This window comes from Lygodium microphyllum, chromosome 14 (assembly GCF_053477565.2).
Source record: "Lygodium microphyllum isolate KBCC chromosome 14, Lygodium_microphyllum_v1.1.10, whole genome shotgun sequence".
NCBI lineage: Eukaryota > Viridiplantae > Streptophyta > Polypodiopsida > Schizaeales > Lygodiaceae > Lygodium > Lygodium microphyllum.
Genome location: NC_141148.1, coordinates 150,758,831 through 150,903,009, shown reverse-complemented (window position 1 = coordinate 150,903,009; position 144,179 = coordinate 150,758,831). Strand labels below are relative to the sequence as shown.

Sequence of the window (144,179 nt, the reverse complement as noted above, 5' to 3'; positions counted from 1 at the left end):
AGCATGGAGGATCTATTTCAGTCTTTTGCCTTTGATTTTTGTTGCATTTAGCATAGGTTAGAGTTAGGAAATCGAACCGGAAAACGGTAGGGTTCACTGTTTCAAAACAGGGCAAAAACAGGGAGAAAATCATGCAAAATGCGCAAAATGCTCACTAATGAGGACTAAGATCTCGACAAGAGAGTGATTGGGGGCGTCAACGCCACAGCGGGAAGGCATATAAGAGCCAGGAGGCCAAAAGAGAGCTCATTTGTGCCATTTCAGTGAGAGAGAGAGAGAGAGAGAGAGAGAGAGAGAGAGAGCTAGAGAACCCCAGGCCGTGTGATTCGATTGCATCACCGACGCGCTCACTGACCCATTCAGGTATATGAATCCCTCCCTCAATCCCCCTAGATAGGATCTGGAGGGTTATGCTTGGTATGATTGTGTAAATCCCAAGAATCGATCGAAATCGACATCGCACTATCTCTTTCGCGCCGCGTTCGGCCCGTTTGAGTGGTTGCTTCTGGGCCGAGTCCCAGAATCGGCCCTCGGCCCTTGCCATTCGGCCACTCGGCCCGAAACCCTATTCACCACTCGGCCCGGAACCCTAGTTGGCACTCGAACCGTCCGAGTCAACCCATCCGAGTAACCCTACTCGGACCATCCGAGCCAGACCTTTTTGACCATGTGGCACACTCGGACCTGCACTGTTCGGCCCGTCCGAGTGACCCGTCTGAATCCCAAATTCGGAACTCGGCCATACCCGGGATTCGGCCCTCGACCCATCTGAATTATCCTGTCCGAACCTGCCATTCGGCCCATCCGAATAAAAATCATCCTAGCCAGATCTGGAGATTCGGCCCTTGACCCTGTGCCATTCGGCCCGTCCGAGTGACCCACTCAGACCCTGCAATTCAGACCAATTGGTCCGAATGCAACTTTTTGTCAAATCTGTCAGAAATTTGACCTGACCCGGCAAACACGCATTAGCGCAACTTGTAGAAACCCTTCGGGTGTTCAGAACTTGATTCTGGCACATAGGATAAGAGAAATTGTAGTACACATCCGCTTAGCAGTGGGTAGTAGACAGTTGAGGGACCCAAGGACTAGGACGTGAGCCGCTGAACGACAAAGACCTGATCGATCGGAAGCAAACAAGGAAACATACAAGGGACCCTAAACCCTGACTAAACGGCCGAAAAATGGACCTACAAGCCTATCAGGCCAGAAACGAGCGAGAGTGAGTGAGGCGCCGAGGAATTGCTTGTTACACTCACATTGAATTTTTGCACTTGAAGTACACTTAAGGAAACTGAAAGCGTGATTGGGCACAAGTGCACAAGGAACAATACACTCACCGAGTGACCATAAATTGAGGTTTGTATTCAATAATCGAAGGAACTCACTCAGATAAGTCGCTCAAGGAACCCACCAATAGGAGCAGACCCAAGACATACACAAACACGCGAAGCGCAGGGTAGAACCAAGCAAGGAGCGCCAGCAACGAGGATCCGTCATGACTATTCGACCTAATTAATAGCACAGCGGGGCGCCAGCATTCGAGCATGATGGAAGAAGGCTCAGACCATCGGCGGTCTAATGAGGAGCTCGATTTGAGTGTATTCTCAGATGCTATACAGCAGATGGTGAGCAGCTACGATGCGCACGCCCGGTACGAGCACTGGGGCAGGACAACAGATGCAATCATTGCAGACCTAGAGGAGGAGAGAAGGCTAGCCCACAAGGCATTGCAAGGCATTGCTGATTATAATAGGGATCAACAGGCTAGGAGCCAAAGGCAAAGCATGGAGGTGCATGAGGTGCAACGAGTGCTGAACTTGGCTGGCCGGAACCGAACAGACCATGAGAGAGCACTAGAGGGAGACTTGACAGTGAGTGAGCTCCTCATGAAACGGCTCCTCGATAATACCGCAGTAGAGCAGAGTACCACCGCACTAGCAACATCTCTGCTTGCAGGATTAGGGGCAAACCAGGGGTCAAAGAGCCAGGCCAAAATATCGATTGTGGCCAAACAACTCGACAAGTACCAGCTGCATGACGACCCATACAGCTTTGTCGAGCAGTTTGAGTTCGTCTGTGAAGCCAACGGCCTCAACGACCAGACTCAACGTTCGCAAGCATTCAGGCTTTATTTAGGCGACAAGGGTAGGACGTGATACACAAGCCTGGATGTCGTGGAGCAAGCCAACTTCAATAATCTCAAGGATCTCTTCGTCAAGAGGTTCGCCTCGGATATTGATAAAGAAAGTCCTTATTTATATTTACATGGGCGTAGCCTTATACAACATCTCGTGTGATGATAATCCAGTCATTACATTTAGTTTGGGGAGAACAACATTGTATTGGATTTGTCTACAGGAACTGTGTAATAGTAGGGTTTTGGGTCATGAATCTTTAGGAATCAATAATTCATCGGAAGTTCAGGATATCCTTTCCGCTGGAATCCATACTTCCCATGGCGGCCCAACACCTTAATCCTGTTAGCTGGGATTACACGGGTTACTTCCTCATATACATATGAGTTCAATTCAACCCTCCGACCTCGAATATGCAAAGTCGAATAATAAAATATATGAGAACGTGGATTAAAAATAACTAGGAACCATTGGGCTATATGATTGGGAAAATGAATTATATACCCAATAATTTCTTTTTCTTTCTATTTGAGAATAAAGATATGGCTTTGAACACACTAGGGATAGGTTAGTGTGCTAGATGATTAAAAATTCTTCATTTACTTTTTTCAAATGGAACCCAAAATTCAATCTTAGAACAAACTAACTAACCAAGGTTCCTATATCAATAGCTCACTGATCTCCTTAGGAATAGCACTATTCTCTTATTTTGTCAAGAAATAGCAATATTGTCGAAAGTTAAAGCAATATAAATGTACCATTGGATTTCTTGTATGAATTGTATTGTATCAAATTCATTGGGGGGAGGGGGAGGGAAGGGGAGGGAACTATCAATCCATTGCAATTAAAGTTCTAACAATCCAAAGTGGTTGCATGAGAGATCAGATTATGATAACAAGAGAGAGAGAGAGAGAAAGAAAGAAAGAAAGTTATATTAATGTCTTCTACAGACCAAAACTGGCCTATGAGACAAACTGTGATACAACTGATGAGGTCCAGCTATCCAAAATAAAAGTGCTGAATGAAAAGCTAAAAACTAGAAACTGAAAATACGGTGCTATGAGTGTGATAAGTGTCGTGTATGTGTATGTGGGATGTGTATATGTAACAAAATACAATGGTACATGTACAAAGAAATATAAAGTGGTGCGATGTGTATATGTAACAGATGCAGGGAGATATACTATCCTGGGATGTAGTAGCAGTCGGTCGAAGTCGCTAATAGGAGGTGATCCCTCTTGGATGCAGGATGTGGTACATCGGCTGTGGAGAAAGAGCAAACTGGAGATCTGAGATCCAATGTGTCGAGTGTCGTTGGATCTCAGTCTGCTTCTGTCAATGTAGATCAAGAATCCTCCGGATCTCTTGTCGGTGTGGCTATGGGGTCCGAAACCCACGGATCTTCGTGCGGCGTCAGGTACGCTGGTCCTCAGCCTGCTGTAGTGTGAGCCCGGAGGTCTGGCTGGAGGCTAGTACAGTAGCTCTCACTCTGTCTGTCTGAAAGAACTGTGTAATAGTCGTCTGGGTGGGCCCCTCTCTGACTGGGACCCGCTGTGTGCTCTGCTCTCTGATGTGCCATGCCTCTCCCAGAAAACGGCCAAATGATCTCTGATCCATATCAGTCATACATCCCTGAAGTGAGTTGCTCAATGTGTATCTAGATCTCAACTCTGAGTATGTCGGGCATCTGAGAACAAAATGCTCCTCACTCTCCACCTCTGATCTGCAAAGGGGGCATATCCTCTCCTCCCTGGGATGCCACTGGCTCTGCCACTCTCAATCATAAGCTGATGTGATGATACCCTGAGCTGTCCAATAAGAATTCTCAATCGATGTGGCATATAGATCTGCATATATCTCGGAATCTCTATGAATCCCTGCTCTGATATGCTCAAGAACTGTGTATAATAATGTGCCATCTTCGATGGCAGTGGCTGTGCAGGGTTGACCCATGTCCTCTGTATATAAATATGCCATATCTCCTGTCTGATGACTCTGTTCCTCTCAGAGAGAGAGAGGGTGTAAGTGGGAGCCTGAGTATCATATAGAAGAGGTGGGAGTCTATCAATGTCCAGCCCATGTCTGTCAAACCAAGCTCTAGTCTGTGCATACCATGATGTGGTATCCCCCGCTCGAGCCATCTCCTGAGATGCCATATATGCTCTGTATGCAATGTGATCTCTGTCCATATCCTGAAATCTGTGTAGGAAGCAGACTGTCTGAAATAATGCCTCGACTAGCATGGGCGGTGTGGCAAGCTCTGCTCGCACAATGTCATGTGGGACTGAGGCCTTGCTGCGAATCAATCTAGATATCATGATCACCTGAGGTCTCTCCATCAATGTCCATACATAATCGACAAGGCCTGGCCCCCATATAGCTGCTCCATACATCAGTGCTGGAGTGACTAGAGTATCAAAGAGCCACCCCTTGGTGCGGGGCTCTTGGAAATGTGCCTGATGACACTGTCACTCCATAAGAGCCAATGCTGAGTATCCTCTACTGAGGCGGTCACGAGCTGCCTGTGTCATCGAGAAAGTCCCTGAAGCTGTTGTAAAGGTGACTCCCAAATATACATATGATCCAGTGACCTCAATACTCCCTCCTGCTGCCATGAAAATACTCTGTCTGTGTATCTGAGCTGATGTATGGAATATAAGAACCTTGGTTTTACCAAGGTTCACTGTCATGCCTCTCTGTATGCAAAAATCATCCAATGCTAATAAATGCTGTTGTAATCCCTGAGCTGAGTCTGAGACCAACACAATGTCATCTGCATATAGTAAGATATGAAATGTGGCTCCATTGAGATCTATACCTCCACCGGCTCGCTGTTGAATAAACTCTGCTATCTCATCAATGTATAGCCCAAATAGAGTCGGTGAGAGTGGGCATCCTTGTTTCACACCAATGGTGCTCACAAGGGGATCTGATATACCTCCCGGACATTTGACTCTGCCAGTAACCCACTCATATAGTGCATAAATACCCCACATCATGTCATCATCCACCCCCAGATCAAGTAGGAGTCTGAAAAGCCTCTCTCTCGGAACCATGTCAAAGGCTTTGCGGAAATCCACAAAGCAACAGTACAATCTCTGTTTCTTCACTCGTGTCTGGTCGATCAGACAACGGAGAGTGAAGATGTGGTCTATGGTAGAAAATGCCCATCTGAATCCTGCATGTTTGGGTGTGCGCATGCACTCTCTCTCTGCCAGTGTGCTGAGCTCCTCCTCCATCACCGTGCCATAAAGTTTGGCCAAAACTGGCCCAATCATGATGGTCCTATATGTGTTAGGATCCATAGGATCCCCTGACTTGTGGATAGGTACAATGGTGTGCTCTGTCCACAAGTCAGGGAACCCCTCAGACAATGCACGGTTGAAGAGGTGAGCAATGAGTGGAGCCAATGTGTCTCTGCCATATATAATATGCTTTGCCTGAAGATCAAACTGGTCTCGAGCGCGGCCATGCTGTAACCGTGAGAGAGAGAGAGAGAGAGAGAGAGAGAGAGAGAGAGAGAGAGAGAGAGAGAGAGAGAGAGAGAGAGAGAGAAGTATTTATGATTAAAGAGGACCGCTTGTTACAATACATGTCATAATAGAGAGAGAGAGAGAGAAAGAGAGAGAGAGAGAGAGAGAGAGAGAGAGAGCAGTATTTATTATTAAAGAGGATTGTTTGCTACAATGCATGTCATAATCCGATGTGAGACATTATTATACAATGTGGAATGATCGCACGCATTAGAGAGAGAAAGTGAGAGAGAGGGGGGAGACAAACACACACACACACACACACACACACACACACACACACACACACACACACACACAGATGGAGAGAGAGAAGTTGTTAAGCAAAAAAAAAATGGAAAAAGAGCAAAGACATGCAAGTGACCTCCAAAGCTAAGCCGGGGCAAAAAGCGCAATTTTAAATGAAAGGCACCTAAAAAAACTTGGAAAACTCTTGTAAAAGAGCGCCAGGCTCCCTCCTGTGCCAATTGTAAAATATTAGATGGGTGTAGGCTAGAGGCATAAGGATAGAAGAGGGAAATGGAAAAAGGACCTTGCCACAATGGCCGGTCATGTAAAAAAGGGATGGGTGCCCATGGGATTTTAGGGTTTGTATATATAAAGTTCAAAAAGTGAATGAGAGCTCATTCTTTGGTGTGTGGCTAACAAGAGCTCTCTTCTTCTTCTCTTCTCCTCATCTTCTTGATTGTGTGTGCTCTTGAGAGAGGGAGTGTGAGAGTGTGAGGGAGTGAGTGTGTGAGAGTGAGGGATCAAGAGGGTGAAGCTCTTCACCATCTCCTCTTCTCTTCTTCTCTTCTCTTCTCTTTTCTTGCGCGCGCGGCTATGGAGGATGGAGCTTGGAGATGGAGGAGGCTTGAGGATGCTTGAGCTTGCATCTAGGATCGTGGAGCTACCGAGGTGTGCGAGAGAGGAGGCAACTCGTATCATCATCAAGGTAAGCTCATTACACTCATAGGATCGACGGCGCGTCAGCTAGGTGAGAGATAGCCATTAGAGCTCGCTTGAAACACTTGAAGCAATAAGCGGTCCGTGGGTCTTGGCGGTTGAACGTGAGCTCCCACCACATTTTGGTTCCGTTGCCAGGACAACGGATTCAAGCTTGAGCATTTGCACGCCTCATATCGAGCATCGAAGTAAGAGATTCATCCCCGAAACGGAGCTTGAGATAGGTAGGAAGTTTGGGTGTTTTTGATCTTCAAAACAAGTAAGTATTTTGGGATATTTTTTTTGTTTGATGATTGGGAAACATGAAAAAATTATTTTAGTTTTTTGCTTTCGATTCTTGTTGCATTTAGCGTAGGTTAGGATTAGGAAATCGCACCGGAGAAGGGTAGGGTTTACTATTGCAAAACAGGGCAAAACAGGGTAAAAATCGTGCAAAAAATGGTAAAAAGCTCGCTTGTAATGCCTAAGATCGACAAGTGAGTGATTGGGGGCATCAGCACCATATCCGGGAAGGGGTATAAGAGCCAAGAGGCCAAGGGAGAGCTCATTTGTGACCATTTCAGTGAAAGAGAGAGAGAGCCATCGTATGATTCGATCCGATCGCATCGACAAGCCTACCACTCTATTCAGGTATATGAATCCCTTCCCCTATCCCCCTAGATAGGATCTGGAGGTTTATGCTTACTATGATTGATTAAATCGTAAGAATCGAGCAAAATTGACCTCTTGCTATCGTTGTTGCGCTGCGTTCGGCCCGTCCAAGCAGTCGCTTCTAGGTCAAGTCCCAGAATCGGCCCTCGGCCCAGACCTACTTAGCCCATTCGAGTCGACCATTCGGACCATCGACTAATTCCGTCCGTGTCAAACCGTCCGAGCTATAGGATTTGGCCCTCGGCCGTCCGAGTGACCTCGTCCAAATTGACCATTCGGCCCGTCTGAGCCAACCTATCCGAGTGACTTCGTCCAAGTCTGCGCCTCGGCCTGTCCAAGTCTACCCTGTCCGAGTCACGAATTCGGCCCTCAGCCCGTCCGAGTGACCCACTTGGACCCTGCAATTCGGACCAGCTGGGCCGAGTGTAAATTTTTATCAAATTCTCAGAAATTTGACCTGACCCGGCTAGAGCTCAGTAGCGCAAACTGTCAAAAGTCCTTCTGATGCTCAGAACTTGATTCTGGCACACGGAATAGACGAAATCATAGGGAGCAGCCGCTTAGCAGCTTGAAGTAGGCAGCAGCGAGACCCAGAGACCTAGATGCAAAGCATTGAGCAGTTAAAACCTGATTGACCAAAAACAAACGAGGCAACATATTAGAAAAACCCTGAACCCTGTCAAGGCGGCTAGAAAATTGACCAACAAGCCTATCAGGCCCGAAACAAAGCGAGAGTGCGTAAGACGCTTCGAGATTGTTTGCTACACTCACCTTGAATTTCCGCACTTGAATGCACTTAAGGAAATTGAAAGCCTGATTGAGCACAAGTACACGAGAAGTGACACGCACACTAAGTGACCATAAATTGAGGATTGTATTCAATAACTGAAGGAACTCACTTAGATAAACCACTCAAGGAACCCACAGTATAGGAGAGGACCCAAGACGTAGACAAACCATCAATGCGCGAAGTAGGACCAAGCGGGTGGCGACAACGACGTGGACTTGACAAATCTACTCAACATGATTGGCAGCTTGGTGGAGCACGACAACACGACTATGGCAGAAGAAGGCTCAGACCATAGGTCTAATGAGGAACTCGACTTGAACGTCTTCTCGGAGGCTATTCAACGGTTGGTTAGTAGCTACGATGCACACGCCCGATACGAGCACCGTGGCAGGATGGCAGACGCTATCATCTCGCAGACCTAGAGGAAGAGAGAAAACTAGCCCACAAGGCTTTGCAAAGCATAGTCAAATACAATAGGGACCAGCAAGCTAGGAGCCAAAGGCAAAGCACAGAGTTGCGTGAGGTACAACGAGTGGCTGAACTTAGCAGGTAGAAACCGAACAGATCATGAGAGAGCCCTAGAAGGAGACTTGACGTTGAGCGAGCTTCTCATGAAGCGACTGCTAGATAACACGGCAGCAGAGCAAAGTGCCGTGGCACTAGCAACATCACTGCTCGGCGCAGGATTAGGGGCGAACTAAGGCTCAAAGAGCCAGTCTAAAATCCCTATTGTTGCCAAGCAACTCGACAAATACCAACCCCACGACGATCCATACAGCTTTCTACAGCAGTTCGAGCAAGTCTGCCAAGCCAACGGCCTCAACGACCTGACTCAACACTCTCAAGCGTTCGGGCTCTGCTTAGGTGACAAGGGAAGGACTTGGTATACAAGCCTAGATGCCGCAGAACAAGCCAACTTCAGTGGCCTCAAGGATCTCTTCATTAAGAGATTTTCCGAGCCTGGATACTTCGATAATCTGCTAGTACGCTTGATGAATGTCAAGCAGAAAGAGAAGGAGGACATTCGTGACTACATAAACCACGTGAGGAGTCTCTTTAAGAGAATTCCTATGGGCGAGCGACCGACTGAAAGAGCAGTTTCGACTGTATTCATCAGCGGAATTCGAGATGAGGAGTTATATAAGGCTTTGGCAGGCAATTCGAGCTTGCAACGAGACGCGCTAGCTAGAGTGTTTGAGGAAGCCATCAAAATTGATGATCAGTCGAAAGAGCGAAGCTCCAGGAGCTCGAACCTAGAAGAGACCAACTCGTGAAGCTTGGAGAGAGCGTCAACCTCTAGTGAGCGATCAGTCCCATCATCCCAAGATAAGGGGAAGGCCACCGAGACGAATCAAGACTTGGCTGATGTAAAGATGGAGTTAGCCAAGTTGCAAGACACGTTGAGATGACCAACGCGCTACACATCCAACGCGTGTACTGTGGCGGAAACCACTTGCCAGCTGAGTGTCAAGACCCTAGGTCAAGACCTTGTGCTAACTGCGGTAGGCTCGGTCATGACGTCGCGCATTGTAGATTACCAAGAAGATTTCCGTACTCGCAACCCTACGACCAGCCTTACCTAGCGAACAGGCCGCAGCCATTCTTCGGAAGGGGAGCCCCATTGGCCCTTCCTGCGCCTAACGACATTAAGCCAGTTGTTCCTAGGATGGACATAAACCTACTAACTGGCATACCTAGACCACCTGGTCCTTACGTGACCCATCCACCGAGTGATGCTCCAGTCCACTACATGAAAGAACCGAATGAGAAAGAAACTTACATATGCCCTTATGTCTCGCATGACGATGAGCACAACGCTGTCCTCATGGATTATCGCCCCATGTCGGTGATGGCGTTAGGAAGAGGACGAGGTAGAGGCCTAGGAGGGCAGACGCAGGATCCAATCACCTATTGAACTTGTGGTCACCCAGGTCATGTCTCATCACGCTGCCCTAAAAGGGAGCCGCAAAACAGAGACAAGGCTGACCAAAGGTGTGCAGAGTGCGGAATCACTCATCTCTTCGTCGATTGCCCAAAGCGAAAGCCGTCTTCTAGCTCAGCCAACGTACCATCTGTCCGATTGGGGTTGTTTGGTGTCGAGAACCTTGATGGGGAGGCTACACCTATCCCATTGCGGGTCGTGACCCATGCCCATACAAAGCAAGCCGGCATATCACTGCTAGGACCTAGCAACCTTGACGCAGCTTCGATGGGGAAAAAAAGTCGCAGGCGGAAGAAGAAGAGGTCGAAGCTAAAATCACACTAAAAACGGAGAGCGCTACAACTCTGCCTGCTGGAAAGAAGGTCTCTGACGCAGAGGCAGAGACTTCGGCCCCTAAGATGGTCGAAAAGGAAAGTGCTAAGGTAGGGGAATACCCACATCTGAAGCGATAGTTAGAGGCCAAAGAAAAAGTGAAGGAATGGGTGAATGAGGCTCAAGAGCATCTAAAAGACACTGAGCCCATCATAGAGGATGAGATCGATGATCTCTCCAGCATAAGCACGTCAATCTCACCTCCTCAACCAAAGTCGAGAGAAGCAACTGCACCACAAGCAGTGCTGCTAAGGCCAAGCCTTGATGCTACAGGGCCGCAGATCAGCCACACGGCCATTGGCTAGGACAATCCAGGTTAGGAGAAAGACGAGCACCCAATGATCTCCTAACCATGTTGGTGACTACCCCTGTAACACTTAGCTTGGGAGATCTGCTTAGGCAATATCCCACCCTATGGCAAGACCTTAAGTAGTGGGTTGAAGGGTCATGAGAGCAGGTCACAGTAGACCCTCATGACCATGATGTAGAGACGCAAATACCGAGTTTGACGCTGCACTCTATGCCTAAATCCTTACACGTCAATGCCTTCTGGGAAGGTTTCGAGATGCGTGCGGTCTTACCGGTTCTATCCCTAGGTGATACAACGAGAAAGGGAATCGTGTACACGGGAGCTGGGGTTAGTGTGCTTAGCCACGCGATGCTTCAGACTTGGGGAAACCCACCTGTCAAAACTGCTAGGTTTAATGTCACATTAGCAAACAGTAAGAGAGTCAAGCCATTCGGGGTGCTTAAGAATTGGCCAGTGAAGATAGCAAATGTCCAATTCTCTGTGGACTTTATAGTCATGAAGGGAGTGGACTACGATATCCTATTAGGCCGACCCTAGATGCGCAACACTAGAGTCATCGAAGATTGGGGTAATGGCTTGATCTTCCTTGGCAATAGAATGGATGCCATAAGAATAGAGATGGACACTTGGAAGACCTCACCAGTCGACTTAGATGCCATCTCTGCTACGCTCAGGGGTAACACCCAGGTCAAGAAGTCCTATGGGCCCTTGACCAAGTATATCCCATGCCCAGAGGACGAGCGGGATTGGATGCACATCCTTGCTACAATCGACCTGCCGTTCTCAAATCATGAGGCGTATGAGCAAGCCATCAAAATAATCGGCAAGTCTAACGACACACCCTCCGTACCAGTCTGCATGATGGCAGGAACCCTTCATGGGAAACCTAAGCCTGTCAACTTCCAAGTCCCAACCAACAAAAGAACTCCAGGAGATACTAGAATACTTAACGGACAAGCTAGCTGGCAATCCAGCTGCAAACTTCAAACCACTCCAGGATCTCTTAGATGAGTCCAAGTGGCAATGGACCAGAGTGCATGACTTAAACCTCATGTATAACTGGGCCCTAGTTCCTGACCAATGACAAGAGATATACGAAGCCCTAGGAGACGACGAGTAGTCTGACGAAGAGGATTCTAACGACAAATACGAAGACTGCCAATCCTTCAGTGGACGAGAGTGAGGGTGAGGTAGATATCGTGGAATACGACACTGAAGGACAAGAAATAGAGCAAATACGAGCAGACTCCAAGCCGCAGAAAAAGAGTATCTTCAGGATAGAGCGAGGAGTCATACGCATGGAATGTGATCGTGCCTGGTTGGAATACGTAGAGGCCATAAACCTTGAGCAAGCAGGCCTAGCCCAGCCAGGAACGACATCAGTGCTTAGGACAGAGTCGCCGTCCGAACTACACCCACCAGGGGAGACCACCTCTTCTAGCGAGGACGGGGAGTTTGACTCTGAGTCGGAGGTTAGTTCGGATAGTGATCCAGAAATCCCTAGGCTACCCACGGCCAGACGCACCAAGGGGGACCTACCCGTCCACCTGAGGCACAGACGATTAAGGCAGAAAAAGGCAAAACAACCCAGGGATACACGAATGGAAGAACAGCGAAAACCGCAGGACCTCCCTAAACGATTTATGAATTTCAAAAAAGGGGATAGGGTAGTAGTTCTGTTAGGTGCCAAGCGTCAAGGGCAAATGAGCGAACCGATCGAGGGACCAACCAGGGTCAAGGAGGTGAACCTAGCCCAGGAAGGGGAAACACCCGACCAGTCTTCATTGCCGATGACTTGACTGCAGAAGAAGAAACGAGTCTTGTTGCTCTCTTGCGAGAGTACATAGACGTGCTCGCCTAGTCCTTAGAAGAGCTTAAGGGGATAGATCCGAGTGTCGTGACTTACAATATATCCATGACGCCAACTGCAACGCCGGTCAAGCAGCGACCGTACCCTATGAATCCAAAACACGCTCATGCTGTCAAAGAGGAGATTGATAAGCTAATGAGAGCGGGATTCATTTACGAAATTGAACACATAGACTGGGTATCGCCCGTAGTCATCGTGATGAAGAAGAATGGAAAAATCCGAGTGTGCGTCAATTACAAGAAGCTGAACGCTGCTACTAAGAGGGACAACTATCCATTGTCGTACACCAAGCACATGCTTGAGAGAGTGGCAGGCAAGGAAGCCTACAGTTTTCTGGACGGCTTCTCAAGGTACAACCAGGTGCAAGTGCATCCTGTGGACAGGCACAAGACTGCCTTCGCCAATGAGTGGGGCGTCTTTGCTTACATAGTCATGCCCTTCGGGTTGACTAATGCCCTTGCCACCTTCCAACGCCTCATGTGTACCATCTTTAAAGACATACTTCGCAAGGAGTTGGAAGTCTTTGTCGACGATCTCTATGTCCACTCGACCTGGATTGAACACTTAGACAAACTCCGCGCAGTCTTTGAGCGGTGTCGCTTATATCGTCTCTCCTTGAACCCCTTAAAGTGCCAGTTTTGGGTAAAGCATGGATGCATCTTAGGGCACGTGGTGTCAAAGAACAGCATTGCCACTGGCTTTTTGAAAGTCAGGGTTATTTTTGACCTTCCACCCCCAATCAACTACAAGGGAGTTCAATGCTTCCTAGGCCATACGGGGTACTATCGGTAGTTTGTACTGAACTATCCATTGATCGCCAAACCTTTGTACAAGCTGTTGATCATCTTCGAATGGACCGAGGCATGCCAACGAGCATATGAAGAGTTGAAAAAGGCTCTAACCACAGCACCAATTCTACAGGCCCCAGATTGGACCATTACTTTCCACGTGCATATCCATGCTTCTAAGTTTGCCGTGGGTGCATTGTTGTGCCAACCTGGCGAGCACAACTTAGACTATCCTGTGAGCTTTGCTACAGACAACTCACTGAGATGGAAATGAACTACTCGACGATAGAAAGAGAAGGATTAGTCATGGTGTTTGCTGTGAAGAAATTCTGGCACTATCTATTGGCCACACCTTTTACCTTTTTTGTGGACCATCAAGCCATGCTCTATCTAGTAAACAAACCTTGCGCTACAGGACACATAGCTCGGTGGCTCCTTCTGCTCTTGGAATTCGACTTCTCCGTGGTTGTACGAAAAGGAAAACAGCACTACATGGCTGACCATATGTCACGCATTCCCACGGGAGAAGCCGCTGGACAAGGCATTGTTGACGAATTACCCGACGCCCATCTATTTAACCTGTCCAGTGAGAGAGATTTATTCAAGGCTGATCTAACGCCATATTGGGTGGATGATATAGTCCAAGTGCTTGAACACGGATTGCTTGATCGACCGATAGAAAAAGCCCAACTTAGGCGATTAATCCTTAAGATCCAGCCCTATCAGCTGATCGCATGCCAACTCTATAGGCTGGGGCAAGACGAATTGCTACGTAAATGCGTATGTGAACATGAGATGCACGATGTGCTCTTAGAGGCACCTAGCGGCATTGCTGGAGGGCACTTTAGCGGAGATACGATAGCACGAAAAGTGTTGCAATCTCAACTATAGTGGCCTATGCTTTTCCACGATGCAGGGCGATTCGTCAAGCATTGTGACGAGTACCAACGGACAAAAGTCATGATTCACAAGGATCAGATGGAGATGACCCCAGTTATTGCACGACAACCCTTCGAAAAATGGGGAATTGACTTCATAGGACCATCAGTCCTACGGCACAGTATTCACAGGCCAAGTACATCATTGTGGCCATGGACTACCTCACGAAATGGGCAGAGGCAAGAGCGACACGAAAAAATGATGCTAGGACAACTGCTAACTTCTTATGGGAGCAAGTGATCTCGCGATTCGACTGCCCCATCGAACTGGTCAATGACCAAGGCACACACTTCATCAACGAAGTGATGGGCAGAGGCAAGAGCGACACGAAAAAACGATGCTAGGACAACTGCTAAGTTCTTATGGGAGCAAGTGATCTCGCGATTCGGCTGCCCCATCGAAGTGGTCAATGACCAAGGCACGCACTTCATCAACAAAGTGATAGCGCATCTCCTGTCTACCTTTCTCATCATCCTCATCACAAATCCTCGCCATACTACCCTCAGGCAAACGGTCAGGCAGAATCCACGAATAAGATTCTTGTCAATGTCCTGACCAAGGTGGTCTCAGCCTCACGGAGCGACTGGGACAACAAGCTGATGGCAGCTTTGTGGGCTTACCGCACAGCTTATAAAACGGTTGTCAGTCAAACCCCCTTCAGGCTGACCTATGGAACTGAAGTGGTTCTACCATTAGAATTCTTCATTCCTAGCCTGAGAATAGCACTTCAAGAATGATGGGAAGGGAAGGAGGCATGGACGCAACGCCTGGTCAAACTCGAACGCCTCTCAGAGACTCGCCTTCTAGCCACCCATGTGCTTATATGTGAGAAGGCCCGACGCAAGAGTTGGTTTGACAAGCATGTCAAGCAGCGCGACTTTGAACAGGGCAACTTAGTGCTCCTCTACTCAGTTAAGAGGCATAAGCAAAAAATGAAATTTACAGGTCTTGGACCTTTCAAAGTTCGTGCGATTAGCCGCACAAGCAATGTCGAGCTCGAGACCTTAGACGGTGAGGGCATAGGCTTCTTCAATGGCAGTCGTGTCAAGAAGTACTACCCTCCCACCCACCCTTTGCACGAGCCCCCGATGTTAGAACCGCCTGTCAAGATACGAGTCGCCACAATCACTGAGATTGATGATGAGGATGAGGAAGCCGTAGAGCCCGCATGTTAGAATAGCAAGCTCTTTCATATGTGTTTGACCAAGATGAGCTGGTGGACACAGCTAGTCTAGCTATATTAGTCAGGTATATTAAATAAGTCGGTACTCTAGTCTTTATGGTTGGTGTGAATGGTCCTTCTGGACTTGTAAATACTTAACCTATGTCTTTTCAGTAAATGAGTTGACAAGAGAGGAAGCATGTTGCTTCACTCTGTGTGTTGCTCTCTATCTGCATCCATGAAAGCTAACATGGTATCAGAGCCATGAATGGGCTCACTGGTGGAATGCACTGAAGATTGACCTGAAGGGCTGGAAAAGGAAGAGGACTGACAGTCATTTCCATCAATGGTCACATAGAGGTATGCATTGTTAAGCATTGGATTCACATTGATTGAAGGAGGAACTGTGGCTTGCTGAGGAGTCTCCCAAGGATTGGTTGAGTAGCACTAGTGAGTGCTTCATCATTAAAATAATCAGTAAATCATGCAGCGGCAGAGGTCAGGCCAGCCAGCGTGATTGCGCCTATTTTCCAGGCTGAACTCCATGGCTGGGATTTAGTACATGGACTGCTCACCAAGGCTCCATTGAGGATTAACAAGTGTGTGGCTTGTTTAGAGACTCACCAAGGCTCCATTGAGCATCAACAAGTGGGCATTCATCATCATCAGCATGAAATCTGATCTGAATATACTCTAAACTGTCTGTGTGGACTGTGCCTATGAACAGGCTGCTCTCATTGGCTGAGATTCAAGGTGAATAGCACTTGTCAAGTGGCATAGAGCATGGATGCATACCAAGGAAGGTTCTTGAAGGGTATACTTTGCTATTGCCCCTGTGGGAGCTCATGTGTGAGCTGCAATAGAGTTGTATAGATCTAAATACACAGGGCTGAACTGTTATTGAAGTTACAAGGACATTATACACTTGTGATGTCTGCATTTTGGATGCTCTTTGGCATGTACATTGAGCTTGAATGTAGCACTTGATGCTTGGTAGAAGACATGTCATATTTCTTGGGTATTTTGAAATAAACTTGGAGCTTGGAATGGCATGATCTGAGAGCTTGTGACAGGCTGAAAACTGGGGGAAAAAAATAAAAATTGCAGACATAAAGCACTAATTGGTTACTCCTGAAGAACTAGTTGATTTGGTTAGTCCCACAAGTACTTGAAGACTTGCTCTGTGAGACTGTTAAATGCTTGAGCATTGGAAACAGAAGTGATGCAAATTTTTTATGGTTTTTTGGGTCTGAAATTAATCCCTGTTGCCAGTGCATTGGCTGTTTGAAATCTCGGAATGTATTTACGACATTCATATATGTTGGTTATATATTGTTTTGTGTTTCTATGCCTATGTACGGCTTGACACATGTACTAGCATCTATCTATGAAAGTTTGGGACATGTATGACATGTATACCACTCAGTTTTGGGCTTGAAACCACTGCTGGTCACTCACAGAATTACAGTTTTCAGACTGTATGTATGTACCCTGGCAGTGAGGTTGCAGGAGTTCAAACCGAAGTAAATACATAGCATTTGCACTGACTGTTTTACCCACAGGTTAAGCCACTTGTTTGTGGGCTGTTTTGGTTTGTCACTGGGCTGAAATACCCTGGTTTTTTACTGGAATTAATTGCAAAAAACTATCATAAACAGTTCCGGGCTGAAGTTGAACTGTTAAGAAGATCTTGGTTTGCAGGTAATCAGGCAAGATCTACAACATGGCAAATGCTGATAGAACTGATAATGTAACCCAGATTGTGGGAGAAAAGCTTGATAGCAACAATTATGCAATATGGAAGTTCCACATGGAGAACTTTCTGATAGGCAAAGGATATTGGGACTTAGTGACAGGTGTTGAGGTTGAACCTGAAGTTCCAGAAAGGAATCCTACAGCTGATCAAAGACGAGCGCATCGAGCTTGGACGGAAAGAGCTCCCAGGGTTTTACATTGGTTGTCGTTATGTATCTCGGATGCTATGGTGATGCAGATCATGAACTGTAAATCCCTAGCAGATGCATGGAATATATTGGTCAAATACTATGGCACAACCACAAGTGCCATGAAGACATAATTGAAGCAGAATTTCAATAACATGGAGAGGAAGAATAGATCCATACAGGATTATGTCACAGAGGTTAAGACCATAGCAGATCAACTGGCATCTGTTGGTTCACAAGTTGAAGATGAAGATATGGTTGCAGTGACTTTGAATGGCTTGGGTCCTGAATACAAGTCTTTTGACACTTCAGTGTCTGTATGGGCTGAAATGCCTGACTTTAATGAGCTCGTTGCATTATTGATTCATAAAGAGGTGAAGCTTGGCTTAGCTACAGGATCAAGCAGTTCAAAGAATAAGGATGCAATTTTTTACTCGAATCAGCGTGGTCGTGGTAGCCGTAGTAGGGGCTATGGATCTGGCAGAGGAGGCCAGCAGAATGCATCCTATGGTAATAGCAATCAGTCGTCATCAAATGCAAGAGGTGGTGGAAACTTTCAAGGCAGGGGGAGATCTAACTCCCATGGCAGAGACTCATGACAGCAGCAGCGTCAGTCAGACAATCCAAATAAGGATAAGGATTGTCACTACTACGGAAAGTATGGGCATATTGCGAAGGACTGTTGGAAGAAGCAGGGAAACCAGAAGGGCAAGCAGCATGGACACTATGCTACGTCCAGTCAGGCAGATGACTCTGGTGATAGATTGTTTGCCATACAATATGTCAAAGATAAGGCTGCTGAAAAATCATCTGATGATGCAGTGTGGTACATTGACTCAGGGGCATCGAATCACATGACCCCTCACGGTGACTCGTTCACTGATATGGTGGCTAAAAAGCATGGCTATGTATGCACATGTGATGACACGCAGCATAGCATTGAGCATAAAGGCAAAGCGCCTCTTGTGGTTCATGATGGCAGGAAGAAAAATTTGCATGATGTCTTGAATGTCCCTTCAATTATGAAGAACTTATTGTCTGTGGAGCAGAACTTGCAGGTTAGATTCAATAAACATGGTTGCTTTATTGAAGAGTTTGGCAATGGATGCAAGTTGATAGCTTGTGGTCACAGGAATGGCCGAATGTTTACTCTTGATGCTTCTTTGCCAGAGCTGAATTCAACTATGTTTGCCCATGGTTCTGGCACTGTTAGGGATTTGGAAATATGGCATAAGAGAGTGGGGCATGTCAATTTGCAAAGGCTGCAAATTATGCAGAAGAAACAGCTGGTTAAAGGTTTACCCAAGTTCCAATATTCAGATATTGGTCATGTATGTGATGCTTGCCAGTTCGGTAAGTAGTCTAGATTGCCGTTTGTCAAGCATGTAAGGTAGAGTACACATCCGTTACAGTTAGTGCACTCTGATGTTTAGGGCCCAGCTCATAATGCATCTATGGGAGGTTCCAGATATTATGTATCTTTCATTGATGACTACAGTCTCGCTATACCTGGCTTTACATATTGAAAACAAAAGATGAGGTCTTTGCTATTTTTCAGCAATTTAAAGCACAGGTTGAGAAGGAGTTTCAATGCTACATCTCTTGCTTGAGATCTGATAGTGGTGGGGAGTATATATCAAATGAATTTGATGATTTCTTGGCTGAAATGGCATTCATAGGCAGCTAACCTACAGCTACACTCTGCAGCAGAACGGAGTAGCTGAAAGAAAGAACAGGGTTCTGATGGAAGCTACTAGGGCCATGATGAATGAAAAGCATATGCCGCTTTACTATTGGGCAGAGGCTATTATGACAGCCGTATACATTCTGAACAGGACTCCCACTGCAGGTATTCATGAGATGATACCGTTTGAGAAGTTGTATGGCTACAAGCCGGATATAAGTCACATGAAAGTCTTTGGTTGTCTTGCTTATGTGCATATTCCAGATGAGAAAAGGAAGAAGCTAGATCCCAAAGCACATAAGTGTGTTTTCATTGGATATTCATAGGAGAAGAAGGCATACAAATGCTATGATCCCTCTACCAGGGAGACTTTGGTGAGCAGGGATGTTATCTTTGATGAGATGGGCTCTTGGTATGTATCACCAGTTGCAGTGTCATCGGATGTGCCTTCCACTCATGTCTCTACAGTTGATTTACAGCAGAGCACTGCTATGACTGGACCTAGTAGTCAGACAATATCCCCATGGACAGGGAGATTGAGGAGCTCACCGTCCACTGACACCAGTATGTCAGTGAGGGGGAGACATGATATCTTGGACAGCAAAGGAAAAGAGAAAGTTATTGAGGATGCATCTGGTATGATGACACGTGGCAGAATGACTTCTAGCTATGATTCTGCTGATACTTTAGATAGCGAACTTGGTATTCCGACTATCTATACGCCTGGCACAAGGCAGAGCAGGTATATTCTGCCTCATGAGAGAGGGGAATCGAGTAGTGCACCACAGCTTAGACACTCGCAAAGGGTCAGATACCCTGTTGACAGGTTGACATACAGTGGCTACTCCGCAAAGCATTATGCTTACATGACAAAAGTGATGGAGATCAAAGAACCAGGTACATATGCTGAAGCAGTGAAAGATGAGAACTGGTGTGTAGCCATGGATGAAGAAATGAATGCCTTGGCTGAAAATAAGACATGGGATTTAGTGCCACTGCCTGAAGGGAAAAAGACCATTGGTTACAAATGGGTCTACAAAATTAAATGCAAGTCAGATGGCAGTGTGGAGAGATACAAAGCCAGGCTGGTTGCAAAGGGGTATGCCCAATAGTATGGACTTGATTATGAGGAAACATTCAGCCTTGTTGCCAAGATGGCAACCATACGCACTATGATTGCCTTGGCTGCTGCTAAAGGCTGGAAATTGCAGTAGATGGACGTTAAGAATGCATTTCTTAACGGTGACCTAGCAAAGGATGTCTATATGGTTCAGCCGGAAGGGTATGTTTACCCTGATTTTCAGCATTATGTATGCAGACTGAAAAAGGCATTGTACAGGCTGAAGCAGGCTCCGAGAGCTTGGCATGCTAGGATCAGTAACTACTTGCAGAGATTAGGTTTTTCTGTTGGCAGGGCTGATCACAGCCTATTTACAAAGAAGACTGACAGTGGCTTGGTAGTGCTGGTGATATACGTTGATGATCTGATAATCACTGGTGATGATGACTTGGGCATACAACATGTAATGAAGATGCTGAAATCTGAATTTGACATGAAAGACCTAGGAGAACTAAAGTATTTGTTGGGCATTGAGGTAGTTCCAGCTGACAATGGGTTATGGCTGATGCAGAAGCACTATGCCATGGAGATGCTGAAGAAGTATGGCATGGCTGAATGTAAACCGTTGGATACACCTCTTGATCAGAATATCAAGCTAGACATGAACACTGGGGCTGAAGTAGAGGATGTGACTATGTACAGGCAGATGGTTGGCAACTTGATTTACTTGACCATCACTAGGCCTGACTTGAGCTATGCTGTAGGGCTCATAAGCCAGTTTATGCAGAAGCCTAGAAAGCCGCACTTGGATGCAGTTAGACGCATTATGAGATATGTTAAGTCCACTGTAGAGTATGGGCTGTTCTATGTCAAAGATAAGCCCTTGATATTGACTGGATACACAGATGCAGATTGGGCAAGTTGCTCATATGACCGTAGATCTACGAGTGATATGCATTTGGATTTGGTAGCAGCATGATTAGCTTGAGCAGTAAGAAGCAACCTACGGTTGCTTTGTCGAGTACTGAGGCAGAGTGCAGGGGTGCTGCATTGGCAGCATGCGAGATTTCATGGTTGCTCAAGCTTATGGCTGATTTGGACATATAGGTAGATGCTCCAGTGAAGTTACTATGTGATAATCTAAGTAGTGTACTCCTGGCTATGAATCCAGTCTACCATGCCAGGACGAAACACATAGAGGTACACTACCATTTCATGAGAGAGATGGTTCTTGCAGGATGAGTTGATCTTATGCATGTAAAGACAGATGAACAGGTTGCGGATATCTTTACCAAGTCCTTGGGTAAAGATAAATTCTGTGGTTTTAGGCAGATGCTTGGAGTATATATGATGTCTTCAGCTTGAGGGGGAGTGTTAGAATATCAAGCTCTTTCATATGTGTTTGACCGACATGAGCTGGACACAGCTAGTCTAGCTATATTAGTCAGGTATATTAAATAAGTCGGTACTCTAGTCTTTATGGTTGGTGTGAATGGTCCTTCTAGACTTGCAAATACTTAACCTATGTCTTTTCAGTAAATGAGATGAAGAGAGAGGAAGCATGTTGCTTCACTATGTGTGTTGCTCTCTATCTGCATCCATGAAAGCTAACACCGCATACCTCCATATCACGGTCACTGCAAAACAAACATGCGCTTTCAACGCTTTAATCGACGAGGGAGCTGACTTCAATGTCTTAACTCACGATCATTAGACCCAACTTGGCAGACCACCACTTCAACCCACTAATGCAAAATTAAGCCCATATGGGGCCCATTCCTATGTCAAGATTGTGGGAGAGAAGGAAGGAGTCTCACTTGTAGCTTTCTTGCTTGCATAATGGGGGAATACACACAAAGGTGGAGGCTGAAAATAGTTTCCCTCTTCTTAGTTGTGTAAGCCAAAAAGAACTCTAGTACATAGAAATAGAAGAACCCTATATATGGGTCTCAAACCAAACTCAACTAACTAAGGTGGCATACTAACTGAGCCACGAACTAGAGTAGATAAGGATAGCTGTCATCTAGCTATTATTCATGGGCGGTGTATCAACCGCATCTGCAACTGACAAGTCGGTGACATAAATGTATAACGATCACCCTGGCATATCACGAGTGGAGCTCGATATCTCAACATCCTATGTGCTTCTCGGCAAGTGCAAAGCCGTTGTTTCTATCGAGTCAGAGACTGTCCCAATGATTTTTTACGTGTTGCCAAATGCTAAAAATGCAGGCACGGAGTCGCTGCTGGGGCGAACTTTCAAAAAGCAGACTCACTGCAATGTTGATTATGAGTCGCAGCGCATCCACCTCTCAATAGGCAACGTTCGCATTGTCACAGCTTTCAGCAAGGGCTGCGTGACCTCATCACTGTCCGCAATGCCATTGGTAGAAATATCCATAACCCAGTCCAAGGAGGGGGGTAATGTACGGCCGCCACCTCCCAGATTTCATGAATCACAGCCCACAATAGCAAACTAAGGCCCAACAGCCTAGATTTCAATGGCAGCCTAAGTAGCCGCAACCGCCGCCTAGGAGTCGACGCTTCTATCCTCATAAAACCAAAAGCTCTAAACCTAGGAGGCCAAGACGCAGTCACAGAAAGCGTCGCATGATCAAGCAAAGATGGCTACTACATGGGCAACACCTGGCTATGGATCCGTAAGGCCTACACGGCCAAAGGCACTACTCATACGCCGCCCTCAAGCTTGATCAACCCAAGTCCCATAAACCCTCCAAACCATAAGCCGCAGTGCTCTCCAAAACCACAACCATCTGACTCATCCACGCCTAAACCCAAGAGAGCCACACAAGCATATCGGCCCAAGCAACAGACTCCGTCACAAGAGTCATCACCCGACCAAGTCAATCCGACTCCCCAAATCCAACCTGAATGCAGCAGTCCGTTCGTCGTGGCTGCTACTAATCCACCCATAATCCAAGTAGCCCAACCGCAGACTCAAGAACACTCCCAACTACAACCCTTCGTTGTCACAGGCTCTAGTTCTAGCAAACCTCGACCACCCGTCGGCCTTACGCCCTCCTATGAACGCAAATCCTTTTTAGCACTGGCCGCCGACCTCGCTGAGGATATCGAGGATGACATGGTGGAATGCATTAAACGACTAGACACCACCTTCATGTCGCTAGCACTAAGCTACGACCACTTGGACTTAGGACTATTGGAGGAACCCTTTGCAACTGAAGTTAAAACGATGACATGCTCCTGGGAGACCTTTGAATTTGCATTCGCAAAAGCTTCTCGCTCCGCTGAATTGCTCAACAACGAGATCTCCAAGAAGCAAGCCATCAAACAGCGCCTCATCACGTCATACGATCAACAAACCACTTATGCTATCACTGATCAAGAAATCACAGCATTATCAAAGCTCGTTGATATACTGACTCCCCATTCTTGAGGCATTGGTACACTCTTAGGTTGCAATGGGAAGTTGAAGGGTGTCGCATAATGACCAACGCTGAGCAGCGCTGCGCTATCAAAATAGTGGAATATGATCCCACATATGTCACGCCAACCTCGTATAGAGTGTTAACCACTCTTCAAGGCCGACCCATGGAAGAACACATCAAAGGACACCCCTACCTCGACCACTTGTTGACTGAGGAAGAGTTATGCATTGCTAGCCGTGTCAACTCTGGTGACTTCCTAACAAATGTTCTCACATACATCACGCAAGTGGGGATTCGACCCTCTAATCTGGACCGCGAAGCTCACTTAGAATACAACCCCCAGTTCTATGATTGGCTCCTTCACAAGTAACTCCTACACCACCATGCCGAACGCCCTTGCCCTTCTGACCCTAAATCCTAGGAAGGATTCTTCTCAAGCTGGAAGGGGAGGGGGTAAGGTGATCAAATCAGGCCAATCAAATTAAAATTAGTGAAATACATAAAAATATATTATGAAAAATGGATGGGGTAGGAAAAAGGGCATGGAAACTTTGAAGTAAAGGGCAAAAAGTCAAAGTCTGAAAAGGAAAATCTACATTGGTTCTTAATGAATTCATTCAAAAAGCATAGAGTTTTTCTTTTTTAGCAATCAGCAAATTACTATGTGGAAAGCATTAATGAAAATTACAGTTTATGACAGGAATGAAAAATGTCGCAACAAGACCGTGCCCACCGGCTTCCATTCACGGAAGAGGAGAGAGCGCAGTACAGCATCACCCTAGAGAGCCGCACCTACAACCAACTAAAATTCTGAACTATTCATAACATAGAAGGATTTGGTGGCCAAGGAAGAGGTGGCCAGGAGAGTCGTTGAAAACTGCAACTTCACCAAGTACCTGGAAAGATTTGCACAAGAACCCGACCACACAATGTGCACGGAATTTCTCAGGTCTTACGACCCCGACAACGAATGCGGCACCGTCACAATAGGAAGGGGACAAAATGCCAAGCAAGTGTTGGTTTTCTTAACCCCTGCCTTGGTGGAAAAGGCACTGTGACTAGAACCGAAAATAGAAAAGAAGCAAAAGAGAGACGTGTACGCCATGCTGGGGATGAGAAAGGAGGACGTGCTGACAAACGATGGCATCAGCATTCAAGATATCCCTGATGCAGAAACCAAATTGCAGGCAAAACTGGTACACGCGCTCTTTTCCATCCAACACTACAATGCATTGATGCACCGAATCAGTGTGCCGGTACTGGAGAATGTGGCGGCTCATACCCTGCATGAAGTCGATTGGAACGGCTATGTGCGCAAAACCATTGACCAGGCAGCTAAAGCACTGGCTTTGGGAAGTACGCCAGCAGGTGGAGGGTCTCCAGCTTCCAAGGCCACAGAAAGGAAGAAGGCCTTGTCCAAGGCCTCATTTATCGGCTACGGAAGCATTTTGACTATCCTCATCCAGGAGGCAGTAAAGGAGACACATAATGCAGAAGAAGGAGAAGGAGAAACACCAAATAGGTCGCCCCCTCACCAGGACAAAGAAGGGCCCACCGACAGAACCGAGACCGAGGAAGAAGGGGAAGAACAGAAAAGCAAGAAGACGACCAAGAAACCCAAGAAGAAAACAACCCAAAGGAAGAAAAAGGATGACGAAGGCCGCAAGAAAGAGAAAGAGGACTTGGAAAGGGCCAAAAAAGAATCCTTTAAGGAGGCCAAGGAGAGGGAGAAGAAGAAGAAACAAGAAGAAGAAAAGGAAAAGGAGGAATTAAGAAGGCAAAGAAGGCATCAAAACAGGAGGCCGAGGAGAGAAAAAAGAAGGAAAAGGGAGAAAAAGACAAAAAGGAGGAAGAATGCCGAAAAATAGAAGCGGAAAGGCAAAGAAAAGCCGCGGAGGAAGACGAGGAACTGAGAAGAAAGGAGGAAGAAGACCTGGCTGAGACTACACACGGGTCTATCGAACAACAAAGCAAGGCAGATGAATTGGGGAATCTGAGCCCGCAAAGAGAAGAAGGGCCTGGTTCTAGCACACAAGACCGAAAATCGTGCCATCCGCTGTCATTGAGGGCAAGGGCAAAGCCCCAATTCACCCGATTTCTCCCCTCATGGTGCCTCCCACCGAACTAACCACCATCACCCCCAGCATCCCGACCAGTGCCGATGTTTCAAATTTCGTGGCATGGATGCAATACTTCATCAACAAAGAAATGGGCCAGGGACAAAGCATTGAAACTATGGCCACAGGGCAAAAGAGGCCAGCCACTGATGCAGAATCAAGGCAATACCCTAAACGACAGAAGGTGGAAGCCTCGATATCACCACCCCACACAACGATGACGCCATCAGCTAACTATGATGAGTACATCGCCGAGCTACTCTCCCAATTGGAGAAAGTTAAGGAGGAACAAAAGATAGCTTTGGCTGAGTTGGCGGTTGAAAAGGAGTCAGTAGTAGCTGCCTTCCAACTCGACAAAACTAGAATGATAGCCATGTAGCAAAGGGAGATCTCGGATCTCAAACAAGAAGTGAAGGCTAAGGACGATAAGGAAGAGCACTGGAGGCAGCTACTAGACAATGAAACACATGAACTTGTGAAAATATAGAGAGAACACAAGCTCCTGATCATGCAGTATGAGGAGCTCATTGCAAAAACCGCCAAAGTTGAAGTGCTTATGGCTGAGCTCAATGCCAGGGACGAGGAAAGAAAACAAAACATGGAGCAGCCCGCAGAACGAGATCAAGTCCCTAACCGATCAGCTGAACTCCCAAAAAGAAGAACAGGAGAAACTGGTTAGAGAATGGGAAGACCAAGAACAAAGACTCATGACCCTGGCTCTAAGGCAAGGAGATAGCCTAGAAGAGATGAACAAGAAAGCAGAGGAGTGGACCACGCAGAATGAAAGAAGGGTGAAGACACTGGCACGGCACCTTGCTCTAGTGGAAAAAGAGAAGATCATCGCAGAGAACAAGGTAGAAGCCACCCAGGTGGCCTTCGGTGCCCAACAAAAGGCCTTCCTCAACACAATCATGGACACCACCTGCCCAGAGGAGGAAGAATCATTAGAGGTGGCACAAAAGAAGCTTAACATTGCACGCAGGGCCCTGCATGCAGGACTGCAGATGCCACCCCAACCTACAGAGGTTAGACTGAGCCTGGAAGAGCAAAGGAAATACCTACTGCTGGCCTGTAACCCCCAAGAAATAGATGCCATAGGATTTGAAGAGGGAGCACCATAGGGAGACCGACAAGGGGAGGAAGCAGAACTCGAATTCGACATGGGCAGATTCAAAGAGGATGTGATCCCACAACCCCTCTCGCCGCAGTCTCAAGAGCAACAATAGGAGGACCCATCTGCGGAGAGACAAGCCGCACTTAAAGAGAGACGCAGGAAGTTAGTCGAAGAAGCCAGGAAGCAGTTAAGGGCCAAGCCAGTTGTGCAGCTGCCCACACCCCTCCCACCTTGCCTTGATGACATCCCAGTTGGATTCCACGCAGAGCTAATGGTTTGGGAGAGACAAGAAAAAGAAAAGGATCCATTCACCTTTAGCTTTCTCCTACCCAACAGCCTGCAGAGGGTCTTGCCACTTAAGGTGATGGAGGAGGTGATTGCGATTGGTGGCCGACTAGGGCAAAAGTGGCTAGAAGAGAGAGAGAAGACCCCCACCTCTTGGGGAACTGAAGAGGCCAACTACTGGCAAAACAAAGTTTTTGAAGTTCCACATATAGTACATGCCTATAAAAGCCAACCCCTGTGGAGGAGGCGAGTATGCGACATTAGTATGCTCACCTGGATGGCGTTTTGTAACACGCTGCCCTTCGAGAGGAACAACCCCACATACATGGCATACCCTCGAAGGGTAGGTGTGGATTTTGATGCCACCCTCCACGGGCGTTACAAATTTCCCATTATCTATAACTCCAATGTAGTATCCTTCGAACATGCCCTCCTCTTTAACTCAGAAAGCCTAGATGACTCTATGACGCGCTTCCTCGTAGATTTCTCTTCATGCCCCGACCCAACTTTTGTAACTACGTGTAACTACCTTAGATTACTTAAGCTATTACTTAAGCAGGACCCGACTCCACAAGAGCGTGACCTGCCTCCCCTCTTCTTCGACCCTAACGCCATTGATAGCTGCGCCATGGCTCATCTTATGATGAGGGCTAGAATCCTCCCCTCCTTTTGCCTAGCCCCTAGAAGACATGAATGACAGCCAGTTTACTAGATGCAATCACCCTTTCCTCTCCACCACCTCTCTCCACGTCTGCATGAACCTGAAAGGATACATGCAAAGCTACCAATTTTTGAGCAAATCCATCCGACCCCCTTCCCCTCCTCATTCAGATGAAGAGAGTTAGGCCTTGGCTATCATTCCACTACTATAACTTTTTTTTTTAAAGAAAGAAAAGAAAAGCATGAAAGTAAAAGCACGAAAAACACTCTCCACTGATGACTGGACAACACAGCCCACTTGCAGAAGCACTTACTTACCACCACATAAAGCACGATCACTGCACCTAGGGGTTCTCAAGTTAGGCATACCCGGTGGCTTCGGTCAGTCGGCTCCACTCCTAACCCCCTAGCCCTTTTGCTCCCCCACTTCACGCTTAGGGCACATCAAGGGCAGGACATATCTAGGGAGGTAACACTCGCCTATGGTTAGACCTGTCACCCTAAGCCACTTGCACCGCACCTCCCTTGGCACAAATGGGGTCCTCAAGTAAGGGACATCACCCAGGCTTGCCTGCGGTTAGACCCACCTCCCCATTCCACTAGCACGAGCACAATGCACTAACAACAATGAGGTAGGCACTCCCACAGCACTGCACCTTCTCCTTTCGGACATCACAAAAAGCAACAAACCACCAACTTCGGAAGCCCCCATCAACCACGCAATACCCATTTGACTTCTCCGACAAAAATCATTTCACAGCTTCCACAAGCACCTGAGTCTCCAAGTGGCCCTCACCTTTACACCACTTGGCCAATTGCTTGCCAACCTATAACAACACAGAAGTGCCATGGGACTGGCACCCGTCTAGGAGAGGGGTAATGTTAACCCCAAGTCGAGATGGCGAAAAAAGGAAGGAAAAAGCATTAAAAAACATGAGAAAAGAGCAAAGACACGCAGGCGACCTCCAAAGCTAAGCCGAGGCAAAAAGTGCAATTTTAAATGAAAGGCGCCTCAAAAAACTTGGAAAACTCTTGTAAAAGAGCACCAGGCTCCCTCTTGTGCCAATTGTAAAATATTAGATGGGTGTAGACTAGAGGCATAAGGCTAGAAGAGGGAAATGGAAAAAGGACCTTGCCACAATGGCCGGTCATGTAAAAAAGGGATGGGTGCCCATGGGATTTTAGGGTTTGTATATATAAAGTTCAAAAAGTGAATGAAAGCTCATTCTTTGGTGTGTGGCTAACAAGAGCTCTCTTCTTCTTCTCTTCTCCTCATCTTCTTGCTTGTGTGTGCTCTTGAGAGAGGGAGTGTGAGAGTGTGAGGGAGTGAGTGTGTGAGAGTGAGGGATCAAGAGGGTGAAGCTCTTCACCATCTCCTCTTCTCTTCTTCTCTTCTCTTCTCTTTTCTTGTGCACGCGGCTATGGAGGATGGAGCTTGGAGATGGAGGAGGCTTGAGGATGCTTGAGCTCGCATCTAGGATCGTGGAGCTACTGGGGTGTGCGAGAGAGGAGGCAACTCGTATGGGCATCAAGGTAAGCTCACTACACTCATAGGATTGACGGTGCGTCGGCTAGGTGAGAGATAGCCATTAGAGCTCGCTTGAAATGCTTGAAGCAATAAGCGATCCGTGGGTCTTGGCAGTTGAGCATGAGCTCCCACCATAGAAGTATTTATTATTAAAGAGAACCACTTGTTACAATGAATGCCATAATTTGATGTGAGGCATTATTATACAATGTGGATTGATCACATGCATGAGAGAGAGAGAGAGATAGAGAGAGAGAGAGAGAGAGAGAGAGCGAGAGAGATTAACACAACACAAAGAGAAAGATAGAATGTAGAGAGAGAGGATAAATTTGTGGATGAGCCCAAAGAGAAATTGAGAAAGAGTAAAGTGATGGGGCAATTAGAGAGAGAGAGGGGGGGATGTGGGCCATGATCTACCATTTTGGGGCAATTTCACGAATGTATCCATGTTGCATGCCAAAGAGAGAATTGTTTACATGACATAGAGTGCTACTCGAGGGGATATTAAGAGAGAGAGAGAGAGAGAGAGAGAGAGAGAGAGAGAGAGAGAGAGAGAGAGAGAGAGAGAGTGTGTGTGTGTGTGTGTGTGTGTGTGTGTGTTCTTTTCACAACACAAAGAGAGAGAATATAGAGTAGAAAGAGAGAGAATGTAAAAAGAGAGGGAATACACACGTAGGTAGAGAAACTAAGAAACTGAGAATGAAAGTTGAGAGACAAAGGGAGAGAGTGAAGGTAGTGATGGCAATGGTGGTGGTGGCAAGGGGCATAGAGAAAGAAAGGAAGAGAAATAGAGACAGAGTGAAGGTAGTGGTGGCGATAGAGGTGGTGGAGAGGGTAGTGATGGTGGAGGTAGTGGTAGTGGTGGTAGCGGCAATTGCAACTGCAGCAGTGTGGTGGTGGCAATGGCAATGACAGCAGCAGTGGTGGTGGTGGTGGTGGAGGTATCTAGGGGTGGAATAAGTGAACTATGTGGAACAAGAAATGGAGGTTGCCTAGAAAAGCACACTTCTTGCCCTTCCTCAAGTTTGAGTTATTGCATCAGCTGTGCAGAGAGCTTGAGGGACTGAGAGAGAGAGAGAGAGAGAGAGATCGAAGATGAAACCATCTCGGTTTGGATGAATGATAAGAGAATCTACTTCATGCACATGAGGGATGATAGAGCAAGAAGTGCAGAGCTCGAGTGCAAACATTGGTGGAGTCGTCAGAGGTTCAGAGCTCACAACACTCATTTAGACTTCAACATGATGAGCCTTCTATTTTGACTATTCTCTTTTGGTACTCTTCTTGGTTGGCAGGCCATAGGTAGTTAGCCTAATGAGCAAGATTTGATGGAAGGAGAGTTTGTGGGATGAGAGACCATGAGCAAAGTCGATTAGAGAGGGCACATGAGTGATATGCATTTCTTGTCTAGGTTTAATGACAAGTAGAGACTCAAACCTACATTTTAGTTCCATTGCTGAAACTCAATGGAATATCTCTTGTTGAGTCTCTGACCACAGATGGAAAGTAGGATACGCTAAGTTCGAGCAAGATGGCTTTTCTCGCCATGACGGGCTTGATGGAGAAACCTTGCATGTCTTAGTAGGACAAACAGATTGGAAGGGTACTAATCCATGGACTACACATGTATTTTTCCTTTCATAGGATAGGTTGGATTGTGGAAAAAAATTACTAGATTAGGAAAATTTGTTTTGATTCATAAAAAATTTTAACATTAAAAACATAAAACAAAACAATTTCACATGCTGGTAAATCTCATATCATGTAATAGAGGCAATAGTATGTGCTTAAGCACTTGGATGAGCTTCATGGATTGGAAAGCCATATAAGTTACAGGTTTTTCCCTTTATTTTACTGATTTTTATCAATTTTTATCATGGGATGCATTGGCATATCATGGGTAAGGAGTTTTGACAGCAACTAGCTGGTTGTGGTCAACAATTGAGTACCCACTGCAAAGAGCATTGAGTGCACATATCATTGTGATTTTTGTGTAGGAAAAAAGACACTCATAAGGAGCATAAAAATAGGATGTATTTTTAAAATAACTTTGGATTTATTGACTTTGATGAATTAAGAAAGAGGCTCTTAGAAGCAGTGATACCTGTAACAACTAGGTACATTGTTTGCTAGCTGTGTGTTTTGGAGTATATTTTGAAAGGATAAAGTAATGCGGGTGACATTGGAGATTAGCCAAGATTTCTAAGATTTATGTTAAATTTTTTATGAGAATTCCTACTTGGAAAAAATAGGCAAAGGATAGTGGCAACAGGCTGACGACTAGCTAGTCCTAGTTCCCACGAATAGCCTACAAAGGCTAGAATATAAGTTTATGAAGGGAAAGAAGAGTGCTAGTCATTTAGCATCAGTTATTCAGCCTAAACTTTAGTGTTTTACCTAAACTTGCATGGAATATTGGTGATCTTATGATAGCCAGCTAGACTTGCACAAGACAGGTACTAACTACATATTATAAGTGGACATGGTCATGATTTATGAGAGCTAGTTTGGGATTGTTGTGTGGACTTGTTTTGGAACTGAGTTTGCTGAAGTTTCACTATAAAATATATGTGAAATTTTTTAATATTCATTGGTTGGGATCAAAAGGTTTCTTTGAAGCTAATGGAATGATGACTAGCAAGTCAACGGTAATTGTTTGGGGGGCAAGCTGTTTGTAGGTGTTTATTGATGATGCATTCAAGATTGCATTTGCTACAATTTACTATGTTTTTTCAGTAAAATTTATTTATCTTGGGCTGAACATCAAATCATTAGGAATCAGAACCAATTGGGGTGAATAGATGCACAGACTAGCTGCTATGACATCACTACTAGCTAGAATGACTCTAGCTGTGGGTGTGCTAAAACTGTTGGGAATGTTTAAACACTTAATGTGATCTACCAAAGCAAGCTAAAAACCTAAAAACTCTTTGAGTTTTGTTGAGTACTAACCACAATTGTTTCAAAGATTGCATAACTCGTTGAGAAAGTCCTCTACAGGTTGACTAGCTCTTTCCTACAAGGACGAAAGAGTACATAGTTTGAGGAGGTAAGGGTTGATGTGTAAGATGCCTTGGGTTCCACTTCCATACCAAAAAATTCACTGATATTTATAGAAAAGAAGGAGGGTTGAGCCACTTAGAGTCAAGGGTGCTATTACAAGTACTTGACATGCCAATTGGAGGGCCCAAAAAGCTAGTTTGGGTCTCCCGGCAAACATAGTTTGGGTTGATTAATCCTTCTAGGTTTGTGAACTCTTGAATTATAAAGAATTGCAAGTTTTTTGGGCTGAATTTCAAGTTTTTCACCAGCCACGACTCTCCCATACTCACCTACCCATTGTGAGTTGATCAACATCTAGGAAGCCGAGGCAACTAGACATAGTCTAGTGATAAGCTTGCCTTTTTGGGCTTGGAAGGAATGGCTTGCGTTTGGTTTAGTGATCTACCTCTTTATGTTGAAGGTACTAAGTCATTCATATGGATTATGTTCTGAAGCCAAAGGGGGTAGCTTGGGACCTTGTAGAATTGCAATGTGATTGCAACCTTGAGCTATGACACTTCCCCCAAACTATTGAGATGGGTTGGTAAATCAACTTAGTAGCTTCATGACCTTATGAGAAGAAAAATTTGCATCTTAGATAGTGCTTTAAGCTATCTAAACTTCACAAGAGAAGGGATTTCCCATTTGGCTTGAATATGAGGCATACACTTGCGATCCATTGACTCAAATGTTGACTTGAGGCATAACTCTCTATCCATTGCAAGTTCTTACCAAGTGGTACATCACCCCAAGGTTCTTCTTAGAGGTTTAGCACTTGCCTTGTTCACCTTTCAAGATTCGTGCCCTTGAGGAGAGTTCGAGTTCTTTGACCTAACCTCAAGAGTCAGATCTTTGGTGCAAACACCTTGTTGGTGCTATAGGACTTTCGAAGTACTATAGCAACCACCTCTTGAAAAGGAAAGTTCCATTGCAACTAGTGCTATTGATCACAAGAGCAAAGCACTTGCACTAAATTTGAGACAAGTATCCAAGGACTTCTTGAAACTAAAGACACCAAGTAACTCTTCGTATCATGAACCTTTGAGTGGGATTAGAAAAGTTGTAATTACAAATGACCAATAAGGCAAGGCTTGAACCACAATAGACAAGTAGAGACCCTATAACACAAAAACATCACAACTCACCCAGAGAACTATGAGAGAAGGGATAACACTCAAGTCAAAATACAAATCTGCATTAGATACTTCACGAATGCACCATAGTGACAACTTTGGATAACTTGAAGGCTTTGTAAGCCTAGGGAAAGAGAGAGGACAATTGGCAATAAAGAAAGGGGGGTCAATCCTTGAAGAAGAACCTTGGCAATTGCACCAGCTTGAAAGCTCAAAATGCTCACAAAGAAGAGAACAAGGAAGTTCCCTACCTCACTTAAGGTCATAGGTAGAGAAATAAAAATACATCTATAAACACTATGATATAGAAAGAAGTGAAAGTGCCTATAACTCCAACGAGATTCATGAAGGCAACACATCTTAGCACCTGGTACATTAATTCTCTAAGACACACAACAAGAGCAATGTGACCTTCTAAAGGGGACCAATAGGTACATTCTCGCGCTGTAAGAAATCATCAGTTTCATTAAGGAGCTTGTTAACCAAGGGCAACCAAAGTTCATGGCAGTGACAAGCTCTAACACGGATAGTCTAGAGTTGCATGCTATGGAGTTTCCTACGAATATCCAATAGCTAATATCACTCTATGACCAACACACATAGGTTGAACATAGAGGAAAGGATATGGAAGAGATCATGGGCAAGGATCTCATTAAGCAAGTTGCAAGGTTTACATGAAATCAAAGATTAGACAAGCAAAGAAAGGAGACAAATTTGAGTAGAATCCAACACATCTTGGATCTAGCTAGAGGAACATCAACTGGAGAAGAGGCAGGGGAGGTAGAGACATCCAATGCCAACCTTAGTCCCTCTGAACTCCTTCTCAAGTAGTTATTGGATAGGACCTCCATAGAGAAGGGAAGTGCTGCATTAGCCACCACTCTCTTGGCCGGACTAGGAGTAGCACTAGGGGCTAGAAGCCAAGTAAAAATACCAATCGTCATAAAGCAAGTCAACAAGTACAAGGAACGAGATGACCCTTATAGCTTTGTTGAAAATTTCAAACAAGTTGGTAAATGTTGACAATAGAGAACAAAATTTTGGGTTGTGTCTAGGAAAAAAGACCAAACATGGTTTACAAGCCTTGATGACATTGAAAGGAATAAATTTGACACTCTCAAGAACTTGTTTATCAAATGCTTCTCAGAAGCTAGGTACTCTGATAATCGAATTGTCAAGCTCATGAATGTGAGCAAAAAGGATAAGGAGAAAATTTGAGACTACGTTACCCATGTGAGAAGTCTCTATAAGAGGATCCTAAAAAACTTGAGAGACCTACACCTAGGGTTGTGTCAATTGTCTTTATTAATGGGATAAAAAAGGAGTTGTACTGGCTAGCAATTCGAGCATGTAGAGAGGTGTATTGACAAATGTATTTGATGAGGCCATAAGGGTGCGCAATCTACTAAAGAAAAGGAGTAGCAAAGCCACATATTCGGCATGAATCATCACTATTCATAGTGAAAGATCCACCATACATAGCGAGCAAGCAACATATGAAGCGTAGGATAAAGGCAAGGGAGTGGACTTATCTTAGGAGATGTCTAACCTTAAGCCAGAGATTGTCAAACTTCAAGATGCCTTGCGAAGACCTACTAGAACAAACATTAGTGTGTACACTATGGAGGTAACCATTTGCAAACAAAGTGGTTTGAACTAAGACCTAGGACTTGTGTTAATTGCTATAGGTATGGGCATGAAGCCATTCATTGAAGATTGCATGGATGCTTACTATACCAATAACCTTCTCAGCCACAATATCTAATGAATCACCAATTCCAGTTTGGTTGAGGAGCTCCATTAGCTCTACTTGCCCCCAATGATAAGAGACCAGCCACACGAAGGGTAAAGATCAATCCAGCCTGTATACCTAGGCCTCCAACACCAATCATTACCTTGCTTATAGAGTGATGCTTCTATGCATTATGTAGAGGAACGACTCGAGGAAGAGACTTATGTAAACCCCTACATCTCATACTCGGTGATGAGATTGGGTAGAGGAAGAGGAAGAGGGGTTGGAGGGATGCAGTCACAAGAACTAGTGACGTGTTGAAATTTTCGTCTCCTGAACACATCTACCGGTGCCTTGAGAAGGAACAAGCTAACAAAGACAAAGCCGAGTTGCAATACCTTGAGTGTGGTACCACACACTTATATGCAGATTGCCCTAGGAGAAAAGCATACAAGTGGCTCCAACATGCCATCACTACCCTTGGGGTTATTTGGAATTGAAACCCTTGATGATGATGCCACACCCATACAACTTAACATGATGACTAGGGCACAAGCCAAACAAGCCGAGGTGTCAATATGTAAACCTAGCAACATGGATGTTTCTTCTTTTGGCAAGAAGAAAAACAAGAAAAAAAGAGTGAAAAAGAAGATTAATTTGAAGAGTGACAATGCTACAACACTAACATCAGGAAGGCAAGTATCAATGTAGAACTCGAAACCTCAACTCCAAAAATTGAGAAGAATAGAAGTGCTAAGATAGGGGAGTACCCTATCCTGAGACACCAAATGGAGATTATAGAAAAGGTAAGGGGATGGGTGGAAGAAGCTCAAGCACACCTCGAACAATCTATACCAAAAGATGAGGATCATGACATGTCCCACCCTCCTCACCAACTTACATATGACCAGCAACTAGTCAAGGACAAGAACCTCACATCCATCCAAAGGAACCCACCTTGCCTCAATCAAACCTAGAGATGGATACTCAACTACCCAATAGGAATGTAACTAGCAAAGTTTATGCAAGATCGCTAGTAGCTCTTGTATCAACACAAGTGCCATTGCCTTTAGGGCAATAATGAGAAAAAAGCAAGGGTTGTGGAGCACATTTAAGTCATGGATTGAGAGGCAAGAGAGAATAGAAATAGCAAGGGAAGCAGATAGTGACACTTACATTCCAAGTGTAACACCCTCTTTGGGCATGGATTGAGAGGCAAAAGAGAATAGAAATAGCAAGGGAAGCGGACAATGACACTCACATTCCAAGTGTAACACCCTTTCCGATGACAGGGTCACTCAAAATCAATGCGTTTTGGGAAGGGACTCAGATGCATGAGGTCTTACTCATTGTGGCATTGGGAGATGCGACACAAAAATGCATTATAGACACAAGGGCAGGAGTGAGCGTTCTTAGCCACAGAGTGTTACAAGCATGGGGAAGTCCACCTATTGAAAGAGTTTCCCATTTGGAGTATTAAAGGATTGGTCAATTAGGATAATAGGAGTCCAGTTTTCAATGAACTTCATTGTGATGAAAGGCATGGATTATGACATCTTATTAGGAGGACCCTGGGTGTGTAAGGTGCCCGTGTGATAGAGGATTTGGATAAGGGATTGATGTTTTTTGGAAATAGAAAGGAGACAATTCAAGTAGAGATGGACACTTGGAAGATATCACTAGTTGACCTCGATGCCATTTCTACCATGCTCAAAGGAGAATCATAGAGCAAGCCCACAATTGTAGGCCATTAGCCAAATACATTTCTTGTCCATAGTGTGATTGGATGTATGTGCCTGCAACCATTGACTTGACGTTCTTTGACAATGATGAGGACAATTACAAGAGGGTTGTGGAAAAGGCAAGCATCTTTAATGAAGAGGCTAAGGCCTTTGCATCCAAGAGCAACACCTTACCTATGATACCCCGATGCATGATGGCACGAAGCTCAAGTGATAGACTGTTGTCTATGGCATACCACATTCCAATAAAAAAATTGGAACTACACAAGATCCTTTTGGAAATGGACTAGAGTGCATGAACCTCTTATACAATTGGGCTCTACTTAAGGACCATGAAAACATGCAATATGATGAATTGGTAGAGAATGAGCTTTCTAAACAAGAGGATTCCAAAGATGAATACATGGATTGTGACTCAAGAAGTGAGGAGAATGACGAAGAAGTGGACACCATTGACTATGACATTGATGGGCGGACAATAGAACATATACTTATGGACTCTAAGCCCAAAGACATTAATTCCTTCAAGATAGAAAAAGGGGTCATCAAGGTGGATTGTGATTGAACTTGACTGGAGCATCTAAATATGGCTGACTACGAGCAAGCAAGATTGACCCAAGCTGCATCCACAACATTATATGAAATAGGACCAGTCAACCAAGCTCCGACCACCTAGTGATACTCCCACTTTTGGCAAATGTTGCGAATTCAACTCCAATTCTGAGATAAGGTCGAATAGTGATCCCAAGATTCCAAAGCCCTCTAGGAACCGATGCACAAAGGGAGACCTTTGAGTCCACCTGAGAGGTGTAGATGGTTGAATGGAGGAAAAGAGGAATAAATATAAGGATTCAGATGCTGAAAAGAAAATGAAACCATAGGACCTACCTAAGCGATTCACGAAATTCAAAAAGGGCGATCGAATAGTGGTGTTATTGGGAGCGAAGAGACAAGGCCAAACCAATGAGCCCATTAAAGGACCTGCCAAGGTCAAGGAAGTCAACTTTAGGTAGTGAAGGTGAAAATCCCTTACCATTATTCATAGGCAGATGACCTAACCAAGGACGAGGAGACTAACGTCATTAAACTCTCAAAGGAATTCTTAGTAACCTATAGCATTCATATGGTCCTTGATGCAACACACGTTAAATGAAGGCCTTAAGCCATGGATCCGAAGCATGCTCATACTTTAAAAATATATATTGACAAACTTTTGGGTGCAAGTTTCATTTATGAGATTGAGCACATGGGACTAGCTATCACACATTGTGATTGTACTAAAAAAGAATGAAAAGATTCGAGTGTGCACAAACTACAAAAAAGTCAATGCAGCTACTAAAAGAGATAACTATCTTTTGGCTTACACCGAGCACATGCTCAAGAGAGTGGCAGGGAAGGAATAGCTTTTTGGATGGGTTTCCAGGATACAACCAAGTGCAAGTCCACTCGAATGACAAGCACAAAACAACATTCACCACTGAATGGGGGGTGTTTACTTACATAGTCGTGCCCTTTGGGTTAACCAATGCTCATGCTACCTTTCAAGGTCTCATGTGTGCAATCTTCAAAGACATACTTAGGAAGGGGTTGGAAGTATTTGTTCATGACCTATGTGTTCACACCAACTGGGGAACAACACCTAGAGAAACTTTGCATAGTATTTGTGAACGGTGCATACAATATGGTTTGAACCCCTTGAAGTGCTTGTTTTGGGTTAAACACTGCTATATATTAGGGCACGCTGTGTTGAGGAATGAAATTTCCACTGAATTATCAAAGTTAAGGTGATTGTTGATCTTCATCTCTAATCAACTATAATGGAGTTCAATGTTTCCTAGGTCATACACTGGATATTATTGACAATTCGTGTTGAATTATGCATATTAGGGCACATTGTGTCGAGGAATCAAATTTCCATTGACTTCTCAAAAGTTAAGGTGACTATTGACCTTCCACCTCTGATCAACTATAAGGGATTTTAGTGCTTCTTAGGTCATATCTGATAGTATTGACAGTTTATGTTGAATTATGCATTAATTGCTAGGCCACTATACAAATTGTTGATTGTGTTGAGTGAACAAAGGAGTGCTAGCAAGCCTATGAGCAACTTAAGGAGGCTCTAACATCAGCACCTATTAAGAGCCCCAGATTTCCATGTGCACACTAATGCTTCAAATTTTTCCGTGGAAGTGATGTTGTGCCAACCTAGTGAACATAACATGGATTTTTTGGTGAGTTTGCAAGTAGGCAACTCATTGATGTAGAGATGAACTATTTGACATAGAGCAAAAAGGGTTGTAATGGTGTTTGCCATTAAAAAGCTTAGGCATTATCTTTTGGCCACACCATTCACCTTCTTTGTTAATCATCAAGCATTGCTTTACCTTGTTAATTAACCTTGCACAACAAGGCGCTTTGCCAAATGGATAGTGCTCTTATTAGAATTTGACTTCTCAATGGTAGTGTGAAGAGGAAAGCAACATTATATGGCTAAGCATATGTCCTGCATAACCACTAGAGAATCTGCAGTTAAGAAAGGTATTATGGACGATCTACTTGATGCTCACCTTTCTTTCAAAATATCTAGCAAAAATAAGCTTTACAAATTTGACCTTATGCTTTAATGGGCAAATAATATAGTGAAGATTCTAGAAAACGGAATCACCAATCATCCGATCAAGAAAGCTAAACCAAGGCATCTCATTTTGAAAGTTCAACCTTATAAGTTGACTATTGGCATTGACTTCATTGGACCCATTAGTCGTGCTGCTTAGTACTCTCAAGCAAAATACATCATTATAGCCACAAAATGTTAAACTAACCATTGTGCTTCCCTCTACTAGCTAGCAATTTAGGCCGACACATAATCAAGTGCCCCCCTAGAATGCTTCTATGCCATCATAGTCGAGCACCGAAAAATCTCTAAGCCATCAACCACTACCATCTGCTTGTAGGTGGAAGTCTAAACACTAGAGAAGCCCATGGCCCTCACAACAACATCGACTCTGGCTACCCCAATAGTCCCCAAGCATTAGGTTCTGGAGACAACACCTTCTCAAACTCAAAGAGACACATCATCTATCTCCAATTCAAGTCCAATTACACTTCACGATCAATCTTCAACTAATGCGATGACCACACCTCGATTCGAGTATGCACCAAAGATGAACAACAATCAAGCAAATCCTCTAGTGAGGTTAAATATAAGTATATCATCGATAAGTCACCAAAACCACCTACAGAATTGCTGCCTACATATGTGAGACCTTTGATATTAGAACTAGCTATAGATATGATTGTCAATGTAGGTGACACTATAGTCCACAACATCCATTAGCTTGACAATACATTCACCTTGTTCACTCATAGCTATGACCACCTAGATCTAGGTCTATTAGATGAAGACATTGCAATAGTAGTTAGAGGCCTTTCTTGCTCTTGGGAGGAGTATAAATTCATCCTCACCAAGCACGCCTCTACTGCCAAAGAACTCATTGTCATGCAAGTTAGCAAGGAGCAAGCCATACATGACTACTTAATAGACTTAGAGAAATTAACCAAATCAGAATACCCATTTCTTCAAAAGTGGTTCACTTTTCGAGTAGTGGGAGTGGCCTAGTTGTCAAATAATGACTAATGTTGTCAGAGTGTTTGGGGTCAAAAGTCTACCATGGGGGGGTAAGAGACAGTAGGGTGAAGGGAGATTCAGAGAGAGGAGTAGACGGAAGAGAAGGGGTTTAAATAAATAGAAGATGTAGAAGAATACTCATAGAGGTGAAGCCTAACAATTGATTTATGCACCCTGAGAAGATAAATCTCTTGTAGACCAAAAACGTGCATAAAACAATAGCTTTCTCTCTGCTACTCAGATCGCCAATCTGATGCCTCTATTGGCTCCGAAAGGGAGGTAAAATATCAAGACAGCTAGTCAGAATTCTCCCAGATCACTTCTTCTTCTCCCAATTCGAAGTGCTGTTTGTTGCCTGTAAACTGCGATCGCATGTCGTGTGATTTTTCCAATCCTTCTTTTTGCATAAAATCCCCCAAAAATGACTAAAAGCCACTTGCTTTTTTTTACATGTCATCCTGTTCTAGAAGTTGTATATAGCTTTTGGATATTTACAAGAAATAATATCAAAAATAGGCTAAACTTATCCAAAAATCTAGTATTTTTGAACCATCCACACTACAGAAACTGGCACCAATGACTAATATGGCATTAACTCTCTAGATCAATAAGAAAGTCGAATGATGATGCACTCTAGAGTTTTTCACATTGTGTCTGCATAGTAGCACAACATCCACCTCGGCTTTCTAATGCAAGTTGGAACTAATCATATCCTGAATATAAATCTCCCATAGAGTAAATTGTCTTGCCTGCAAATGCTTTTGCAAATTCATCCACTATCAGGCCTGATCCAACATTCCTGGTTGTAAATCCTGTATAAACCTCAAAGAACCATTCTTCTTTGGAACAGTAAACCATCGATTCGAATATGGAGCTAAAGAGAGCTCCAAAATCCGCATCCTGATCTTCTTGTTCAAAAGCTCCAATAGCTTAGGCAACTATGCCCAAAGTACTGGAATAGGATTTAAATTCCATGGCACATGAGGTACTGTAAAGATCACCATAGGTGCAACTATCGGATCAACACATCCAATTTCATTTGGCTGAAATGCAAAGGCTTCCCCATGCATTGCCCCAACATTTGCAAGAAACAAGCTCTTTCTGCAGGCAAAAGAAGGTTTGTATCACCAATTTTTAGCTTTTGTAAAGTTTCAACTATAAATTTATGTCTTACTCCATGTGGATCTCACAACCTAGACTATCGAGACACTTTTTCAGTCAACCCATCACTTTTATGTGGTAAAGAAAAAGCCATAATCTTAACCTTCTTTGCAACCGTTTTGTACTTTGTATCCACCCTTACTTCAGCCGTGTTTTGTAGCCCATAACATTCATGCTCAGATAACTCTTGAATGACTTCATACATCTCTAAAGAGTCAACATAAATAATCTCTTTTTCTACTCTTTTTTCAACATTAATTGCTGCATAAATTTCAGCCACTGTATTAACATCAATCAGCCATGAAAACAACCCTGAAATACCTTCATTTGCAACCATCAAACCATATGTCTTTAGCTCTTTTTCAGCCCATCCTACATATTTCTTTTCAGCCCTGCACATGGCTGAAATATTCTTAAAACTGCCAAGAATACATGCTGTCCATTCTTGCAATCCAGACACAAACACAATTTCCCCCTTTCTTGGAGGTATAATTATATTTCTATAGGCATTGCCATAGTCTCCACTTATAGTAGTGCTGTCTAAAAACCCTTAAACTCTAGTGCATTAGGTGGCATAGGATTATCCCGCAACCTATCTCGATTGCGGGGATGATTCACACAAACAGTGAGAAACTATACCACCTTTGTATTGTATTTACTTCGAACCCGAGCATATGAAGAACCATTATCCAAGGCTTTTGTTTCTAGCCTTGATTCTTAAATATAGGGCTACTCCAAAATCACCGGATAACTACATGAATCTTGCACAAGAAAATAATATTCATCCCTAACATCTCCAATAGTCACGGGTACATTCAAACAAGCCGCATAAATATTCCCTAATGAATTGTTTACTGCCCACATGCGCCATCTTGGATCTACATCAATCAGCCAACCTCCATTCTCATACAAGCTGCATGCCATAACATTGATTTTGGAACCATGATCCAAGAGAGCCATGCAAGGCATCTCTCTTTCTCTCACTTTAACAATTGTCTTTGTTGTAGCACGAGCCCAATGCGTTCACTGCTTGGAATAAAATGAGCATCTTCTTCTTCATGTACTTGTTGATGGACATCCCCATTATACATAGCCTTCTCTATATGCTTATTGCTTCCCATAAGGCCAATTTCAGCCACAAGCTTGATGTCTACACTCCCATTTAACCCATTTTCAACATCAGTCTGCTCCAAATTAGCATTACATGCATCATCATATTCCCTCTGAAGTTGTTTCTCTATGTCTTAGCCAACCTGTGTCAATGCTTGCAAAACTTCACCATCAAACTATCTTTTTTGTTTCAACATATCAATGATTACATCATGAGATTCACGCTTCACAATTCCAAGAACTTCGCCAAGTGTGAATTCCACTGTACTACTAAGTATGTGATCTTCCAAGACCTTTTTAAATTTTGTGGTAGTCTCAAGATCCGATTGTAACTTGTAATCCGGCTACTTGCCCCTTTTATTACCTTCTTGTTTCTTCTCTTGAGATGCATCCTCCATAACATGCTCAAGTATGGCTTTTTCAGCCTCTTTTTGTTGCTCCATTTTACTTTGTGTTATGTGTTTAAATGGGCTTAAAGAGGAAGGACTAGCAGTGTCCTCATCTCTTCTATTTTCTTCCACAAGAGCTTCTTGATTATGAACCTCAACCAAATAAACATAGGCTGAAAATGAATCCACTAGTGCACTCCATCTTGTTCTCCCTTGTATACTCTGAGTTGTGTTGCTGCCCTTTCTATGCAGAATACATAAAAGAATAGAGAAATACTTCATGAAGCAAATACGTAATCTCACACCCAGAAATCATAGGAACTCAGAACTAACCATATGAAGGCATAGATACACTACATTCAGCACTACTAATCAGAAAGCAGAGAATGAATTACACAAGACATGCTACAAACGAGATCAAGACTCCAGCCATGATGGCGCCAACTGCCAGATCCTCTTCATAATTAGGTAGAAACATCATACATCAGGCGTAATCATCATAAGTGATTAGATAGACAAGAAGAACACACAAAATGCCTCATCAGGTCACGTTTTTTTCAACTGCCCCAAAATTGCACTTCATGAGGCAGTAAACTTCATAAGACATATAAAGGCTGCTTCACATAGGAAATAGTAATAACTAAGGTAATACACCATTCTAAGGGTAAATGTAGTGTCAAGCCAATGGCTAACACCTGGCACAGCCCGGTGGATGGCTGGCACAGCCATGACTCGAACCCTTGAATGATCCATGAAGTCAAAATGCCTTATCCATAACCCGACATATCTAGTGAAAAAGATTATGCCTTACCCACAGCCTTTCACCGTGAAGTAAGCCATAGAGAGTAACCATAAGTAGAGCCTCTCCAGTAGGATACTTATAGCCCTCTACTACAGTTGCATAAGCCCCTCAAAAGATAGTCAAAAGAAAACATAAAGGCATAATCCTAGAGGCATACATATCAAGTATGATGTAAGTATGATGAACAAAAAGAGAATCAGATCTGACAGTTCTACATCAAAAGAAATTATGAACTATGAGGCTCATGAGCATCATTGCAATCCGTAACAGATTGCTCCTGGACATGATGCTCTTGAAATCCAAAAGATGCAATATCATGAACTGTATCAGCCATATGATCTTGAATCTTAATCTATTGATTTATATCCTGCAAAACATTATTAATATCAGCTTTGACCATATCTACTACATCCACAGACAGGTTTTCAGAACCCTGAATTTGCTTAACATTCTGCAACCCAAACACTACATCTATCATCCTATGATAGCCAGCCTGCATACCGTCCAACTTTTCCTTTAACATATTTTTCTCATGAATCAATTTCTCCATGTTTTCAGACACAAATGTCTGCTGCAAAATTGCATATGGCTGAGAAATAACTTGAGACATTCTAGCAGCTATGCCAACCCATTGATCATGCATAAAGGAAGTCAATGTAGCTCTCATTGATGTCAAATCTTGCTGCATAAAAATAGAGCCATCAAGATCAACCTCCATATCTTTCAATATTTGCTTTTCCACTTTAAGAAGAGGTTGTAAACGGGCATCCAATAACCTTTCAGCCTTCAACTTAGCATTTTCTTTAGCCAACAAATCCAATTCACCACCAAACTTATCCTGCATATTAGCTGTCCATTCCTTAAATGTAACAGAAGGAAATTTACATTTAAGCAACATATCGGCATACTCATCAATTTACCTTTTCAAAGCAGCAATCTCATTCTCATGTAATTCCTTCATTTTTTCCATTTCAACTTGCATAGAATCTCTTTTAGTTTTCATGGACTCTAACTGCTCCTGCAAAGATTGCACCACACTTAACTTAACGACACCATTAGCATGCATATCCTTCATGAACCGATGTAACCCTGCAACCAAAGAGCAAGCTTCACCAAGACTTTGAGGAACATATCCGTCATGAACCACTTCCCTGTCATAAGACAAACCCATATGCTACTGCATAGCATCACTGTGCTTTGGTATACGCATAGTCTCCATCTTCAACTTGGAGAATCTAACCTTCTTCTTAACCCCTGTAATGAGCACATCTTCACGAGCATTGTCATTCTTGACATCATCGTTTAACCGTGCTGATATATCTAAAGGCACAGTGCATCCTAACGTACTAGCATGTGAAGCTTCAGGCGATGAAAAAGTCATAAACAAAGGATCCACAAACTCCTTTGACTTGACATTCTCAAGATCATTCAATGCATGATCATGAGACAAATCTTTATCATAACAATCAACCATTATCCCATCCACTAATTTCTGCCTTTTAAATGCAGTAACCTTGTCCATACTCAGAGATTCCCAAAGAGACGGATGCAATGTTGGACATACAACCCGCAAATGAGCATATAAACCAGCCAACATAGGTCCAAGTCTACTTTTCTGCTGCTGCTTACGAATTGTTGGCACATGAACTTCCTGCATCAATTTGTCATATAAAGTCCCTGACCAATTTGGAATCCCAACATTTTCTACATACCATAAAATACCAAAAGTGTCCTTTGTTATTACATCAACCTTTATGAACAATAAAACCGCTGCATGAACCATTTGATGAAAAACCTCCTCTTTGCATCTACATGCCTTAACACATACTGATTTCTAACACTTGTAGGAAGCCCAAACTCTTGCTGCATAGCTTCATCTATGCACCGCCAATGCTTTGGCTGATCATTAAGTGCAAGAGAGAAAACATGTGCTAGTAGAGTAGGAGTAAGCTCCAATCTTCCGCCAACTTTGCCACTTTCCCTAATCATAAGTAACTGTTACTGAGCATGTGTATTGTTTCCCCAAGCCTCCCATGGTAGCTCCGCGTAATCAAGCAACCCAATTTGCCTCCCTGGTATTGGGTTCTTTGATATCCAAGAGTATAGAGCAATCAAGCATAGGAGTAGGCAACTCACCGTCATCCTCACTTGATATAATAGAAGGCATTTTTGGTGTGGAGTTCTTGACTTTCGATGGCGTTGTGTCAGGTGGGCTATCACTAGAGTCTTCATCCTGCTCTTGGACTGCTCTCGGCTGCTGTCGTGCCCTCTTAACAGGGAGTTTCTAATTCTTCTTTTGTCTTGTCTTCACCATGGCTGCATCAGCGACGACCTCTTGCGGATTAGGAATGAAAAGAGATGAAGAAAACGATGAAGATTGATGGCATGAAGCCGCAGAGAGACATTGCTGAATTGGCGCAGGCGACAGCACACGAGTCTTCTTAGCCATAGTTTTCCCTTTTTCCACTTGCCTTACCTAACCATGAGTTAAACTCCTTGAAAAAAGAGACATGGTAACATACTGATTGCCACTTGTACTCCCTGTAAGTTGAACATGAGAATCTTGTTGCTTCAAACCCACCTCATGCAACTGAAACTTTACAAGTTCACACAATGAAAATACCAACAGAACTGGAGTTAAAGACAGTTGATCTTCTAAACCATCACATAAACATCCCAAGTTGAAAGGTAGATATCTTTTCAAAGCACAATTTTCCATGGCAATGATACCCCTTTGCCCAATCATGATTGCAGGACAAAGAAATTTGAAAAGATAATCCTCATAAAGTAAATTCCAAGAGCCAACTTTGAATGTCATATATTTCCACCACTTCATGTAGTACCATTGAACCTTTAAAATGAGATAGAACAATTGCCAAATAGCTTGCACTTCATAGAGCACTACTGAAGTTTGCCTCACTTCTTCATGTATACCACAAGTGATATACAAGATAAAATTATCTACTAATAGCTCACCATAAAAAAGTAGTTCTTTTTGCCAAACATCAAGCCAAGACACCCTAAAAACAATAATGAGAGTCATAGAATCATAAAGTGCTCCATGAGGTAAAATGCCACAGATTACTCCATGAGGCAACAGTGCTAGAATTTGAACCAAATTTAGTGCAACTGGTTCCTGTTCAACTTCACAGAGTACCTTATCATAATCCGGTTGAACTAACCTTCTTAATCTAAATCCATTCACTGCATGCTTAATAATTTCACCCTGTAAAGTAGTCAACACAAAAGTGCCTTGACCAACATCTTTCAAAACTTCATAGGGACCGGTGTACCTTAACTTTAACTTCCCTAGATGCTTCCCAAGCCGCGAATTATACACCATAACCAAATCCCCTTCTTTGATTATCTTCTTTTTAATATGCCTATTAACCCATGCATGTCTTCTTGACTGCAGCACCCCTTGAAGGTAGTGAGCTATAATCCGATCTTCCTCTAACTGGAACAACTTCAAGAGCCTATCATGAAGTGATTCTTCTGGACACAACCTATAAGCAACTGCTATCCTCAAACTGGGCACCAAGAACTCCATGGGGACAAGTGCCTCAAGTCCATAAACCAACTTAAAAGGAGTCAAGCCTGTTGACACCCTATATGCTGTACGAAAGGACCATAATACCGAATCTAACTTTGTATCCCAATCCTTACGGTTATCAGCCACAATTTTCTTAAGAATTCGGAGTAAAATCTTATTTGAACTTTCAGCTTGTCCATTTGCCTGAGGGTGATAAGGTGTAGACTTCTTATGAAGAATCATATGCTTAGTAGTAAGCTCTTTGATTACTTCATTTAGAAAATGTTTACCCCGATCACTTACCAACTCTATGGGGCATCCAAAACGGGTCATGATATTAGAGTACAAAAACTAAGCTACACTTGCCGCTTTATTATCCCGTAATGCTCTGGCTTCAACCCACTTAGTACAGTAATCGGTACAGACCAGAATATACTGATTCTTACTCAGCTGGCTTGATGGGGCCCACAAAATCAATACCCCACATTTGAAATGGTTCCAAAGGTAAAACTGGATGATCTTGCATTCGATCTCGAGATTGAGGTTGACCCTCCTTCATACAAGTAATGCATTCTTTAGCATATTGATGAGCATCTTTGAGTACCGTTGGCCACCACAGTCCCGCTTGAAGAACCTTTCTAGCTGTAATCTGACCAGAGAAATGCCCTCCAGTTATTCCTACATGTGCTTCATGGAGAACTGCAGGCTGCTCTTGAACAGTTACACACCTTCTTAGCACATTATCAATGCCTCTCCTATAAAGAACTCCCAAAATAACTTGATAACTCCTGCTTTGTAATGCCAATCTTCTACAGTGATCTCTAGACAAATATGCAGGCATCACTCCATGAAGCAAAAACTGTAACATTTGATCATAGAAGGAATTGAATTGACTTACTTGAACATTGAATAATTCTCCATTAGGCAACTGATCATTCACCCCCAATACAGGGTCCACTGACTCAATTCTACTCAGAAAATCAGCCAAACTGCATGCTCTTTACCTGGTGTATGTATTATTTTGTAATCAAACTCTTGCAATAATAACATCCACCTTGCCAATCTTCCTGTAAGCTGCGGCTTGTTAATAAGATACAACAAAGCCCAATGATCCACACATGAAAAATAACTTGGTTCCCCAACAAGTAATGTCTAAATTTTTTCAATGCAAAGATCATCCCCAAAGCTTCCCGTTCAGTAACAGTATAATTCTTCTCAGCTGTTGTAAGCCGTCTGCTTGCATAATAGACAGGTCTGAACCAACCAAGAACCCTTTCCTGCATCAAAACTACACCTACTGCAATATTAGATGCATCCACAAATACATGAAACGGAAGATCCCATTGTGGTGGTTACAAAATTGGTGCTACAACCAGCATCTTTTTCAATATAGCAAAATCTTTATCCTGGTCATGCCTCCACACAAACTAAACCCCTTTCTTGGTTAACAATGTTAGTGGAGCACAAATATGAGCTAGATACCTCAAAAACCTGCTATGCCATTTGACCTGCCCCACAAAGCGCATCACTTCTTGAACTGTTGTAGGTACTACAACCTTCTGAACTACTTGAATCTTCCTTAAATCAATAGCCATACCCTCTTCTGAAATGATATGCCCCAGCAGAACTCCTCTTTTAGCAACAAAAACAGATTTGAAAGGGTTAAGGGACATGCCAAATTGACGGCATCTTTCAAAACAAAGTCTAAGATGCAGCAAATGATCCACTTTCTTACCAAATACACAAAAATCATCTATGAAGACCCTCATAAAAGATGTAAGATAAGGATCAAAGGTTTTATGAGCTGCACCCTGAAATTCTGGAGGTCCATTCTTCAAACCAAAATTCATGACAGTACTCACAAAGACACCCCATTCGGTTATGAAAGCTGTCTTATCCATATCTTCCGAATGCATGCAAATCTGATTATAGCCAAAGAAACCATCCAAAAAACTATAAATCTCATGGCCTGCCACATCATCCAATAAAGAATCCGTGAATGGAAGAGGGAATGGATCAGTAATAGTTGCTGCATTCAACTTTCTATAATCTACACAAACCCGTATTTTGCCATTCTTTTTAGGCACCACCACAATTGGTGACAACCAAGTCACTTCATTAACAGGGCGGATAAAACCCACTCAAAGAAGTTTGTCAATCTCTTCCTTCACCTGTTTAGCATAATTAGTATTCATACGATACCGATTCTGCATAATCGGCTTTGCATCTGCCTTTAAATTAATTCTATGTTGACACACCTTTGGATCAAAGCCCTTCATATCCATATATTCCCAAGCAAAAATATCCTGAAAGTCCTTACACAACTTAATTAATTGTTGTTTGAAATCTTCCTCAACAAAAATACTCACCTTTATCGATTTAGAGCCTATTTCAGCTTCCAAATACACTTCTTGGACATCATCCTCAAAGACTCTAGCTGACTTATGCATGGTATGCTCATATTTCAGCTCTGCATCTATAATAGCTTGCTGACTCGCTTTGTCTAAATCCTCCTCTGTATCCAAAGAAGGCTTCTTTTGGTCATTAAGTGTTCCCAAATCAGTGTTTTTACTTCCCTCAGAAGTAACATTACTTTCCACCACCAAATTACTATTCTACTGCATGAAATCACTACTCTACTCCATGAAGTCATTGTCCTGCTTCATGGGGCAAACAGTTTGCTGCATCAAATTACTCTACTGATGCATGGGGTAACTGTTCTGTTCTGAAGATAAAACCACTTCTGATGTTAATACCGCTGGAAATACCCTATACTGAGCCAAAATTTTCTGAACATCCACTTCAAAAACTGGCACAACTGTGGGGTTAGCTTGCATAAAAAGTTCCTCCTCATCATCCTCAATCTCAGGTGCAACATTAATTGTGTGAGCAACTAACGGACGGTACTTAGGTTCCAAAAGTACCCGATTACTTGTGGACAACTTGACCTCTTTACTTCCATGAGGAATAGTCGCTGTATCTGAGCCCCAATCCTGCTTCAACTTGGCTAGTCTAATCCACGGTCTTCCCAATAGCATATTATATGAATCCCCTAAACCTTCCATACGAAGAACAACAAAACTAACCTTGAACTTCAGCCCGACTATCCGAATAAGCTGATTCTTTAATATTCCCAATGGCTGAATTCTTATTTGATATGCCATTTTAACCTGAAATGGTGCTGCCACAAGTCCTTGCAACTTATGTGCCAAATACATCTCTTCAGGCAAAATATTAACTCCAGAACCTCCATCTAGAAGAACATCATCAAACTTGCTACCCAAATAATCAACTTGAATAGTCGAAACTTTATAGTCTACCATCTCCATCTGTGTGGGACTCATTGCTTGACAATCTGAGGTCTGCTCTCGATCCATAGTATAATGCTTAAACACTTCATCCTGATTCGACATAATCTTAGCTAAAAGCTTTTCTTTAAATCCTGGAATTAAATCAAGGATTTGTTCCAAAGTCAACTGTAATGAAGATTTGGCTAGTGCAGCAAACAACTCATGAGAACCATGCAATGCCTCATAAGGCTTCAAACTTTGTGATTGTTTACTGAACTGCATTCCTGACACAAGCATATCCTTCTGATTTTCCTCATGAAGCAGCTGATTGTCTTGAACTTCATAAGGCAATTTTGCAACTTTAAGCTATTTTGCAGACTGTTTTTTCTGCAACTTCAGAACTTCATTGGAAGCCACTTCCCTAGCCTTTTCTTGATCTTCCCAATTAATCTTTTGCTTAGCTTTTTCTCTGGTAATGGCCAAAACTGTTGTCTCATCCAGACAATCTTCCACAACTATGCAATTTGAATAGTCACAGCTCACCTGCGGCTCTAAACCATGCTTAGTAACATTTAACACACCCTTACATAGCACTTCTTTCTGTATAGCTTCACAAACTTGCTGGTTCTTTTGATGACTTACTGCCTCACTCTCCATGACTTCTACAAGTAACTCTACTAGGACTACTGTTGCGGGTGCCGATGGTTGCTGTCCACGAGGTAGTCCTGCCGATTGCATTTCTTCCTGCTCCCTGATCTGCATTCCCCTTTCAGCCCTATGGCGTACTCATAACTCACAGTTAGGTCTAGACATGTGTCCCTGCCTGCCACAGTAATAGCAAGGTCCTCACTGCCTCTGTTGAACATTATTCCATTGCATTGGCTGGTCAGTACCCCATTGCTTAGGTGGCTGACCCTTCCTACCAAAGCCTCTAAATCCTCTTTGCTGTGCCAATTCAGGTGCAATTTGGTTAACTAGTGCCACTGGAGATGCTGTTTGCTGCCTTGCATTCCGTACAACTGGATTATACCAGCATTCTCTAGCCTCATGGCCCACTTTCTGACAAATGGTACATGACTTTACACTTCTGGAAGGTGTCAATACTCCCATCTCCAACAGTTGCTTCTTAATTTTCTTTTCCAACCTTTTTTCCAAGGCCGTTTTTTCCTCTTTCTCTTTCCCCTTCTTGCTATCCTTAGAAGAGGTTTTATCTTTCCTGGATTTCTTTTTGTATCTCTTCTATCTACGCTTACTTCGATCATCATCTGAGTCACTTGATTCGGTTTTCGGCTCAGAGTCTAATGAAGTATCTTCCTCCTCACTACTATCCTCTAAATCAGAACCATCAGAGTCTGAGTCTGAAGAGTCATGTTTACTCTTCTTCTTGGATCTACTCTTACCAAGTCTCTTTTCCACCCGCCGCTGGGCTGCTTCGACCAGCCGATCTATACTATTATTATTTCCAATTTCTGCATTAGCAATTGCCGATGCAATTGCTTTGTCCAAACCCTTAACAAAATAAGAGTATTGTAACTCCGTAGAAGGTCTATCTTCCTGATTCAACCTGTTTAATAGATTTTTAAATTTCTGTGCATAATCCTGCACTAACATTGTCTTCTGCTTGATCTGCTTCAACCTTTTCAACACATCAGTAGCTGTCTTATGCTTTCTAAACCTACTTAAGAAAGCGGTTTTAAGGTCACCATATGTGGTAAAGTATCCAGCATCATAAGTACTATACCAATCCATAGCCTTACCCTTGAAAGTTGCCGCAAACTGCTGTAATTTAACTTGATCCCCAAACATATTGTTGAAGCCACTGGCCACCCACCTTGTCTCAAACTGAGCGACATAATAATCCGGGTCTTCTTTCTTCTTCCTTGAGAATTTAGACGCCCTAACCTTAGGGTTAAGTGGTGGATTGGGATTCATAATTCAGAACTTCTTCTTCTTTAATGGGGGTAAGGGATCAAAAGTTAAAGACTTCCTCGCAGTACCCAATGGTCTCCTCAATAGGACTGCACTTCCTAACACCAAATGTTGTAATCGTTGTGCTACACAATCCGGAGGGGTTGAAAGATCTTGTATGTTAGGTACTCCTTTTGCTTCATCAGGAGAGCTTGAGGGAGATTCAGTAGACGATGCAGGGGAATGGTACACAATAGCGGTACCAGCAGAGGTACCAACATCCTAGAACTCCTCTCCAAAAGATGGAAACTCCTCCTCATCCAGGGTGTCAATTCCTCCTGCTTCCCAGCTGTCATTCTGCAATAACTCCCTCTGTTGTCCTGCCAATAACTCCCGTAATTCTCTGGATTTGCTTCGGGTTAGAATAACATTTGATCGGTATGGGTAATTCGTTGACATATATGCAGAAATGCAAAGTTAAGCCTGTAATCTGCATCATGCTACTTGAAGCAATATACCACTGCCCCAAGAAGCAACTAGATTTTCAGATATATATCATCAAAGAAAAGTATTTCGACTATGGGTCAGCATCCAGAAATAGAAAACCACATAAAGAGAGTTGAATTGTTTTGATTTTGGTTCTGCTTCTTCATGCAAAAAACTTCTACTTCACGTAGAAAACTGTTGCTTCATGTAGGAACTTCAAACATCTGGGCTTAACCTTCATCATTTTGAATAATGTTTTGACACATAGGTTCCAAGAAGGCAATGGCAGGATCGCCAAAGTGTTGCTGCCCTTTCTATGCAGAATACATAAAAGAACAGAGAAATACTTCATGAAGCAAATACCTAATCTCACACCCAGAAATCATAGGAACTCAGAACTAACCATATGAAGGCATAGATACACTACATTCAACACTACTAATCATAAAGCAGAGAATGAATTACACAAGACATGCTACAAATGAGATCAAGACTCCAGCCATGATGGTTCCAACTGGCAGATCCTCTTCATAATTAGGTAGAAACATCATACATCAGGTGTAATCATCAAAAGTGATCAGATAGACAAGAAGAACACACAAAATGCCTCATCAAGTCACGTTTTTTCAACTGCCCCAAAACTGCACTTCATGAGGCAGTAAACTTCATAAGACATATAAAGGCTGCTTCACATAGGAAATAGTAATAACTAAGGTAATACACCATTCTAAGGGTAAATGTAGTGTCAAGCCAACGGCTAACAAGTTGCATCAGCCAATTCAGACTTTGTTGTTTTGCCTTTTCCCATGAAATCTAATGCCTACATCCAAACACGAGATTTTTCTTTAGCCATGCCTCCTTTACAAGCTTCATCAATCCTTTCAATTCTCAACCCATATGTGGCTGCATCTATGGCAACAAATGCTATCCTTACAGCCATCTCTTCCAACCTCTTTTGCATGCCACCATTTCCAAAATTTGGCTCCATTGGAAGACTAGTTTCTATTGTATGTATTTTTCCATCTTTCCAAAAGACTAACCTTTTCGCTTTCGCTTCATGGTAGGCTATATAGTCTCGCTTTTCATACTGTAAACTGTCACACCAAATGCATCTCCTCTTGTATCCTTCTTTGTATGGTCTTTGGGCTATTGCCCGACCCTTCTTTTCCACCTTGACATCCAATTTTTTTACCTTTGGATTGATTTTTGTCAAATTCAGCCTCAAATCACGCATGCCTTTGATTAATTTATCCACAACATTACCTTTAAGAGCACCAATAGGTATAGCCGGTTGTTCTGCCATAGCCATAAGCGCATTGGCTGCAATAAACTACGATCGCACGTTGCACGATTTCGCCAATCCTTCTTTTTGCATAAAATCCCCCAAAAATGGCTAAAAGACACTTGCGTTTTTTTACATGTCATCCTATTCTAGAAGTTGTCTACAACTTTTGGATATTTACAAGAAATAATATCTAAGGTATTAAAAAAAAGGCTAAACTTGTCCAAAAATCTAGTATTTTTGAACCATCCAGACTACGGACACTGACACTAATGACTAATATGGCATTGCCTCTGTATATCAATAAGAAAGCTGAATGATGATGCACTCTAGAGTTTTTCACACTGTGCCCACGCAGTGGCACAACAACATGCTAAATAATGTTGAGCCATCAAAACCATTGAGTATGATTCCACTTATACTACACCCACTTCCTTTCAAGTTCTAGCTATCACATGAAAAAATCACCTCAAGGACCATGTGCTACTACATCCATATTTGGATAAAGCACTATGTGAGAAGTAACTACACTTTGCTAGATGCCTGGACATAGGAGATTTCCTCACAGATGTTCTCACCTATACCACCCATGTGGGCGTTAGGCCAAGTGACATGGAACATAATGTTGCTCTAGAATACAATCCTAATTTTTATGATTGGCTTCTATATAGAAGGGACCTACAACATCTCATAAGCCTACATTCTTGTGTATGTCTACAGTTATCACATAGATTCTACTTTTTATAGACACATTAAAAAATGGCAAGAGTCTATGAGAAGGTTGTTCGTGAGAGGCATGGAAAGCCACAAATTCCTTTTACAAATGCAGAGCAAGCAAAATATAACATGAATGTAGACATCCTAAGAAACGGAGAGCTAAGATACAGACAAATCTAGGACCTCAGACAAGTTGTTGACACATAGTAGAAAGAACTAGTGGAAGTGTTCTTCTTGGCTAAGTATGTGGAGAAGTTTGGGAGCAGAGCTCACCATCCAAGATGAAAAGAGTAGGGACTATCATGGTGAAAAAAACAAAGGGACTATAGAAGGTGGAGATTCCTCTCTCTATAGTAGCATAATTGGTACATCAATCTCTAGGCCTACCATAGTGTCCTTTCAAACCAAAAGAAATAAAATATGTTGTGGCTTAGTTCAAATTTACAAAGCAGGCAATGGGATAACGGTGTTGGGGGTAAAGGCACCTCTGCCTAGCCGCCCGTGTATTGCTACACTGACAGTACCCGCCACTACACACTGCAGGTGGCAGGCACCTATCACCGTCACTTTATTCTTTATTCTTTTAGTGACAGTTTGAATAAAAAAAGCCACGGTCACACATTGTGACTGTTGGAGTTCCCATTTGTGTTTCTCTCTCTTCTTGCTCTTGATCTTCGCCATAGCTCACTTCCAAGCAAGCTTCGATCCTTCTTACCTTTCAATTGGTATCAGAGCTTTGGATTAGAGCTTGATCATGGAGCTTGACCCAGCATTACTTCAGCCTGAATTGAAACCTAGAGCTTGGAGCTTCAATGCCAGCCATGGCTTCTTCCCCCCGAGGTAAGATTTCATCTCCCGCCTCTCCCCAGCCCTCATAGGCTCTTTGTAGGTGTTCCTTGGCTTCATTGGGCACCTTGTATGCCCCCATTTTCCCCCTTATCCTTAGCATAACCAATAGGCCCCACAGTCAACTCACGTTTTTTTTGCGTCTGTTTCAAAATCTGGCTCAAAAATCCCATTTTTTCTCATATCTCGGGCATCCAGAACCCGATTTAGGCAAGATAAGAGTCTAACTTGGGGTTTTGGCATGCTCTGAACGCAATGGCAATGTCAAATCTGCCAAATTTTGATCACAACATTTTTTGCAACAGATCCGAGTTGATTTATAGCAAGAAAATATCATGCTCTTAGCTTATATGATGCTCCCAAGGCTTGGTATTTGATGCCCAGATACTTTGGGGATGTTTGCCCAATGTTTTGAGATGCTTTGGGACTTGGTTTGAGCTTCCATAGCTCGATTTATGTAGGGATTTGCTATTGTACATTATTTGGGCAGCAAGGTTTTATCAAGGACGGCTTATGCATAATGCTCTTTGTTGACATTCGGGTGTCCTGTTGGATGTATTGATGCTTGATCATCATGGTTTATGCCCGGATATGCTATTTGAGAGCTATTGAGCCTTGATTTGGATGCGAACACTTTGTTGTTGGTTGGGATTTTTCCTATTGGTTTCGGGCTATGTCTTTGGGATATGCAATGAAGTATTGACCTTCAGGGTACGACATCGAGCTTGTCTTTGGTTCCGGATCTTCATTTGAGCTTGAGCTCGGCTTTGGAATGCATTTGATGCTCTGTCTTGGATGTACATACGGCATGTATGTTACCTATGTCTGACTGGACTTGATATGCTTGTTGGCCTATGCCACTACTACATGCTACTTACATTGTTTGGAGCCAATTGCTACTAATGCCTTGTCTTGGCTTGCATTTGGCTTCCAGGAACTTACTTGGGATATTTCTTGGCTTGCCAGAGTTATATTTGGGATACAATTGATGTCTATGGATGCTATAATTGGAGGCTACATAGCCTATATGTTCATGATGTCTTATCGATGTCTGGTCTTGGATCTTTCATCATTGCTGCTCTCATATGCCCTTCTTGAGCTTCTTGGCTTGATCCATATGGCTTTTGTGCTACTGGGAGCATTGTTGGATGTTTGGCAGACATTGAGCAGGTGGTTTATGCTATTGAGCTTTGAGTCTTCTGAGACCGGGATCTTCTTCACTTGGATGTTGCATGGTTGATATGCCGTGGTCCGCATACATGTACTTGGACTAATTTGGGCTTTGCACTCCTTGAGCATGCACCTCTCTGTGTTAGGTCTTGCCAGTGTTGTGTACACTTTACCCTATTACACAGGGGGTGTGCCGGCTTACTGAGGATTCATTTGACATGCTTAGGTGTTTGCTCGATGTCCGTATGAGTGTCATTATGCTGATTTATGTCTGCTTGATGCTGGTTATGCTTTGATAGTCAGTGGTTGACTTGGTGCATTGATTTTTCCTACAGTTTGCTCTCATTGTATCTGGCTGTAATTTATTACAGCAAGCAGTTATGTATAGACTGATGTGGAATTTTCATGTTGAATCATCCTGATTTTATGTACTTTTGATGCTACTTGGTGGGCAACATCATTAGCTAAACAACAAGAAGTTTTGAACTGTCTGCACTGTTTTGGATTGCATTATGGGTTCTTCTTCCACTGACAGTGCTATCTTCAACATCATTAAGCTTGATGGTACAAATTATGCCTATTGGAAGAGCCAAGTTTGGTAGGTATTGGTGCAAAAATCGCATATAAAGCCACTAGCGATGCATGGCGAGCAGCCTGAAACTATGGCTGATGACGAATGGGCTGAGCTTGATGAGTTATGCAAGTCCACCCTCATCTTGTCTTTCATTGAACAGGTGCATTACAATGTGGTTGAGGAAGCACATAGTGCTTGGTAGCTTTGGGATAAAATTAAGAACCTCTATGATAAGAAAAGTCTAGCAAGTCAGACGTATTGGCTGAAGCAGCTTATGGACCTGCGCATGAAGGAGAATATGAAAATGTCTACTCATTTGAGCCAGTTCCATGCTATTCTCAAGAACTTGACTTCTCAGGGTATTACCTTTAATGATGAGGTTACTTCATTGTTTTTTCTTGGGACTCTAAGTGAGCCATGGGATGTATTCCGCACTGCCTTATGTGCTCCTGCTACTATTTTGAACTTGCCTGATGTAGAGAGTGCTCTTCTGCAGGAAGAGATCAACCATAAGAACTTAGATGCCTCTCGTGTGTCGCATGCTTTGACTGTTAGAGGCAAAGATGGTAATGGCAAGAATGAATGTGGGAATGGCCGTGGCAGAGGCTCGTAGAAGTCTAGGTCTAAGTCGCGTGGTAAGTCGTGCAGCAAGTCTCATGGGAGAAATGTTAATGTGACATGTCATCATTGTGGCAAAAAGGGTCATACACACCCACAGTGTCATGAGTTGCACAATGAGAAGCGCAAAGAGAAGGGGAAAAACAAAGTACATGAAAAGAACTCTGATCACAGCATTATGCCTGCGAAATCCAGTGTGAAAAACGAGGAGATAAATGTCATGTAGACTGATGACTCCGATGGGGAGTACATACTTGCAGCTAGTTCTTCTGATGCTACATCATTGACCGATGTTGAATCTATGTCTGCATAGTGCTAACTTTTGGATTCTGGTGCTTCATTTCATGTTACACCATGCCGTGAGTGTTTCCACTCCTATCGCACTGTCTCTGGTTCAGTTCACTTGGGTGATGATAGGTCACTTGCTATTGTTGGCATTGGGGATGTACGGCTGCAGTTCTCTACTGGCAGTACTTTTCTGTTACAGGATGTACATCATGTACCTACACTTACACGTAGCCTTATGTCTGCAGGGCAGCTTGATGATGCTGGGTTTCATGTTTCATTTGGGGATTCTGCCTGGAAGATCACCCGTGGCAGACTTGTGCTTGCTAGAGGTGCCAAAGCTGGTAGCCTCTATCCTCTTGTAGTTGATGTGTCCTCTATTGACTATGTTTTGTTAGTGGATTCCATCCCACATGTATCTCTTTGGCATGCACGTTTGGGCCATATGTCCTTGAAGGGAATGAAAATGCTTTCTCGTTTGCAGTACTTACTGCCCCTTGACTATGCATGTTTTGATTCATGTAAGCATTGTCTTTATGGTAGACAAACTAGGAATAAACATAAGAAGTCTGGTAGGACATGCATGAGTGAGCCCCTAGCGTTGGTACATTCGGATGTTTGTGGGCCCATGCTCTGTCAGTCTATGTGTGGTGCAAAGTATTTTGTGACGTTCATTGACGATTTTTCGCGTAAAGTCTGGGCTTACCCCATTAAGCTTAAGTTCAATGTCTTGGCTATATTTCAGAGATGGCTTGCATTTATTGAAAACCAGACTGGGCATAGGCTGAAATGCCTTAGGACTGACAATGGGGGAGAATATGTGTCATGTGCTTTTGAGCAACTATGTGACGAGAGGGGTATTAAGCGTCAATTGACCACTCCTTATACCCCATCCCAGAATGGTTTGGTTGAGCAGATGAATAGAACCATCCATGAGCATGTACGAAGTATGCTTAGCCATGAAGGCTTACCATAGAGCTTTTGGGCTGAGACAGTCAGTACAAGTGTGCATGTCATAAATAGATCACCTTCTAGTGGTTTGGATTTCCAGGTTGCAGAGGAGGTATGGACTGGGAAACCTCCATCTTATGCGCATCTACGTGCCTTTGGATGTGAGGCATTCTACCATGTGCCCAAAGAAAAGCGTACTAAGTTGGATTCTAAGAGTGTAAAATGCATTTTCCTTGGCTATGGGGATGCATGCAAGATGGGTAACCGCCTCTAGGATTCGCAAGCACAGAAAGTCATCCGCAGCCATGATATAGTCTTCCATGAAGACAAGATGCATAGACAGCCTGAGAAGGTGGTAGAGATACACAGGGTTATATTCCAGGAGGAGCCACGTGATCCTGCATAGCTAGTTGGACAACCTGCAGTAGCAGTTGGTACACATGGCTAGGATGTTGGACCGGCCGTAGAGCCTGCCGTGAGACGGTCTACTAGAGATAGATGTCCACTTGATATATTTGAGCCCTCGATGCATTATGTCTTGGTTACAGATGTGGGAGAGCCTCTCACCTATGATGAGGCTATGCGCAGGGGTGACAGTCACTCCTGGGAGAGGGCTATGCGTAGGGGTGACAGTAACTCCTGGGAGAGGGCTATGCAGTCTAAGATAGACTCCATGCACAAGAATATGACTTGGGATTTGGTTGCACTGCCTCAGGGCAAGAAGGCTTTGCCATGCAAATGGGTGTACAAGCTAAAAAGTAACCCTTGAAACCCCAAGCCAGCTTATAAGGCAAGACTTGTCGCTAAGGGTTTTAAACATGAGCATGGAGTTGACTTTGATGAAGTCTTTTCTCCTATGGTCAAGATGACCACCCTACGCTTGGTTTTGGCCTTAGTCATGCAGCTTGACTTGGACTTGTACCAGATGGATGTCAAGACTGCATTCTTGCATGGGGATTTGCATGATGAGATATACATGGAACATCCTAAGGGCTTTGTAGAACCTGGCAGGGAGCACCTAGTGTGCAAGTTGAAGAAAAGTCTTTATGGCTTGAAGCAGGCACCTAGGGAGTGGTAGTTTGATGCCTTTATGCAGTCACAAGGCTACAACGGAAGTGCTATGGATCCGTGTCTTTACACGAAGAAAGCCCGTGATGGCTCATTGCTTATTTTGGTACTTTATGTGGATGATATGCTAATAGAAACGAAAGCTCGTGATGAGCTGGATGCTCTTAAATCTCAGCTAAAGAAGAGCTTTGAGATGAAGGATTTGGGATAGGCCTCTCACATTCTTGGTATGCACATTAAGTGCGACAGGCATCAGGGACTACTCTACCTCTCACAAAGGAAGTACATTTTAAAGTCCTTGAGTGTTTCTGCATGCAGGACGTAAAGCCTATTGCCTATCCATTACCTTCTTATGTGAAGGTTTCACAGGCTGATTGATGAGCAGAGGACTGAGATGGTCAAGATCCCTTATGCATCAGCCGTGGGCAGTTTGACGTATGCCATGATAGCCACTCATCTAGATATTGCCTTTGCAGTTGGTATTGTGGCACGCTATATGGCTACACCTGGCAAAAAGCATTGGGATGCCATAAAGGGTATCATGAGATACCTGAAGGGCACAACAAATATGTGTATTTGCTATGGCAGCCAGGATATAGGAGTTGTGGGCTACACAGATTCCGATTATGCAGAACATGCAGATAGTAGGAAATCCACTTCCGGCTATGTCTTTACCTATGCTGGAGGTGCTATTTCTTGGATGTCCATGGTTCAAAAGTGTACGGTTCTCTCTATCACTGAGGCCGAGTATGTTGTGACCACTGAGGCTTGCAAGGAGGCCATATGGTTGGGCCGTTTGGTTCATGACCTTGGGATTGATACTATACCTATGCTACATTCAGATTCTATGAGTGCTATTCAACTAGCCAAGAATCGGGTCTTCCATGCAAAGACAAAACACATTGAGGTGAGGTATCACTTCATACGTGGGGTCGTGGAGGACAAGTCTGTTGACCTTGTCAAGATCACCACTAACGAAAATCCTACAGATCTACTCACGAAAAGCCTCACTAGTGAGCGCTTTGCCTTCCTCAGGAGATTGGTGGGCATTGGATGAGATGACGTTTTTCCTCATTGTGTTGTACATGTGTACATTGTACATTCTTTTCTTTTTCTTTTCACTCCTCATTGGGGCAGATTCACCTTTAAGTGGGAGGTTGTTGGGGGTAAAGGCACCTTTGCCTAGCTGCCCGTGTATTATTACACTGACAATACCCGCCACTGCACATTGTAGGTGGCGGGTGCCCGTCACCGTCACTTTATTCTTTATTCTTTTAGTGACAATTTGAATAAAGGAAGACCCGGTCACACATTGTGACTATTGGAGTTCCCATTTGTGTCTCTCTCTCTTCTTGCTCTTACTCTCTGCCATAGCTCACTTCCAAGCAAGCTTCGATCCTTCTCACCTTTCAGACAGCATCAAGCTAGAGACAATCCTTGATCCTAATTTACAATTGCAAGCCAAGTTTATACACAGATTGTTCTTCTATGCTTGCCACAATGTTGCAAGCAATGAACATGATCCACTTGACCATGTTTGAAGACTTGGTCATAAGGCACTTGAAGGATGTGGACCTAATCACATACACAAGAAACACAATACATGCAATGACTGAGTTACTTACGGAGGCTATGGAGTCTAAGGAAGTCACTAGGAGAAGCTGAAAGCTGACTAGAGGAAAAGCTATAGGAAGAGCTGCTAGTGTACTAAATTGTGGAGGAAGCTCTAAATGACCCAAATGTAGTCAAGCAGTGGGTAACAAGCACACAAGAGGATATGCCAACCTCCTGAATACAAGAAGTAACCTCAAAGGAAAAGGCAAGCAAAGCAAGATCTAATACATAGGAGAAGCAAAGTCAAACCCAAGAAGGGGAGAGTGTGTAGACCACCCAGGGCAGAAGATGCACAGCGCAGAGCTTGAAGCCATCTAAAAGCAAAAAGAGGAGAAAGTTGGAAATGGAGAAAAGGCATGGAAATATGACCATGAAAAAATCAAGGATAAGGGTTCTGTAAAATGGGGCAAGAAGAAATACACCACCAAGAACTAGGGTGAAGAGGAAAAAACACCCTGGGAAGAAGAGGATGCACTAGAAACGGCCATGGAGAAACCTCGAAAGGTAGAAGAGGAATGCCAAGCCAAGGAAAGATAGGAGAATGAGGACTATCATCAGCTTATATGAAACTCTGTGGACTAGACAAGAGGGAGAATAAGAGTAGACACGGATGCTCTACCCAACCCACCCCAACTTGGAGCAGGATCAAGTGAAAGCATAGAGAAAGTAGGAAGTTCAACAAGTGGGGGACACCATGGGGCTGAAGACAAGGGGAAAGAGCTAATAGGCAAAAAAAGCCACACCACCCTTGAACTTACCACCCCTACTCTTAACCCCTGTAGGAGAAGGGAGTATCCAAGTAGCCCTGGTAACATAGTGGCGGGATGCAATATATTTGTTGGTCTTGAGAAGTAGATCAAAAGAACTAGTGGGCATTGGATCAAAGAGACTAGCCATAAAGAAAGCAAAAGTGGAAAGGAGGGGTGAGAAGATCCTAAGGGTAGAAGAAACGTCATCTCACATTCCACTCATCGAACAAGGGCATGGACAAGACTTTGATGATTTACTAAATACCTTGGAAGAGCAAAGGGACCATAAGGAAGAGGAGAGGAAACTGGCCATGCTAGCACTAGAAAAAGAGAAAGAGGTCTATGTCACCTTGCAACGACAGCACACAAGGGACTTCTACACCCTAAGAATGGAGATAGCTTCATTAGCAAAGAGAGGAGTGGGCTATAACAAGTACAAAGAAGTACTACATCAATACACATAAGAGAAGGAGAGCAGGGAAAAATGGAAAGCACAGCACAAGGAGGCCATGGCCACCATGGCTCAACTAGAAGAGAAAGTGAAGCAAAAGTAGACTAGATTGGCCAATTGCAACAAGACACAGAGGAAACTATATTGGTGAAGGACATGATGCTCCAATTGGCAAGGCAACAAGAGGAAGCCAATAGGAACAAGGAAGACCTTGATCAAAGAATAGAAGAACTCAACAAGGAGAAAGAAGGACTTTAGTGAAATATGAGGGACCAAATTGGCACTTTGGAAGCCTTCACGAAGTGGTAGAACAAAGGGTTAGAACAAGCCAAGAAGAAGATGGAACAACGAGAAGCAAAGTGAAAAACCCATCTAGGAGCTAGCTCACAAATTGGCAAAGGCAAAACATGACAAGGAAGTGGCCTTGTATAGGGCAGAAGTGGCAGAGAGAATAATGAAGATTCAGTAGAGGAGTTTCATGAAGACACTGACTGAAGTCACATAACTCATAGAAGAAGATATGATAGAAGACCTCAAAAGGAAATTGCAAATGTCTAGAGAGGCACTTCAAAACATGATGAGACCTCTATCACAGCTACATGAGTACAATGTAACCCACAAGAGATGAGGTAGTGCATCAACTCAAGGTACATGGCTTCTCAGATGAGCACGGACAACACTTCCTAGAGATAGAACAACCACCATTGCCACCCTTGCCACTAGATGTGGAGGAGTGCAACATGCTAGATATTGAAGACACCACTCCTCCTGACTAGCTTGCCACACGGAATTTGTCAAATCATCCTACTTCATCAGGAACACTGAGATAGACCCAAAGCAGAAGAGACTTGCAAGGATAAGTGAACTCAAAGAATGACACAAGGTGACACCCCAAGAGGTGTTGGGCATCCCTTTTGAGAAGATGAGAGAGGCAGCCTTAATTCGTTGGGAGGATGAGATTTCCACCTTGAGAAGAGCTGAGCTAGGGGACAAAACCATGCAATTTAAATTTGATAAGATGGGCAAAAAGCTCAAATGGACCCTCCCTGTCAATGTCATGGAACAAGTGATCCAAATTTGGGAAGCCTTAGGATGGATTGACAAAAATTTGCAAGACCCAGGGTCATGGTGCATTGAGGAGAAATATTGGAGTGACAAGGTTAGAGAAGTACCTAGAAGGGTTTTGGAGTTTAAAGCACAACCAGAATGGCAAATATCCATTCTAGAAACTAGCAACATGGCATGGATGGCTTTCTATAGTGCTACATTAATTGAAAGAGGAAACCCCTATTTTTTACCTTACCCTAGGAGGCATGGAGTGGATTATGACCCCGATATCCATGGAAAATATCACTATCCATAGATCTACAATGCAAGAGCCACAAGGCCAAATGATTGTCTTAAGTTCCAAGAAAGGGACTTGGTAGCAACCTTCTGGCAATTTCTGGATACATTCTAGAATTGTTTGAACCTAGACTTCATTGCCACATGCAACTATCTCAAGCTTCTACTAGTCTTACTAAACCACAAGAGATCACTAGAGGAGGAAGGGCTCCACCCTTTTTTCTTTGATATCAACACAGGTATTGACAAATATGCTATGCCATGTCTCATTCTATGTGCCACCATGCTACTAGCTTGTTGTTTGAACTTGTTGGAAGACATGAATGGCACACGCTTCATCAGTTGTAGTCATCCCTTCGTACCCACAACTCCCTTGGCAGTTCGACTATTTGTAAAGCCTTACATCATGAGCAAACCCTGTCTTGAGCACTCATTGAAGCCCCTCCTCCCTCCACTCCATAAAAAGGAAAAAGAGAGGGGAATGGTATGCACACACAATATTGCACACACAATATTCCTTGCAATAGGTACCTTGAGGATCCGCAAAGCCCCACTGACATCTACCCTTCCTTCGTCTTCAACTCAGCCTCTTACCCCTACCTCTCATCATTCCACATAGCTTGCATGCACTTTTACATGTGCCATAGGATTGGCACTATAATATAAGGGGGGTAATGTTAATTGGTTTGGTAAAAAATGACAAAATGGGGCAAAAGTGAAGTATGCGAGAGGAAACAACCAAGGGCAATAGGAAAAGGCAGTAGGAAAAATAGAAAATTAGGTGAAAGATTGGAAAAGAGTCAAACAGGCAACGAGAAAAGATGATGGACCAACATTTAATGCCACGTCGCCTACTACGGGCATAAGTTGTAAAATTACAATTTTTCAAGCACCAGGCTCACTTCTAAACAACTTGTAAAATCAAAAGTGCAATTAATGACGTGTGCGTGTATGAGTGAACCTGGAAAATAGATAGCTCGAAGGGTCATATGAGCCTAAGGGCAGTCTTTAAGTGAATGGGCAACAGACACTGATAGAGAATAGGGCCCTGCCCAAGCTTCAAAAAATGAAAACTTCATATATAAGGTGAGAAACCTTATTTGTAACTCATTCCATGACTAATGCAACAAAGGCTTTATCTACTTCTCTATCACTACTCTGTTTCTTCACCTCTGAGTACTCTATGCATGGGAGCTTTCTTCTCGTGTTAGTTTTGAATTAGATTGGTTTGAGCACACAATACCTTATTAGTATCGCCACACTGATGTAGACAACTCAATGTTGGATTGTCATAAAGGCATTGCTACAAAACTACAAAGGCAAGTACCTCGTCTTGTAAGTACACATTATATTGCTCACCGAGAAGCCATTGCCATTGTTGATGCAGCTAAGTGTTTTCCTTATCTTTCTTATGTGGACAAAATTGCAAACAATATATACTCTTGGGATAAATGCTTCAAGTTTATGTTGTATAGCTTTTCACATTCATTTATATGAAATCGGTATACAAGTTTTGGAAGTACTTCAAATCCATGATGTCAAATGGCTAGCAAGAGGTAATGCAATGGAAAGATTATCTAAGCTAATGCCTACAAATTTGACATTTTGAAAAGATAGAGCATGTGCGTGGTATCAAAAGCTAAGGGTTTACAAAGTTCTATTTTGTATTCCTATGATTGCTCATAATTTGAAGGAGTTGAATCTTGAATAAGAAGTTTCAAGAGGATGCCTTGGATATTACGACAATCACATGTATCATTGAAGTGGCAATAAGTTCTCTTAAAAGGAAGTTCTTGGGGCAGCCATTTGGAGTAGGTACTTCATATCTTCTCAAGTTTATGAATGACACAAGAGATGATTTACTATGCCATGTAAATGAGAATGGGGAAGAATATAGGCATCAACTTCTTTTCATAAAAATGCTAAAACAAGATAAACTAGGTATTGCTCTTGATAATGGAAGAGGCCATGTTGATAGTTGTGTTCAACTTGCTAAAGAATTTGTTGGAAAGATCCTAGATAGTGTGAATGAGTGTTTTCTAGATATGTATGTTTTTGGTGCAACAAGATAATTCTCTCCCCAATATTTGGTACATGATCCAAAAGAACAAGAAAATAAGGTCAATTTATGGTTAGATAGGTTGCTACAAATGTTTAGTGGTTCTATTTAGATACACAAGGCTGTAAAAATGAATATAAAGCATGCATGATGTTTGTTCTCTAGTGATTCTGATTGGCGAGGAACATATCCAAACTTGATGAGATTATGGCAAATTCTTTTGGTTCTTCCTACTTCATCAAGAGCATGTGAATGGGGATTCTCAATGCAAAATATCATCAAAAGTGATCATAATCAACTATTGAAGGTACCAACCCCTAAGGTAGTAATGCATATTTCCTATCTTGTCCTTGACATCAAAAACATTGATTGAGCCTTGATCTATGAGAAATGGGAGCTTCTAAAGGCATGACAACTACTTGATTTGCAATTTTTGTTAGTCATTCACATTATTTTTCTATCATGATGATGGACCTTTATCAATGACAATGATGTATAAGAGTTTTGACCTTGATTTGTAGTATTTGTTTGTCATTCACATTATTTTTCTATCATGATGGACCTTATAAATGACAATGATGTAGGAGGGTTTTGACCTTCAAATGTTGTTTGGCCTTTTGAATATGAAAGATTGATTTTAATTGTGTTCTTCTTTCCATGCTAGTTTATGCTTGATTTTATATCACAAATTATGGGACCTTAGCATTTATGTTTTAAGAGTTGTAGCGACTTAAGGTCTAAGTAAATTCTTTCTTAAGATGTTCTTGAATGTTGACACCCAAATTTAGAGTAAGGGAGTCACAATGATACTCACAAAACTAGATAAAGGTGTCTTTAATTTTTTCTTGAAGCCCAACCTTGGGAGTCAAATTAAAAAACTTGTAAGGCTTTAACAGCATGATGGTGAAGTACATAGGCATCTATTTGAAAAGGTCCAGCCATGTGCATAAAAATCTCACTATTATTTTTGAAATTTGAAATTTTAGTATTCAAGCAAGATTGTTGTTATTACTGCATACATAGCTAGGTTTATTTGCCCCATTTATTTATAATAGGATCATAGTTAACATGCACAATGTTTACTCGGGAAAGTCAATCCGACTATTTTTACACAAAATTGGTGAAAATTATAAACCCAAAATAGCAATGCTCTTTTCTAAAGGAGATTCGAGAGTGGAGATATAGATTGAAATTTGAAATGGGAGAGCTTTTATTGTATACAATTACATTAATGATAATCAATTATAAGCATATAAAATATATATTATCAAATTTTATCATTGTGATTGAATGAACATAGATGATATAACAAGATGAAAATGAATAAAAATGTAGAGTTATTTAATCTAAATAAATAAGTATATGTATAATGTTGGAAGTAAAATGCAATTCTTTTCATTATAATAAATTTTTAGACATAAGAATTAATTTGATTTTTTATGGTAATAGTAAAATTCAAGATATATAATCCTCTACATATAGCAATAGATGTTTGATCCAAAATCAATATGTATTTTTTTTTACATGCGAGTTGAATTTCTATTAGGCATTGTGACTCGATCGAAGATATCATAACATAATCCGTTACAAGAGCGTGCTTGTTAGACTTTTAATCATAAGGTACTGTAAGCCATGGTAAATGTGCATTTCAAACTACATTTGTCAAGTATATTGACACACTTATTTTGATCTTCAAACAATTGATTGGTTGAAAATCTAAGAGAAAATTTCCTTATAATTAGATCTATGTTTTTTGGAGAAAATTACTAGATAAGTAGTTTAATACACACACACACACACACACACACATATGTAATAGAACAATAGATTATGCATTATAAATTAGATCTTGTGCATCTTAATAGTAGGACCATATGTCAATTGTGAGAAAACTGTTTGACGAGAGAAAAGCGTAGCAAGGCCGAAGTGACAAGTCACGTGTCATCATCACCACCATCATCCTCATCCGCATTCATTCAATGAGATTAGCGATATTTGCGGGGTGGCGGGTGCTGGACACGTGGCACCTGCCCCGCGTTCTCTTTTTTTTTGTGGGGGAGGTGGGGGCTGCCACATGTCACCCCCCCCCCCCCCCCCCCCCCCCCCCCCCCCCCCCCCCCCACCACCACCTCTCCTTAACTAATAGTATATGAATGACACAAGAGATGATTTACTATGCCATGTAAATGAGAATGGGGAAGAATATAGGCATCAACTTCTTTTCATAAAAATGCTAAAACAAGATAAACTAGGTATTGCTCTTGATAATGGAAGAGGCCATGTTGATAGTTGTGTTCAACTTGCTAAAGAATTTGTTGGAAAGATCCTAGATAGTGTGAATGAGTGTTTTCTAGATATGTATGTTTTTGGTGCAACAAGATAATTCTCTCCCCAATATTTGGTACATGATCCAAAAGAACAAGAAAATAAGGTCAATTTATGGTTAGATAAGTTGCTACAAATGTTTAGTGGTTCTATTTAGATACACAAGGCTGTAAAAATGAAATCTATGCATTCACTAGCACATTATATTTTGGATGTGAGGGAATGAGTATGAAGCATGCATGATGTTTGTTCTCTAGCAATTCTGATTGGCAAGGAACATTTTCAAACTTGATGAGATTATGGCAAATTCTTTTGGTTCTTCCTACTTCATCAAGAGCATGTGAATGGGGATTCTCAATGCAAAATATCATCAAAAGTGATCATCATCAACTATTGAAGGTACTAACTCCTAAGGTAGTAATGCATATTTCCTATCTTGTCCTTAACATCAAAAACATTGATTGAGCCTTGATCTATGAGAAATGGGAGCTTCTAAAGGCATGACAACTGCTTGATTTGCAATTTTTGTTAGTCATTCACATTATTTTTCTATCATGATGATGGACCTTTATCAATGACAATGATGTATAAGAGTTTTGACCTTGATTTGTAGTATTTGTTTGTCATTCACATTATTTTTCTATCATGATGGACCTTATAAATGACAATGATGTAGGAGGGTTTTGACCTTCAAACGTTGTTTGGCCTTTTGAATATGAAAGATTGATTTTAATTGTGTTCTTCTTTCCATGCTAGTTTATGCTTGATTTTATATCACAAATTATGGGACCTTGGCATTTATGTTTTAAGAGTTGTAGCGACTTAAGGTCTAAGTAAATTCTTTCTTGAGATGTTCTTGAATGTTGACACCCAACTTTAGAGTAAGGGAGTCAGAATGATACTCACAAAACTAGATAAAGGTGTCATTAATTTTTTCTTGAAGCCCAACCTTGGGAGTCAAATTAAAAAACTTGCAAGGCTTTAACAGCATGATGGCGAAGTACATAGGCATCTATTTGAAAAGGTCCAGCCATGTGCATAAAACTCTCAACATTATTTTTTAAAATTGAAATTTTAGTATTCAAGCAAGATTGCTGTCATTACTGCATACATAGCTAGGTTTATTTGCCCCATTTATTTATAATAGGATCATAGTTAACATGCACAATGTTTACTCGAGAAAGTCAATCCGACTATTTTTACACAAAATTTGTTAAAATTATAAACCCAAAATAGCAATGCTCTTTTCTAAAGGAGATTCGAGAGTGGAGATGTAGATTGAAATTTGAAATGGGAGAGCTTTTATTGTATACAATTACATTAATGATCATCAATTATAAGCATGTAAAATATATATTATCAAATTTTATCATTGTGATTGAATGAATATAGATGATATATAACGAGATGAAAATGAATAAAAATGTAGAGTTATTTAATCCAAATAAATAAGTATATGTATAATGTTGGAAGTAGAATGCAATTCTTTTCATTATATTAAATTTTCAGACATAAGAATTAATTTGATTTTTTATGGTAATAGTAAAATTCAAGATATATAATCCTCTACATATAGCAATAGATGTTTGATCCAAAATCAATATGTATTTTTTTTTTTACATGCGAGTTGAATTTCATTTAGGCATTGTGACTCGATCGAAGATATCATAACATAATCCATTACAAGAGCGTGTTTGGTAGACATTTAATCATAAGTTAGTGTAAGGCATGGTAAATGTGCATTTCAAACTACATTTGTGAAGTATATTGACACACTTATTTTGATCTTCAAACAATTGATTGGTTGAAAATCTAAGAGAAAATTTCCTTATAATCAGATCTATGGTTTGTGGAGAAAATTACTAGATAAGCGGTTTAATACACACACACATATAATAGAATAATAGATTATGTATTATAAATTAGATCTTGCGCATCTTAATAGTAGGACCATATTCATCACGTGCTGCACTTGCATATGCCAATTGTGAGAAAACTGTTTGACGAGAGAAAAGCGCAGCAAGGCCGAAGTGACAAGTCACGTGTCGTCGTCACCACCATCATCCTTCCTCATCCTCATTCATTCATTCAATGAGATTATGAACAAAAAATATCCACCTGCCAACCATTCCAAGAGAAAGCGCACTGCCCAGCAGCATAAGGCAGATCAGCCGCTCGAGGCACGACGCACGTGCCATCATCACCATCATCATCAGAATTAATAAGACGGGGAAAGACGTGGGAACTTGGAAGAATGTGGAGTGGCGACACACACACACACACTCTGTCTCTCTCTGTTTGTCTGTTAGGTCTTCTTCCCCTTTCACAGAGTCTCCTTCTTCTTCTTCTTCTTCTTCTTCCTTTTGCCGTCCAGCCGACCTGTCCAGTTATTTTCATCCATTTCTTTAATGCAGCTGGACTTACTAGTTTCTTGGTCCCGTTGTTTTTTGCAAGTGGTGGGCTTCAGTCATTTCCTTTCATTTTTGACTGTTGTATTTGTAAATCTTCTTTTGCATTCGTCTTCATATCGTTCATTTCTTCTCTCTCTTTTTCCTAATTCGGTCTTCAGCATTTTGGGTTGTCTTGCAATTGAGGTATGTGCCCCGCTTTAGCTTCTTCTGAGGCTCCATCTGCTCTCTCTCTCTCTCTCTCTCTCTCTCTCTCTCAGAGCACAATCTGTTACTTATCGGTCAACAATTTGCACAATCTATTCTTATTAAGCCATTCATTCTTGCCAAATTGTGCTAATTATCGACTTATGATTCGTTGTCCTTTGCTCTCTCTCTCTCTCTCTCTCTCTCTTTCGTAGCTTCCGAAATTGCCGATTTGTGTGGCTCCCCCTCAAACATTGTTCTTATTACTCATCGGAGTTCTTATCAAAATGTTATCCTTGCTGGTTCGTGCTTCTTGTCAAGAATGTTCTATCTGACTCTTGAGTTCTTGCTACTGCTTTTGCCTGTTTTATGGCTGAATTGTGCTAACTATGCACAATCTATTCTTATTGGGTCATGGGTTCTTGCCAAATTGTGCTAATTATTGACTTATGATTCGTGACTCTCGTCAAATTGTAAAACTGTTCTCATTGAAATAGTCATAATCTTGTCAAATTGTTATCAAGTCTCTGATCTCTTACTCTTTGTCAAGTTTGTTCTCAGTGCTGAATTTTGGCTCTTGTCAAACTGACTCTGAGATTCTTATCACATTGTTCTCACTGCTGATTTGTGGCTCTCAAATCAAAATTGTTCTGAGTGATTGTAAGATCTCCCCCGTTTTTGGGATTGCTCGCCTTTTTTACATAAATTCTAGCTGGATCAATTTGCCTTCTTTTGGAAAGCTCTTAAACAATTTCAGGACATGTGCAGCAACATGGTGGCCTGCCTCCCTCTCACAGAGATCTTTTCCAAAGGGCACAGGCACAGCATGGCTCCTCCACAACTGGTCAAGTTGGCTTTTGAGAACATGGCTAACGGGCAGGGTCGGATCACTGCGGCTCATTTAGCGAGCTTCTTGGCCTCCACACAGTGCGAGCAGGGCATCAATGAGGAGCAAGCTGCTTCATTGATTGCTAAGTTTCACCACTCGGTCTCCAGTGATAGTCCGGATTTCAGTACTCTGAATATGGACGAATTTATGCAGTTTCTGCTGCATCCTGAATTGAACTCTCCAATGCGGATAACAGAGCAGGTTTGTTCTACGGATCTTCTACTTCTGATATTAAAAAATCTGCCATAGAAAATCTGCAGAACAAAGATTGGGCAGCAGTCATGACGTTGTGAGTTCCTTAAAGCCCCTATATTTGGTCACTATTTCTCTTAAAGGGGTCAGCCGTCATGCCGTTGTTTGTGAGTGAGTCAGACCAATGTACATTACTATTGGCACCTGACTTGAGGAACCGCGAATAGTTGGTACATGCTGTACAGTCTGTGATTTTAAGCCTGTGTTGTTGCATGTTGATCTAAAAGACCCTACCGAACTGGGCATTTATGTGTGCAATCTTTTAGTTCTGAACAAGACTGTCTGATGGAGGTTTTAGCTCAATCACTTTTTTCTGTGAACTAAATTGTTCTAGTCTTTAGATCTAAGCTAGAAGAGGGTTTAATCAATTTCAATTCTGTGAACATCTTCCGTTTCCTTTTGTATGACAGCCTATCGAGGATATGACCGCACCTTTGTCTCACTATTTTATATATGCAAGCCACAACTCCTACCTTACTGGCAATCAGCTCACTTCAAGATCCAGTACAGCTCCTATTGTCAAAGCTTTAAAAGCAGGATGTAGAGTTATTGAGCTTGATTGCTGGGAACGCAAGGGGAACATCATGGTGTTGCACGGCAAGTATGCTCAGTTGCCTTCTTGGTTCTTTCATATAGAAAAGGTTGGCATTGCTATTTTGCATTAAAGATGAGTAAAAATGCTGTGAGGTGAAATGCGGTTTACTTGCTCTAAGAGATCAGGAGTATAGGCAACTTCCAAGCACCTCAACTTTATGTCCATTACAAGAGAGATTGCGAAAGGTAGTTGTAACGATCATATTCATGACCTTGATGCCTGACTTGCACTATTGAGCGAAGAAAACTTAGAAAGCAGCAGGATGGTGTGTGGATGCATGGTGACTTTCCTCTCATTTAGATGTACCTGTTTGACATTTGGCTTATTTGGTTTTGGTCATCACAAGTTTTTTAAATGCATGTTTTTCACAAAAGCAGATGGGGAATCAGGGTCTTCCCGTTAGTATTTGAGGCGCAAAAACGGACTTATGTTTTCTTATTGGTTCTTAATGATGTTCTCTGCTCATACTTAGATGGTCTAATAAACTGACAACAATTGGTAATTTCAGAGAGTTTTTGTGCATGCTGTGAAGATTGTGGATCTTGTAATTAGGTTTTCTCTTGCTTGAAATGTCTTTTCACGACTTTAACTGTTCTTGTTTTGTCACAGCACATTAACAAGGCCTGCGCCATTTGGTTGACTTGCTTGAAATGCCTTTTCAGGAGTTTAATTGTCCTTGTTTTGTTACAGCACATTAACAAGGCCGGTCCCATTTGATGACTGCTTAAGAGCAATTAAACAGAATGCATTTGTGGCCTCAGAGTACCCTGTGATAATTACAATTGAAAACCACTTATCTCCAGATCTCCAGAAGGAAGCAGCAAAGGTAACACTTCTGTGGACTCTTACTGATATGAGAAGATCTTTGGGTGAGGTAATGATATGTTTTGGATGTTGATTTATTCCAGAAAATAAGAGAGATTTTAGGCGATGCTTTATTTGTTCCATCAGCTGAAGAGAGGCCACCAAGGCAGTTTGCGTCACCTGAAGAGTTGAAACGCAAGATCATAATCTCAGATACGCCACCAAAAGACCCATTACAGGATCAGGTAGAGGAAGCAATTCAACTGCTTTAACTGATGCATCTCACTGGATTTTGACAGTGATACTTTTTTCTTGAATACTGTTGGGCTAGATGGGCTTGATGGCTTCACCTTTTCATGACTACTTTTACCTGAGTTCCTGTTCAGGCAGCAGCAGATCCAGATGCAGTCGTGGACGTGATTCCAGATCTATTATCGTCCCCACCTCGGCCAGATGATGATGATTCACCCCCTTTATCTCCAACTGGACTGGGATACAGAACTAGGAAGGGCTTTTCAAAGCAACTTGGACGAGCTGCTGATGCATTTTCTCATGGAACACCAGTTACTGAAAAGGAACGTCATATAGAACCATGCATGCTTGAGCTGGATGAGCTCATTTATATATCTTGTGAAAAACCACAAGAAATGAAGGATGCTCCAGTACAAGGTCAGCTTGTTCCAGGAGATAGGTCAATCATGGCAAATGTTAGTGAACCTCAGCTCCGGAAGTTTGTGAAAGCGAATGCTGTTTCTTTGATAGAGTATTCTCTCGGACTTTTTGTCTCAATGCAGCACTTCTGTGAGACATTGCCCTATTACATGACATTGTCCTTGCTGTAACAGTTGGCTTATTAGCTGCTTCAGATGCTTCTATGCTGCTTGTGATGCAGGTATTCCAAGAACAATCTTGGGCGTATGTATCCATTTGGCTTGCGGTTTAATTCGTCAAATGCTGATCCTTATCTTGCCTGGACCCACGGTTTCCAGTTGGCAGCACTAAATACACAAGGAGGTGATCGCCCATGCTGGATAGCCCGTGCTTTATTTGAAGCAAATGGAGGGTGTGGCTTTGTGAAAAAACCTCATGTTCTTTTGCCCAAGGGTGATATGACTTTTGAGCAGATTGCAACCATGGCGCCAAAAATGCTACTCAAGGTGGGTTAAACACTACAATGTTTGATGGAAGTACTGGAGGATGAAAAGTACAATTGCTTTTTTTCTGATGTAGTTTGTTAGTCTTGTGTTGGATGTAGTTTACATTTATGCCATATGACCCAGCCAAATTAAGTTGCTTATTTTAAACTTTCTATTTGCCACTATCCCAGCTAGGTCCTTAACGAAATTTTGTATATTCCTTGTTCCTTGAGCAGTAGGACATGCAGGAAGGAGTTCCACTAGGGGTCTCTATCTCTTCCAGAGTCCTAAGTGGTTCCTCCCTCATTCTCATGTTTGAAAAGTTAAGAGGAAAAAAACCATTTCCTGGGAAGAAATGGAGTTCACAATCTAAGAAAGTCTTAAGCCTCCCATTATTTACAATAAATAATCATTGAAAGGTCATTCTAGGTGCACTGCCATGTAAAGAAGTCCACTATTGATGCGTGTCTGAGATGCCATACAAGGAAGAAACTTATAGATTTCTCAGTTGTTATTTTTATAAATATGAATAATTGAAAATTTCATTCGGTTGCATGTAAAGCTCCTATAAGGTATTAAAGTTTGTTCTTTCAAACAGAGAAATTACCCTTCTCAGGATGTTATCTGTACAACACTTACGTCAGGATCAGATGTTTTGCCATTCTGGAAAGTAGATAGTTGCTTTGCTTACGTGGACTTTTGAAAGTCAAAACTTTTGAAAAGGACTTCAATCAAAGTTTGACCATACACAGTTGCACTCTTGTCATTTTGGGCCACTAGGTCTTTCTATTCCATATATCCTTGATTCTTTCAGAGTAGGTTTTCTTGATGTGGGTCTTGTTCCTTTTCCAATATCTTCAAACAAATAAGTAGGTTCTTATTTTGCTAATGTGGTCACTTAGAAGTTGGACTGTGAAGGTAGTTTATCCGTTCAGTCATTTTTTACTGCCAAGGGATGTTCGAAAGCTATCTAGTCATGCCTTGGTGAGAACGATTTCTCCCTTAAGAACGAGAAAACTGAAACCTAACAATTGTCTCTGCAGGTGAAAGTACTTATGGGGACTGATTGGCACAAATTCTTTGACCTTTTTAAGAAGCCTGACTTTTATGTGAAGGTTAGCACATATTGACTCAGTGCCTTAGTTCTATCAGAACAATAGAACACTGTGATGAAAGTGCGTTTTTCCTTCTATCAGCTTGCCCTTCATGGGATGCCAGTGGACAAAGCGAAGAAGAGGACTGAGACTATCTATAAAAATAACGAACCTAATTGGGAGAATCAATTGTTTGAATTTCCCATTAGAGGTATTCTTCTCATCTGTTTGGTTTAATACGTTGATTGTTCATTTGGTGCATTTTCAGTCACAGATCAATGTTTAAGTCCATCCAATTTTCAATGTTACCACTAGAGTCCTTTCAGATGGTCTTCTCAGTCAAAATGAGATAAGCAATGTGACCTTAGACCTGGTAGATTCTCATGGAAACTTTCTTGGGGTCTCTTAGTTCTTTTGAGTTGTATGTTTTTGGAGACTAATGTCTTAGCATTGCTTCCAATAGTCACAATAATTGTCTCAATGTTAGGACATATTCTCAACAGTGGGACCTTCACCTCGATGCCCCCAACAAGTGCATCATCTGAAATGTTAGTGTTGTTAAGAATCTATAACGACACAGAGTAGACAATGGAAATATGTCTACCCTTTGCTATGTACAAACTCAGAACAAAGACCTTTATGCAAACCCAGACCAAAATCTGGATTAGTCTCATAGAGATCCTGTATAGAGATGACAAAACTGACTTCACAGAGGTGATCACCATAACTGCATGAGTTTCTTGTTCAGCACAGATTTCTCTCTCTCGAGCACTTGATCTTGCAGTGTAACTCCTTTTCCCTAGATAAAAATGTGGTTGATCTCTCTAGTGAGAACATGAAGCATATGAACTTGACAGCACATCTAGAGCATAGGTAGCTACATGAGATAAATACAGGGACTCTTTGTGTATTTTGTGCAAGAGAGTCATTTAAAATGTGCCTTTAACTTTGTTTGTAAGCCCTAATCCTAATGGACATGGGTGTTGTGGATGGGGCTAGTGAAATGTGGAGGATCATAACACCATGGTGGTGGACTATAATGCCAATGGGGTTTGCTATCCTACATTGTGAAAAATGGGCTACGGCGACCCCATGTGTGAAGGCACTTTTGCCAAAGCTCCTATCGGTGCTGCCAGTCTAGCCCAAAATTGCTCCCAGTGGACTCTAACAGAGTGAATGATGGAGGATCAAAGCTCCATCAAAGTGGCACATATTGACTCTTTCTAGTTAATGTCAAGTGGCATTGGGCCTTCTAGATGTGCCAGATGTGTCAAATACCAGCCAAATGCAGAAAATGAAAAAGACCAGTATGCTCAAGCTGTAAAGTGGCCATCTATGGCATTTTGCTCAAAACCCAAAAACAGATGATTGTGCACTGGCATGTCATTGAAGTCCATACTCCGGAAATGAAACCCCAAACCTGTCTAGCAAATGTGCAAGAAATAAAAAGATAAGCAAGCATCTTATCACATGTAGTACAAAAGACACATCTATTAGTGAGGATCTTGCGGTAGTGTAGTATATCCTCTGTGGGGAGACCCCAATAAGAAGCCTCCATAAGACTTCTTATTAGTGAGGATCTTGCGATAGTGTAGTATATCCTCTGTGGGGAGACCCCAATAAGAAGCCTCCATATAAGACTTTCCCCAGGTAGGGAAGGTTAGACCTATTAGTTTAGTATGTATCAGGGGCTTTAGGCATTGTGTTTATTCTTTAGTTGGGCATCAGACAGAGGCAGCTGGGCAACCCATTTTAGGGTTTCTTCACTTATCTCGTGTGTCGCCCCAAGGCTTGTAGGGTCTTTTCACTTATCTCCTATCTCACCATGAGGCTTCTATATATGCTTCACTTGACTCAGTCCCGTGACATCATTTTGCATCCTTTGAGAGAGGGAGAGTGGGGGTCACTGCTGTTAGTCGTCATTGTGCCGGTGCCCTACTGGTATTGTTTTGCACATCTTGTGCTTCATCTTATGGATTCAAATGCCTGTTCACATTCTGAGTTTCTTGTGTTCATGCGTTCTTTCTTTCTGCCAGCATTCATGCTTCCAATCATCTGCACATTCTCACATTGTATCAAATGGCTAGTGTTGCTAGTCTGCTGGTTTTGTGTGCTGTTACTGACAGTTTCAGCTCTGAACCCTCTGCATTTTCTGCTGCTGGAGCTTTCTAAACCTGCATTTCAGCTTCCCACCCCTTCCTACTTCGCTAGCAATCTCTCTTCCTGCTGGGCTTTGGTGCAGGGTTATATGTTTTTCTGTCTTCAGTGCTGTTTTTTCTGTGTTTTTGCCTGCTAGTCAGTCGTTTGGGGCTGGAACTGCTTGCCGAGGCCTGGTTTGCTGTTGCCTATTGTGCTGAAGATTCACATACTGCATTTGTGGCCTGAAGCCTAACATCATTCAGTAGTTGGTAAAACTTGCGTTTTTACTGAGCTTGCACTTAAAAGTTTGTGTTTTCAGTTTTAGAGAGTGTCTTGTGTGTCGGTTGTTACGATTCTTCACTACATTCACTTCACTAGTGCTCCACTCTCTGTTGACTCTTGCATACTTGTGTTATGAACTATTAACTGCTGAACTCTTGTTTTAGTGGGCTGATTTTGACCACAGAGTGCCCCAAGTATCTCACTCTAACTCCTATCTTCATTCACTCTCATAGCACCTCCATGTTCATTTGCCAATGATAAAAATAAAGGAGTCTGAGTACTCTATTTAGAGTGTTGTTATGAAGGCTTGGTTTGTGCAGAACTGGTTGTGGTATAGAATCTCTAGTTCAACTCCCTGTTGTCAGAGTATTTATCATGTATGGCTGAAGTCTGCCAGGACTCGGGTAAGAAGAGTTCACAGCATAGAGGAAAGAAAATCTGTAGAAGAGGAAGACAAGAAGAAATAGAAATCTAAAAGACAAACAAAACCCAACTATAGAATATATTTCTCACATGAGCTTGAACTCAATCCCTATACAACATATGCATCCACATAAAGACACTAAAACTGAGGCTATCGCTTAGTAAAAACCCAATTTAATTCAGCCCATATGATTCATTGTTTGGCATACATAAGATCAAGCATCAAACAATACGCTAAAGGCTCAAAAACAGGTCCAAACTTGCATTAGAACAGTCTGGTGCCTATGCAGCCCACATAGACCGATAATATCTTGTTTTGAAGCTTCCAAAGACCTTTCTTTTAGCCCAAAAATCTCAGCTTTCAATGTATTACAGTAGTAGATCAAGAAAAGTCAAAACACTCCACACAATCCCTCTATTCAGGACAGCCAACACATGCAAGATAGATAAGAGTATTCTCTCATGAAAAGTAGCGGATAGCCTGTTTGCCCTGTCCACAACAGTCCAAAAGATTCCAAATCAGTCCTCTGTCACACTAGAAGAAGCTTCAGCCTGTTCTCTCCAATCTTCTCCTGTCTTTCCCCTTGTCTGAAGCATCCACACTATGCTTTTTCATTGTGTTCTTTCATTCTATTGGTGTTCATGCTCTCTTTCACACTTTTGGTCATTTGCACAATCTAACAAGTCCTCCACAATCAGAGCAACTAATCACACCACTTGGCTTTACTATCTTGAGAAGACCAAACTTTATTTACTTTCTTAGTTATCCATCTCTTATCCTCAATCATTTTATGATAAGCCTAAATGGCTGTTGATCTTAGGAAATCATCTAGGCATACTAAAGCCCAAAGTCCACCATGGGGATAAAGGCTAAAACACAAAAGTTGAATGCTACTGAAGCCGTTCCTCCAAGCTAGTCCAAATCAGCATATAACCTTAAGGAACTTGACATATTGATGGATGGAATGGAAAGAGTAAACCAGAGACTGACAAGGAATGGCATCTATTGTAGTCCTCAAACCATCTCATGCCATCCTATTAAACTTATTTGTGCTTATTAGGCCAATCAAGCAATCTGGATGCAACTTAAACCTTAGCTTGCAATGAGTTAGCCTCCATTCTAGAGGTAGGGGAAGGAAGCAAGCAAGTGCGAAGGAGGAAAAGTCTATGGTGTTTTGAATTTTTGAGTTGAATTCAAGACATACCACTAGGAGGCCTGGCTCTGATACCATGTCAGAAAAATAACTAAGAGGCCAAAGAGATAGTAGGGTTTGTGGGAAGAAACACAGAGTGTGTATTGCAAACACGGAGAGAGAAGAAACTCAGAAACACAAGAACACGGTAATAATACACTAAATCATGCTAAGGAGGAAAGTTGATACAGTGGAGCCGAGGCTCAAAAGATGATTGCACTGTCTTGTCTGAATCAGGTGGCAGCACCTATAGGGAATCTGCACAATAAAGAGAGCAAAACACAGTCCTTCGGGCAACGGGCTATCGAAGTAATCACTGGAAGGTGAAGGACAACTGTCAAGGGAGCGAATTGTGGTCCTCTGATGCCCTCGGAGATGAGGAAGATGATCACTAGTTGTCAAGGGAGTGAAGCACAGTCCTAAAATGTCGGGAAGATGGCCTGGATAGCAAACGCAAATCCCCCAGTGTGTTGGAGTTGTCAAACATGGGGACAACAGTCTAGATGTTGATGCCAGGTACCAGATGATGACGTTAGATGATGGAGGATATCCGAGGCTGCAAAACGCAAATACTTGGGGCTAGATGAGCTGACATGAGGGATGAAGAAGTTGACGCTAAGCAGAAGAGAGTGGCGCCTGGCAGTGTGATGATAATGCCAGGCAAGGGAAGGCCTCTAGACAGCTAAACGCAAGAATGACCGTTGCCTGAAGGGAGAAAAAGCTGATGCCGAGTATGAATGCTGATGCTAGATAGGAAGAAGCTCCAAAAAGCAAAAATTGATGTTGCAGAATAGGGCACTTGTAGCAGAGGATAAAGATGGAATAGGCAGCTATGAACCATGAACCACAATGTCCGTTGGAAGGGGTGTGAGGGTAGTGGAAGGGCTAGAGAGAGGGGATGGTTGTCTGATGATGGAAGAAGAGGGATGAAGAATGACTCAAGTAGGGTTAAAAATGAATGTGGGAGCTTTCGCTCAACCGCCAAGACCCACGGACCGCTTATTGTTCAAGCATTCCAAGCGAGCTCTAATGGCTATCTCTCACCTAGCCGACGCGCCGTCAATGCTACGAGTGTTGTGAGCTTACCTTGATGCCCGATCGAGTACCCTTCTTTCTCTTGCACTCCGGTAGCTCCACGATTCTTGACGCTAGCTCAAGCATCCTCAAGCCTCCTCCATCTCCAAGATCCATCCTCCATAGCCGCGCGCGCAAGAGAAGAGAAAAGAAGAGAAGGGAAGAAGAGAAGAGGAGATGGTGAAGAGCTTCACCCTCTTGATCCCTCACTCTCACACACTCTCACTTCCTCACACTCTCACACTCCCTCTCTCAAGAGCACACACAAGCAAGAAGGAGAGAAGAAGAGAGGAAGAAGAAGACTCTTTTTGCCACACACCAAAGAATGAGCTTCTCATTCACTTTTCAACTTTATATACAAAACCCTAATTCCCTTTTGGGCGGTCATCCCCTTTTTCCTCTTTTACATGGCTGGCCATAGCTTAGGCCCTTTTTCCCATTTCCCACCATTCTAATTTATCCTATTCCCACTAATGCATACACTTTGCACAGGAGCGAGCCTGGCACTCTTTTACACAGATTCGGGGGCGCTTCCGCATTTAAATGGTGCGCAATTTTCTCTTTCGTTGCCGTGGCCCAACATCGAAGCCTCTTGAGGGTCGTGTCCGAACATTTGAATTTTTCAGGGATTGGTTGCCAGTCAAGGCGCCTTTTTCTGCTTTTGTGCCTTTTTTGCTATTTTTCCTTCTTCCCAGTTTCCGCTTCTTTGTGCTGCGGTAACGCGGTCGGAAACACGGTAACATTACCACCCTCCTAGCCAAGTGCCAGTCCCATGGCACTGCGGTGGGACATGGTAGCAAGTTAGGTCGGCTGTTAGGCGGAACAGGTAGGTGGGTGGTTAGGGATGATGACCCGGAGAGAGTCCGGCGTGCGTTAGGCTCCATGAAGACACTCAGCATCTGTCACACGGTTGTGGCGCCGGTTATGTAGCCGGTCGTCTTGTGAGTATGAGAAGCGCTTGAAGCAAAACGATGATGGTATTGGAGGGATTTATTCTGGGGAAATCCCTCGAACTCTGTTTGGCTTGAAAACCCGTGGCTTCGATTGAAGATCCGTGTCTTTGATTTGAAGGTCCTTAGGCCGGTGGAATCAATAAGCTATCCGTGGATCTTGAGGCGTTGGGCATGGATCATTGGACGATGCGGTTCCAAGATCTATGCCAATGGCAGTTTTACCTCGACCTGGTTCGATCATGGTGGCCATCAGCACCAGGCGGATGGCTGGAGGCCGGCACGCTTTGGGTCATTAAAGGGTGCCATGGGTGATGGTCTTCCGCGGGTAGCCATTTCTTGAGAGTCGAACATAACCTGCAAGAAAAGTTGTGCCCTCCCTAAGGGGTGTGCTGCTTGCCGTGTAGTGTGTTGTGCTCGTGGCAGTGGAACTGGGAGATGGGTCTAACCTTGGGCAAGCCCTTGGTAACGTCCCACACTTGAGGACCCAGCTTGTGCTTCGTTGGTGGTGCGGTGCGAGCCTTAGGGTGACAGGTCTGAAAGTCCTGCCCTTGATGTGCCCTAAGCGTGAAGTGGGGGAGGGGGCTAGGGAGAACCCTAGGTGTAGTGACTGTGGTGCTTCTCTTTTTTTTTTTTTTTGAGATGATACGTAGGCCTAAGTGTCTTAGTCGGAATGAGGAGGAGAAGGGGGGCGGAGAGACTTGCTAAAAAATTGGCGACTTTGCATGTAATCTTTTAGATTCATACGGACATGAAGGGAGGTAGTGGAGAGAAAGGGGTGGTTGCATTTAGTGAACTGGCTGTTGTTCATGTCCTCTAGGAGGGCTAGGCAAAAAGAGGGAAGGAGACTAGCCCTCATCATGAGACGAGCCATGGCACAATTATCTATAGCATTACCTAAGATAGTTACACGTGGTTATAAAAGCGGGGTCAGGACATGAGGAAAAGTCCGCAAGGAAGCGCATCATAGACTCGTCTAGGCTTTCCGCGGTAAAAAGAAGGGCGTTGTCAAAGGATGCTACAGTGAAGTTATAAATGACGGGAAAGTCATACCGCCCGTGGAGGGTGGCGTCAAAATCTACGCCTACCCTTCGAGGGTACGCCATGTAAGTAGGGTCGTTCCGCTCGAACGGTAGGGTATTACAAAAAGCCATCCAGGTGAGCATGCTTATGTCACATACTCGCCTCCTCCACAGGGGTTGGCTCCTATAGTTTTGTACAGTGTGGGGGATTTCAAAAATTTTGTCTTGCCAGTAGTCAGCCGCTTCGGTGCCCCAAGAGGTTGGGGTCTTTTCCCGCTCTTCCAGCCATTTTTTCCCCAACCGACCACCGACCGTGATCACCTCGTCCATCACTTTGAGAGGCAGGACCCTCCGCAGACTGTTGGGTAGGAGGAAACTAAAGGAGAATGGCTGCTTTGCTAGTTCTTGCACCTCCCACACCACCAGTTCTACGTGGAATCCCGCGGGAAGATCATCTGGGCACGGAGGGAGAGGCGCGGACGGTAGCACGGCTGGTTTGGCTCTCTGTTTCTGTCTGGCCTCCTCCATCAGCTTTTTTCACCTTTCTTTAGAGATGGCTTTTCTTTCTGCAGCTGGATCTTCTTGTGGCGGATCTTGGACCTATGGCGAGGGGGGTTGCGGGACCACGTCTTCCCTGAATCGATTCACATCGATTTCCAGCTCTGCTTCTTCCCCCTGCTGTTCTACGTGTACTGCTTCTTTCTCGAACCCGAGGGCATCTATCTCCTGGGGGGTCAGGCCGGCCCTTATTAGGTATTTCCGCTGTTCCTCCAAACTCAGCCTAACCTCCGCCGGTAGTGGTGGCATCTGCAGTCCAGCATGTAGGGCTCTTCTTGCCATGCCGAGCTTCCTCTGCACCGCTTCTAGTGGCTCTCCTTGTGGTGTGTGGGTGGCGTCCAAGATGGTATCGAGGAAGGCCTTCTGTTGAGTGCTAAAGGCCACTTGGGCTGCCTCCGCCTTGCTCTCTGCGATGATTTTCTCTTTTTCTGTTAGAGCAAGGCGGCGCACTAGTGTCTTCACCCTCTTCTCGTTGTGCGCGGCCCACTCCTCCGCCCTTTTGTTCATTGCTTCCAGGCCCTCCCCCTGTCTTAAGGTCAGCATCATGATTTTCTGTCCATAATCCTCTAGTTCCCTAACTAGCCTCTCTTGTTCTTCTCGTTCAGAGGTCAGCTGATTTGTTAGGCGCTTGAGCTCCTTCTCCTGTTCCTCCATGCCCCGTTGCCTTTCTTTATCCCTAGCATTCAGCTCCGCCCCGAGTGCATCCACCTCAGCAACTTTCGCAGCAAGCTCCTGGTACTGCACTATTAGGAGCTTGTGCCCTCTTTGCAGGCTCATTAACTCTTGCGTCTCATTTTCGAGTAGCTGCCTCCAATGTTCCTCCCTCTCATCCCTAGCCTTTAGTTCTTGTTTCAGGTCTGCAATTTCGTGCTGCTGCAAGGCTATCATTCTTGTCTTGTCCAGCTGGAAGGCGGCCACGGTTTCCTTCTCGGCTGCCAACTCAGCCACGGCTATTTTGCGTTCCTCCTTCGCTCTCTCCAATTGGGAGAGCAGCTCGGCGACGTATTCGTCGTAATTAGCCGGTGGCATCATCGTTGCGTGAATGGGCGAGGTGGAGGCTTCGACTTTTTGCTTTTTGGGCTCTTGCCTGGACTCTGCATCCGTGGCTGGCCTTTTCTGTCCTGTGGCCGTAGTCTCCGTGCTCTGTCCCTGGCCCATTTCTTTGTTGATAAAATACTGCATCCACGCCACGAAATTTGACACGTCTGCGCTAGTGGGGATACTGGGGGTGACAGTAGTGAGTTCCGCAGGAGGTACCAGGAGGGTAGGGATCGGATGGAGCAGGGCCTTGCCTTTGCCTTCGGAGACTGGAGGTGGCACGAACTCTAGCACCTGCGTGCTGGATCCTGGCCCCTCTTCTCTGCATGGGCTCAGGTTCCTTAGCTCGTCTGCTCGGCACTGCTGTTCGATGGACCGTCGGGTGGCCTCCGCCAGGTCCTCCTCCTCCTTCCTTCGCAGCTCCTCCTCTTCTTCCTCCGCTTTTCTCTTCCTTTCCTCCTGCCTTTTCTTCTGCTCCTCCTGTTTTTTCCCTTTCTGTTCTTTTTCCCTCCTTTTCTCCGCTTCAGCTTCTTGTTTTGACGCCTCCTTGGCTTTCTGTAACTCCTCTTTTTCCCTCTGCTCCTCCCTCCTCTTTGTTCTCTCTCTCTCCTTTGCTTCTTTCAGGGATTCCTTCTTCGCCCTTTCCAAGTCTTCCCTTTCTTTCTTCCTGCCTTCATCACTCTTCTTCTTCCCCTGCGCCGCCTTCTTCTTCGTTGTCCTGATTGTCTTCTTACTAGTTTGTCCCTCCCCTTCTTCTTCTGTTTCCGTTCTGCCGGTGGACCTGTCTTTGTCCTGTCGAGGGGGCGACTTCTCCGGCGTTTCTTCTTCTCCCTCCTCCGGCTCCTGTGCTGCCCTTACTGCCTCCTGAATGAGTGCAGTCAAGACTCCTCCGTAGCCGATGAAAGAGGCCTTGGAGGAGGCTTTCTTCCTTTCCGTCACCTTAGAAGCCGGAGATTCTCCTCCTGTTGGTGCACTTCCCAGGGCTAGTGCCTTGGCCGCTTGATCAATCGTCTTCCGCACGTAGCCATTTCAATCCACCTCGTCTAGAGTGTGGGCTGCTACATTCTCCAGCATTGGCACGCTAATTCGATGCATTAAGGAATTGTAATGTTGGCTGGAGAAGAGCACGTGCACCAACTTGGCTTGCAGCCTGGCGTCAGTGTCAGGGATGTCCTGGATGCTTATGCCGTCGTTCGTGAGTACCTCTTCCTTCTTCATTTTCAGCAAGGCATAAACATCCCTTTTTTGTCGCCTTTCTGTCCTAGGTATCAATCCCAGAGCCTTTTCCACCAAGGCTGGGTTCAACCGGACTTGCACCTGCTTTGCACCCTCTCCTCGGCCCACTGTTACAATGCCACCTTCCTGGTCCGGATTGTATATTCTGAGGAATTCTACACATTTAAAGTGATCCGGCTCCTGTGAGAAATTTTCAATGTACTTTGTAAGGTTGCACTGTTCCACTACCCTCCTGGCTGCCTCCTCCTTTGCCACCATGACTCCGATGTTGTGGATGGTTCGGAACTTGAGCTAGCCGAAGGCACGGTTCTCCAATTGGATGTAATAAAGCTCCCTTTCCTCGTCAGTGAACGGGAGTCGATGGGCGCGGTCTTGCTGCGACATTTTCTGCTCCTACCATAATTCCTAACTTCCGTTAGTATTTTTCACATAGCACTTTGCTGTTTATGCGAGAATAAAAACTCTTGACTGAATTTTTGCAGGCCATTTCTCATACTAATGCTTATGCCTTTCACTACTTTTAGTTTACCATGCCCCCTTTTTATTCATTTCCTATCTGATTCTTTTCACCTTCACCACATACCCCACATACATACCCACATACCCCCTCCTCTTCCGACTAAGAGAAGAATCCTTCCTAGGATTGGGGGTTAAAAGGTGAAAGGCGTTGGTCCTATTTGGGCAGGACTTTACGTGTGAAGAAGCTACGTGTAGAATTTTGGATTGTATTCCAGTTGAGCATGACAATCAAGAGCAGCTGGTTGGATAGAGACTTGGGAAATGTAGGTCAGGACATCATGAAATAGATCTCCCGTATTAAGGTGGCTGGTGACATGTAATTCCTCTTCCGTGAGGAATTGATCAATATAGGGGTGGACGAGCACATGGTCGTCCAAATGCTGATTGCGGGTGATGGCCAAAACCCTAAACGAGATGGGTGCCACATAAGTGGGGTCATATTCAATGGTTTTAACTGCCCTGCGTTGCTCAGCATTGGTCATTATTCGGCAACCTTTTTTCTCCCATTGGATTCTCAGAGCAAACCACTGCTGCAAGAATGTGGAAGGCGAGCTTGCCATCTGCGTGAGCTCGTGCATCTCGTGTTCAGGAACAGAATGAGGAGGCTTTCGATATGAAGTGACTAGGCGCCTGAGGGCTGCTTGCTCCTTTGAGATTTCGTTGTTTGCTATCAGTTCGGCAGTGATTTTGGGAGATTTAGTAGTCATAAGTTCGTATTCTTCCCAAGTGCATGGTAATGCACGAACCTCCGAAGCAAGGGTTCTGTCAAGAAGGCCTAGGTCTAGCCTCTCATAACTTCTAGCGAATGTGGTGAAAGTTTCGTCCAACATCTTGATGCAGGTTATTAAGTCATCTCCAGAGGTCGCGGCAAGGTCCTTAGCCAAGGAGAGGAAAGGTCATATCGCGTATGAAGGTTTAAGACCTGTTGGTGGGGATGGTGCAACTGGACTGGATAGTGGTGACTCCCTCATCGGTGTCACAAGTTGGGCTTTGCACTCCGAAGCACGTTGAGGCGCTGTAGGAAGATATGGGGGCCTGGGGGTTGTGTTGGGTTCTGAGCGAGCAGTCATAGGGCTTTTTAAGTCCTCTGGATTAGACAGGTTTAAGGCTTGTGGCGTTTGCTTTGGTCGATAGATGAGCTGAGGCTTACTAGCCACAGCTGGCAATGGCGTGCTGACTATGTTCTGGGCACCACATGTGCAAGCCTTCCGCACTAGGGTGAGATCGCTCGTAGATGAGCTTTTTAGCTGGCCAGTTTTAGGCACCCAAATCCAGGGGTTGCCCTCGTAGTATCCTTGTGCCCGCAAGAGATCCTTGGGAATCCATCGCGGCGTGGTTGTGTATCTATGGCGATAGCATCTAGACTGCCTCTTAGGCCCGGACGGCGGATGACGTTGGCGGTTAGGATTGCGTTTGGGTGGTGTACCCGGATGTGGTTTCTGCCGTTTTGGCACCCACATAAGTTTGGGCTCCTTGGCCTTGTGAGCACTCTTGGTGGGTTTGGGCCTGGGGTCGAGGGCCTGGCACGAGGCCGCAGGTTTCTCTAGGTTAGACCTGGGCTGGATTGTGGTCCCAGGGATTTCTACCGGTGGCGTCGTGATGGTGGAGGAATCATGACAGCCCTTGCTGAAAGTCGTCACTATACGGGGGTTGCCGATAGCAAGATGAATGCGGTTTAGGTTGTAATCCACATTACAGTGCGTTAGCTTCTTGAAGGTGTGACCCAATAGTGACACGTTACCGGCTTCTTTAGTGTTAGGCAACACTTGGAAGAAAGTTGGTAAACTTTCAGACTCGATGGAAACGAGTATCTTGCACTTCCCCAGGAGTGGATAGGCAATACCCCCAAATGGCGTGAGGTTGGCATTAGTGGGCTATAGCGTCGGTTGACCAATGCGTGTCCAATGGTTATGCGTCAAGATGTTGTAGTCGGCCCCTTCATCAATCAAGGCATCGAAAGAATACACTGCTCCTGCTGCGACTGTGATTCGTAGATACGCCGGTGCCACTGCTTCTTCGTCCTGATCTGTAAGGTCGGTTACAGTAGCCATGCGGACATTCAGTGGGGGTTCTAGCATGGGCGGCTCATGTAATGGATGGGAAGGAGGATAGTACTTCTTTACGCGGCTACGGTTAAAAAAGCCTATTCCCTTGCCGTCAAGTGTCTCCGACTCAACATTCCCGGTTCTACCAATCATGCGTACTCTGAAGGGCCCTAGCCCCCGGAACTTCATCTTCTGTTTATGTCCTTTTACCGAGTATAGCAGAACAAGATCCCCTTGTTCGAAGTCTCGTTTCTTGACATGCTTGTCAAACCACATCTTTCGTCGAGCCTTTTCACAAATCAAAGAGTGAGTGGCGAGGAGTCGAGTCTCCGTTAAGCGCTCTAGCTCCACCAAGCGGTTGGTCCAAGCCTCTCTTCCCTCCCAACGCTCCTGGACTGCTAGCCTCAAGCTAGGGATGAAGAATTCTAAGGGCAAAATGGCTTCAGTTCCGTACGTCAGTCTAAAAGGCGTCTGTCCTACAGCCGTTTTATAAGCTGTGCGATAGGCCCACAAGGCCGCCATTAGCTTGTTGTCCCAATCTCTTCTTGAAGTAGACACGACTTTTGTAAGCACGTTGACTAAGATTTTATTTGTGGATTCGGCTTGGCCATTAGCTTGAGGGTAATAGGGAGAGGATTTCCGATGAATTATTAGGAAGGTAGAGAGCAAGTGGGCAATCACCTCATTAATGAAGTATGTGCCTTGGTCGCTTACCAGCTCGATTGGACAGCCAAACCGTGAAATGACCTGCTCCCATAAGAACTTTGCAATGGTCCTAGCATCTTTCTTCCTCGTGGCTCGTGCCTCAGCCCATTTCGTTAGGTAGTCGGTTGCCACGATGATGTAGCGAGCTTGGGAATACTGTGCTGTAGGACTGATAGGCCCAATAAAATCGATGCCCCATTTTTCAAAGGGTTGTCGGGCTATGACAGGGGTCAACTCCATCTTGTTCTTCCGCACAGGCACTTTGGTCCTTTGGCATTCATCGCAGTGCCTTACGAATTTAGTTGCATCACGGAAGAGGGTGGGCCACCATAGTTGGGATTGTAGCACCTTTCGGGCTGTCATGTCCCCGCTAAAGTGTCCTCCAACGATTCCGCCATGTGCTTCGTTCAATGCGTCGTGCATCTCGTGCTCACATACGCATTTGCGCAACAACCCGTCTTGTCCCAACCTGTAGAGTTGGCGTGCTATCAGTTGGTAAGGCTAAATTTTCAGGATAAGCCTTCTCAGCCTGGCCTTCTCAATGGGTCGCTCAGGTAGTCCGCTCTCTAGTACTCGCACTATGTCTTCGGCCCAATACGGTATCAGATCAGCTTTAAATAATTCTATCTCACTAGACAGGTTAAAGAGATGAGCATCCGGCAAATCGTCAGGTATGCCTTGTCCAACGGCTTGTCCTGTGGGTATGCGAGACATGTGGTCAGCCATGTAATGCTGCTTTCCTTTGCGTACAACCACAGAGAAGTCGAACTCCAGTAGCAGGAGTAACCACCTAGCTATGCGTCCCGTAGCGTAAGGCTTATTCACAAGATACAGCAAGGCCTGATGGTCAACAAAGAAGACAAAGGGAGTGGCCAACAGGTAATGCCTGAATTTCTTTACCGCGAATACCATGGCCAATCCTTTCCTTTCCATCGTAGAATAGTTCATCTCGGTCTCTGTGAGCTGCCTGTTGGCAAAACTCACCGGGTAGTCTAGATTATGTTCACCCGGCTGGCATAGCACGGCTCCGATAGCAAACTTAGAGACGTCTATGTATACATGAAACGCTATGTTCCAGTCTGGGGCTCGTAAAATTAGTGCAGTAGTGAGAGCCTTTTTCAATTCCTCATATGCGCGCTGGCATTCCTCAGTCCACTCGAACACTATTAACAGCTTGTACAATGGTCTAGCAATTAGTGCGTAATTTAGTACAAAGCGTCGATAATATCCCGTGTGTCCTAAGAAGCACTGAACTCCCTTGTAGTTATCGGGTGGTGGTAAATCCACAATGACTCTGACTTTAGAAAAGTCAGTGGCAATGCCGTTCTTTGACACTACGTACCCTAAGATGTATCCATGTTTCACCTAGAACTGGCACTTTAAGGGGTTCAAGGAGAGATAATATAAGCGGCACCGTTCAAAGACTGCCTGGAGTTTGTTTAAGTGGTCGATCCAGGTCGAATGGATACACAGATCGTCGACAAAGACCTCTAACTCCTTGCGAAGCATGTCTTTAAGGATGGTGCACATGAGGCGTTGGAAAGTGGCAGGGGCATTGGTCAACCCAAAGGGCATGACTATGTACGCAAAGACACCCCACTCAGTGGCAGAGGCGGTCTTGTGCCTGTCTGCAGGATGTACTTGCACCTAGTTGTATCCCGAGAAGCCATCCAGGAAACTGTAGGCTTTCTTGCCTGCCACCCTCTCAAGCATGTGCTCGGTATACGGCAAGGGATAGTTGTCTCTCTTTGTAGCAGCGTTCACCTTCTTATAATTGATGCATACTCGAATTTTGCCATTCTTCTTCATCACAATGACTATGGGTGATACCCAGTCCGTGTGCTCAATTTCGTAGATGAATCCAGCTCTCATCAGCTTGTCGATTTTCTCTTTGACAGCATGAGCGTGTTTTGGATTCATGGGGTACGGTCGCTGCTTGACCGGCGTTGTGTCCGACGTCATGGGTATGTTGTGAGTCACAACACTCGGATCTACCCCCCGTAGCTCTTCTAAGGACCAGGCAAATACGTCTATGTACTCCCGCAAGAGAGCAACAAGACTCAACTCTTCTTCACTAGTCAAGTCATCGGCAATGAACACTGGTCGGGGTCTCTTCCCTTCCAGGGCTAGGTTTACCTCCTTGACCTTGGCTGGTCCTTCGATTGGTTTGCTCGTCCGTCCTTGACGCTTGGCACCTGGCAAAACCACTACCCTATCCCCTTTTTTGAATTTAGTGAAGTGTTTAGGGAGGTCCTGCGGCTTTCGCTGCTCTTCTGATCGTGCATCCTTGGGGTACTTTGCCCTATCCTGCTTTGATCGTCTGCGTCTTAGGTGGACGGGTAAGTCCCCCTTGATGCGTCTAGTCATGGGCGGCCTAGGGATCTCTGGGTCGCTAACCGAAGTAACTTCCGATTCAGAGTCAAAACCCTTCATATTCGTTGGAAGAGGTGGTCTCCCCTAGTGGCCGCAATTCGGATGGCGATTCAGTTCTAAGTATTGATGTCGTCCCTGATTGGGCTAGGCCTGCTTGCTCAAGGTCTATGGCCCCCATACATTTCAACCACGCACGATCACATTTCATGCGCATGACTCCTTGCTCCAATCTAAGGGTCTACCTTTTCTGCGGCTTGGCGTCTACTCGTATTTGCTCAATCTCTCGTCCTTCAGTGTCGTACTCTATGGTATCCACTTCACCCTCGCTTCCATCACTGAAGGATTGACAGTCTTCGTATTCATCGTAGAAATCCTTGTCATTTGATTGCCCATCGTCTCCTAGGGCTTGGTATGCCCCGGGTCGGTCTGGAATCAGGGCCCAGTTATACATGAGGTTCAGCTCGTGCACCCTAGTCCATCGCCACTTAGGATCCTCTAAAAGATCCTGGAGCGGTTTGAAGTTGGCAGCCAGGTTGCCCGCTAGCTGGTCCGCTAGGTATTCCAGTACCCCCTGGAGTTCCCTTTTGTTGGATGGCACTTGGAAGGTAACAGGCTTAGGCCTACCATGGAGGCTTGCTGCCATCATGTAGATGGGTGTAGAGAGTGCTTCGTTTGTCTTGCCGATTGTTTTGATGCCTTGCTCATACGCCTCATGTTCTGAGAACGGCAGGTCAATCGTAGCGAGAATGTGCATCCAATCCCGCTCATCCTCTGGGCATGTGATGTACTTAGTCAAGGGCCCATAGGGCTTCCTGACCTGAGTGTTCCCTTTGAGCATAGCAGAGATGGCATCTAGGTCGACTGGTGAGGTCTTCCAAGTGTCCATCTCTATTCTTACGGCGACAGTTCTATTGCCAAGGAAGATCAAGCTGTTGCCCCAATCTTCTATGACTCTAGCGTTGCGCATCCAGGGTCGGCCTAATAGGACATCGTAGTCCACTCCCTTCATGACTATAAAGTCGACAGAGAATGGGACACCTGCGATCTTCACTGGCCAATTCTTCAGGACCCCGAATGGCTTCACTCTCATACCGTTTGCTAGTGTGACATTAAACCGAGCAGCTTCGACAGGCGGGTTTTCCCAAGTCTGCAGCATTGCGTGGCTAAGCACACTAACCCCGGCTCCCGTGTCTACAATTCCCTTCCTTGTTGTGTCACCCAGGGCTAGGACCGCCGGCAGGACTGCGTACATCTCAGAGCCTTCCCAAAAGGCGTTGACGTGCAAGGATTTAGGCACGGAGTGCAGTGTCAGACTTGGCAATTGCGTTTCTGCATCCTGGTCTTGAGGGTCTGCCGTGACCTGCTCTTGTGATCCCTCGACCCACTGCTTAAGGTCCTGCCATAGGGTAGGGTGCTGCCTAAGCAGATCTCCCAGGCTAAGTGTTACAGGGGTGGTCAAGAGGTGGTTAGACACTCTTCCTTCCTTTAGCCCTGGCTGCCCGGACCAATGGCTGCGGCTGATTTGCGGCTCTGTTGCGTCTAGACTTGGTCTCAGGGGCACTGCTCGTGGCTTAGTGGCTTCGGCCGACTTAGGTTGAGGCGGTGACATTGGCGTGCTCACGCTGGAGAGGTCGTCGATCTCATCCTTTGTGATGGGTTCAACATCTGTGAGATGCTATTGAGCCTCCCTCACCCACTCCCTCACCTTTTCTATGGCCTCTAATTGTCGCTTTGGATGAGGGTATTCCCCTATCTTAGCGCTTCCCTTTTCAGCTGTCTTAGGGGCTGAAGTTGCTGCCTCCGCGTTTGAGACTTTCCTTCCAGTAGGTAAAGACGTCGCACTCTCGGTCTTCAATGCGACCTTAGCTTCCGATCTCTTCTTTTTCCGCCTGCGGCTTTTCTTTCCTATTGAGGCAACGTCAATATTGCTAGGTCCTGGCGGAGAGATGCCGGCCTGCTTCGTTTGGGCTCGGGTCATAACTCGCAAGGGAATAGGTGTGGCTTCCTCGTCGGGGTTTTCGACACCAAACAGCCCCAATGGGACGGATGGCACATTAGCTGAGCTAGAGGGCGGCTTCCGCTTTGGGCAGTCTATGAAAAGATGGGTGATTCCGCACTCTGTGCACCTTTGGTCAGCCTTGTCCCTGCTTTGTTGCTCTCTTTCAGGGCAGCATGATGAGACATGACCGGGGTGGCCGCAAGTCCAACAAGTGACTGGATCCTGTGGCTGCCCTCCTAGGCCTTTACCCCGTCCTCGTCCTAACGCCATCACCGGCACGGGTCGATAACCCATGAGGACCACGTTGCCCTCGTCGTCATGCGAGACATAAGGGCATATGTAGGTCTCTTCGTCACTAGGCTCCTCCATGTAGTGTATTGGTGCGTCGCTCGGTGGGTGGGTCACATAAGGACCAGGCGGTCTAGGAATGCCGGTAGGATTTATGTCCATTCTAGGGACAACTGGTTTCATATCGTTAGGCGCGGGCAGAGCCAATGGGGCTCCCCTTCCGAAGAATGGCTGCGGCCTGTTAGCTAGATAAGGCTAGCCGTAGGGCTGCGAGTATGGAAGTCTTCGTGGTAGTCTGCAATGTGCGGCATCGTGGCTGAACCTACCGCAGTTAGGGCAAGGTCTCGACCTAGGGTCTTGACACTCGGCTGGCAAGTGGTTTCCGCCATAGTACACGCACTGGATGTGCGGGCGTGTTGGTCGTCTCAACATGTCGTGTATCTTGGCTAATTCCATCTTGACCTCAGCCAAGCCTTGGTCTGTCTCGGTGGCCTTCCCCTTATCTTGGGGTGATGGGTTTGACCGTTCACTAGAGGTTGATGTTCTCTCCAAGCTTCGCGGGTTAGTCTCTTCTAGAGTTGAGCTCCTAGAGCTTCGCTCTCTCAGCTGGTCATCAACTCTGATGGCCTCCTCAAAAACTCTAGCCACTACGTCCCGCTGCAAGCTTGAATTGCCTGCCAATGCCTTATACAGCTCCTCGTTTCTGATTCCGCTGATGAATACAGTTGAAACTGCTCTGTCATTCGGTCGCTCGCCTAGAGGGATTCTCTTAAAGAGACTCCTCACATGGGTCACGTAGTCGCGGATATCCTCCTTCTCTTTCTGCTTGACATTCATCAAGCGTACTAGCAGGTTATCGGAGTATCTGGGCTTGGCGAACCTCTTGACAAAGAGATCCTTGAGATTACTGAAGTTGGCTCGCTCCACGGCATCCAGGCTTGTGTACCATGCCCTACCCTTGTCGCCTAAACAAAGCCCGAATGCTTGCGAACGTTGGGTCTGGTCGTTGAGACCGTTGGCTTCACAGACCTGCTCAAATGCTCGACAAAGCTGTATGGGTCGTCATGCGGCTGGTACTTGTCGAGTTGTTTGGCCACAATCGGTATTTTGGCCTGGCTCTTTGAGCCCTGGTTTGCCCCTAATCCTGCAAGTAGAGATGTCGCTAGTGCAGTGGCACTCTGCTCTACTGCGGTATTATCGAGCAGCCGTTTCATGAGGAGCTCGCTCAGCGTCAAGTCTCCCTTTAGTGCTCTCTCATGGTCTGTTCAGTTCCGGCCAGCCAAGTTCAGCACTCGTTGCACCTCATGCAGCTCCATGCTTTGCCTTTGGCTCCTAGCCTGTTGATCCCTATTGTAATCAGCTATGCCTTGCAATGCCTTGCGGGCTAGCCTTCTCTCCTCCTCTAGGTCTGCAATGATTGCATCTGCTGTCCTGCCCCAGTGCTCGTACCGGGCATGCGCGTCGTAGCTGCTCACCATCTGCTGTATAGCATCTGGGAATACACTCAAATCAAGCTCCTCATTAGACCGATGGTCTGAGCCTTCTTCCATCATGGTCGAATTCTGGAGCCCCGCTGTGTTGTTAATTAGGTTGAATAGTCGTGACGGATCCTCGTCGCTGGCGCTCCTTGCTTGGTTCTACCCTGCGCTTCGCGTGTTTGTCTATGTCTTGGGTCTGCTCCTATTGGTGGGTTCCTTGAGCGACTTATCTGAGTGAGTTCCTTCGATTATTGAATACAAACCTCAATTTATGGTCATTAGGTGAGTGTGTTGTTCCTCGTGCACTTGTGCCCAATCAGGCTTTCAGTTTCCTTAAGTGTACTTCAAGTGCAAAAATTCAATGTGAGTGTAGCAAGCAATTTCTCGGCGCCTCACTCACTCTCGCTCGTTTCTAGCCTGATAGGCTTATAGGTCCATTTTCCGGCCGTTTAGTCAGGGTTTAGGGTTCCTTGTATGTGTCCTTGTTTGCTTCCGATCGATCAGGTCTTTGTGGTTCAGCGGCTCGCGTCCTAATCCTTGGGTCCCTCAACTGTCTACTACCCACTGCTAAGCGGCTGTGCACTACAATTTCTCTTATTCAGTGTGCCAGAATCAAGTTCTGAACGCCCGAAGGGTTTCGACAAGTTGCGCTAATGCGTGTTTGTCGGGTCGGGTTAAATTTCTGACAGATTTGACAAAAAGTTGCATTCAGACCAACTGGTCCGAATTGCAGGGTCTGAGTGAGTCATTCGGACGGGCCGAATGGCACAGGGTCAAGGGCTGAATCTCCAGATCTGGCTAGGACAATTTTTATTCGGACAGGCTGAATGGCAGGTTCGGACAGGATAATTCGGATGGGTCGAACCGCAGTTGGCAGAGGGCCGAATCCCGGGTATGGCCGAGTTCCGAATTTGGAACTCGGACGGGCCGAACGGCGCAAGGCCGAATGTGCCACGTGGTCAAAAAGTTCTGGCTCAGACGGTCCGAGTGGGGTTACTTGGATGGGTTGACTCGGACGGTCCGAGTGCCGACTAGGGTTCCGAGCCGAGTGGCCGAATGGCAAGGGGCCAAGGGCCGATTCTGGGACTCGGCCCAGAGGCAACCTCTCGGACGGGCCGAACGCGGCGCGACAGAGACAGCGCGATATCGATTTCGATCGATTCTTGGGATTTACACAATCATACCAAGCACAACCCTCCAGATCCTATCTAGGGGGATTAAGGGAGGGATTCATATACCTGAATGGGTCGGTGAGTGCATCGGTGATGCGATCGAATCACACGGCCTAGGGCTCTCTAGCTCTCTCTCTCTCTCTCACACACACTAAAATGGCACAAATGAGCTCTCTTTTGGCCTCCTGGCTCTTATATGCCTTCCCAGCTGTGGCGTTGACGCCCCCAATCACTCTTTTGTCGATCTTAGTCCTCATTAGCGAGCATTTTTTGCATTTTGCACGATTTTCTCCCTGTTTTTGCCTTGTTTTGAAACAGTGAACCCTACCCTTTTCCGGTTCGATTTCCTAACTCTAACCTACGCTAAATGCAACAAATATTGAAGGCAAAAAATTGAAATAGATCCTCCATGCTTTCCAATCATCAAACAACCAAAATATCCCAAAATACTTGTTCCGAAGATTAAAAGCACCCAACTTCCTACCTATCTCAAGCTCCATTTCGGGGATGAATACCCTACTTCGATGCTCGATGTGAGGCGCGCAAGTGCTCAAGCTTGAATCCGTTGGTCTCGGCAACGGAACCAAAATGTGGGAGCTTTCGCTCAACCGCCAAGACCCACGGACCGCTTATTGTTCAAGTGTTCCAAGCGAGCTCTAATGGCTATCTCTCACCTAGCCGACACGCCGTCGATGCTACGAGTGTTGTGAGCTTACCTTGATGCCCGATCGAGTACCCTTCTCTCTCTTGCACTCCGGTAGCTCCACGATTCTTGACACTAGCTCAAGCATCCTCAAGCCTCCTCCATCTCCAAGATCCATCCTCCATAGCCGCGCACATAAGAGAAGAGAAGAGAAGAGAAGGGAAGAAGAGAAGAGGAGATGGTGAAGAGCTTCACCCTCTTGATTTCTCACTCTCACACACTCTCACTCCCTCACACTCTCACACTCCCTCTCTCAAGAGCACACACAAGCAAGAAGGAGAGAAGAAGAGAGGAAGAAGAAGACTCTTTTTGCCACACACCAAAGAATGAGCTTCTCATTCACTTTTCAACTTTATATACAAAACCCTAAATCCCTTTTGGGCGGTCATCCCCTTTTTCCTCTTTTACATGGCCGGCCGTAGCCTAGGCCCTTTTTCCCATTTCCCACCATTCTAATTTATCCTATTCCCACTAATGCATACACTTTGCACAGGAGCGAGCCTGGCACTCTTTTACACAGATTTGGGGGCACTTCCGCATTTAAATGGTGCACCTTTTCCTCTTTCGTTGCCATGGCCCAACACCGAAGCCTCTTGAGGGTCGTGTCCGAACATTTGAATTTTTCAGGGATTGGTTGCCAGTCAAGGCGCCTTTTTCTGCTTTTGCGCCTTTTTTGCTATTTTTCCTTCTTCCTAGTTTCCGCTCCTTTGTGTTGCGGTAACGCGGTCGGAAACACGGTAACAATGAATGAAGTGTTGGCCTATTTATAGGCTTGAGTTGTCTAGGTTGGCGCACCACTAAGGGGGTGTCCACTGAAGAAGTAACTAAAATGTGGACACCAACCCTTTTTGGGGCTGTGAATGCGAAACCCTAAATGAAGTGTGTAAACCGAAGAAGTGGTTTCTCAACACCCCTCTTAGGCCCAAGAGGGATGACGAAAGAGCAGAGCGAAGAGAGATATGAAGAAGATGTAGAGGATCCTAGAGATCCAAGATTTCCACTTGAAAGGGAACTTGTTGTAGTAAGGAACAATAGACGAGATGAACTGTAGAACCTGACTCCACCTCGGGAGAGAAGCCACTAGCTTTGTAACTCCATGTTGGAAGGAATTCGAAGGCCTCATCTCACCAAGTCATTGCTAATCCTCCACGGCCCCGATCTAGGTGGTATTTGAAGATCTTTCGAATCAATAGGAGAAATGACTACTCGAAGATAGCTAGCCCCAAAGAGTAAACGGTGGGTGAAGAGCCCCCTTCGAAGCTAAAGAAGTAGGAGCCCCCTCTAAGGGCAAAGAGAGTACATTCCCCTCAGAATCCCCCTTTGCGAGAGAGGGAATCTAAAAACTCATGGATCAGGGAATCCGAATCATCTGATGACAAAGTGCTGTTGGTTGTGTTGAAGAAGGTATTTGGGGTGTCGAAGATGTCAAAGAACTCCCAGAGGTGGCCTTATGAACATGAGTAGGCGAGGGTGGGGAAAGGCGAAGGGTGGGCAGCAGTCGATGTCTCTCAATCGAGTGGACTACAGAGCAAAACGCAATCCTCTGGGCAGCGGGGTATCAAAGTTATCATTGGAAGGCGAAGGATAGATGTCGATGGGAGAAAAATCGCAGTCCTCTGATGCTGTCGGAGATAAGGAAGATGATTACCAGCTATTGAGGGAGCGAAGCGCAGTCCTCGGATGCCAGGAAGATGGCTTGGGCAGCAAATGTAAATCCCAGAATGTATCAGAGCTGTTAAACATAGGGAGAGCAGCCTAGATGCCGATGCCAAGTACCGGATGATGACACAAGATGATGGAGGATCTCCTAGGCTATAAAACGCAAATTCTTGGGGCTAGATGAGCTGATGCCAGGGATGAAGCATGTGAAGCCAAGCAGGAGAGTGTGACTCTAGGTAGTTTGATAATGATGCCAAGCAAGGAAAGGCCTCGAGATAGCCAAACACAAGAATGACTGTCGCCTGATGGGAGAAAAAGCCGATGGCTAGTGTGAATGCTGACACCAGACAAAAAGAAGCTCCAAAATGCAAAACATGATTGGCCTATTTATAGGCACGAGTTGTTTAGAAAGGTGGCACACCATTGAGTGGGTACCCACTAAAAAAATTGACCAAAATGTCTAGCAAATATACATCCTATCCAATCTAGCCCAATATTGGGATGTTGAAGAGAATGTAATGTAAATTTAGGCTTAAAAGGATGGATGCAAGACCATAGATATTTTATTATTGATGAAGCTACCAAAGCATCCTAGGCTTGGTGATGGGGACCATAATGGGATTAGTAGAGTTGACTGTACTGAATGTTACATGTATTGAAGTCATCCACCACAAACCAGAGACAAGCCATAGATAAGCACCCCAAGTACCTTCCAAAGTTGATGATGATCCTAAGCTACATTGAGTGCATATACTCCCACTAACCATAGAACCTCGCCCTCATACAAAATCTGTTTCAATCATCTTGATGAGACAATGATGGCTGCAATAAAGAATGAAGAGTCAACATAACCCTAGATCTATGAGAAGCATGACTATTGAAGAAAACAATATAATCCTTATATACAAAGATGGTATCCACCATTGAGTGTTGCTTGTGTTCCACTACATAAAATACATCCCAATTACTAGCAAAAATAGTCCTCCACATCTTATATTGTTGACTATTGGATGAAACGCCCTTTACATTCCATAACATTAGCTTCATGATATGTAGGCGAATAAAAGATGTTGCAATGCTCTCTCTTCTGCAGTCGTAAGACTTGCATGCCTCGAACCTCTCCATCTCACTTTGAAAGACATCCACAAGGTTTGCCCTCTGCATAGCAGCAACTATTGTTTGAGAAGGATACTATTGCTAGTGATTATGAAGAGTATCCCTTGAAATAAGCAACCTTTTCCAACCATACAATCCCAATGTAGAATCAAAAGTACTTTTGTTGGCCACACCCATGTGTGACCTCCTAAAGAGGCTTAGAATAAAATCCTTTGTCTCACAACTATAAAAGTCTAAGTAACGTTGGTTGGGATTGGATGCAATGGAGTTGAATGTGATTCTTGATGTGCATGGCACATCACCAAAGACACCCAAGGAGTTTTCTTTGTGTCTTGTTCCTGAGAGGTATGACAGGGTTCACCCTTAAGCCTAGGGTTATGCAAATCCATTTGTGCATTTTGCCCAAGAGAAGACACATACTATTATTGAGACAAAACTTGAGGCTCATGCACTTACACAAGCACATTACCTTAGAATCCCCTCAAGTGCTACGGTGTCTCAAGGTCATGTTTGCATTTTGATGTAAAGTGACCCAATAACAAATCTAGTGCTGGGGTAAAGGTCAATAGCCAAGATCCGGGTAAGAACCCCTTGTATAAGTACACAATGTATAGTCATATATAAGTAAAGATATCAAAGAATAAGGGTACCATTCATTATAACCACTAAACTCTCTTGTGTGCTTCTCTCTCTCAACCCACTTGCACTCTATAGCTTCTACCTTGCATCCCACCATTGCTTCTCTCTAAACTAGTATCAAAGTGGTGTTCATGGGAGCTCATGCTTCAAGCGAGAGGTGCAAGGAGTTAAGCTTCGTTACGAAGTCGAGGATTCAAGCTTCTCTTGCAATATTCATGCTTGCTATCTGCATCTTCAAAGAGTTACTATTCTCACTACTGAGCTCCACATTAAACATGCGTTTTGGCTTCAGGAACCACTAAGGCTCGATTCAAGGGCTTGCATAGTCCGATTTGGTTGCATTCGGGCAGCTATTAGTGGCTGGAATTAAAGCAAAATAGCTTGGTTTTGGACACTTGGAAAGAGGTTTTGGTATATGCTTTTGATGTATGCAACCACAAGACTTGCTTAAGCAAGGGAGCAGCTTGTCATTTGTAAGCAAGGGACCTACTTATGTGATTAGCTAGGGGTTTAAGCGAGGGGCTCAAGCAAGGTCTTTGAGTTTGTAATAGAGAAGAGAAGAAGACTACTCCATTTGACCAGATTGAAAACATAATGAAGGCCTCCCTAGTTTGATGCCACCTGTTGTAATATCGTCCCTATTTCTTTATGATAAGCTGTTTGAAGCCTTAATCCATTAAACCTAAGGCTTCAAATCTTTTGGATTAAGCCATGTTCACACTGGGTGACCCCTAAAGTACTTCTCGGCTTTCATGTTGACATCGGTATCGACAAATGTATCATTTTGTATTTGTTGTATCATGCTTGTATTGAAATGATTATGTTGGTTGTATTTAAAATGTAAAGATAGTTTGTGTGCACTTGATTTGCGGTGGCTATTTAATGCTTGAAAAATATGAAAAATAGCCAAAAAATACAAGAAATTCATATGCCTTCGGAAATGTTGGAATATTAGGTTTGCAATGGTTTTGGGCTAGTTTGATGTTGCTTCATCTGTTGCTTGTGGCTTTGCAAGACAATCGAATTGCAATTGGTTGATCTCTTTTGAGCTTGCAAGTGGGCACACCTTAGAATTTTGGGATGCATGCCATATTGTAGTCATTATTGCTTCTTCATCTACTTTAAAAGTGCATTATTAAATATTAAAAGAAAAAGGGAGTACCATTTTTTTAAATTTAAAAGATCATATCTATAATGTATTGGTTTAGAAGAAGCATATAAAGCCAATCAAATATAATGGTGTTTATGTATGACTTCTATGAGAAAGAAAGTACTACTTCATAGGTTCATCGAGTTAAAAAGTCATTGATCTTTGCATGGAAGAGAGGTCTTCTAGGTCTAACCTGTCACAATATGATTGAAAGCAAACTAGAGAGGTAGTAGGGTTTGCAGGGAGAAACACAGTGTGTATAGCAAACACTGAGAGAGAAGAGAAACTCAACAAACACTGAAGATGATGATGATGAATGATGAATCACTAAATCATGTTGATATAGTGGAGCCGAAGCTTTGAAGACAACTGCACTGTCTTGTTTGAACCAGGCGGCAGCACTTGTAGGGAATTTGCACAGTGAAGGGAGCAAAATGCAGTCCTTCGATAGTAGCATAGCGAAGGTAAATGTTATAGGTGAAAGACAACTGTTGAGGGAGCGAAACGCAGTCCTCTAGTGCCGTCAGAGTCAAGAAAGAGGATCACTAGCTCAAAGACCTACATCTGAAAGATAAGGACCAACAAGACAGCCTGTGAGATGAGGGAATCTGACCTCAAATGGGTCAGGAACTGCAAAACACAGTCTAGATGAAGTAGCAAGTGCATGTGGGAGGTAGTGGCGATGTCGGGGAGGGTCAGATTGCAAAACACAGCCAAGAATGATGGTGCCTGTTGGAGGACATGGTTGCTTGATGGAGCAGCACCCAAATGCAGCTTTTAGAGTAAAACACAAATGTCTAGATGTTGTGGAAGTTGATGCCAATAGGGAAGACAGGTGATGAAGACAGGGTGTCTAGTGTAGGGTAAGGTAGAGACCATGAACTGCAATGTTCTCCAAGTGGGATGTGAGCAACAGTGGAGAGAGATGGAAGGGAGAGACAGAACGTCCAAAGGAATGAATATGGGATGATGAATGGGTGGAGTCAGTGCCATATTTATAGGCGCAGATTGTCTCGATTGGTGCCGAGTGAAGTCTTTCGAGTACCATCCCAACTCTTGTAGGAGGCACCCAAAAAGCCTTTTTTGGGGTTGTAAATGGAAATAAACAATAGGAATGAAGGAGAGAAAATGTATTGAATGACTTGTTTTCTCAACATAACCATCTCAATAAGTTTAATACTATTTTCAAGCAATTAACATCACATAAGATTATTTTGCATGATTTAGTTAAGGCTATATTCTTATTGATCACCTTGCCTAAGAGTTGAGACACTTTCAAAATCTCCATTAGTAACTTTGCATCTATAGATAATCTTAGGAGTACTAATGTTGAGAGAAAATTGCTTACCAAGGAGATGAATCAAAAGAACAATATAGGTTCTTTGAGCTCTAGTGCACTTATTGTGAGAGGAAGGTCAAATGCGAGGGGGAACTTTCGTGATAAAAGCAAGTCTAAGAGTAAGTCTCATAGCAAGAAGGGGAATGCTTTTTTCATAAGAAGGGACATATAAAGAAGGATTGCTATAAATGGAAGAACAAGCAAAATGACAAAAAGCATGGTAAGGATGATGGCAAAAAGAAAGAGAACTCCAAAAGGCAAAGATAGAAGAGGGTAATGCATGTAGCTATGATGATGGAGATTTCTTGTATGAATCCCCTTTTTGGTGATATATTGTTGGTTGCTATGGATAATTGCATGTCAGAAAATTTGATTTTAGACTTACGAGCACATTCCATGTCACTCCTCATAGAGAGTGGTTCATTACTTATGATCCTAGGAAACAGGGGTTAGTCCATCTTAGTAATAACTATGTGTATAGCATTGTTGGTATAGGGGATGTACATTTGTCATTGCCTAATGGATGTTTTTTTGTCTTGTGGAATGAACCAAGAGTCCAATTAGTATTGGACAACTTGGTGATTATGGTTATAGAGTGATCTTTAGAGATCATGTATTGAAAATCTGCAAAGGGTCTCTTATTGTTGCCAAAGGGTATAACTTTGGTACTTTGTGTCTTTCTATGTTTTTGAGATTAAAGACCATGTTGTAGCTATCATTGAACAACCATTATTGTTTGGGACACAATAGTCGCTGGAATGAAAGCTTTGTGTCACTTGGATTATCTTTCATGTTTGAACTTTTCTAATCTTGGTTTTTGTGAGCATTATCTTTTTGGTAAACAAACTAAAATGCCTCATAAAAGAGGTGATGGTATTAGAAAATAAGAGCTCTTGGATTTAGTTCATAGTGATTTGTATGGGCCTATACCTATGGCCTCATTGGGTGGAGTTTTATATTTTGTCACTTTCATAGATGATGCTACTAGGAAGGTTTGGGCTTACCCTCTTCGTAAGAAAAATGTACTTTTAGAAAATTAGAAAATTAGCCAACCAACTTTCTATAACGGGTAGCGTTTGCCAAAGGAGAATCGGAATGGGCTATGGCCTTCCAGTTCGGATCCATGGGGGTTGTAATAGACTTGCATCCCTCCATCTCATACGCAGTCAAGAGCTCCTGCACGTACCGCTATTGGGAGATAAAGGTCCCCCTCGAAGTCTCATAGATCTCATGATCTAGAAAGAAGTGAAGAAGTTCCATATCCATCATCTTGAACTTCTCATGAAGTGCTCCCTTCGTCTGCTCGACCATTTGGGCATGGTCACTTGTCACAATCAAGTCGTTCACATAAAGGACAAACAGTGCACGACCTCCACCTGAGGTGTGGACATAAAGTTTTGGGTCGATCGTGGAATGCTGATACCGCAATCTCTCTTGGAGGAACGAGTCAATCTTCTCATTCCAAGCACGGGGAGCCTGCTTAAGGTTATAGAGGGCCTTCCTCAACCTGTACACCTTACCATCAGAAGACCTGAAGCCTAGAGGTTGCTCAACATAGATCTCCTCCTTCAACTCCCCATTCGAGAAGGTAGACTTGACATTCAGTTGATAGACTAGCCATCTTCTATGGCTAGCCAAGGCAAGAACTACACAAATGGTAGCCATCCGAGCTGTAGGGGAAAAAGTATCATGGAAATCAATGTCTGGGCAATGTGTAAAACCTTTAGCAACAAGGCGGGCCTTGTGCTTGTCCAATGTGTCATCACTATGGTACTTGGGCTTGAAGACCCATTTGACTCCAATTACCTTTTTATGAGAAGACTTAGGCACAAGGTACCAAGTGCTGTTTCTCTCAATCAACTCCAGCTCTTGCTCCATCGCTCTCCGGCAATGATCATGCTGTAAAGCCTCCTTACGGAGTGGGCTCCCGATCCTGCATGGCATGAGTTATCAAACAGTAATTAGTGTACACAAGCTCGGTGTAATGAGCTTGGTTCCTCTGAGAATGTCACGGGTCTTCTTGCGTCTTCCACTCCTCAGGGACCACCTCAATCCCTGCGTCACGAAGAGTGTTACGTGCCCAATGAGGAGGAGGCCAGATCTCTTCTCGTTGCTCTCCATCTGTTGAAGTCTTTGGAATGTCCACTGATTGTTGGGGCTCAATCGGAGAGTCCGGTGGTAGAGAACTAAGCTCCTCATCCGAAGAAGAATTCTCAAGAGGTACGGGCTCTAAAGGTCCAATCATCGATTAGGAATATGGATTGCAATAGCCACAGCCGCAGCCCATAGACACTGAGGTGTCTATCTATGCTCCATCATGGTATGGGCCATCTCGATCACATTGTGATTCTTTCGCTCCAATATGCCATTCTCCTGAGGGGTGTTTGTGTTGGCATACTCCCCGTGGATACCATGATGTATATAAAATTGAGCAAGCTCATTAGAAATAAATTCTCCGCCCTTATCCGATCGTAAGGTCTTCAGTTTCTAGCCAGATTAGTTCTCCTCAAAGAGAACCAATCCGTAAAGTTGGAGAAAGCCTCCAACTTCAACTTCAAAAAATAAGCCCATGTCATCCTGTTGTAACCATCCACAATTAGCATGAAATACAAGCTCCCTTTAAGGGACTCTGTCCTCATTGGTCCACAAAGATCGGTAGAAATAATCTCCAAGGGTGCTGAAAACCGTCTTGAAGCCTTGTTGGGAATAGCATCACGAGTTTGCTTCCCACGGATGCAAGATACACACGGCTGTTGGCTCACCACAATATTCGACAAACCTTGAACAAGCTGTCCCTTAGACGCCTTTCGAAGGTAATCATAGTTGAGGTGGCCAAACCGAGCATGCCAAAGCTCGAACTGTGTCTGAGAAATAAGAAGAAGAGAAGTCAAGGTAGAAGAAGACCGCAACTTGTAGAGTTCACTCTCCTCATAACCTGAAGCAAGGACTTGTCTCGATTAACGATCAAGAATTTGAAAGGAATCCACATCAAACTCGACCAAGAGCCCGAGGGCACAAATGTTGTACACTGAAAGCAGATGGTATCCCAAGGCCGGCAAATAAAGCACCTCGGATGTATGGGCGCCACCCTGCCTATCTGTAATAAGATGCATGTTACCCTATCCTTGAATAGGGATAGAAGAACTATCATCAATGAGAATTTGCCTATGTGAATGCCGCAAATGAGCAACACCTGTGCTGTAGGAGTCATGTGCCGGGATGCACCATTGTCAACAATCCACTCCCAAGTGTGTGGGACTGTCAACGCAGCATCAGAGGCCTTCAGGTTTGACGCCTCAACCACCTCCAAGTGGAGGAAAGCAGCTGATGAGGAAGCAACCATCGCGTTGGAATCCTTTGAAAATTTTCTTCTTCTTCTCCTTTTTCTTCTTCTCCTGTTGGGGCAGTCCTTCCAGTGACGTGTCTTACAAATGTGATAGGTGGACTTCTTTTCCTTATCCTTCTTTGATTTGTCCTCCTTCTTTTGGTCCTTTCCCTTTTGAGAGAACTGACCTATCAATGCCTTTGATTTAGAAGCATTGGTCCCTTTTAATTGCTCCTCTTGGTCCAAGGCCATAGGAACCAACTCCTCCCAACGAAGAGTCTCCGACCACCTTGAGGCAATCAAGGGGGAATAAAAACCACTGAAACAAGGCAATAATTGTGAAAGGAGTTATCGCCATGTCTTCAGAAGTGATCACCTTCATTGTGTTCTATACTTGCATCACAAGCTGACTCAGCTTGTTGATATGCTTCCACATAGAAGATGACTTGTTGACACTCATGGTTCTCATCTACGCTTCCAAAGAAACTCGTTTCATGATGGTCATTTGATTATACATCCGATCAAGCTCTAGCCATATCTCTCGAGCCATTGTCAAATGCTCTATATAGGAGATCACAGGTGTAGTGCATGAGAGAAATAAAAATGAGTGGATGCGAGCATTTAGTTTGTCCCAATGTGCTCGAGCCTTTGCCAACTCCAACTTATCACTTGTAGAGAGTTTGGACTCGTCTCTTGAAGGAAGATGGTGGATAGCCTCTATAACAAACTCTATAAAATCATAGGACTCCAGAATGGCAAGCATCATAACACGCTAGATGTGGTAGTTCTTGCCATCGAGCTTTGATCTGATGGAAGAGCCGGTAACATGGGCACCTTCTGGTCCATGATCACGTGAAACTTTGTCTCGGCCTCAGAAGGCATCTTCACCTAAAATGCCTGCAAAAAATACAAAAAGCAGCTCCCTATGATTATGAAAACATAGCCTGCTAGGGCTCTTCGTTGCTCCTCCTGCTTCTTCACCTGCCGAAGGCGATGAAAAGGTAAAATCTGCACTTGAAGGCCCAAAACACAGCCTTCTTCCTTCTCAAACAGGAAAAATCAGCAGTAGCTTCAGCAACTTTACTCCTTTCTTGCATGCCCATGATTGCCTCAACCTCGTTCTGATGATAGCCCTCTTGCTCGCCCTTGAACGTTGAAAACACAGCTTTGTGTCAGGCTGAAATCTCCTCTTCATGTAGTCAGACTTAATCAGTCCTTCAATGCTTTGATACCATGCTAGAGTGAAGCGGTGCAGAAGCGTATGACCAAGACTGAGAGTGAATAGAGGGAGGGAAGAGAGAGAGAGAAAGAGACAATGGAACACATAAAATTTGCAATGAAGAATGCTGTATAAGGAAGCAGATATGTACACAGGCGCAAAGTGTATATTTGTGTATATCTTCACCTCGAAGATCTCACGGGCTATAAACCTCGAAGTATGTGCGACAGTCTCCATGATCAACAATCTGAAAACTTGTGATTAGAATATATAAAAGTGTGTGGAGGTCGGGTAGAATAAATGGCCCAAAAGAAATGCTAAAAATAATGCAGGTCAGTTGCATTAAATGCAGTCGACAGGTGGTGGGTCTTCAGGGGAAGACATGGCGACTGGACCCCTATGTTTTCTGGAAGGAGCTCAAGGAGTGGCGCCTTTGGATCTGGGAGGGCAGACCACTTGATGAGCTGGAGTGGGATCGAGGAGAGTGGCTATGGCTGGCCTTTGCAGTCGCCAAAAAGCCACCCAGGTTCCTAGAGTACACTGCCAGGATTGGCAGACATGTACTGATGCAAGAGGATACGGACTGGGCGCCATCACGCAGCAAGCATTGGGCGGAGCACAGCATCATGGAGCGCTTCCGACAAACTTTCTGGTGCCGTCCATGGGATAGCTGGAGGCCGAGGAGGGTGTCGTACTTCTTATGGCTGGTGGCACATGGAGGTTTGGCGGTGGGAAGTTGGCTTGGCTAAATGCAGGAGGGAGGCTGTAAGCGCTGCACCTAGCAGCCTTTGGAAACCCCAAAGCACTGCCTTTGGTCATGTGAGGAGGCACAACTCGTGTGGAGAGGAGCATGCCGTATCCTTTGACGTATAGCACCCAGCCTTGGGTGTATCTCATGGGGAGCTTTCTGTTGGCAGGCAGTCGGCCAAGGACTTCACCTTTTGTATAAGGCCGGGATGCAGGACACGATATTCATGATCGAGGCAGGGTCGTGCGCAGTGGTCGGTCTAGAGGCTCTACCCATCCGCCAGGTATTGGAATCCACAGCAGACCGCTCAATCAGAGGTATGGGAGATCACAGGGAGTCTTATTGGATGGCATATATGGAAGGCGTGGTGCCAGGAGGCTTTCGGCGGAGATTGACTTTCTGCACCTGCGACCTTAGTAGAGCTCTGGACCTCCATCATCCACTCCCTCTGCGGACGATGGGTTCAGGTGCAAGGCGAGTCTAGGGCTTGTCAGGAGCTCCGTGGTCACTTCATGCGTACTTGGGGCGGCCAGGGTCTGTTCTTTGTGATGCAGGCAGGCAACCCCATTTGGCGATATACCTTCTCCCCCCCCCCTTCCCCCACATGGCTTCTTGCCCCCATCCCTCCTAGATCGCAGGCTTGTATACATGATGTATTGGTGACTTTGCATCAGCTCTAGCTAGTCTATTGAGCATGAGCACTCTGTTGTAATCAGTTTTTTTGAGTAATATAATCAGCCACATTTTACTTACAAAAATAAATAAATAAATGCAGCCGAGGCATAGAAACTGGCCGACTGCTCGTATTGTGCCATGTGGCATCTGCGATGACGGCAACCTGCTGTGCCTGCTGACGTCACTTGCTGTTGCCTCAGCCTTTTTTTGATGGTAGCTCTCTTGCTCGCCCTTGAACACTGAAAATGCAGCTTTGTGTTGCGCTGAAATCTCCTCTTTAGGTAGTCCACGCTTAGTCAGTCGCTTTGATACCATGTTAGAGTGAAGCAATGCAAAAGCGTATGACCAAGACTGAGAGTGAATACAAAGAGAGAAAGAGACAATGAAACATAGAAAATTTGCAATGAAGAATGCTGTATAAGGGAGCAGATATGTACACAGGGGCAGAGTGTATGTTTGCGTACGTCTCCACCTTGAAGATGTCCATAGGGTTCGTACCTAGCATTGGAGAAAAGTAGTACTGTGGAAGTGATGTGTAATCCGAGCCAGGTTCCACTTGCAGATGGCTGATCCATAGTGGAGGTTCCAAAGGTCCTACAAGATCATTAGTTTTGTGCACCGAATCTTAAGGAGAAAACTTAGGTATACCTTCAACCACTTGCTGAGCCCTATGCAAGGGCAAAAATTTGATATGGTCTATGGACTCCATGGTAGTTTGATGATTCTCTGCCCATGCTAAATCAGGCAGTAGTAAGCTGGAAGGCCCACTCCTAATCGTTTCTATTCATGTTTGGATGTGGAGACCGGAGCGGTGTTGTGAATGTGTTTGAAGTCATTTGACCCTTTTGTTGTTACTGCTTTTATGAATGAGCTTTCTGATCAAAGGCCAAGGTTTCTCAGAGAGTACCTAGTTTTAATACCATGTGAAGAAATGCTCTAAACGCAAAAAAGCACAAAACCAATCGTATGACAAAGCACAAACTGATAAACTCAGAACACAGTTAGGATTAGGGTTAGGGTAACTCAGAGACAGTGAATACAATGAATAATAAAGTGAATGAATAATGAATATACAATGCTCATGTAGCAAACACACTATGCAGTGAATATTGAAACCTTGAACTCTCGTATCTCTGGGATCAAGGCAGAAGTTATGAGTTGTAGAGTGTGTTGTACTTGGAATGGATTCCGAATCGCAGCAAACGTCTCTGTGTCGAACACCAGCAATGTAGCCAAAGAAGGTTGGATCTAATGTAGACGGTAGTGCAGGAGAGATAAAGACTAAAAATGTAGGTACTTGAGGAGAGAAAATTTGGACGAAAGCTGTTAGGTGCAAACACATCAGATAGAGGTGAGAGAATGTTAGGACAACAACCAGAAATTGAAAACGCAACATTCAAAGGAGAGAGAATATCAGGGCGACAGTTCTAAGCTGATGGCGACAGCACCAGATGTTGACATCAGTATCAAATGCAGTAGCAAATTGTAGGTGACAGCTCTAGGATACCAAGCAATAGTTGCAAACAGGTAGTGAAGGCTGAAATCAAGTGCCGGATGGTAGCAAATGGTCGGGGAAAGTTCTGATCATGATGTCCTTTGCGAACGGGGTGTGGGCAGCAGAGATATGGCTCTCAAAACCTACAAGAATGAGATTGAGAAAGAGTGGTGGGCTGCATGCCTATTTATAGAAAGTTTGGGGCACCCAAATTAGGGTTTTACATGTGGGACACACTCAACACTAGGGAGCGGTCTCATAAGTTGGATGCCTTTATACGGTCTTAGGGTACACTAGGAGTGAGACTCATTATTACCTATACTCTAGGAAGGTTATAGAAAGCAGCCTTATGATTTTGATTCTCTATTTGGATGATATGTTGATTGTTGGGAAGTTAATCATGGATATGGATGCACTAAAGAAAAGGTTCTATGAGACCTTTGACATGAAGGATTGGGGAAATGCCAATCACATTCTTGGCATGCATATTATGCAGGATAGAGACAAAAAGATACTCTATTTGTCTTGAAAGAAATAATTGTGAGGGTATTGGAGTGTTTCAATATAGAGAGGGAAAAGGCAACCGGTGTTCAATAGCCTCCATATTTGAAACTTAGTCAAGAGGATAACTTCAAGTCATATGAGCAGAAGGTTGAAATGGCGAAGGGTCTTTATACATCGATAATTGGTAGCTTGATGTATGCTATGGTTACTACACACCCAAACATTACCTATGGATTGGGAGTAATTAGCAGGTATATAACAAACCTTGGTAAGAAGCATTAGGAGGCAGTAAAGAGTATCATGAGATACTTGAATGGCACTAGAGTTATGTGCATATGCTTTTAAAGGAATGCTGCATCTATTCTTGTATATGTAGATGCTGATTTTGGAGGGAGTGTAAACTCTAGCAGGTCTAGTACAGATTTTGTCTTTACTTTCATAGGTGATGTAGTCTCTTGGGTCTCTCAATTGCAACTCTATATAGCTTTATCCCACCTCTGAGGTTTGTAAGAAAGCTATAGAGATTATTCATATAGTGGGAGACTTGGGCATTGCAGGAGAAGTGCCCACACTGCACTATACTAGTCAAAGTGTCATTCAATTGGCATGGAACCCCGTCTTTCATGCAAAGACAACATATTGAGATGAAGTGTCACTTCATCAGGGAGGTGCTTGAGGACAAGTGCATTGAGCTTGTCGAGGTTCACATGATGATAACCCTATAGATTTTCTCATGAAGAGTTTACTTTCTAAGCGCTTTGCATACTACAAAGTGTTGCCCGGCATTAAATAGTATCTTTACTTTCTTCTTATACTCCCATAAAAGTGCACTGGCCTTTAAGTGGGAGGTTGTCGGGGTAAAGGCCAATGGCCAATAGCCGGGCGAGTACCTCTTGTATAAGTACACAATGTATAGTCATATATAAGTGAAGATAACTAAGAATAAGGGTACCATTCGTTGTTGCACCCACTAAACTCTCGTGTGCTTCTCTCTCAACCCTCTCGTACTCCATAGTTTCTACCTTGCATACCATATTGCTTCTATCTCAACTAGGAACCTCAAAACGGATTTTGGTGGAACTAGGTTTGCCTGCATTCCACAATAGGTAAGCTTTGCTTTTCTATTTTTGGATGCCAAGCAAGGCTCCACCAAAACTGATCCCAATGAGTGCAAGACTGGAGGAAGGAGACGCCAAAGATGCAAAGGAAAGTTCACCTCTTCCACCCAATGGGATAGCCCTATCTAAGAAAATATTGGAAATTTTCCATGGGTTGCCGTGGAATAACATGAAACAGTTTGTCCGCCGTCCAAGAATAATGGAATGTGTTGCATGATATGAGCATGAGCTTCCGAGGTGTGAAACAGGATATTGAAGAACCCTTTAGGCCCATCATAAATTCCTTAACAAGGGGAGCACACCTGTCCATTTTCAATGTCATTATGCAAATTATGATGTGAAATCAAGGCCTCTAGCCACACCCAAATATCGGCATGAGGGGAGTTCGGCCTGTGAAATAGAACAAGGCAGCAATCTCATGGAAGGCTGCAATTTGCTGGAGCAACATCTCTCTCTCTCTCTCTCTCTCTCTCTCTCGCGGGTGCACGCATGGGCACATGACAGCATCCCTCTCATGTGAATCAGTGTGCAGGTGATGATGATAACTGTGCTGCTGAAATGGAAGTTGGCAGCTGCACTGGTATTGGTGGCTGTGACTAGACAGGGTGCAAAGGAGGAATGCAAACAGAGTCTCCTCTTAATGTGTAGGGCCTTGCCAAGAAACTCACATAATAGTATCTCAATATGGGTGAAGAATTATCAAGCTTGGTACTATTTACATGTTTATTTAGCTTCAGGGCTCTTCCGTTCACATGGGAAAGTAAACAAAAAGGAATGGTCTTTTTAGGAACAAGGAGCGTGTTTGATACTACCAGTATGCTCGACTATCCATTAGTAACGCAAGATCTCACCTCAGTAAATGAAAGGCTAATGATTGTATAATATGACCTCAATCATCTCAGCCTTCACCGAAAATTTTAAACTATCCCTCCAAAGTTTGCAACTTACTAGTGTTAGTGAAGTTATTACCTATCTGTGTTTAGGAATGCATTAAAATGTGACAGACCTTAGTGAAAATTTCACCTTGTTGATCACTTTCATCGTCTTGCTTTTCTCTCTCTTCCCTGTCTTCACGGCAGTTTTTCCGGCGAGCAGTTCCTTGTTTGCAAGTGAATTACTATTTGATAAGCACTCAAGCTACAAGATTGCTGTTGTATACACAATACATCTGCAAGTTGATTAGTTTTTTATGACCACTTATCATGTCACAACTGGTAAGTCATGCAAACTGCTGTTGTATAAATACATATTTGACTACGTTTGCCTTGCAGTGCCAGAAATGGCAGTATTGCGTTTTGAAGTCTGGGAGCACGACAGACTGCAGCGGGATGATTTTGTTGGCCAGGCATGTTTTTTTGTCGGAGAGATGAAGAGTGGTATCCGGTCCATCCCTCTGAGATCCCGACACGGGGAGCCTTTACGATCCAAGCTTTTGTGCTGGATACAAAAGGAGGTGTTGGAACCAGACAGTTGAAAGCTCTCATGCAATGTTCTGGCCTACGATGTGGTAAAGCTGTAAAATATGTGTTAGGAGAAAATGAGGCATGGCACCAATGCATTTCTCCGTCAGTGGTGGCATCCTGTGCTGTACAATACTTTCAGGGAATGCTGGGGTGAACCATTGAAAAGAGGCGGTATAAACATCTGAAGAGAAGCAGTTACAGGAAGGGAAATGCGAACAAGCAATATGTTTCTCTCCTCTAATGTTACCAGTTTTGCATTGGAATCCCGTATTGGGGAGCACTCCACTTCTTTGAGAGGGGTAAGGAATGATGGTGCTATTAACAATAACGACAGGCAGCAACAGTATTCCATAACAATGCTAGTGGTAGTAAGTTTAATCTCAGTAGCAGAATAGCTGCTGCTTTCATTATTGGCCAGCCTGTGATAGTAGAGGAAGCATCAGTAGTTATCACTGTTGCTGCTGTCTGATAAGAGGGCTTTTGCTCAGTTTCTAGACTCTTGCTTAACTGCTCCATTGGAGCTCGTGTGAAACCTCTCTAAAGCTATTACAGAGGCAGCAACATCAGTAATGTTGATAGAATTGTGTTTGCACAAAACCATCCTTTAATGGAAATTTTCCCAGCAAGATTTCTGAAAACCAATTGAAATTTAAGTTTGTATTGATGGAAACCGACTATTTTTTGGACATTCACATTTCAGGCTCTTCCTTTTTTCCATTGAATGTGTGTGTGTGTTTTGCGAACACTGAGTAACCCTTAAAGAGACGAGGAATGAGGGAATCATGGCACAAATCTAATGTAGTAATTAATCATCGTTAATATACTGTGAAAATGCAATATCTATACTTAAACCTCCCTTCTACTTGTCAATTTCATATCCAATAAATGCATAATCACATACTACAAGCGGTAAAATCACAATAGAATTATAATAAAATTCTTCTAAAGTTTTCAAAAGCTTCATGGATACAAAAATTACAATATAATTTATCATACCAATGCATTTTGATTCTTTTTGGGTATAAGCAAATCATCTTTCCATGTTAAAATACTTTGTTCCTTAACCTTCATGGATGAAGGATTCAAAGACTTGTGAGAAATATTCAATTTACACTAGATCACTATATGTGGGAAAAGGTTGATCTCAAAATAGGATATATTGTGATATTTCTATGTCAAGGCCCTTGTATTACAATTAAAATTTATATCTATGATATCGAAATACATCTTTTGATATCATTCTATACCAAGATACATATGGATAGCAATGGTATTATACCACTTAATAGAAAAAATGGAAGAATCTTCCAAATTATTGAGATGTTTTTCTTTATCTCAATAAGGTCCACCTACATGTGATAAAAGATTAAGGAAAGCTATCCATAATAGAAATAAATAAAATGAGGGGTTCTTAGGCTAGTATAATATCAGAAGGGCTATTGAGGGCCCCTCTCATGTTATGTTAGTCCAAGGTCCCCTCGGATTGTGCTAGCCTAGGGTTAGCATAATGGGGAGAGAGGGAAGGGGCGGGGGGCGGGGGGGGGAGGTGGGAGGGGGGAAAAGGAGGGGGGAGGAGAACAGAAGCATTCAGGCCTACACTACAGAGATCAAGAACATATAGCGGATCAGCTTGCCGCCATTGGATATTCAATGTTTGAGGATGATATGATTACAGTGACATTGAATGGACTTGGGAGAGAGTATAAAGCATTTGATATGTCTATTTTTGTGAGAATTGAATCCCCTGATTGGGATAAGCTCATTGCTTTGCTGCTGTATGAGAAAGTTAAGCTTGGGCTGAATACAGGTTCTAGTATGTCTCAAAGCAAAGACACTGGTCTTTACTTTAGCCAGCGTGGTATAGGTGGTAGAGGCCGTGGTTTTTTTCGAGGTCGAGGAGACACTCGAAATGCTTATGGACAGCATCAGCAGAATGCTTGGAATTGCACAAATACACAGGGTCAACGTGGATTTGGTGGCATTAGAGGTAGGGGGAGATCACGCCATGGTAGAGGTGGTGGATCTCACTTCATGGTAGTCAAATGATTAGTCAAACAGAGATAAGGACTGTCATTACTGCGGCAGATATGGACACATTGCAAAGGATTGTTACAAGAAGTAGGGAGATATGAAGGCAAATGACAAACAACATGGACACTATGCATCTTCTAGCGGTGCTCATGATGTGCAGGTTGACAGATTGTTTGCCATGCAGTATGTGTCTAAAAATGCATCTAGGCAGAACATAGATGAGATATGGTACATTAATTCAGAGGCTTCAAATTATATGACACCCCATGGAGAATGGTTTGATGAGATGGTTATTGCAGGTTCACATGGTTATGTGTGTACTGGGGATGTCACCCAACATAACATTCAGCACCCAAGAATTGTTCTGTTGTTGATGCTTGATGGCAAGAAAAAGAGCATGCATGATGTACTACATGTACCTATAATAACCAATAATATTTTGTCAAGTTGGATAGATGGCAGAACAAAATCTGCAGGTGAGATTTAATAGAGATGGATGCTTTGTTGAAGAATATGGTAATGGCTGCAAATGGATTGCTAGAGACCGAAGAGATGGCAGAATGTTTACTCTTGATACGTCAATTCCAGAATTGAAAGCAACCATGTTTAGGCATGATGATGGTGCTATACGGGATGTTGAGATATGGCATAAGCGGATTGGCCATGTGAATGTACAAAAGCTGAAATCTATGCAGCAGAAGAAGATTGTGCTTGGACTGCCTAAGTTCAAGTATCATGACTTTGGACATGTATGTAATGCATGTCAGTTTGGAAAGCAGACAAGATTTCCATTTATGAGACATGTATGGAATAGCTCACGACCCTCGCACTTGGTATATTCAGATGTATGGGGTCCGTCTCATAATGCTTCGTTTGGTGGTGCTCGTTACTATGTATCCTTCATTCATGATTTCAGCAGCAGGTATACTTGGCTTTACATACTGAAACATAAGGATGATGTGTTTGATGCATTTAAGGACTTCAAGAAGCATGCTGAAAATGAGTTGAGCTGTAAAATTTCATGTCTTAGATCAGATGGAGGTGAAGAATATGTCTCTAATTACTTTGACAGGTACCTTGCTAAACATGGGATCAGAAGATAGTTAACTTATAGCTATACACAACAACAAAATGGTGTAGCAGAAAGGAAAAATAGGGTATTGATGGAATCGGCAAGAGCTATGTTGAATGAGAAGAGTTTGCCAAATGGTTATTGGGTTGAAGTAGTAGTGATTGCTGTCTATGTGCTGAATAGAACCCCTACAGCAGGGATTCATGATTTAACTCCATATGAGAGGTTGTATGGTCATAAGCTCGACATTTCACACTTGAAGGTATTTTGCAGCATTGCATATGTGGATGTTCCTGATGAAAAGGGAAGAAATTGGATCCTAAAGGTGTTAAGAGTGTGTTCCTTGGTTATGCACAAGACCGAAAAGCTTACAAGTGTTATGTACCGTCTACACATGAGACATTGATTAGTAGAGATGCTGTTTTTGATGAGCTGGCATCGTGGTATGGTAATCCTATTGCAGTGGCTACTAATGGACTAGCCAGTACTAGTAATGTTAAAAATACACCCACAATGAGTACATCTATGAGTGGTCCTACAGGTGATGGATCACCTACAAATAAGTCCTTAGTCAGGATGCTAGCGGAGTTGTACTCCTACGTCCATTGACACAGATATGTTAATGAGGGGGAGATTGGATAAGGGAAAAGAAAAGATACTTGAGGATGTGACATGTCCACTTACAACAGGTTATGGCAAGCTCAGAGTGAGTCACAGTTACGGAAATCTGAGAGAGTCAGAAAACCAATTGATAGGTTTGGATAGTGAGTTAGACATTCCATCTATTATGATGCCTACAACAAGGCAGAGTCGTTATGTACCGCCTCATGAGAGGCAAGCTCAGAGTGAGTCACAGTTACGGAGATCTGAGAGAGTTAGAAAACCAGTTGATAGGTTTACAGACATTGGTTATTCAGCCTGCCATTATGCATATATGGCTAGTGTGACAGGTTACAAAGAACCTACAAAGTTTGATGATGCAATTACAGATGATAATTGGTGTGCTGCCATGGATAAGGAGTATGCAGCCCTGAGTGAAAATGAGACATGAGAATTGGTTGACTTGCCTGAAGGCAAAGTCCCCATTGGCTACAAATGGGTGTACAAGGTTAAGTGCAAGTCAGATGGTTTGTTAGAATGCTATAAGGCCAGGCTGGTTGCAAAAGATTATGCACAACAATATGGCCTTGACTATGAGGAGACTTTCAGTTCGGTGGCTAAAATGAGAACAATCAGAACTATCATTGCTTTGACAGGATGCAAAGGCTGGAAATTATGGTAAATGGATGTCAAGAATGCTTTCTTGAATGGTGATTTGGTTGAGGAAGTATATATGGAGTAGCTTGAAGACTATGTTCACCCAGACTTTCCTACACATGTATGTAAGCTGAAAAAGACTTTATATGGACTGAAACAGACACCTAGAGCATGGAATGCTTGGATCAGTAGTTATTTATAGCAACATGGATTTAGATTGGGTGATGCAGATCACAGTCTGTCCATGAAGAAGACAGATCATGGATATGTGTTTCTAGTGGTTTATGTAGATGATCTTATCATCACTGGAGATGATGAAGAGGGCATTGCTAAAATTAAATAACGTTTATAGGCTGAATTCAGAGTCAAAGACCTTGGTGAACTAAAGTATTTTCTTGGGATTGAGGTAGTCTTTACACCTCAAGGTATATGGCTGCTACAGAAGCAGTATGCTCATGACATGTTATAGAAATATGGTATGGTTGAATGCAAACCTATGGAGACACCTCTTGATCAGAATGTCAAGCTGCAGATTGATGTTGGGAATGACATAGAGAATGTGACCATGTATCGACAAATGGTGGGCAGCTTGATATACTTGACTATTACCCGTCCTGACTTATGTTATGCAGTGGCGCTGATTAGTTTGTTCATGCAGAAGCCTCACAAACCACATTTAGATGCAGTCAGGAGGATCATGAGATATGTAAAGGGTACTACAGATTATGGGTTGTTTTATGCATATGGAAAATCCCTTGACTTGACAGGGTTTATTGATGCTGATTGGGCTGGTTGCGCCTATGATAGGAGGTCAACCAATGGTTATGCATTTGGATTGGGCAACAATATGATTAGTTGGCAGAGTAAGAAATAATCTACTGTTGCATTGTCTGCTATAGAAGCTGAGTATAGAGGAGCTGCCTTAGTGGCTTGCGAAGCAGTTTGGTTGATGAAACTACTGAAAGACTTGGAAATACAGTTGGAAAGCAAAGTGAGATTGCATTGTGATAACCTTAGCAGTGTTATGTTGGCTAGCAATCTTGTCTACCATGCTAGGTCTAAACATATTGAGGTTCACTACCATTTCATCAGAGAAATGGTTCTTACAGGGTAGATTGACTTGATTCATGTGAAGACTGAAGACCAGGTAGCATACATATTTACCAAGTCTCTTGGTAAGGAAAAGTTCATATACTTTAGATAGCTACTTGGAGTTTATCAAATGGTTTGAGCTTGAGGGGGAGTGTTAGAATATCAAGCTCACGTTACTCTTCAATCAGTTTATCTTTATGTATGTAATTGACATTAGCTAGATACAACTGTACACGTGTGTGACACTCAATAAGTCGGTGTAGTCAGTGAATTAACCATAGTTAGTCTTGGTTAGTCATACCTATGTGTGTAAGTCTCTTTCAGTTAGTATGATGGAAGAATAATGAAAGAGCAACAACAATGAGCTGAGGCTCATCTTCCACTTCACTCTGTCTCTCTCCCTCTCTTCCAACACCATGGGGCTTTTAGACAAATTTAGGATATACAAAATAATTGATAGCACCAAAATTGAAAATTTTGATAGAGACTTTGGCAAAACCAATGGTGCTCTTGAATTCATAATGATCTAAAATCCCCATATGCAATTGAAAAATGCTCAAAGTGGACACCAATAAATTAAGCTATGAGGAAATGGAAAAGATAAGAGAACCGACACAATACTATTAGGGGGAATATAGACTTAAAAAGAGTCTCATAAGAAATTGATTAGAAATCCTTGATCTTGGATTAGTCCCTCTTCAATGGTCATCATTGCATGTCTCTTTATCTCTTGGTCCCCCTACATTCTTAGGCTCCACCCACTTTTTATAGTGGATCCTATCTAGAAAGAAAGGGGGTCTCCCTTTCTTTTGACCCTAGTAACTAGCATTTTTCATATTCTAAGATGGAATCATCACTCTTCCAAAAGTGTCACATAAGCAACTCAGATTTATTTTTGCCTCAAAAAATAAATTTTAATAATTTTTCACAAAAATCTTTATTCCTCACTTTTGTTGGGAATGGTGAAAACAGTCTACTAGGTTATTGCAAATAGTTAGATGGAAATATTCATATGTATCAATATTATCAATGTTATATGGCACCCATCAATCTTTGTTATAATCCCAGGATTCTATAAATATGTTGCAAAAAACCCTGCAAGATCAACAAATCAAAGTGCAAAAACTTTAAAAGGAATTGAATCAACGGAAAGACAAGGGATGAGAGAGCAAAGGACACATAAATAAATTCAACCTTGGAGAAGGAGAATGATTCATTAAAATCACTTTTAGAGAAAATGGAGAAGGATAACAATATTGTAGAAGCAAAGGTGCAAGCAAACTCCCATGGATTATAAGGAAAGAAAACATCAATTATTACTAATGCTATCACTATCCTTGGATGGTGGAGCAAACTATGTGATGATATCCACTACTAGGCTAAGGAGGCTAAGGATAAGTATTCACTTTTCCATAATGCAAAGCAAAGAGATCCCCAATTTCATCCAATGGGATGACTCCAATAGCAATGCAATGCAATCTCATCGTCTCACAATCATTCTTGCTCTTGTCCATCTAAAGACTCTCGAAGACTCTCGCTAAATTGGGCTTGGAGACTTTGAAAAGAGCTAGTGTGAGCAAGAAGACCATTTTAAAGAGGAAGAAGAAATTGATAATGTGGAAGGTGGTAATAAAAATCAGCTAGAGAATAATGAGGCTTACACTTCTATAGATAAAGGATGTGGAACCAATGATGGCAAGAAAAATATTTACAACAATATCAATAAGCTCCACAACAGGATTAAATGGCTTGAGACTAGTATAGATGCAATTAAGGGACACTCAATAGGTGGCAAGGGCCCCATGCGATGCCCCAAGCTACAAACAAAGCGAGCCATCGTACTTCCTCTTCCTCTTCTAGTACCCCTCCTCCCCCCTCCAGAACCAATCCCTACTAAATAACCTACACCCGAGCTCTAACTTTAGTCCCAACAAGCACAAGGATAACAATCACGGCGAGGTCTAGCCAGATGAGACCCAAGACAGACGAAAGTGAAAAAAGAACTATCACTTGGTAGCTCTTAGGTTGATCTGCAAGTATTAGAAAGCATGGACTTGATCAAGACAATGCCCTTTACATGCTTAATGAAGGAAATCCTTTACTCTTATAGATATCAGTTCCATAGAGAAGTGATTGTAGTAGAGGCTATCCATGAAGTTGCAAAAGAATACCTTGTTACTCTTTTTGAGGATGCATATCTATATGCAATTCATGCCAAGTGGGTAACCATCATGCAAAGAGACATGCAATTAGCTAGATAGATAAGAGGGAAGAGAGATTAGAGATGCCAAGGGCTTAGAGTTTTTGTGACATACATTGCAATGCAATGTACTTTCTAAACTTTGATATGTAATGAAAAACCTTTGCTTTTTATTATACCTAGAACATCTCATACTGTCTTTGTGTATGATGGTATAATGATTAAATTTGCAATGTCAATTGAAAACTTGATGATTAAGTAGAATGAGTAGTTGAATATTGAGGCAGCTGTCTAGTTAACCTTTGTGCTTTGCCAAATAACAAGTTAGCATGCATTATACCAGCGACAATGAAGCACATGGAAAATTTTAAAAATTTATTGTCCATTCACATATTGCAACATTTAGGCTTACTACTCAACTCATTTGATCATTTTTTACCATTTTTTGGTATTTTAAGAAAAAACTAAGATGTATAGCATGTCAAAACGTAAATTTTTAAACCACAAAATTTTAATTATATTTTTTACATCTTTCATATTTTGAAAATATTAATAATTATACCACATAACATTGGTTCATAAAAGACTTCATTCTTATGATAGTTGAATACAAAAAAATAGAAAATATGCTCGAGAGATAGATTGCAATAAAAATATATTTGTATTACAGTGAAGAGTGGAAGAGTTAAAAAAAAAAGGCTTTTCCTGGAGCCTTAAGGATCAAAATAAGTTTTGGGCCATTTTTAGGTGCTTGATTTTCTCATGGGCCTGCTTGCGTCTCTTATTGGCCTTTGGTAGCAAGCCAACCTTGATGCTCTTTTGCATGGTGGCTTGGGTAGCTCCTATGGCTTTGCAAATGCCCATGGCCTATAATACCTTTTTGTGCAAGTGTGTACAAAAAAATTCTTCGCTAACTTCTTTTTAACAAGAATTATATTGTGCACATTCAAGGTGATGGAGGATGTACACAACACTTTTAACATGGCCTTCAAGATAAAGAGTTGAGCTCACTTGTTAAGGGTTAATGTGGCATGGACAATGGCTGTCACCATTGGGGATCTAGCCAATATAGTGTCCTATCAAGATATCCTTCCCATGCCCTTTTGGTGACTTGTAGAATCATCGATGTTGAGCATGACCTACATTACCATGAAGCTAACTCAAAATACTATGCATAATAAAACAAAGTATCTAGATGGACTATTGATACACTTACTTCCTGCTTAAAATCGATGGCAACCTCTGAGGTTTTCGTCAAAGTCCACACTTGACTTAGACTTATCGATTAGAAAGGGGGGGGGGGGGGGAGCTTGTTGCTTTTCCAAGGGTATGTGTCATTCTACCAAGCTAGCCTAAACTACCTTAAACTCTTGGGTGGCACAACCGTGGTGTGCTCCACCAAGTCCACAATATCTCCAAGAGCAATGAGCATGCCCTCTATGTCTTCTAGCTTTTGGATTCCTATACTCTGCAAGTAGTTCATTAGACATGAGGGGGAAGTCATTGGTGATTGTGAGCATTGGCAATACCTTATCATCTCTCGCTCCCAAAAAATTATCCACATCATGGCGAAACACAAACTTTGTTGTCAATGAAGGCTTCGATCATGCTACCTATGCAATAGTCTACATCAATGGTAGAGAGTGCATCCTCTTGCTCACTTGAGCCACTTTCCAATATATTGTTGACAAAAACTATAGCTTTATTAACTATAAGGTCTAGAGCTTTTACCTTTTCTATATCCTTCACTTGTTCTTTGGCATTGTCCCCACTGGTGAAGGCTTTAGGTGAGGGACATCTTTCAACAACCCTTCTATGTGCTATTTAGCATCCACTATGATTGTAGGGGGATCCTCACCTTCATTGAGTAACAAAACAAAGGTGGCCATCCAGGAGAGGAAGTCAGTGCCATATTGATCAATGTCATATTTGCTAACCTATCGAGAAGTGAGGTACTTGAAGTAAGTAGGGTGAGATTTGCATAGAAATGACCTAGTCATTTGTGAAATGTCTCTATGTGATTGATGTACTTCAAGAGATTGCATGGCACCCATTTCTTGACGGAATCCTTGAAGTTGATGTTATACTCTCAAAGGTATATATTCATGTATTGGATAGGACTATTGTAGACTTGGACTATGCCACAATACTGTATCGTAGTACTTGATATTGGGACAAAAGATCTAGTAGAGATTTGATCTCTCAATGAATTTTGTGCCTTGGAAAAGTTGCATGAAGGTGGTAAGAGTATGAACCATCATGGGGTGAGGGGTGTAGGAGGTAGCTACAAGGGTGCTTGGAAGAGAAGTGGCAAGAGAGTAAGAAAATGAAAGTGAGACCAACTAAATGATTTTTTTAGGCTACTTAAAATTTTAGATTTTAAAAAATCATTCACACACACACACACACACACACACTCTCTCTCTCTCTCTCTCTCTCTCTCTCTCTCTCTCTCTCTCTCTCTCTCTCTCTCCCTTGTCTATCTCTCAGTTCTTTGAAATGGTTGACTTTGAATGAGTGGATACTTTAGACATTATTAAAATTGAAGATTATACATGATATTCATAGGCATTCCTTGCCTTTTTCTTCAAAGCCCTTAGGCAGGCTGCATATAGATCTTATCCTATAAATCCCCATGTAAATAAGCTGTCTTTATATCCATCTAATAAAGGTCTAGATCTAGTTGAGCAACCAATGCCAGTACTAAGCATAGGGTTGTCATTTTGTACACATGAGAAAAGACTTCATCAAAGGCAACACCATATTCTTTCTTGAAACCCTTAGCTACCAACCTGGCCTTATAAGAGGGCTTGGGGTGTCCAGGGATGCTTTTTAGCTTGCATATCGACTTGCATAGCAATGTCTTCTTGTCATTAGGCACAAGAATCAAATCCCATGTATGGTTAATTTGTAAGAAGTCAAACTCCAACTATATAGCCCTGTCCCATGAGTGACTATCATATCTGTGCATGGCCTCATCTCATAAGAGAGAGGCTCACCTACATCTTTCACCATAACATAATCCATGGAGGGCATAAAGCACGCAGACTAATGTCTAGATCTAGTAGAGTATCTCAAAACAAGTTGATCCTACACAACAAGTAGAGCTTGGGCCACTAAAGCATCAGTTGCTATAGGTTGTCTAGCTGACTATATGGAGCAAGAGGCTCCTCTTGAAAGATCCCCCTATGTACCTCAACTACCTGCTTAGGCTACTTATGCATCTTTTCCTCATGGAAAACTCCATTATGGCTGCAGATAACCTTGCGAGCCTATGGACCCCACAAGTAATAGGCCATCTCACTTGCATTACCATGACAAGAAAGATGCATTTCACGGACTTAGGGTCCAGCTTATTACACTTGTCCTTGGAAACATGGCAAAATGTCTCATAACCAAAGATGTGCAAATGAGCATAGGATGGAGGTTTTTCAGCCCATACCTCCCCTACAACAACTTGGTAGCCAATAGCAGTACAAGGGAATTGGTTAATCAAGTATATGTTAATAGTAATTCCAAAGTGTTGTGGTAAGCCTACATAGCTAAGCATACTATAGAATCTCTCTTGAATCTTCGTGTTCATGCATTTGGAAATACCATTTTAAGGATGGGTATAAGGAGCAGTCAAATATTTTGCTCACAACAAAACTATTCATCAAAATCTTTCGAGACATACTCACTCCCATTATCAGATATTAGGCATTTCAGTCTATCTCCAAAGTGGTTCTCAACAAGAGTAAGCCAATGCTGAAAGGTATACAAGATATCTGATTTCTACTTGATAGGGTAAGCCCAAACCTTATGTGAGTAATCATCAATGAATGTGACAAAGTACTTTCACACCAGTTAGTGAGACTGAAAAACATGGAACCACATAGGTTTGAATGAATAAGAGCCAAAGGCTCATCCATGCACTTCATGCCAAACTTCTTATGCATACTACATGTCTACTTGCCATATAAACAATGATCACAAGACTCAAGACACTTACAATCTAGGGGTGAAAGATACTGCAAACTAGTACGTATTTTCATTCCTTTCAAAGACAAGTGCCCAAGGCGACGATGCTAAAGTGATACATGTGGAACTACAACCATAGCCAAAACATGATCAATTGATCTAGATACAATCAAAGAATAGAGGGTACTAAACTTAGCACCATGGCCTGGTGCTCTTTACAAGAGTTTTTAGAGTTTTTTGAGGTGCCTTCAATTTAAAATTGCATTTTTTGCCTCAAATTAGCTTTACGGGCTGCCTTTGCGCCTTTGCTCTTTTTCTATCCTTTTTTCACTCTTTGCTTCATATTTCTGCCATCTCGAATTGAGGTTAACATTAGCCCCCTCCGAGACGGGTGCCAGTCCCATGGCACTTCGAGCTCTTTGTTGTGGAAGGGTGGGTTCTAGGCAAGTGGCTGGTGGGGTGATGATAAGGCCACATGTGAACTCTATTGATTGGGAAGCTTTGGTAATGATTTGGATGAAGAACCCAAGGTATATCAAGTGGATGATGGGGGCTTTCAAAGTTGGTGGTTTGCAGCGTCTTGTTGTACCTGAAAGGAGAAAGTGCTCTACCTAAGGGGAGTGTCTACCTCACCGTGCAGTGCTCTATGCTCCTGCTGGTGGAACGGGGAGTTAGGTAACCACAGGCAAGCCTGGGTGATGTCCCACACTTGAGGACCCCATTCGTGCGAAGGGAGTGCAATGTGTGTAGCTTAGGGTGATATGTTTAACCATAGGCGAGTGTTACCTCCCTAGGTATGTCGTGCCCTTGAGGTGCCCTAAGCGTGAAGTGGAGCGTTAAAAAGGGCTAGGGGTTTAGGAATGGAGCCGGCCAACTGAGGCCACTGGACGTGCCTAACAGGACCTCTAGGTGCAATGACTGTGAGCTATGTGCCACGAATTGTATTTGGACGTGTCCTGTGCTCCTTTCATTGTTATTTGTTTGCTATCTTTGTGTTTGGCCTTCTCTTTTCTTTTCTTTGCTTTCTTTTTTTTTGCTTGCTGAGTTACATGATTTGGGCAGTAGCTAATTGCTAGTTATCATCATTAGAATGTGGTGGGGAAGGAGATTTAATGGAGTGACTAAAAAATTTCCAGCTCTACATGTAACCCTTAAGGTTCAAGCAGACATGGAGAGAGGTGGTGGAGAGGAATGGATGGTTACATCGAGTGAATTAGCCGTCACTCATATCCTCGAGAATAGCTAGGCAGAAGGAAGGTAGAAGGCTGGCTCGCATCATTAGGCGGGTCATTGCGCAGCTATCTATGGTATTAGGATAAAAAAAGAGTGGGGGGAGACCACATTTTGTTGGGGTGTGATCTTGCTTAAGTAAGATTTTTAATAGCCTAAGGTAGTTGCATATGGTAATGAAGGTGGGATTGGGACAAAAGGAGAAGTCAGCAATGAAGTGGGTCATGGTAGCATCTAGGCTATCCAAGGTGAAAGTGAGGGCTTGTGCTAAGGTAGCAGTACAAGGGTTATATATGATGGGAAAGTCGTAGAGACCATGGGTGTTTGTATCAAAATCTACTCCTACCCTACAAGGATATGCCATGAAGGTGGGGTTGTTTCTCTCAGAGGGGAGGATATTACAAAAAGCCATCTAGGAGAATACATTGTCGTCGCAAATGCGTCTCTGCCACAGTGGCGGCTGGCACTCATATCCGGGTACATACTGAGGCACTTCAAAAACCTTATTTTGCCAATACTTCGCATCCTTGGTGCCCCCCTAGAGGGTGGGATTCTTCTCTCTTTCTTCTAGCTATTGTTGGCCTAGTCGGCTTCCAACTTGCGCTACAAGTTGTAGTCAACATTGCAATGGGCTTGCTTCTTGAATGCGTACCGTAGTAGTGATTCCTTACTAGTGTCTTTAGTGTTAGGTATCGGATAGAAGATCATAGGGATGCTGTAAGTCTCGATAGAGACCGCTACTTTGTACTTTCCTAGTAGTGGGTAGGATTGTCCTCCAAGTGGATTGAGCTTAGCATTCATGGGTTGCAATTTTTGGGGCTGACCAATGATGTTCATAAGTAAGGATGTTGAAGTCAGCTCTCTCATCGATAAGCATGTCAAAGGTGTGTATTTTTTGAGTAGTGACTATTATTCGCAAGTAAGCAAGATGTTCTACTACTTCCTTATTCATGTCCTTGATCTTTGTGATAGTGGCCACTCTCAAATTGACAGGCGGTTGTAGAATTGGCAGATCATGCAATGGATGGGTTGGAGGGCAGTACTTCTTGAGGTGAATACCATTGAAGAAGCCTATGCCCTCACCCTCTAAAGTCTTGAGCTCAACATTGCCGGTTTGACTAATGTCATAGACTTTGAAAGGCCCTAATCCTCTGAACTTCATTTTCTGCATATGGTCCTTCACAGAGTACAACAACATGAGGTTGCCTTGCTCGTAGTCATGTTGTTTGACATGCTTGTCAAACCAACTCTTAGACCATGCTTTTTCAAAGATTAGCATATGGGAAACTAAGATCGAGGTCTCAAAGATATGTTTTAACTCTACTAGGCATTCTGTCCAGGCCTCCTTTCCATTCCATCTCTCTTGTACTACTACTCTCAAGCTTGGACTGAAAAACTGTACTAGTAGGATCATTTTGGTTCCGTAGGTCTGCTTGAAAGGTGTTTGCTCCATTCCCATCTTGTAGGCTGTCCTATAGGCCCATTGTGCTGCCATGAGCTTGTTATCCCAATTGTTGCATGAGAAGACCACTTTAGCCAAGGCATTCACTAGGATTTTATTCATGGATTCCACATGATTGCTGGCTTCAGGATAGTAAGGTGATGATTTTCTATGGATGATCAGGAATGTGAATAGTAAATGAGAAATCACTTCATTGATGAAGTACATGCCTTGGTCATTAACTAGCTCGATGGGGTAGCCCAATCGTGAGATCATCTACTCCCAAAGGAACTTAGCCATAGTCCTAGTGTCATTCTTCTTGGTGGCTCGAGCTTTGGCCCATTTCATGAGATAGTTAGTGGCTACTATGATATACTTGGCCTAGGATATTGTGTCGCAGGACTAATCAGCCCAATCAAGTCGATTTTCCATTTTTCAAAGGGTTGTTGTGCTATGATCGGGATCAAATCCATCTTATCTTTACGAATAGGGACCTTGGTCCTTTGGTACTCGTCACAACACTTTACAAATTTGGCAACATCGCGGAAGAGGATGGGCCACCATAGTTGAGATTGTAGCACCTTGTGGAACATGGCACCTCTATTGAAGTGTCCTCCAATGATTCAAGCATGCGCTTCAGTCACCACATCATGCATTTTGTGCTCACACACACATCTTCGCAATAAGCCATCCTGTCCCAATCTATAGAGTTGGCCAGCAATTAACTGATAGGGGTAAATCTTAAGGATAAGGCACTATAGCCTAGCCTTTTTGATAGGTAATCCGTGCTCTAAGATTTGGACTATGTCATTGTCCCAATATGGCATTAAGTCTTCCCTAAACAAGTCTTTTTCATTGGACATGCTAAACATGTGTGCATTGGGTAGGTCGTCTACAATCCCTTGTTCAACGATTTCTCCTATGGGTATGTGGGACATGTGATGGGACATGTAATGTTACTTGCCCTTGCATACAACCATAAAGAAGTCAAACTCTAAAAGCAGAAGCAAGCATCTAGCTATGTGTTTTGTAGCATAGGGTTTATTTACCAGATAAAGCAAAGCTTAATGGTCCACCAAGAAGGTGAAAGGCGTAACCAAAAGATAATGCCGAAACTTCTTTATAACATCAAATACCATGGCTAGACCTTTCCTCTCTATCGTGGAGTAGTTCATATCCATATCCGTGAGTTGTCTACTAGCAAAGCTCACCAAATAGTGAAGATTGTGTTCACCAAGCTGACATAAAATAGCTCTCACGGTAAATTTTGACGCATCAATGTGCACGTGGAATGTTATGCTCCAATATGGGGCTCATAGAAGTGGTGCAGTACTGAGAGGCTTTTTCAATTCCTCAAGCCACGTCATTCTAAACATTGTCTAGCTTTTGCTAGCATGTGTGTCCCAGGAAGCATTGAACTCCCTTATAGTTTGTTGGTGGTGGCAAGTCAACAATAACCCCGATTTTGGAGATGTCAGTGGAAATGCTGTTCTTGGACACCATGTGCCCTAGGATACATCCATGTTTTACCTAGAATTGGCACTTTAAGGGGTGTAAAGAGAGACTATACAATTTGCACCATTCAAAGACTACGTGAAGCTTATTTAAGTGTTTCGCCCAACTAGACTATATGCATAGGTCGTCAATGAATACCTCTAGTTCTCGCCTAAGCATGTCCTTGAAGATGGTGCAAATTAGATGTTGAAAGGTGATAAGTGTGTTAGTTAGTCCAAATGGATTGACTATGTAAGCAAATACACCCCATTCCGTGGCAAATTTGCTTACATAGTCATGCCACGGTACACTTGAACTTGGTTATAGCCTGAGAAGCTATCCAGGAAATTGTAGGCTTCTTTTCATGCTACTCTCTCGAGCATGTGCTCTGTATAGGGCAATGGATAATTGTCTCTCTTAGTTGCGGCATTGACTTTTTTGGAGTTTATGCACGCTTAGATTTTTTTCGTTATTTTTTAGGACAATCATGCTGGGTGATACCCAATTCGTGTACTCAATCTCATAGATGAATTGGGCCTTTAATAGTTTATGAATCTCTTCTTGATGGCATGAGCATGCTTTGGATTCATCATGCAAGGTCATTGCTTCACTTGTGTTGCATTAGGAGTCATTGGAATGTTATGCGTTACGACTCTTAGATTGACTCCTTTGAGTTTATCTATGCAAACACATCTATGTACTCTTGCAAGAGAGCAATGAGATCAGTCTCCTCTCACTTGGTCAAATTGTCAACTATAAACATGGGTCGAGGCTTCTCCCCTTCCCCTACTAAGTTGACTTCCTTGACTTTGGTAGGCCCTTCTATCGGTTCGCTTGCCTGTCCCTGTCTCTTTGCTCTCAACAAGATCACTATCCTATCTCCCTTCTTGAACTTAGTGAAGCACTTTGGTAGGTTTGGGGGCTTCCTTTGTTGTTCAGTCTCTGACCCCTTTGGTTGTCCTCCCTTTTCCTTCTTCAACCATTTGCATCTTAGATGGACAAACAAGTCCCCCTTGATGCATCTAGTTTTACATGGTCAGGGTATCTCTAGATCGCTCTCAGAGCTTAGTTCCAATTCCAAGTTAAACTTGCAACCCTCACTAGAGGAGAAAGCCTCCCTAGCGGTCACACCTCTAAGGGTGATTCTGTTCTAAAGAGAGACGTGTAGGTTGGACTAGCCCTACTTGCTCATAGTCTATCACACTTGAGTGATCCAACCAAGTGCGCGATCACATTTAATTCTAAAGTCTCCTCTTTCAATTCTAAAAGCGTTGGCTTTCTGTGGCTTGGAGACTATTCTTATTTGCTCAATCGTCATACTCTATCATCTCGGCCTCTTCTTCACCTTCCTCATTCAAGGAGTAGCAGTTCTCATACTCATCATTCGAATTGCTACATTCTAACTGATTAGGTCTCTATTCTCAACCCTCTTTTTATCCGTGATTAGTGCCCAATTGTACATAAGGTTTAGGCCATGAACCTTTGTCCATTGCCATTTCAGCTCATCCATGAGGTCTTGGAGTGGCTTGAGATTGGTGGTTGGGTTACCGGCTAGCTCCCTCATCAAGTACTCAAGAATCCCTTGGAGCTCAAGTCTGTTAGAAGGAATACAAAAAGGGTCAGGATTTTGTCAATTGCTAGGGCTTCTGGCCATCATGAAAACTGGCACTGAAGGTGGTGTCTTACCCTTCGGTAGCTAGGATGTGATGTCTTTACATGACTCACCTTCTATCCTTGCAGCTTGCTTATAATCCTCTTCTCTGTACAAAAATGGCAGGTCGTTGGTGGCCAGTACATGCATCCAATCCCCACTCATCTTTAGGACAGGGAATATACTTTGTTAATGGCCCATACAAATTTCTAGCCTGTGAGTTTCCCTTTAAGATAGAGGAGATGGCATACAAGTCGACCTGTGTGGTCTTCTAGGTGTCCATATTCACTCTTATTGCCTTCGATCCAAACTGTTACCTAGGAATATAAGGCCATTACCCCAGTCTTCCATTACTCATGTGTTTCACATGTAGGGTCGGCCTAGTAGAATGTCATAGTGTTCTCCCTTCATAACTATGAAGTTCTCTAAGAACTAGATACCTGCTATTTTCAAGGGCCAATCTTTTAGAACTTCGAATGACCTAACTTACATGCTATTAGCTAGCGTGATGTTAAACCTTGCGATCTCCACTAACAGGTTACCCATGCTTGTAGGACTACATGGCTAAGCACATTGACTCCTACTCTCCTATGTCTATGATCCCTTTTTTTATGAAGTCTCCTAATGCTACCATTGATAGGAATACATACATCTTTGTACCCTCGTAGAAAGCATTAACATGCAAGGACTTAGGCATTGAATTTAGTGTTAGGCTTGATATCTATGTGGCTATGTCATGGTCATGCAAATCGGCTGCTCTTGGCTTGTTAGATCCCTCTACCCATTGCTTTAACTCTTGCCATAATGAGGAACTTTGCCTTAGAAAATCCTTCATTTGGTAGAGTCACAAGGGCCGATATCAACATTGTAAAGAGGCTATTAGCTGCTTGCCTTTCATTATACTCTACACTCTTTTGCCACTACTCTTGGGTAGTCTGCCCACCTGTGGCACCTAGGCTTCATCTTTGTGGTGCTATATGGGGTGCAGATGCTTCTCTAGATTCTATGCGAGTAGGCAAGAGACATGCTCACAATAGAGAACCCATTGATCCCATCTTCTAGGATGGGCTCGGCATCCTTTAGGTGCTCTTCAACCTCTCTCACCCACTCCTTGACCTTGTCAACCACTTCTAATTGATGCCTTGGATCGAGATATTCCCCAACCTTGGCACTCCCCTTCTCCACTGTCTTAGAAGTAGATGTTTCTGCTTCTACATCTGTGACTTTCTTACCCTTCGGTAGTGTAGTGGAACTATCCATTTTAAGTGCAAATTTTGTCTCATCTCTCTTTCTTCTCCTCCTACGACTCCTCTTCCCTATATGGAGGCTGCATCAAGGTTGCTAGGTCTAGGTAATGAGATACCATCATGCCTCATCTGTGCCCTAGTCATGACATTCAGTGAGATGGGATTGGCCTTTCCATCAAGTGTCTCAACTCCAAATAGCCCCAGAGGTATAGATGGCGCAATAATTGAGCTAGTGTGAACGGTTTTCTCCTAGGGCACTCTGCATACAAATGAGTGATTCCATACTTAGGGCATCTCAAGTTAGCCTTTTCTCGATTAGCTTGCTCTTGTTCAAGGCAACGAGATGAAATGTCCTGGATGGCCACAAGTTTGATTGGCTCTCGGTTTTGACCTCCTAGGCCTCTACCACTTCCCCGATCTACTAATGCCATCATCGGTATTGGTCTAAAATCCATTAGAATGGGATTACCCTCTTTGTTGTAGGAGACGTAAGGGTTTACGTATGCCTCTTTCTCGTTTGGCTCCTTTACATAATGCACTGGTCGTTACTCGGTGGATGGGTCACGAAGGGTCCAAGTGGTCTAAGTATGCATATAGGGTTGATGTCCATTCTAGGGATAGCTATTTTGGCATCATTAGGCACTGGAAGAGCTAATGGAGCTCCCCTTCTAAATTGTAGCGGCCTATTTTCCAAGTAGTATGGCTAGTTGTAAGGTTTTGGATATGGTAAGCTCCTCAGTAAATGGCAACATATGGCATTATGGCCAGGCCTACCACAATTTGGAACAAGGTCTGGATCTAGGATCCATGCACTCGGCCAAGAGGTGGTTCCGTCTGCAATGCATGTATTGCATGTGAGGTTGGTTAGGACTCCTTATCATTTCTTGGAGCTTGGCCAGCTCTGGCTTTACATCCACCAATTCCTGGCTCTGGTCGACACTCTTTCCCTTGTCTTGGGTACTCTAGCTAGATCTTTCACTAATAGTCGTAGCTCTTTTTGAGGGTCTAGAGGCAGTTCTGTCTTGGGTTGTGGGTCTTGAGTTCCTCTCCTTGAGTAGATCATCCACTCATATGGCTTCTTTGAAGACCCTAGGTAGCACATCCCAGGTTGAGTTGCTCACCAAGACCTTGTAAAGCTTTTCGCTTCGGATTCCACTTATGAATATAGTGGAGATCGCTCGTTGTGGCTAGGTCGCTCTATGGTTGGGATTCTCTTGAAGAGACTCTACATGTGGGTGACATAGTCTCGAATATCCTCTTTGTCCTTTTGACTGGCATTCATCAGTCGAGCAATAAGGTTATCAGAGTACTGTGCCTCAAAGAATCTCTTGATGAAGAGACTCTTGAGATTGTTGAAATTATTCCATTAAGGCATTGTCTAGACTAGTGTACCATGTCTATCCTTTATCCCCAAGGCAAAGAACAAAAGTTTGTGTGCATTGAGTAAGGTGTGTTAGGCCATTTGCCTTGCATACATGCTCAAATTGCTCTACAAAACTATATGGGCCATTATGGGGTTGGTACTTGTCAAGTTGCTTGGCAACTACGGGTATCTTCATTTGGCTTTTTGAATTTGGAGTAATACTACCTAGTGCTTTTAGCAATGAAGTTGCTAGGGTTGCTTCACAGTCATTTTATCTATGAGTCGCTTCATGAGAAGCTTGCCCAACATAAGGTTGGCTTCAAGTACTCTTTCCCTCTCAGCGTTGGGTCATGTCGTCTTTCTATTGGCAAGCGCTAAAACTCATTGGACCTCTTGCATTTCCATCTCCTACCTCATCCTCTAAGCTTGCTACTCCTGATTATAGGTAGTTATGCCTTGCAGTGCTTTCTCTACCAGTCTTTGCTCTTCCTCGAGGTCCACTATGATGTCCTTGGCTAGTCTACTGTGATGCTCCATTTTGGTTTGTAAATCATATTGATTTATCATTTGCTGGATGTCGACTGGGAAGTCTCCCAAGTTGAGCTCACCATTTTCAAGGTTGATGTTGGATCCTAATATTTGGTCGACCTCTTAGGCTACCAGAGTGTCGAACAAGCTTATCAACTTGGGTAAGATTGAGTCTCTAGTTGTGTCAACTCCTTTTTCTCTTCAAGAGGCCTGCTTTGAGGCTTAGTATCTTTGGTTCTGCATTCAAGATTTGAGGGTCTTCTCCTATTAGTGGGTTCGTTTAGGTTTTGCTTACCTTACATGTGAGTTCCTTGTTATTTTAGACAGTTCTCAATTTTAAATGCACTCAGGTGCTCATTAGGTGCTTCCTTTCATGTGCGGTGAGAAATCAAGCTTTCAACTTTCTAGGTACACTTCAAGTGATTATTTATGCAGTGTGAGACTGTGATGAAAACAATGTGGTGCATATATAGACATTTCCAGTCCAACATGTTTGTTTGGGTCCTTTAAGACATTTCAGATGGATGGTCTAAGAGGTTGTGTTCGCAGTCGCTTTCTAGGCTACTAAGTCACAATTATTGGAATATGGAGACTTTATGAGCCTTTCAATGTGTCTGGAGGCCTACAGGGGTGTTGTTCAGCTCCGGGTTGGGCTCTGTCTGGTCTAGGATATGTTGGTCTTGTTAGCTCTCAAGTTTTTTTTAAAGTGTCTGAGTATCAGTCATTCGGTTCCCAAAATCAAACTCTCTAATTTTGGCTCTCTCTGAGTGGTCGAATCTGATGGTCCAAGTCCAAGGAGTTGAGTCGAACTATCCGAGTCTAAGTGCCTGATTTTGGGCAATCCAAGTCAGAGGGTTCAAGTTGGTAGTCATCCGAGTCAAATGGTCCGATTGGCAAGTCCGAATAGAATGGCCCGAATAGTATGGTCTGAGTTTGGAGACTCGGTCGAATGAGGTGTGTCCGAGTGGACAAGTGGTCTAAGTGTTCGAGTCTAGTGACTCAGACTAATGTGGTATATGCGAGTGGACAAGTGGTCCGAGTGTCCAAGTCTAGTGACTTGGATGAGGGAAGGGTGTCCGAAATAGACAAAAACTAGATGGTCCGATTAGGGCAATCAGACCCTGTGGTGCGTGTCCAATTAGAATAGCAGGTTATAGAATGATAAAAAAGTATAAAAATCCTTTACATACCTTGCTAATGATTACAACTAGGGTACTGATACTAATCAACAAACATCAAAACAACATCTAGAACATACTTGGAGGGCCAAAACACGATGCGACACAGATCACCAAGTAAAATCTCCCCTCTTTGTATGTAGCTAGCTCTCTCTCTCTCTCTCTCTCTCTCTCTCTCTCTCTCAAGCTCTCTCTCTCACTCTCAAATGAGCCAATGAGCTCTCCCACATGTTCTTAGCCTATTGAAGCCCTTCTCTACTCAATTCTGATATGCCCCCTTTCTTCCTTTCGATGCATTACACATTAAAGCTCTTTTTCTCTCCCTTTTTCCCTATTTGGCATGTTTAAAACTGTAGAAACCCTATTGTGGATAACCTTCTTTTTCTTGTCTTTTCTTTATCCTAATGCATTCAAATCACAACCAAATGCTTACACTAATCCAACCTACTCTTCTAGATCCAAAAAATTAAAAAACTTACTTAATAAGGAGATCGAATACATCTTCAAACTCCCTCGCTTCCTACTTATCTACTTCAAGCACCGGTTCGGGAAAAACCCTACTTCAATGCTCGATTCGGAGCGCACAAGCACTCAAAGCTTGAATTTGTTGGTCCCGCTAATGAAACCAAATGGTGGGAGCTCATGCTCGACTACCAAGTCCCACGGACCGCTTATTATTTCAAGAGTTTTAGGTCAAATGCTAATGCCTACCTCTCACCTAGCCATGCACGCTCTCAAGCCTACGGGTATATAGTGAGCTTACCTCCATGCTCGATCGAGTTGTCTCGTCCCTCAAGCACTCTGGTAGCTCCACGATCTAAGTGCAAGCTTCAAGAAAGCTCAATCCTCAAGCTCCAAGCTCCATGCTCATTGCGAGACAAGAGAAGAGAAGAAGAGAGGAGAAGATGGAGAGCTTCTCCACCACAGTCCCTCACCCTCACATGCTCACACTCTCACACTCCCTCTCTCAAGCACAAGCACAAGCAAGCAATAGCAAGAAGAAGAGGAGGAGGAGAGCTACTTTTGGCCACACACAAGAATGAGCTTCTCTATCCACTTTTTATCTTTTATACATGCCATAATCCCTTTTGGGCATCCACTCCTTTTTTACATGACATGTCATTTTGGCCTAGGTCATCTTTTCCTATTTTCTTTTATTTACATTGTGGCTTCACCCATGCATGTTTACTGTTTACAAATTGCATAGGAGGGAACCTAGTACTCTTTTACAAAGATTTAGGGGCGCCCTTGCATTTTAAAATGTGCCTCTTCCATTTTGAACTCTCCTTGGTTTTTAAAGGTGTCTTTGCACCTTTAGCCCTTTTTCCTCTTATTTCTACTGTCAGGCCACCTTTTTCTGCTTTTCCTTGTATTTTAAAATTTTCTTTTGCTTCCTCTTTTTTTTTTTTGTCTTTCTTGCACTAAGGTTAATATACATACTAATCCAATGAATGCACTCTTTTCAAGCACATACCCCGCATTGGCAAAAGCCAACTTAAGCTTACACTTCAACATTAAGACAATCACAAATTCAAGAAATTTATAAGTTATACTATTCACAAAAAAAAGCCTCTAACACAAGCATATGGTATCAACCTATAAAGTGGTATGGTGTGGCAATGAAAACAACTCAATATATCCATGTATATCTTTGCAACGTTCCTCTCAATATGAGTCAAACTCAATCTAAAACACGTAAGGTACTATTTGCATATTCAGTTCTAGTTGAGTACCATCATCTTCAATGTCTTGCACCTCTTTTGGTGGCCCATACCCAATATGGTGACTCCAAGCTTCATATCCTTGATTGCTTATATATCCATGCTACAAGTAAGCTCAAAAAACTATTATGATTGAAAGAAAAACTATAAGTCATACTTTTAAAAAAAACATTGCATTATCTAAGAGGTGGACAAGCCCCTCTTCATGGACATCCAAGCAATGAATATCAACAAAATCAAAGAAACTATAGACAAAACAAGCATAAAATAACACACTAATTGTGCGAAAGCAAAAAACATTGTTAAATTTTTAATGTCCAATCGATGAATTTTCAACAAGAACTGTATAGAACTATATAGTTTTTTGTTAATGAACAACCAACTATACTGAACTATAGAACTAATTTATTGCCATAGAGAGGGAAAATTTTGAACTAGAGACTTATCCAAACCCAAGGCAATGCACAAGGCAACAAAATAAGTCTCAAGCAATATCACCTATGATTTACTACCCACTGAAACTACACATGTAAATAATCAACAATTAAGTCCAACAAAAGACAACATCCTTATCCAAGTTATTTGTACTAGGCTTCCATCTATAAACAATACAAATCATAGCTCCAATAACCAATGCCCATGACATCAAGAAATACTACTATTTAAATATTCATCTTAGAGAGATGAGACAAAACTAGAGGTAGCCTTTGGGAAAAAGGTATAGCTCATAATGTAATTGTAATGATTTAATACATGATCACACTTTATACTGTAGAAATCACCAAATTAACATGAATCACTTAGTAGAAATATGAATAGAACTCATTACCCAATGTCAACTCCATGAATGCATGAATGGTAGAATTTTGAAATGACTATGAATTGTCCATGGAGAAATCTCAATTTTTAGAAATCCTTGAGCTCTTAAGAAGCAACAACTTCATGCCTTTTGTGAAACTTATCCGTAGATCACTTAGATGGAAACAAGTATAACCTTGCTCACTAGTCAAAAGGCCATTTTACATCTCCAAGTTGCAAATAGAGACTTGAAAGTTCTCCCTTTTTAAGCTACCAAAACATAATTGGACTCAAAGAGGTGTGTTTTGAATTTTGCAAAAGCATAACCATCCATATTGACATTTAAACTTAACATGCATGGATTTAAAGTTGACATGCACTTGATGGTAGTCAAGTTTGAATTGTTTTGATGGTGTTTTGGTGAGCAGCACCTATGGCATAATGGATGACTATTGCACTAGTATCTACCTGTGATGGCAACCACCTCATGCTAAAGGAACCTCACTAGTGATTGTTGCCTATTGCTATAGACATACTAATCAACATGTTGGAAATATTTTTCCTACACCCTCCATGTCATTAGAAATGCCTCAACATGTCATGGCCTCCACCAACTTACCCATTGTTTTAGCTGGTTATGTGATCTTGCTCATCAAGGACCCTTTGGCTACCACAAAGCCATGCACTATTGCCAAGAGCTCCAACACCACTTTGCCATCCTCAATCTCTTGACCGCACACGCTCCCTACGATCTCTGAGATGTCTCCCCTCCTCCTCGTTTCCTTCATAGGCATCACCTCCTCTTATTAAACTTCCCACCCTTTGGTGGCACTTTTCCTCCCCCACCACCATCCTCCTACCTTCCTCCCTCTCCATCTCCCCAATGTAGCATTAAACTAGCAACAAGGCAACAACCTTTTTAAAATGCCAACTAGCCTCCCTGGGTGAGCTTCACACAGCCATTTGCCGTCCATTGAGACATTTTCCAAGCTCAAGGCATTTGTTGCTAGCCATGCTTGTACTGTGCACATTGATGAGGATTTTGCTGAATTTTTTCATTATTGAATATACAATTGCATATGCCATTTGTCATAGATATCATGCGTGGACAAGAATTGGCCACACGCATGCATCACACTCACTGAGTTGAGGCTCATAAATCATCATCTGAGAGAGCAAGAAGAGGCATGAGATCTTATGTGCATATTATAAGATGTAGGCATCAATCATATGTCTACGAATCAAAACACATTGAGCATGAGATCTTCTATGAGTACTATAGGAAGCAGGCATCAGCCACGTGTTTATAGCATCCAAATACCTGCGAGTAATATAACGATATCATCAAATTTGTGAAGCTGGAGCCTCTCCATTGGAATGATCTTTTTGGGTAGAAATAATCACAATAGAATCAAGCTATTAAGCCATATTATTTGTCACAGTTATGACGACACTTGTAATATAGAAAATCAAAATAGAATTAAGCCATACTATTTATGACAATTATGATGCCACTTGGAATATATCAAAACATATTTTTATTCAGGGCATACTTAAATCATTTTATACTTGTGCTACAAAATTCAAGATTAATACTAAGCATAAGATTAGGGAACTAGAGCTTGAGAGTATCATAGCAGCACACATATCTTTTGCATAAGGTCAAGATCTCACTATTAGACTCATATTTCATGAACACCTTGCATAACAATTAAAATGTCAGTGTACATCATGCAAGACAAAGACACCACACAGACTGATGTGCGTATCATCTTGAACGTACTCCTATCAAGTATACATAGCATGCCAAAAGCCGAGTCTCCCAAGTCATTTGCAACCATGCCCATATTGTGCACATTGATGTGGATTTTGCTAAAGTTGGATAAGACTCCATGGCAACAGCCATTTGAAGGAGGCTATGGCACAAATGCAACCGCAGTGCACGACCTCCATGCACAAGTTTCCCTATTGCATGCATGAGTTTCGTAAGGGACAAAGACTCCTCTTCAATGAATTGTCAATTTAATGAGCTACACAAGCTCCTTTATGTGAACTAAGAACCATGAATGTTAGTTTTTTGTAATGTGTACCACAAATGCCCTTAGGCTGCTGGCCTGCTGACCTCCTTGGGCAAGTTCTCAATAGCATGGAACCCTACTTCTAATTATAATCAGCTGCTTCTACTGGCGCGGCGCTGCTGCAAGCAAACATGGCTGTTGCTTCATGATTATAAACCCTAGTTTGATGTTTCGATGACAGGCACGCAGGGTCCGTTGCCTCAAAGCGCATGCAGTCGATCTCACGTGAACCAGAATACTCCAGTAATCTGATGGAGCAATTGCACCACCCGACGCTCACTCTGACTATCAAATTCCTCAGCCTTGCGTCTGCGTCTGGCATCATGCTTATTGACCCAACTGCTGCCGCCTAATCCCTCACATATTCAAATGATCATACATATTCAAATGATCTCGCTGCCATTAATCCATCCTGATTACTCCTCCCACATACAACCACAAGCACAATGCACCACCATATCATACTCGTCTTGCACTTCATAATTAAAGAAAACACTATTGCATTGAGGAAAAATACCTCAAAGTGAATTGAATAGTTAAACTAGCTTGAAGAACTAATATCTACCTTCCATTTGATGTGAGCAAGTGCAATCAATTGTGTCTTGTAGCATGCAGGAATGGGTATCGGCTTTTTATGTGCTTGCACCCATACCTTTGCATCATCGATTAGCTTGTCAAACATAGTTACGTGGTCGGTCTACCCTAGCATCTTTGCTTCACAAATAAGGTCTAGATACGGATATGGGCAACCCCCTTTTGTGCCAACATGTATACGTTCTACATTAGAGTCTCATGTATATTTATTCATTCACGTGATATTTAGCGCACATAGACATTCCAAGCATATGAGAAAATGATCTACTATATACATGTTTGTATGAGATATAGCTGTTAAAATCTTTCCCTCTGCCATGCGTGTCACTTCACAAGGTGACAATCAATGTGCACATGTTGCCTCATGTTATCTAGAAAGGTTGTTGCAAACAATTAAATATGTTAATGATAACGTAGGCAACAAACACATTGAAAAATGTTAAGGGCCTATGGTTTAGGATCACTCATATGTGGGTATCTCATTCATATATGTTGTGAGCCGATGGTTACCATCCCAAACATAAAATATGCAATTTGACAAAAAAGCATAATTAGTGTCATTGATTTCTGCCTCAAACTCCTCGTGCTTCTTTAGCCAATGGGGTCCCACTTCTTTCCAATTGTATCATCAACCTTCTTGCACTGGTGCCTTGTAGTCTCCATTGATACTATGAATATACACATTTCTCTAACAGACTCATTGATGAAAAATGTCTTTGAGAGTTACTTATACCTTGGTATAACTTGTCTCATTGTAGGCATAGAAACCAAATGACATAATGGGATGGGTGGCAAAGGGGTGGATGCTTCCATTTGTATGAAACGATGAAGTAATACCCATATCTATTAATTGGTTGATTCATATCAATTATTATTTATATTATCAATCAATATTAATTATTTTATTAGTGTCAATTAATTTATCATAATTAATTATATAATTAATTAATATCAATTATCTAATTAATTAATTAATATTAATATAAATAAATAAATTAATATATTAATATTAATTAATTAATATTTAATTATTTATTAATTATTAAATAAATAATATAAATTAATCCATATAAATGAATATAAGTTAGTATAAATCAACTAATAAATATTAGTTAAAATAATTAATTAATTAGTATAAGGTGATATATTAGTATATTAATACTAATTAGTATGTATATCAATCAATATATTAGTATAAATCAATTGACATAAACTGGTATATTAGTATATTAATTGATATATTAATATATTAGTTATGTGGGGCTTTTATGGAGGGGACGGGAGAGTGTGTGAGTGTATGTGGCTAGCATGTTGGAGAGAAAGTACATGTAGATTGGATCATTTTGCCACAAAAAAAAGGATCACCAATGCCCCCATGTATTGGTGAAGAAAAATATGTCAAACACCCCCTCCCTCCCCTCCCGATGGCTCTCTCTTCATTGTGTACGTATATATATATATATATATATATATATATATATATATATATATATATATATATATATATATATATATATATATCTAACTCTAACATGTAGAAATTTAATGCTTCACTATCTCAAAGTGGTTATATAAGGCCATACATCCCCTATGACAACCCCCCCAAGTTATGGAATATTTACTTAGTCCCGCAGGTATGTGTGCCCCTCTCCCTTGCCCTCTCCCTCTCTCTTTCTCTCTCTAGCACCTGCAATTAACACACATGCACACACTCCCTCTCTCACTCTATCCATCCCTCTATCTTTGTCTCCCCCGCCCCTCTATCTCCCTCAATCTATATCTCTCCCTCTCTCTCCCTCTCTATCTCTATCTGTCTCACCCTTGACCTCTCTCTCCCTCTTTTCTCTCTCCCCCTCTCTCTCTCATACCTAGCACTCACATCCACACACACACACACACACACACACTCTCTCTCTCTCTCTCTCTCTCTCTCTCTCATGCACACATGCTTTATATATCCTCCTATATATATATACATATATATATGTGTGTGTTTGTGTGTGTGTGTGTACATACATACATACATACATACATACATACATACATACATACATATATATATATATATATATATATGTATGTGTGTGTGTGTGTGTGTGTATATATGTATGTATGTATGTATGTATGTATGTACGTGTATATGTATATGCATATGTGTATGTATTCTCTCTCTCTCTCTCTCTCTCTCTCTCTCTCTCTCTCTCTCTCTCTCTCTCTCTCTCTCTCTCTCTCTCTCTCTCTCTCTCGTATATGACATCCACCCCCACACTTAGTCTTTTACCATCACCCATATCCTTGAGGAAGTTACTATATGTATATCCTCTACATCATGTGTATTCAAGGCCTATTTATAAATATCATTATTTGTGAATTTTTCCTAAATAAAAGATAACCCTTTTCTATTCAATTTGCAAATAAGCCCTTTATATTACACCCTTCTGTATATAAAAAATGTATAAAAATGGTATTTTAAAAATAACTTATTTTAAACCCACGTGATGCACATATATATTCACGAGTAACTTACACGAGCCCATATCTGACTTGTATATAAGTATAGGTGTAGATAGCTTGGGAAATGGATCCATTGTCAAGTGTTATGACAAATACCAAGGTCCACATATGTGGCCTCTCTCTCTACCAAACCTATTATGCACTACACAAATAGTTGGTTCTTGATGCTGAAGAAGAAATGCATTTGCAATGGCAATGACTATTGTATTCTTACTTACACCTATGTGAATGGATGAATACAAAGCATACTGATCCATTGCAATAATGACGATGAGGCTGGCCAGAGATATATGTTCTAGCACCTTGGTCTCGCAAGACTATCTTGTTAAACAAGGAAATAGGCCTACATTGCAGCCTTCCCCCATAGTAGACCTCACCCATAGCACTTGTAGCTTTAAGAAAACAACAATCATTGTGGAAGCATCATCCCCTCCCCCCCTCAAACATGGCAAAAAACAAGACCATCCCAA

At 43.1% G+C, this 144,179-nt stretch overlaps 2 protein-coding genes across 5 annotated transcripts; one reads left to right on the top strand and one right to left on the bottom strand.

The window, feature by feature from the left end:
- Positions 1–47,954: 47,954 nt before the first annotated feature.
- Positions 47,955–51,084, bottom strand: LOC148026235 (uncharacterized). The gene is made up of 6 exons (XM_087692064.1): positions 50,269–51,084; positions 49,882–50,127; positions 49,684–49,818; positions 49,021–49,434; positions 48,643–48,789; positions 47,955–48,440 (listed from the first exon to the last, which is right to left on the bottom strand). Exons 1-6 carry the CDS (start codon positions 51,082–51,084, stop codon positions 47,955–47,957), a joined length of 2,244 nt encoding a protein of 747 aa, XP_087548190.1.
- A 20,343-nt stretch (positions 51,085–71,427) lies between these two features.
- On the top strand, positions 71,428–114,954 carry LOC148026234 (phosphoinositide phospholipase C 6-like). 4 transcript variants are annotated; one of them, XM_087693526.1, is made up of 10 exons: positions 71,428–71,843; positions 72,601–72,933; positions 73,395–73,585; positions 74,270–74,405; positions 74,488–74,628; positions 74,770–75,146; positions 75,276–75,540; positions 76,563–76,634; positions 76,716–76,824; positions 114,069–114,954. In XM_087693526.1, the coding sequence occupies exons 1-10, from the start codon at positions 71,658–71,660 to the stop codon at positions 114,269–114,271; spliced, it is 2,013 nt and encodes a 670-aa protein (XP_087549652.1). In that variant the 5' UTR covers positions 71,428–71,657; the 3' UTR covers positions 114,272–114,954. The 4 variants fall into 4 exon arrangements, with proteins under 4 accessions (XP_087549652.1, XP_087549654.1, XP_087549653.1 ...); XM_087693528.1 differs by having other exon boundaries at positions 71,701–72,503; positions 72,612–72,933; XM_087693527.1 differs by having other exon boundaries at positions 71,701–72,503.
- Positions 114,955–144,179: the final 29,225 nt, after the last annotated feature.

Coding starts and splice junctions, on each gene's coding strand:
- LOC148026235 (XM_087692064.1), bottom strand. CDS start 51,084: ATGCAGTTCAGTAAACAATCACAAAGTTTGAAGCCTTATGAGGCATTG. Junction 49,819..49,881: donor TAGGCTCTAAATCGATAAAG/GTGAGTATTTTT, acceptor AAGGACTTTCAG/GATATTTTTGCTTGGGAATA. Junction 49,435..49,683: donor ATACTAATTATGCTAAACAG/GTGAAGGAAGAG, acceptor GGCTATAATCAG/ATTTGCATGCATTCGGAAGA.
- LOC148026234 (XM_087693526.1), top strand. CDS start 71,658: ATGCAGCTGGACTTACTAGTTTCTTGGTCCCGTTGTTTTTTGCAAGTG. Junction 75,541..76,562: donor CGCCAAAAATGCTACTCAAG/GTGGGTTAAACA, acceptor TTGTCTCTGCAG/GTGAAAGTACTTATGGGGAC. Junction 76,635..76,715: donor AGCCTGACTTTTATGTGAAG/GTTAGCACATAT, acceptor TCCTTCTATCAG/CTTGCCCTTCATGGGATGCC.